Consider the following 101,900-nt stretch of genomic DNA (forward strand, 5'->3'; position numbering starts at 1 on the left):
TTATTATTGGTGTGATTAATATTCTCTGTTGAACCTTCTGTGAAACAAGATAGTTATAACATAATTAAAGTATCATTCAATGTAAAAGATAAGCACAATGTCGGAGTGTGTGCAGATTTATACATATGATAGGTAATAATATCCTATGCAGTTATGATACAACTCTAGCCGTTGTTCTTGAGTAATATAGTATTTAATATATTTTTTATGAAGTGCATATATGAAAATTTAATTTTTTATTATATAATAAATATTCAGATATACCTAGAAAATTATGAAAAATAATTCATATGTAATTGAAAATTTCAAAAGTACGTATTTGTTAGTTCATATTTCATTTCAAAATTTAATGTAAAGTTATGTGCGTTTCTAATTTGAAATTTTAGAACTGACCTGGTAATGTAATATAGTACCCCCTCGTATCTAAGACTTCAAAATGGCGACCTCCTTTATTAACAAGTTTGCGCATCTTGACGCTCATTCTCCCTACTCCATATCTCTGGTATATACCAGAGACAATAGATAACTAGTATATACCAAGCTCTGCATATATTTTACATTGAATGACCTTGTTCCCAAAAAGAGGGGATAAATAGTGTACATGTTACACTTTGTCAATTTTGCGCAAGCCCGAAAATTTAGCGGATTATTTCAAATGAAATTTAATAACTGATGTACTATTAACAGAGCAAAATTACCAATTATTATTTTGTATATCTAATTATACAACTTGTTAATTGTAATTTATGAGAACGTTATAGATAGTGAATGTAAAATAAAATGGGTACAATAAAACAGAATCCAAAAGGGAGTACAAGTGTGTTATTTAGGTATATAAAATAGTAAACATTTTTTGAAATTTAAAATCGATACATCTTCAAAAAAATTCATATAAAAATACACATTATGTACAAATATACATAAAAATAATAACGAGTTATCTACCTTAACTAACACATATAAATAATAATAAAAATAAATCATATAAATCATATTAACCTGTGTTTCGTGATTCACTGTACCAGATTCAATTTGATTTTCTAATATATGCTAAATATCATGTCTTATTTTATTAAATATACAATGCAAACCTAGTCAAGATCTTAGAACACATTGAAGCAGTGCCGGTTTTAGATATAAATTGTCCGCCTAGGTATTATTTTTCAAATAAAATAGCTGATCCAGTTTGTGATCCAAACACAAGTAGGTACATACATTAAGTGTCGTTTCTTTATTTGAACATGATCACATAAAAACCATGTTTGACCTTTCGCCGTATGTAGACGATGTGGTATCATATATAGTGGGCTTTGTAACTTCACAGGTTATAAAAATAATTTCTTGTGACATTTACAAAAAATATATAAAGGGAAACTACTCGTCTCCTTTTAATATATAACAGTAAGAGTTCACCATGAAACACGAAGTCTCATGCATTAGCAAAATGTGGAATTTCTAGCTACTGATTGGACACGTAAAAATTTGCTTTAGCCAATTTCATCAATACATTACCCTTAATTAATAAAAATCCTCAATCAATAAAACCTTAAGTATCCATAGGGTGTAAAGATATACATTTTTACTTATAAACAAATTTTGTCTTCTTTTTTATTTTTTGCTAGATTCATCGCTTCATGCCAGTTTGTTCCTCTTTTCTTTAAGTCTTCTGCCACTACTTGGTCCTTGGTCCCATGTTTTTTATGGGTCTGCCTCGTTTCCTTTCCTTTTTTTTTGTTTGCCAAATCATTTTTAGCTGTCTCTATTCAAATTCATAACCTATCTTCGGAAATGATAATGACGTTAACCGACAAACCTACCAATGGGAAAATGAATTATAGCGCGTGCATATAATACACAAAGTGCAACACCCCCACTTTTTGGCTTCAATTCCCTTTCAAAATGCTTTGTATACAGGGTAGGAAAGTCCCCATGGTTCATCGGCTGTTATGTGAGAGCGATAAAGTAAGTCATAGAAATCCGTGCGATAGAGAAATATGGCTATAATGAAGGCGTCTAATAGTCACCGCCCATTTTGCCCTTCCACAAATAAGAAGTGGATCTTATTTCATTATATTATATTTTTCATTATAGCCATCTTTCTCTATCGCACGGATTTCTATGACTTTCTTTATCGCTCTCACGTAACGGCCGATGAACCATGAGGACTTTCCGACCCTGTACATATGTATAGAAGTATGTGTACTGACGTCACATACGCCAAATAAATAGGCAACAGGCAACCCCATAGTGCACTAGTGCAGACTTTTTGATACAAAACTTTCCGTTTATACTGATTTAAGGAGGATTTATTAAAATTTAACAGAAATATTTATTATGAATCCAAAAATAAAAAGAATATTGGTGGCTCGAATTTTAAACTTTTAAGCACGAAGCTTTGATACTTCACAGACAGTAGAAAAATAAATGTAGGGCACTCGTTTCTTTCTGCGGAAAAACTGTATTGAAGGTTGAAGACCATCTTTAATGTTCATACCCAAAACACATTTTTATATATATCTTGTCCTCTATTGGCCCTATCAAACTTTTTTTGATTAAGCAAAATGAAAACGGCCTCTACTCAATATGACGAGTCACAGTCGACTGAATATTAGATTGCATCCCCCGGTTAAAATTGTTAAAATTATACTTTATTTATTTTCGTAAATTTTCACTAAAATTACAGACTACAGACAAGATTGCTCATGAATCATTCGTTCTGCTCAATAGAAATAATTTCCATTTTTTTTTCGTTCCAAAATATTGATTAGAACCCGAAATACTGTTTTTGAGGGATGAACATCAGGGGTAGTTTGCCTGTTTAAATTCGTTTTAGACCAATATAAAAAATTATTTGTTAAATATCTGTTTTTTTTATAAGAAGTAATTTCCATTTCGTTTCATTCCAAAATATTGATTAGAATCCGAGATGTCACAGAAATACTTTTTTTGAGGGTGAACATGAGGGGTAGTTTGCATCCGTTTGAGGCTAATAGAACAAATTATTCGTATGATTAGAGAAAAAGTAAAAACTTTTTATTTTGTAATGTTAATACTAATCGTATAGACATTTTTCGCTCACTAAAAAGAGAACTTAATTTTGTCAATTTGTTTACATGTTATATTTTTAATTTTTTTTTACAAATATGAATTTTTTATATATAAAAAATGTGAAAAATGTTTTTTTTTAAATAAAAAATAAGGTTAGCAACCCCCCCAAACACGAAACATCTGTTTTTTTACAAGAAGTAATTTTGCATGTTATTTTATTCCAAAATATTGATAAGAACCCCAGATGTTTAGAAAAAACTGTTTTTAGGGGCGAACTTTGAGAATGTATTTCACCAACATATTTAATAATAATAATGCAGAATTATTATAAATACCCGATTCAATAGACAAAAACACACAACTAAAACAGTTCTTTTAGGTTATGAAAAATGAAACAAATACAACGTAGAGCACAAACCTGTAAATAACAGGTACCTACGTAGGAACAATGCCTGACAATGTGGTATTCGGATTAAAGAGGTTGCACTGTATTTGATTACAGAAATTTGCTACAACACACTCAATACTTACTTCCCATTTGGCTCCTGATAATGAGAAAGTAAGCAAAAACCATTTCAGCGCTCCTTTTTACTGATATGAAATGTTACCAAGACGTTCGCGGTGTCCATTTTGAACATCTACATCGACATTAATATTTTTTTTTTGCTTTTTTACATTATCAATAAATAAATTACTTACTAATTTGTTAATGTGTTGTAGCGAATTTCAGTAATCAAATAATTTTTTTTTAATGTTAATTTTTGCAATAAATCTAAGAACAATTAATATTTCCAAAACAGTTGAAGATAGGTATAGGACATTGTATATGAAATGTCTAGAATTTTCTGAATCCAAAAAATTAAATATACAGGGTGTTGCATTTAAAATATGAAAGTTGATATTGACCACTGTTACATGACACCTTCTATAAGAGAGTCCGAGAGTTTTTCGAACACTCCCCCACTTATTTATTATTGAATTTATTCCATTTGGCTGATACACACTGTGTAGTAATTTTTATTTCCCCAATTAAAAATGTTTTTTAGAAATTTTTTTACAAACTTGCGCACAATAAATGAGTTTTTAAGAAAACAATAATTATTTTTCATTCCAGTTTTGTCTTATTTTAGCGATAACAATAATGGAAATACAAATAGGTGCAAATAGAAAAACACATTATTGTATTTAATTTTAATCATACTTGTTTACAATAATTCTCATACAAATACGACCTACAAAAATGAACTCTATTACAATCAATATAATTGTATCATAGAAAAGTTAATTAACTATAGTTATCAGATTGTTTTAACTACTAATGTAAATGTACTTTTCCAAAAACTGAAATAAATAGAAACAAAAATGAAAAGTGCGTAACTAGCCATAGTGCAGTTTTCCTACAATTAACAATTCAATAATAATTAGAAATAACAGAAAAACTCAGTCGAAAGTATTTTGATTTACATAGTAGGTAATCAACCGAAAATAACCATTTTTTTAATGAATACATCACAAATGTACTACAGCTTTGTTCAGGCAAGTAATTAAAATGTAAAACTGCCTGAACACCCGGTCAATTTTAAGATTAATTGTCAAATATAAAGTTCAGCATATATTTTAGCGACAACATAAATTTAAGCCTGCCAGAACAAACCTATTACTTCATTAACTAATATATATATATCTCTTACTAAAGTAGAGTTAATAGATAAATTAAATTTTCTCAAGAAAACCTGGAAGTTTCGAAAAATAATACTTGAAAAGGTTTAAAAAAACAAATTCATACTAAAATGGAAATAGATATATTTAAACAGATATCAACAAAAAAAAAGTGCTTTCAAAAACACAGAAACCCACCGAGGCAAGCAATGCCTAAAAATATAAATGTATTATTTATAATTGGTTTCTCCGTTTCTAAAAACTTGAGACGAATCGTAAGCAGTTTATAAATAATCAAAATTTTGCTAAGGGAAGTTAAAATTAGGCTAGTGGGTATTGGTGTTTTATTACATTATTTTTTTTTAACAAATCTATTAGAAAATAAATGAATACAAAACAAATTAAAATAACTATACATACAGACGGATATTACTATAATATAAATTGTAGCAATGGGCGCCACTGTACAAAATAAAAGATGATGTGAGAAATGACCATATTACCTGAAACAAGAGATTATATGCCGACTATATTTTAACTTAAGGTATTAAGCCAATTCAAATAAATTCAAAATGATCTCTAATAGTATACTTAGTCTTTCCGATATCAATTAAAGAACCAAGAGGATGACAGTATGTACCCTCTCTCCCCCCTGGAGGTCTATTCTTGAATTTCAGGGAGTAGAACTTGTGAGGGAAGTGGGCGAGGTTCTCTTAAAAATACACAACAGAGTATTCTTGAAAAAATATTTAGGGAGGGAGCTACTCCCAAGAGAACTTAAAGTTCTTCTACTAGAGACTGAGGGAAATAGCAAATCTAACCTAAAATTGTCTGTTTATGTTTATTTTTGAAGAACCTAAAATGTCAAGTGAGTTGAACATTTTAATTACATAAATCTAAAATAAACATGGAAAACTTAAATTTAATGCTGTGGAATGACATTATTAACGAGGATGTTGAGGAAGCAGTGGCAGAATTGGCTATTAGAAGAGATGTTTTGCCCCAGACAAATGCATTTCAAGTATATGATAGAAAATTTTTGCAGTTATTCAGAGTGGATAAGGACCTCTGTCATGACATAATTAATATGGTCAACCCTTTCTTAGCCCAACCAACAAGAATGTAATAAGGTTGCCTCAAAATATTCTTTTCGATTTCGATCTCCACAAATTTAAATTAAATTGTCAAAATAAAAGTGAAGTTTATCTGCGTTCTGTGTTCTGTCAGTTTTCTGCAATTTCATTAGTCGAACAAACCGGCAACGCTGTTCCCCGATTTTGCTCCCTCTCTGATACACCTCGGTGCGTTCAAGGTTTCAAGAATTCGGTGTTTTTCTGTCGGGGATCTCAAATGAGGGGACGCTCCTCGGGAGCTTCCAGGGACAGCTCCCTTCTCTTGCTTTCAAGAATAGACGTCCTGGTGATACGTGGTGAGGTCACGTGTATTTTTTTTGTTAAAAAATTCAATATATTCAGAATATTTTTTTATAAAAATCAATAAAAAAAACAGCAAAATAACAGCGGCGGCTGTCAGCCAGCGCGGGCGGGGCGACGGACGATTTTAAGCCGAATCCACATTAAGGTGATTTTCCACTAAACGGACAAAACAAAAACAAAACACAAACTTGTGTCGAATAAAACAAAACTATATCTTTTCTCAAACTTTTTGAAGACTGGCGTGTTTTGCGACAGTTGGAGTTTTGTTTTTCAGGTCCCACTCGAAAGCGGTCACATCAAAAGGTTTGGACGTGTTTTGCAAACTCGTCTGTTTAGTGGAAACGGTCGTATTGTGTTTTCTATTTAAGTGATCCAACCCAATATCTATGTAGCATTTTCTTCTTCCCAAAAACAATATTTTAATCATTAATGAATTATAGCTATTAAAAAATATATTTGTGTACAGTAGTTAAGGTGTTTACTTGGCCAGTATACAAACTAACTAACTAACCAAGTAAACACTTTAATCATACTTTACCGTATTTTTTTCCAAGGACTTCAGTATAAACCAGCCATAACTAAGAATAAAAAAATCTTCTCTAAACATGTTGGTTGGTTATTGGAAAAATGTGTTCTAACTTACTCGCGACAACCAGTGGAAAAGGAACGAAAACAAAAACAAAACTCGAACAAAATGTAGCCCGCTTGATGGAAACAACAGTTTTGGGTTTTTCAGTTTTGTTTTTGTTTTTCAGGTTCTAGAAAACACAAACAGGACATAAACTCAACTGTCCGTTTAGTGGAAAACCGCCATTAAACCGACAAAACAAAAACAGAAAACAAAACAACTTTTTAAAAACTTTTAGGCAACAAAACAGTTTCGAAACAAAGTCTACACCGCAGACCATTTATTCAAACAGTAACAAACATTTTATGTTTCAGTTTGGACATTGCAGTCCTTACTAGAAGCATGTTTCGTTACCGTTTTCGTAATGCTGAAGAAGACAAAGATTTCATTCTAATGGCTGGTTATTATTATATTTTGTTAAATTTGAAGCGGAAAAGAAGACGTTTTTGGGTGAGACCCACTTTGTGAAGACTAACGAGTCACAGAATCGAAAATTTATTTACAGATATCCGTGAAGACGACATTGGTTTATCAGGCGAGATATGTTCTAGATTTACCAATTTTTTTCTTTTTTTTCCCATAACAATGGGGTTTCTCGATACATCTCTATTAATTTACAAGTGTTATCCACTGTCCACTTCGTTTTTTCTTACATCCTTTCACAGTAATTACATTCAACAAATGAGCACACGTGAATGATATTTTAAGTAAAATAATATTATTACAACATGGCATTTTGGAAACTTTTTGAAACAGAACAAAACGAAATTTACCATCAGTATAATAAAATTGTTTGAGGACATAAATTATTAAAATATGTTGAACATATAATAGAGATTTTCTGCACATTATATACAAATTATTATAATTTTTTACCTTCATCAGAAAACTTTTTTTAGGGACCCCTATGAAACTCTTAAATTTTATTGCCAGGCATTTTTTACATGTTCAACTGACTTCGGAAAGACTATAATCATAATTCAATAAAAAAAATTGAATTATGGTAGTTATGATTGAATACATTTAATTCAGTGATCCTCAAATAAAAATAATCAGATTCTTTCAAATTTGATCAAGTTGCAAGTCACAGAATGCAAGAAATCGGTGATATATATTTTTTTCAAACTGAAGTTGTAAGGAGATACTTTTCCTGAATATGACTTCGAATACTATGTCCATACACAAGTACTATTTTATTGAAACTGGATAAAGCATTTTAGAGTTATGTATTTGTAAAGAATTAAAATTGATTTAACGTTCTCTAGAGTATAAATGAGGCAACTCTGGAGAAGAGATAAGTTTAATTAAATCAACTTATTTTGACTTTGAGCACCTGTAGTGTACCAGGTGTACAAGAAATATTAGGACTCCCTGTATAAGAATACCATTCATTAATGTTAAAAAAAAATTTCAGAAATGTTTGCAGGTATAGTCATTCCGAAGTCAGTTGAATATGCAAAAAAAAACGTCTGGTAATAAAATTTAATGAGTTTCATAGGCATCCCTAAAAAATTTTCTGCTAAAGGTAAAAATTTATAATTTGTATATAATGTGTAAAAAATTTCTATTGTATGTTCATTTGGCCAACAACATATTTTAATTATTTATGTCCTCAAACAATTTTATTATATTGGTGGTAAATTTTGTTTTGTTCAATTTCAAAAGGTTTCCAAAATGCCATGTGATAATATTAGTAAACAAAATATCCCTCTTATTTCTCCCTTTCGCAATTGTAATATGAATGATTGATAGAAGGGTGCCTATAATAAATTAAAATTGCCTGATTCACACCAGATTCCGTACTGCAGCACTGCACTGCTGGGCAATTTATGAACCACTTGTCGCCTGCTGTGATTTATTGCCAGAAGCCCAATACAGTTGTGCTACATTTCGTTTGCCCACGCTCGCATTCTTCAACTGGTCGTATACATTTCTACCACCTGCACGTTTAGTTCGACCAGACCTATATATGGATATGGCTAAATAAATATGGGAACAAGTTTTTCAAATATTTCAATGCCGAGTTGCTGCTTAGCGACCGAGCCTGGTACATACTTTGAAATTATAGGTTCTTCAACTGACTTCGGAAAAACTATATCTGGTTAAGCATAAAATAAAAGTTGTTCATTACATACCAACAGATGCAGTTTTCAGCAACATCCTGATCTGGTAGTTTCCACTGGGCGACTTGCATCAAATTTGACTTTTCCACCCTGATCAGCAGCCGAAGATGGCGGCCCCACTCTATTTTTGATTTCAGCCGCCATTGTCATAAATGCCTGCTCTACATTTGTAGCATTTTTAGCCGATGTTTCAAGGAAAGGAATACCCAACTGATCCGCATATTCCTGAAAAACAATTCAATCATTCCCTGCTCACTACTCACTATTTATAAAAATTCAAAGATTTTACAAGAAATATGCACATAAAACTCCACATTTACAATTAGTTATTTATTTTTTTTACAATTTTTTGTAAAAATATTTATAAAAATTTATCTTCCAAAAGCTGTTATCAGTCATTTTGAATTTATATTTAAGGCTTTTAATTTCATAAACATATTTTTATTCGAAATTAATGAAAATGTAGAACTAATAATGAAATCGAAAACTGTTCTTTAATTACATACCTTGGCAGTGGTAAAATCAACAACTTTCTTTGTTGTTAGATCACTTTTATTTCCTACAAGTAGTTTGTTGACGTTATCACATGCGTAGCGATCGATTTCTTCTAGCCATTGTTTAACATTATTAAAGGACTCTTGGTCTGTGCAATCATAAACCACAATTATCCCATGTGCCCCCCTGTAATAACTAGATGTAATAGTCCTGAACCTTTCCTGTCCTGCAGTATCCCACTAAAATAAATAGTAAAATAGCTTCATCGACCAATTATAACAAAACAAACATTAAGAAAAAGCTTGAAACATTTTTATTTTCTGGTTCTGCTAGAAGTGTTTTTCTTTTTGCCGATTCTTACTTAAAGAATTAAATTTTGATCTATCTCGTGCATCACATGCCAAAATAGATACAAAAGCAAGCAATTAGGGTGGTAATATAAGTCAATATGTTTGTTATAAAAATTGCTACAAATTTATTTTAGTCTGTAAGTCATTCACAGTAATTCATTAAAAATATTCTTTTATACATTTATTTTAAAATTTATGTTTATGTAGAAAAATATTTATTTTCCATAGGTTATGATCTTAATTCTAATTTTTATTATAAAGTACTCACAATTTGCAATTTAATAGTTTTTCCATCTAGATCAATTGTCCGGATTTTCTGCAACGATAAAGACAATTAATAATATGTTATGAAATAGATATAGAATAGAAATGTATGTAATACTCACAAAATCTACACCAATAGTACTGATGTAGCTCTCTGTATAAGTATCATCCTATAAAAAAATAATAATAATAAAGATACATTAACTGCCATGCCGTGGAAGAAAACTATATAGGGTACAATATTCCAAAATTGAAATGAATAAATGAAACTTTATATTCACAAATGCTTCGTTTGTCAGCTAAAAGGTGATAAAGATTCATTATCTTAAATGTCTCCGAGTAAACAGATTATTTAGTACCAATGGTCTTATTCGCTGAATTACATTTGATAGCAACAGATCACAAAAACATTAAGACCATTGCTACACTTTAATAATCACTTCCAGGTATACAATCAGTGGTGACTGATATTTTGATAATAAAATGATCATATTTCGATAATAAAATGTAACCTATTTTTGAGATAATTTCTAAGCCTACAAAGAAAACTTTCATAGTCAAAAAATTTCGAATAACTAACTGTATAATTTAATTACATCGACATACGCAAAAAAAGCTCTAGTACGAAGATGTAGACTCCGGTAGTGCTACACATTTTGATGCCAATAATCCATACAATGCACTTTTAGCCAAAGTTTGGCTCCTAAAATTTCGGATTCGCCATTTTAATTAATAGAATACAGGCACACAAAAAAGTCCAAACCCAAAGATATTTTAGAAACAAAGATTAACCATAATCTCGTTAGTCTGAGCAAAGTGAAGACTGCCCTAAATATAGATTTTACACGATATTGTCCTGCTGTGCATAAATTCTGACTGGTATCGTTTTCGCCTCATCAAAATACATCGGAAATGATATGTCAGATCTTTGGATTTAGACCTTTTTGTGTGCATGATATTCTATTATTTAAAACGGCCAACCCCAAATATTAGAAGCAAACTTTGATAAAAATTATTGGCATCAGAATGAGTAGACTATGGGAGACTACATCATTGCTCTCGAGTTTTTTTTGTGTGCCAGTGTTATCAATTTTACAATATTAAAAAAAATAATGATAGTAATATAATAATTTGATAGAAAAATAATAAAAGGAGTCCGTCTCTTTTGGTTTTTCACAAAAAAATAATTTTAAATATTTTTTAAAGTATAAATATAATAATAAATGATGAACAGTTAAATACAGAAAAAATTCACAAAATCATAAAGTACATGGATAAAACAGAATTTTGTCTTTCTGAAAAAAAAGTGATGTCGCTATAGTATATAAAAAAATATAATAAATATCTATAAATGGAGGGGATAGAAACTTATCATCCCATAAATAATTTCAAACAGTGATTTGTACATTGCCCCCTCTGTCCTTAAAAATATGTTGAATGTGCCAAATTTGAGTGAAATATCTAAAAAAACGTAAAACACCTAACAGAACAAAAAAAATCTTCATCAACCTGTGCCTCAAAAACAATGTTTTGCGAACTTAGGTTCATTTTTACTTACTCTTCATTAGATGCAAAATTTTGTTGCTGGAATATTGCAACACTCTATATTTGGCTATTTATATCTTAAAGAAACTGGCCAGAATATTCTTACTTATGCGGATAATTTGACTATTGACTATAAATGATTATGTATATGATTAAAACTAAATACTGCTATACTTAATCTTTGTCTAATTGTTTAATTTTTCACAGTACTCTTCGCTGTTTTATTACATTTATTTATGTCATAACTTTCATAGATATTTAATAGTAAAAATATTCAAGCTTTCAAATAACATCACTTACTGCAAATCTTAGTAATAAACATGATTTTCCTACTCCTGAGTCGCCAATAAGTAGTAGTTTAAATAAGTAATCACTAGAAAACACAATATAATTTTATTAGAATTAAATACAGTGTTAAACAGAAATGTATTAGAATACAAAAGATAAATAATTAAATATCACTGTTATTAAAGTGTGAAAATATCATTTCATTATGAGAAATCAAAAGATTTACAAAGACCTTTTCTGATAGAAAATCACATTGTATTTTATGCATGTTCTCATTGAATTTGATACACAAATGAGGAATCTTAATAATAATTAGTAAGGGGGGGTTTTCTGAAACAATCTAGAAGATCAGTTGAATCACAAAAAAGTGTTTTTGTATTTTAAGGAAATGAAGATTCTGATTTCTGACAATTATTAAATGGATAACTGAAGCACTTGAGGTCTAGGAATAAAATTTAAAATTTGACACGTTGAAATCATATTAACAATGTTCTTCAAACTTTTTTAAAACAAATTAGTTCACTTTACTTCCTCCGATTGGACTAACACAATCACAGTTTCTGAAAAGTCCTGTATATAATAATACTATTAATTTGAAGTCAGTTTTTTTATCTCTGTTAAATCAAAAGTAAATATAAAAATAATTGGACGTTTTTGTTTCTTCGGCAGTTTATATTAAAGTAATAATGGATAAAAACTTACAAACTTACAAAACTTACAAAACAATTTAATAATAATTTTTTTGAATAAGGTTTTACCAATAAAACCAAATTCTCTAAATTATATGTATAGTAAATGCCCCTAGTAGCACAAGTAAACATACAATATTTTCATCTGTTACTAAAAATAAGGTAGATGTTTACGAGACATACTTTCAATCATAACATTAGTAAAAGAAAAAATTTATAGGTAAACATCCCCAACCAACTTCACATCAATTTTGCATTGTGCAATAATAAAAGAATAGATACATTCCGAGTTTCATATTTTGCTAAAATTTTCATCTGCAGCTTATTTTCTCTATTTTTTGTATATGTTCCCTTTCAAAATCTATAAATAAATATAGTTTATAACCTACAGAGATTGTAGAATAGTACATTGTGTAACGAGTAACATTTTCCGAACGAGTTGCACATACTATTTTCTATCACAAGTGCGAGTCGTTATGGGACCTATAGCATAGGGGGTTACGTGCACGGAAAGTGCTAGATAGTACAACAGCGTGATGTTATTTTCATAGCGCAATGCTGGAGTGTTGCGCTATGAAAATAACATCACGCTGTTGTGCTATCTAGCACTTTCCGTGCATCTAACCCCCTAGACTATAAGTCCCATAGCGAGCGCCCGTGATAGAAATAATTTAATCCTGATGAATACTGATTTCTTTACACACGTTCTGAATAAGACAAGATTTATTAACTGCTTATTTTTCCAAATTACGTGAAGATGGAAATGCTCTGTATCATAATTTTAATGAAACCATTTATTTGTATTGTTTAACCTGACATTATGAAAACTGCAATTTTATAAACAAAACATATTGGTGCAGTAACTTGATAAGCAAGACAAGCAAATTTGAATAAATTCATTAACCTTGATAGTACACAACTAAATATTTAAACAATTTTTTGTATAAATTATGATTAATAATTATGTATTACCAACTTTTTAATGTTCCATCTTGCTATTTGCTTCTATTTCTTTTGTTCTAAAAATACCTGTGCCATCCTCACAAGACAAATTTTATAAAACAACTACATGCCTAAATTAATGATCTGTAAGTTTGTTTATACACTTTAACAATAGTGATACTTTCACATTATAAGGAAATAAATTCATAGCATGAAAAAACTGTAAATGTAAGCAAAAGTAGGTATTCAAATAAAGGAAAGCTTGTGATTTGAGTAATAATTTGGTTTAATAAAGCACAATTATAAATTTTATACATTATATTGTCTTTTTACATATAAATATCGATTAATTTAGAATATTTGAGGGAGGTACATGATTAGTAGTATTTTTCCATATTTCTGACCGTTTCCTAGAAACAGCAGATATAACTTATTTGCATGTCTGGAATGGTCTTTGCCCATCAAGTGACAATTAAAAACTTAACTACTCCGTAAAACTGATTATTGAAGGTTGAAATCGTAATGATTATAAAAATTTACTCTAAAAAAAGTTGACTCATGTTAATGTGACGTGCCACTTGCACTTGCAATCTCGTAGTAAATAGTGGGTGGAAACTTTATGCCTTCACACATTATTTTACCTCTGAAATTGTTTTCAGATCTCCAAAAAGAAATAAAATTATAAAATATATTTTATTCCCAAGAACTGCGCAATTTACGTCAAAAATCTGACCATTATTGTCAAAATGGTTTAATGAAAAAGATAAATAAATCGATACTTACTATTCAGGATTCATTTTCTAGATATATATCTTGTGTTTGAAATTTTCAAATGAATTTACTTGTCTGTTTTTCACTTTTAGTACACTACACTAGTAGTTTAATTTGAGAATTATTGTATACAAATACGCAAATTTGGGACAACGTCTACTTCAACTGCTACAACTTTGTTCATTGACGTAATGGCATGCCAAAGTGGCAGCGCAATCGTCGTTGTTGATGTCACTTCATAAAGCGGGAAATTTCAAATTTACCTAAGATTTTATTTTCTAATTCACTTGTTTTCTTTTTTGAAATTAATATTGAAAACAACACTGTTTACCGGTTATTGTCTTACGGTTTCAAAATTTAAATAAAATGTGTACCTGATTACACAACAATCTTCGTAAGTGAGGTAAAATTAGAGTAAAAATAAAAATTCGATTCTATTTATTAAGTCCAGAATATGGAATATTTTGTCATTACCAGTGGCAGAACCTCTAGACAGCAAAAGGGGGCAGTAAAGGATTAAGGATTACTAGGTGGCCTGAAACCTCTTTCAAACTACATTCGACATAAGAGAGATAATTTAACATTTGATAAGTGTATTATGTAAAAATAAACTAATTATTTTTCAGGGACAACAAGTGCAGATGTTATGAATTGGAACATGAAAAATTTTTTCGCTGGCGCCAACTAAACGCAAAAGTGCTTTATGGTTTTCGAAATTTGTATTTTTTATGTATTTTATATTAAGAATGGCAAATCATAGACCTGAAAATACTAGATACTAAAAATGGTAATTGGACCAAACAAATATATTGACGATTTATTAAGATATGTAGAAAACATGAATTTTATTTTCCCGAAGATTTAAGTTTTTGTAGTAGAGGTATCAACGAAATAGCTTTTTTCCCTATATAATTATAAAAACCAGTGGTAATTTCAAAAGATAATTTTCTATATAAATAAATAGGGACTCTTGTTTAATTTGGAAACTTGTCTGTTTTCCAGATATTTATTGTTCTTAAATGTTTCAAGGTTTTCTATTAGAACCAGGTTTTCCAGCTGCCATTTAACTAAATTTGCCAATTGACAAATTTATCAACAGGTGGAAAAATCGGCCTTATCTATTATTTTCTAATTCTTAAAATAGAACGCGTACGCGTAGAACACGTAGAGTGATGATCGAGATGAAACTTGAGCTGATAAAGGTAACAACGTTATAACTCATGATACAACCCATGGAGACTATGATACAACCATATAAGTTTATTGTATCATGGTTATAACTGTTGAATTCGTATTATGCATAGATTTAGATATACGTCAACGTCATCCACTGCCGCGGATATTGAGTCACTATCTGTCAGATCGCGTCCTCTCCCCATAAATTTGATGCCGCTCGATATTTGAGGGTGTTTTGTTTGATCATGTTTTAGTCAAAGAGAATAAACAAATTTCTCTTTGGTTTTAGTATTTGATCCATAGTGATTTGATCACTAGTAGTGTTTCTGAGAAAAAATAACTTTTATGTAATTTATTCAAGAAACAGATTTTTCTCGGGTTATTTTTTTTAAATTACCGTTATCAAACACTTCCATTGAATTTAAAATAAAAATAACACGAAGTTTTATAAAAGAAATTTTTTTAGAAATATGATTTGGAATAAAATGTATTAATGCAAATATCAAAATAATCATTAAATGAGTGTTCAATTTTTCCAATAATTCAACAAAACGTTCATTATGAAAATGTTGTGTTAGTGTTATTACTATTACTCATTTTTTCAGGAATATCAGTTTATCTATATCTTCAAGTTCTTGTATTGATTATTATAATCATTCATTGTAACTTTATATTTATACCTATATTTAGGCACTTAAAAACCATTGGAGATAAGACTTCAAATTTACAATTTAAATTTTTGTTACCTTTGTGATTTGTACAATGTTAAGAGCTCGTCAGTAGTGGATTGTAGGTGAAAATCAGAATAATTAAAATTTTGCACAAATTCTCATGTACTTGAATGGAAGGAGATCAGGCAAATGGATTCAGTACTTATAATTTTTAAGAAATTAGAGCACTTTCAACAATCCCCATGGGTAAGCGGACTGGGGGGAAGCAAACTTTTCCGGGACACATACGGTACAACTGCTGACAAGTGGCTAATATTGACCTGATTTTTTGATTTTTACATGTAAACTGTGCATTCTATGACAAAACAACTTGTGAAGCATATAAGCCCACATCAGTAAGAGAAAACTGTCTAACATTAAATAACTATCTTTTCTGGCAGTGGAAACCAGTCTGATCCTACCTAAATTGAAAACCGCTGATTAGTTTTCTTACAAATTTTACACTGAGTTACCTTTTATAAGACTTGTTTATGTTAATAGCTCAGTAGCAGAGCAGATCGAGGTGTCAATACTTAAATCGATGAATGCTACTGTTATGGTTTGGGTCCCCATAAGACCGTAGATGAGCTATTTTCATATAGTTGAATTAGGTACTCTCTCTGCGGGTATGATAGGGTGGAAGAATATTGGCTTGGGTCAATATGAGAGATTGATACCGGATGGTATTTGACCACCCCCCTAATGAGGTTTTCCCTTCGAGTGTTTTTCAGGTTTTCCTCATTTCTGCACTGAATGGTGGTATAAGTTGTTCCTGGGTTAGGGTTACCAGATGAAAGCTTGGTCACCCAAGACAAGCCTTTAAGAAAATCCGGACAAAATCAGGCCGTCATAATTTTTTCTAGCTAAGTAACAATTTTCACATTATCTACTGATTGATGATGGTTACCATTATATCATTTCCAATTTACTAATAAAACAAGAGCAAAAAAATACATATTTTATTCAAACTTACAAAGTAAAACAAGTTACAACACACAAAAAGAACTGAATCACTTTACAGGTACTTTTTGCTGCTTTGTGTTTTATTTAAGACTTAAATTTGCTGGCAAAAGCACAAAATCGTAAAACTCTGAACAGCTCATATTTTTTAAATTATAAGTAGTCATAAGTATTCCTTTCACAGAAGATTTTGTATATAAATGCCATCGACTCGGTATTAGAAAACATCTGCTTTGCCCTATATGCTGATGATCTCTCGTTAATAATATCGCAAAAAAATGACAAAAGTCTAAATAATAAATGTACTGAAGTTTTGCAGTCACTCAACAATTGGTTCAACATGAATGACCTATATTTAATTAGTGAAAAAACTAGGAAAATTCGTTTCCATAATAGGCAAAAGATTTGTGAACCCTTATCTGTAAAGATTAATGATGTATACCTCAAATGTATCACGGAACCAGTAAAATTTCTACGTATTACACTCGACGAACATATGGATTGGAAGCCGCATTGTAAAAATTTAGTTAGTTTATTAAACTTCACAAATTTTCTTATTAAAAACATTAAAGACGTCCTAACTAAACATCAGTTAATGAACGTATATTATGCTCAAATAGAATCTCGAATACGATATGGAATTTGTTTATGGAGTGACTCCACCTTATCGCAGGCTGTTTTTGTTTCACAAAAATGTGTGATTAGAATAATTGCCGGTGTTCCAAGTACACGATCTTGCAGAACCCTTTTTGTTGATTTTGGTCTCATGACTGTTGCCTCATTATATATTTTAGAAATGTGTATTTATGTTTATAAAAATAAAACAAAGTTTAAAACAAATAGTGATATTCATCACTTAAATACGAGGCAAAAGGATTGATTCCATCTGCCCTACACAAAATATGCTGCTATATCGAAATCACCTGATCATATTGGCTTAAGGATTTTTAATAACTTGCCTGGTAACATTAAGCGTTGTAATAACTTGAATATCTTTAAATATACACTAAACAATTTTTTAATAAAGAAATGTTTTTATCCTCTCCGAATTTTATCAATTGTGCAATTTACTTTGTTATGTTAGCATTTTATATGTGTGTGTGTATATGAATATAAGTGTGTATATTGTATATTATATATTGTATACTGTGTGTGTATATCTATATTTATATTTTTGTGTGGGCCACTGTTGTCCATCACATTGACCATTGCGATACATTCATGTAATGTCATATAAGCAAAATAAACTAAATAAATAAATAAATAAAAATAAAAGCAGCCTTTTTCTTTCCCTGAAATCCCACTGTCTAGGCCTATCGCTGCCGTCCATGTCAGATTAAGCAAGCAATTGCAAGAAGTGCAAAATTGTTGCTTGGCACTCAAATGGTTAAAAAACTACATTTTTTGAAACTAGTATACTATTTTGTATTTTGCATTATTTGATGATTATAAAGAACTAAAAACCCGAACATGTCCGGCTTAATCCAGACATCTGGCAACCCTATCCTGGGTGCACATGTGCCTAATGAATAATAGTAGGTCACTCCCACTCCCGCATAAGTCCCCGACAACCAGGCTAATCCCTGGGATTAGAATGAGGGTTAGAGAGATTATTATTATTATATTTAAAACGGACTGTACCATGTTGAGTGTTAATATCTGAAATAGTTTTTTTTTTGAATAACTGATCAGAAACTATTTTTATGAATAACATGGAGCCCTTTTAGGGATCATTCTAGGAAAAATTGTAATAGGTTTTTTTTTTCTTTTTTCAGTCCGAAAAGTTGATTGCAATGTAACTCTCACAGCCTGTATTTAATTGATTGCAATTTTAATGGACATTAAAAGAATAAATAAAATACAGTATTTTTAACATTTACTGTTAATAATACAATATTAATAATTTATAAAATTCATATAAATACAACAATATAAAATATAGCATTATAGAAGGTATAAAATAAAAATATGTTTTGAGAAATTATATTTAAAATAAAAAAAAGAACTGAACCAAATTACTGAAAAATTACAAAATAAAAATTAAAAATAAGGACAGATATTAATCGGTATCAGTAAAGTTAATACAATTACATCTCATACATATTAGAAAGGATTGGTAAAAGCCACAACTATGAAAAAAGTACTATCAAAATTTTAATTGGTTTTTAAAATTTTAAAATCAAATTAATTAAAAATTCACAGCCAATATATATTTTACTTAACATTTTAAAAACCAAAAATTCCTTATTAAATGAGAAGATACAGCTTGAAACTTTTTAGTTTTCTTTAAAAAATTAAATTTAATTTAATCAAGTGTTCCTTCATATTACAAAACGTTTTAACTAAATTATTTTTCTGCAAAACAAAATATTACACCTTCTACAGTGCATCATATTTAATCATTAAAATTTACATATTATCCAGCAATTCTTGCGTGCTGAAATTTACATTGGGAGTATCTTCTACAGATTTGCCATCAAATTTCTCATGCTGCTTTTTATTTGTAGATCCTTCTGTAGAAGTAGATGGTTTTATGTAACTCCCATTATCAACACTCGCCTCACTTTTAATACGTTTTGGTAAATGCCTCGGAGGGGAATCATCAGAAAATAAATCAAATTTTGAAGTACTAGGAATGGCATACACATCGTTCCTGTTCTGGTTTATTTCATGATTAAAATTTTTATCCGATGAATTCTGGGGCCCTTTTGATTTTTCATCATCTGTATTATAAGCTTCTTCAGAATCAGATTCAGAGGCGATCTCCTTTTTTTCAACTTTAATTTGTTGTCGTTGTTCAGGTCTTTTTGAGCGTTTTTTAACTTCTACTGATGGATTTACAGAGGGCCTGCCTCTCCTCAATGCTTCTAATGACTCAGTTAAATGTTGTATCCTTTTCTTCTTTTCATTTAAAACAAGTACAAAATTGCTTAATAATTCTTCATCATCAGTCTTTTTTCTTTCAATAAATTCATTCAATTTGGTTTGAAATTGGTTTTTACCTAGAAAGTTACAAATCAACTAAGCAAGGCATATACAGGCCGTTACAGGAAAAAAGTTCTTATATATCCGATATGTCATTTTAAAGCTAAAATGAAAATAACATTTAAATGGAATCCCATGACAATGCGACAATAATTTACTTTTATTTAATTTACAGATTAATAAGATCACTTGTATCTGTTGAATTGGGGGTAATAAAACAATGTATTTCTTTCAGCAAGTGTTAACCTGAATATCTTATTATGTGGACATTCTTCGCATTAACGCTTGGATGCCCTTGTGCTACAATATTAAAAACTGCAACATAAGTTTTTGACTAATTAATTTTTGCCTGATTCAGAAGAGAATAATGCTTTTTTAATTTGGGCACTAATATTTTATTTTCAGGAAAAATATCACTCTTGGGTTATTCTCCCGTAATCTTAAAATGTGGCAAGTCATTGGATTCGTAATTTTTTTCTTTAACAGTACTACCTATATAAAAAATAATACAGTATGTATAAGAAATTAAATTAACCTTTTATACCACAAAACCAGTGAAAAATATAAACGTCTGACTTCACTATTGCAATCAGTACGGTTTTATTAGAAAATAAATTTCATAAAATTATCTTCAAGGCAAATGTAATTTATTTATTATATTTCAAGATCTGCAATATTTCATTTTCGATTTTAAGCAAAATATTACATGACTGTTAGAATTTGAGCCACTCTATATATTTAATAAAATTAACGATACTATTTTTATATTATTATAAGAATTACTTGTTATGGGGAGCAGTTCAGACCACCTCCCCTTGTGTATGTTAGGTACTGTTCTAAATACATAAATAATATACACATTTCATTTGGAATCAACATCAAAATTTAAACCTACCAGAATGTGTTTGGGACATTATTTCCATTCCTATTTCTCCGTAGAAAAAAAAAGAAACATTTCCCCTTTGTAAAAATTCATTATTTTTCTGTTTATGTCAGTCCATTTAATATTTTAAATATTATTTGGCAAGAAGGATATTAAGATACAGCTCGTAATACGGTTACATTGAAGTAAAAATTGATTCTCTTTTAAATGTACAGAGAGATGCCCCTCAAATAGCGGTCTCCCTTGCATCACGAACTAGCTACCAGGACACATTCCAATAAATCTAAATTTCAATGAGAATCAGTTTCATCTACATCTTTATTTTTTTCCCTTACTAGTTAAACTTTCCAAGAAACATTTTCCTACGTTGGTGTTACGATGAAATTATTAGCCATAGTAGCTTAATTTTTTTTTTACTCTCATAAAGTAAATTTTTAAAATAAAAACAGAACTTACATTTTTCAAGTTCATTTTTTTCCTTGTGAAGAGTAATTAGTCTTTCCAGAGAGTTATTTCTTTCAGTATAAAATTTTTCTAGAAGTATTTCTATAGAATCACTATAATTTACCTAAAAAGATAAAAAAAATTGTATGTATAAGCAAAAAAACAGTGAACATCGTGTTACAAATGAAATTATACTTTTTTGCCACAAATTCTTATTTTGCCTCAAACTTTATTTGAAACGTTTAAACATGAAGTCAGTCTCAAGTAGTTGTTTTTCTTGCTCATAAGGCATATTTATTCATGGATACTTTACAAGCTATTTTAAGCAAATTGCACATATTTAGCATATAAGGGCAGTCGATTTAACTTACCTTTTCTAGTTTATAAGAAAAATATATAACTTTCATGTTATTCTCCAAAATACAATTGATGATAAAATCATTATCATTAAACTTCAAAGTAACACTTGTAGGAGTATTTCTTAAATATTCCTGTATATTTTTTAAATATTCATCCGATTCAATCTCAAGTCGTTTAGCTTGAATACGAATATTCTCACGTTCTACCTACAAAATAAATGTTGGGTAAAGGAAAGATAAATAAACGCTCTTATTTTTACTCTGGCAGTCCAAGCGTTCGTTTTCTTAAAAATTGTTAAATTAAAATCGTATTCTTTGAACTCAACACTTAGTCTAAATGAATCATTCGTTTCATCATCACGAATTAATTTAAAAACGGATTTATCCATTATTTACATTACACACTTTTTTCAATTATCTGACAACACAAAAACTGCTGAAAATGTAAATGTATACAAAAATATTTATTTCGGAACATCACAGTTTTTAGGTTATAATCGAAACAGCCTTAACCTCCAAATATGCTCCATATTTGACAGGAGTTAGAACCAGACAGGATAACAGTAGCAGCAAAATGTAAATAAAAAAACTTCACATTTCGTTCTCAAAACATTTGTTTTGTAGACAAAAATCAATTAACTTAATATACACGTAACATAACACTGGGCATAATCCATTGGTCAACTGCGATGTCTTCTTTCGTTTATATCGATATTTTTAAATATTTTTCCGAGTAATTGCATCCAATATAATCAAATTTTAGGTTATTAAATCAAGTATAAAGTTAAAATTTTTATCTTGTATTTTCAATCAGTTCATTTCTATTTGTTAACAATAAAACATTTTGTATATTTTTATTAACTTTATTTTAAAAGATACATTTTATCTTAACATTAAGCGACTGGATCATCTCCTTTTGTAGTTCTGGTATAAATAAGTTGCGCTCTGTGTTGTACAACTTGCTTAATGAGTCCTGCAATCAATAAAAAAAAGTTTAATTCTACAACTATTACCACATTGTTTTATATAGACTAAATCTTAATCAGACTCATTAAATCAGATTTTGCTATCATTATGTTTCAAGCTGAAAAGTGATCATCAGTTCAATATTGGATTTCAGAAAAAATATTACATACAAGATACCAATTAATATTGGTCAATTTGAAAACGGAAAATGTCAAATTATCTGCAATTTATAAATTATTTAAATACTACTTTGTTTTCGAATTTTACTGGAAATCTCAAGACATGTTTTAAACAATAATTAGAAAAGTGCAAAATTCTGATACTATATTATACATTTTCAGATTTTATATACCTTTTTGTTGAAGTTCAATTAATGCTCGCCTTGCTAAAGATCCACGGACCTTTAAACGTTCTGATACAACAGATGGAGTAATTAATTTATATGATGGAACTTCCTTGTAAAGTTTTTCATATGTCGCCTTATCAAACAATACCTGATTATTCAATTTGTCACGGACTTTTCCTTTAGACCACTTCTACAATTTAAAAAGCAATTATTTTTCGTTCATGTTGAAGATTAAATGTTTTACCTTCTTTTTAGCCTTTCCACCCCCAGACCCCTCTTTCTTCTTTTGAGTCTTCTGAGGTTGCTTAGCGGACGACTTTGAATCCTTCTTAGGTGGCTACACAGACATAAATATATATTTAAAACAAATATTAATTTAACTATTATTATATTTAAGAACTTTTAACATCAGACTCATTAAATCAGATTTGACGATCATGAAATTGTCTCGCATTACATTTCACATCATTTATTTATGAAAAGATTGATTGTTTATTTGGAACAAATAGTTAACTTGGCAAAATGTTGGTGCTTGTAATTTAAATTGGTTATTAAAATATAATTTATACAAAAATATATATCAAAACATGTGTACCTACCATGTTGAACTATAAAGAGAGGAAAAAAAGAAACGGAAATGCTGTCAACGGAAACAGTTCACTCCGTTACCGTTATACCAACTTGAAAATATATCTCACTTTAACCCATCGAGAATATAATGAAGATTTCGATTTACATGCATTTTGTGTATACAACTTTCTTGTTTGTGTTCAATTTAGATTTTTAATGCGCACATTACCAGTTGAATGTTCAATGGGTTCGCGCCATTATTCTATGGCTAGAAATTGGCCTCAATGATTTGGGATCGAGGGGAATTATCCCTCTTTATCCTGCCTCATCTCGTGTAGGCCTGGACAGCCTTCGTAGGTGGGCCCCATCCGTCGTCTACCCCCGCTTTGTGGGACCTCCTTTTGTCCTGGCTGGGCCCCGCCGGCTAGGGCCCTTTCTTCTGGCGCTCTTCTTGCTTCGCCGGCTCGTCTGTGTAAACCCCGGGGGTAGTGTCATGTTTATGTGTGGTATGGTTGGGTAGGGTAGTGCGGCTATGCAGCCTGGGATGCGCTTTGCTAAGGTGGCCCTTAGGCTAGCGCGGGAGGGGAGGGGTAAGGAGGGTATGGGGGGTGTGTATGTGTGTGTGTGTGTGTCGTTGTCTTCGTTTCTTGATCCTAGCTGTCTCTGAAACAGAAAAGGTTAGCGGGCAGCGGGGGGGGGTCATTGGGGTGTTCACCCAGGGTCAAAAAGTTGGTGTCTAGGTCTTTTGTGTTTGTCGGTCACGTCGGGTACGTAGTCAACGGCTTGCCTAATGGGTTCGATTTAGAATTAGAGAGTTTAGAGTTCTCATTAAACTCGATGAGAAAGCCAATTTTCTTGCACTGAGAAAATATACAGTTCAATGGTGAGGTGCAAGTTTAGAAAAAGGCGTTCGCAGATTTTTTGAAAAAATTTAATGAAATCTTTAAATTGGGCATTATTAAACAGTAATTCAGCTTCTTCTAATGCCCTAACAGCGGCAATATTTATTAATTCATCCATATTTTGCGAAGTAACAGCAACTGCAATAATATTTGAAGTAGGTATAAAGTTATGTTAATCAGTTTACGTATAAAATACGGCACTTACGCATGGCTCTAACCAGTCGGAAAAAAAATAAACATCCATTTTCCGAACACGAAATCGATTCAAGAATACGATATTTTAAATGTCAATCGAAATTCCCTTTTTTCCATATTCGAAATAATTCGAGTGATTGCAGCCCTGAAACGGACTACTGACTGAACTACAGAAAGAGAAATTCACTGAACTGAGTAAACTAACAAATTGCACGTTTTCTATTTCGTTTGTTAAAAATGTTCCTCAGTTTAAGGAATAAGCGAACGCTTATCAAGGTGGTACTTCAACCGCAGCTAACCTACGCCTCCACGGCGTGGGGTCACGCGGCAAAAAGCCACTTAAAGTCATTACAGGCTGTGGAAAACATAGCCCTCCGCACGGCCACCGACGCGCCCTGGTACGTAAGAAACACTGACATATTACGAGACTTACAATACACAAACGCTACACAGACAATAAGACAAAACGCGGAGAAACGGTTTGACGTAGCCGCTAGACATGACAATCCCCTCCTCAGGCAAGCCGTTGACTACGTACCCGACGTGACCGACAAACACAAAAGACCTAGACACAAACTTTTTGATCCTGGGTGACCACCTCAACGACATCCCCCCCTGCCTGCTAACCTTTACTGTTTCAGAGACAGCCAGGATCAAGAAACGAAGACAACGACACACACACACACATACACACTCCCCATACCCTCCTTACCCCCTCCCGCGCTAGCCAAAGGGCCACCTTAGCAAAGCGCATCCCAGGCTGCATAGCCGCACTACCCTACCCAACCATACCACACATAAACATGACACCACCCCCGGGGTTTACACAGACGAGCCGGCGAAGCAAGAAGAGCGCCAGAAGAAAGGGCCCTAGCCGGCGGGGCCCAGCCAGGACAAAAGGAGGTCCCACAAAGCGCCTACACCGGCCGCATTTGCGGTCGGGGTAGACGACATGGGATGGGGCCCACCTACGAAGGCTGTCCAGGCCTGCACGAGATGAGGCAGGATAAAGAGGGATAATCCCCCTCGATCCCAAATCATTGAGGCCAATTTTTAGCCATGGAATAATGGCGTGTTAAAAATGTTAAAATTTAAAACGAAATAGAAAACGTGCAATTTGTTAGTTCACTCCACATAATATACATAATGTTATATTCGAAGTTTGTGATTTTAACCATCAGTGACGACGGATGGGGCCCACCTACGAAGGCTGTCCAGGCCTACACGAGATGAGGCAGGATAAAGAGGGATAATCCCCGTCGATCCCAAATCATTGAGGCCAATTTCTAGTCTAGCCAAGGAAACCATCAGTGCACCTTACAACGAGTTCTAGTATTAGAACACGAACCTGTTAGAAATGGTAGAGTTATTGAAATCTTATAGTTATATCACATACTTCTATAGAAGAAGATAGAAGTATGTGAGTTATATATGTATGCCATGGTCTCTTTTTGTCAAGCATACCAAATCAAAATTGTTGTCAAAAATTAAAAACCTGTCAATGTCAATATGCCACCACGTCAACATGGCAGGTTCTTTGAGTAACAGCCGGTTATGGCTGTAATAGTTTTAAATAGTTACAAAATCGTGCACAGTTTCAAGTTATAGTATTTTATGTCTATCTATGTGATGTATTATTTAAAAATTGAAATTTTGGTATTATAGGTTTAGAAATAACATACGTTTTTTCTTAAATAAACCTTATTTAATTGTCCCTGTGCTACGATGATAATAGTGTAATCATTTTTAGTAATTGTAGATGTGGTAAATATAGGTACAAAAATTATCATTAAAATGTTACCTTTATCACATAAGGATTCCTACAATCGTGGGTTTGGCTCAAGAATTAAAGAAAAAATTAATAGCTGGATAAGACTAATATTTGCTGATAGAAATTCAAGAAATTTATTTCTATTTTTACTACTTAATTTGTCTTTTGCATTTGTAGAACTAATTTATGGAGTATGGAGTAATAGTTTAGGTAATATAACAAATTTCTTTATTTCGTAACTGTGCTGCTAGTGCAATAATTCTTTTAGGTTTAATTTCTGATTCATTCCACATGTTTTTTGACTGCACTGGTCTTTTGGCTGGTTTGGTCGCATCTGTTATTACAAAATGGAAAGCAAACGATAAATACTCTTATGGTTATGTTAGAGCAGAAATATTAGCAGGATTTGTAAATGGATTATTTTTGTTATTTATTTCGTTTTTCTTGATGTCGGAAGCAGTTGAACGTGCAATAGAACCACCAGAGGTATGATATAACAATCTTAAATAAAACTGAAACATACACTATGGCTGTATGGATAAAAATTTTGAGTATTATCTTTCATCTGATACCTATGTATCTGCAGACTAGGGTTATTCCCAAAAAGTGTGAAAATCAGTGGCGAACTGCATGAACTGTTTTATAACTATTAAATCGTATTTATTTTTTTATATATTTATGATTAATGAAACCTAAAGTGTAGTCCTGATTTGTAGTCTTGTTTTGGACGTTGAAGTGTAAACATCTTTAATACAAAGTGTCACCTAAAATCTCAATTTACTATACAAATATAATTCAATTCACCTGTTATACAACTACAAATATACAATATATGGACTGAAAATTAGTACCTAGCTCACATCTCTCTTTTGCAATGTTAACACGCAATAGTCGAAAAGCAGGGAAGAACTGATCAATCCTAGGTCACAGTTTATCCTAGACTGTAAAATAAAGAGATATTATAAACAAGCAAACTTAAATTTCTCTCAATTTTTGTGGCCTGATACGGATAATGTGATACGAAATACGGAAATATAGGATCGGAAAGTCCCCATGGTTCATCGGCCGTTACGTGAGAGCGAAATAAGATCCATTTCTTATTTGTGGAAGGGCGAAATGGGCGGTGACTATTAGACGCCTTCATTATAGCCATCTTTCTCTATCGCACGGATTTCTATGACTTACTTTATCGCTCTCACGTAACGGCTGATGAACCATGGGGACTTTCCGACCCTGTATAATGTGAGATACAAAAGCAAACATAAAAGTGTCCAGCAGTCTTATATGTGATAAGTTGCACACACACTGGTCTTAATTGCTAGCAGTTTTGATTCCACAATTGCATATCCAGTAAAAGCCATAGTGAGGTCACTTGCCAATGCATTTTACAGTCTCCAATAACGAAGTGATTTAGGTACAAGTTCTTGGTAACTTGACTCTTACTGTATGAAAATTTCATGCATTAGTAAAATGTAGAAATAATCATGAATTTAAAAATACATTTTACACATTATACATCTATGAAAATTAGAGAAAATTGTTTGTTGACTAAAATATAACAAAATCGTTAAATTTAAATTAAAATAACCTTTTTTTCTATAACAGTGAATATGTTTTTTTTTTGTTTCATTGCTAGATTATTTTGAACACATAATTTTATTAAAATTTGTTGTGGTGACTGTTATTTTGGAGTATTAAAAATATGAGGCCTAATCTTTACTTATTTTCTTATTTATTGTTCTTGTATCAGCTTTTAGACAGTATGTTTTTAGTTGCTTGTGTTTTTACAAAAGATATAAATGAAATAATTTTATTTTTTTAGGTAAAACATGAACGATTGTTCATTGTATCTGTGTTGGGACTACTAGTAAACCTTGTGGGTATCTATGCTTTCCAACATGGACATGGACATTCCCATGGTGGAGGTTCTCATGGTCACTCTCACGGAGGGCACAATCATTCTCATACTTCAAATAGCCATAATCATTCCCATGATCACAACATAGATATTGACAGTGGCAGTCATAACTCACAAATAATGAAGGGTGTATTTCTACACATCTTAGCCGACACTTTGGGCAGCGTTGGAGTTATAATTTCTACCATACTGATGCAAACGTTTGGGTGGATGATAGCAGATCCTATATGTTCTATGTTCATTGCTATTCTCATAGCAGTAAGTGTGTTAGCGTTGATTAAGGATTCTATTATGATTTTAATGCAAAGGCAACCTATTGCTTTGGATAACATTTTACCGCAGTGCTATCAAAAAGTGATTAGTTTAGCAGGAGTTTATTCTGTACAGGAACCACACTTCTGGACGTTGTGTAGTGACTTTTATGTAGGTGCTATTAAATTAGAAGTTTCAAAAACAGTGGACCCTAAATATGTTGTGTCCCACACACAAATGATTTTTGCTTCTGTTGGTGTTAGGCAGCTTTATGTGCAGTTAGACTATACACCAATGTGATTAACTTATAATGCTTTTTTATTGCCTACATAGCTAAATTATACAATTATGTCGTTACAATAGGATTGTAAATATGAAGAATTTTTATAATTTATGTTCGAAAAAGATGACGCCGTTTTGTGAATCTGAATATTGTTTTGATAACCTTTTTTATTTTTTAATTTTATATCAGTCTTCTTAAGGTAAAATTGAATTGATACTTCCAATACCTATTGAGAATGAATGAACGTGTTATAAATATTTTTTATAAGAATGTTAATTTAAACAATTATACAAATATTTAATATAGTTATTGTGATGGATGACCGAAGTAATTGAACAATTAAAATTAATGAGAGAAATCATTCTTTTAATCGGACCCTACACTTAACCTAGTTCCATAATTTTTATAATGAGCATTATTTGGTACATGCAGGTGAGAATTTATTTGTCAGTATTGTAAATCCTAATAACGTGAATTTTGTAAGTAGGTAATATTAGCAAATGTTATATATATTATAACAGTTTGAATTATAATAAATTGTAAATTTAAAAATTCGTTTTTTTTATTGTGTACATTGGTGATGTAATTACTGATTAGGAATTATGAGATTTTTAATTATAAAAAACATTTTTCATTATAGAAATTACACGTTCTTTATATCAGGCGACAAATCAGATACTTCCACTTTGGGCTATCACTTATCTAATATGTACTTTATATCGTCATTTTTAATTGATATTCAATTTTAAAGGGAATCACACGGCGACAGTACATACGAAACAAAATACAGCACACAATATAAGCGTTTGATGAGTGACTGTCGGTTTTTCACCACATTAAAGAAAATGGTTGCAATTATGCCACTCATATATTGTTATCACCAGCTTAGCTTATCTTGTAAATGTTTTCCGAGTATATTTTTTATTTATTAGCGGTACAATTTTCTTTAAAAAGGTCCAGATCAGAAGGATCCTGAAAAATCTATCTTGAGACTCGCAACCATTTTGTCTTGCTTTTCATTCATATTTCTATTTTCTACTATTCCGAATTTTTGCTACTAACGCGAAATTAATATACTGGTATATATTTTTTAATTTAATGTATTGGAAATGCACATTAGAGATCACATTTTGTTAGTTAAACAGTGACGTGAGAAAGCAAGCGCTTAGTACTCTAGTAATTTTATGACGTTATGTTACATCAGACTATTGCAGTTGCAGAGAATGGGAGCTGAGAGCTTGCTAAATTTTTTGAAGGAGATTAAATTCGGTTCAATTTTTTTTTAATTGTGTTATTTACTGCAATTTTAACATTAATTAACAATAATGTTAATTAAATTAATTTAATTAACATTAATTTAACATTAATTAACAATAAATGGTAACATTTATATACAGGGTGTAAGAAGTTTGAGTGCCATTATTTCAGCATGAGATAGATTGATCATAAATGAACAAAAAATTTGTATATTTCAGGGGTGTAAGATTAACAGTTTTCAAAATACAGCGTGTTCTATAATATGGGGGAGTTTCATCACAACGTGAAAACAGCGCTTAACCTGCTGATGCACACCACATATAAGCGGCAGACGTCCTACGAAAAAAATTTAAACGGCTATTATTGTGAAACAATTAGTAAATTTCAAGACAATTGTTTTCCAGCTTATAAATAAAATAAAATGTATCGATTTTGTAGTACGAAGATAGTGTTGTGCTTAAATGTTAGCTCGAATTTTTGTAATTCTGAATCTTTTAAAACAGGAATTTAACTTTTAATCAAATTACGTATTTGAAAAATATGTAATTAAAGTACCCAAAAATTCACGTCGTCCAAATAATCATACATATTAAAAATAATTTAGGTACTTACTAAAAAGCAAAATTCAGTAATTTTTAAATGCACAAGTACAAAACAAACTACAACGTATGCTCAAAATGTTCACGATCTTTTTTTATGCATGCACGACACCTTCGAATCCAATTTTTGCACACTCGTTGGAAAACACCTCAAGAAAAGAAAATAGTGGTATACAAAAAACATTCCGATACGGTCGAATCCAGATACCAAATGAATTGCGTATTGATGGTTGCTGGACACCTTAGTACCTCGTGTTAATAAACCGCAGTGCTGTTGTCACAAATTTATTATTAATTATTTTTTAGAATTAAGCACAAAGAAGTTAAAAAAAGTGGTAAACATTGTATTTTATGGTATTCTATGCACGCAGTTATGTCAATATTCCTTAATTAATTGAACTTAAGTCAAGTTGGAGATTTTCATAATTTTTTTTCTCGGAAATGGTTGAGTTTAGAACCCATGTCATACAAGGTTTTTTTGTTTATTTTAATGTATTCTATAGTTAAAATTAAGGCAGTCAAACTTCTAACACCCTGTATACTCCCCTGTACTAGTATATACTGACCAGGATTCGACACTGGTTACTGAACTGCAAGATTTCATGGTCGATGTTCGATCCCATTACTTAATGGGTCCGCAGAGGTCCTGTAGCGAAGTCCGCCTTGGTTTGTACAATTGGTCTCTTTGGACTGTAGTCGCCTGAAACGGGCAATGGAATGATGTGGTGTCGTGATTTTGTGTTGCTGTTGGTTCCTCAGTTCGAATTTCACATATTTCGGAATTTTTATTTTCTGAAATTCGAAACTGGGGAGATTTTTTTTATTTCTGCAACGTATCATTGTCGGCTGCAGTAGAGAACTTCAACAGAAATTTTAGAAATATACTTGAAAATATTATTTGCCGCACCGCACCCCTTGGACATAGGTTTCTATTTTGGAATTGACTCTGTGTAGAGCGATTGGAGACGATTTGTGATTTCAATTGGAAAGTTGCACAAAAATTTGTAATTCCCAACTGTAAAACTGTTTGCCAGCTATTGTAATCGTGAAATGCAAGGCGTTTTGAGACATACAGGGCAATAAGATCCATCTAATTGTTGACATTGCCCATATTTAGGAAAAAATGTCCACGACCAGAGAGCAGAGTGGTTGATGCCGTCAAATCTAAGGATACCATTTCCTATGTGTACACGCTTCAAATTAAGTAAAAAGATTTTATTACCTTTCATAAGGCTAAAAAGTTTTTTGTGTATCAATCCCATTTCTTTCACATCATACCCTCTCATAAAGTTACATGTTTCATTGCTTCTGTACTTAGCACTCGAATACTGTGAATGAAATGTATTTTGTGTAATAACATTTATATGAATATTGTGGTATTGTTACATAAAAATCAATAAAATCTCTATTCTTAAACATAAAAATACACCAATTTAATGGAATATAATTTTAAAATTAAATTAATGACTAAAAGTGACTAACTAAATTGATTCAAATGATTTTGAAATAATATCTCTACCCCTCATTTTAATTGCAAGGATTACCCCAAAAGTCGGAGACTTGTGCGGGAGGGGGGCCGGCATATTATTATTAAGTAGGTTGCATGTGGGCCTAGGAACGACTTACATTGGCAAGCCCTAACCACCATTCAGTTAAAGAATGAGGGAAAGCTGGAAAACCTCATCATTATAAAACCTCATTAATTAAGCAAACGACTGGTCATTTAACCAATACTTTTTTAAAGCTAATTAGCCTTAAAAAAATAATGGTTAATTCTGTACATAAAGAACTTTGAATTTAATACAAATTAATAAGTATTTTTAAATAGCTAATAATAGACAACGCAACTTTAAACACTTGTAGCGTAGTGTTCATAAAAATAATTAATAGTTGTCCCCATGTCTCGGATCCAATTACCAGTGTGAAAAAAAAAAACAATATTTCATATCCAATACAAATTTTTATTTGATAAAAGTGCAAATGTTACATAAATAAGAAGAACAAGTATATAAAATTCGTAAAGGATTCTCCTCGATGGGATCCTATATCGTATTAAAAAAAAATACTTTTATAGCTTTGATACACCTGAGACCATTAGATTTTTATAGTCTATAAATTCCACAAAGCAAATGACGCAGTAAAAACTGTTTATTCAGATTTACTAGAAATATACAAACTAGCATAATTTATAATTAACCATTAATAAAGTACTTTATGGTACTTACAACATATTTTCATTCCGTACAAGAATATACTGTCACTAAATTATACAAGCCTTAATTTTATTACTTTAAATCTCATGTCTACATGAACGAAAGCATGTGCTTATTTATAGCATTTTATATGATACTAGTTTATTTTTTATTGCAACGTCCGTTAACAGAAAAAGAGAAATTTTAGTCGATTTGAGTCAAACGATTTACATATTTTTGTTACTTATGTAGTCCACAAATACGTTAGACTACCTTGGGATACTTCACAAAATTATTGCACAAATATAAATAAGGAATGCTGATAGTAGTAAAAATTAATTCATAAAAATATTTTTAAATTAAGTAGTACTTTAAGCTTAGTTCTTAAAGAGTAAATATCATTCAATGCATTAGCCTTTCTGGTGTCGTCTCTTACACTTGATCTCCTTTTCCCTGTAACAATAAATGAAATTAGTTGGTAATTGTTTCATGTTAAACAAGCAGTTATTAAAAATATGTACATATACACTCAGTGAGTACATGGAAACTAACGCGATCGATGGGTCCTATAAAGAAGTGCATAAAATTAAAGGGAACATTTCTTATGTGAAAATAAACAAAAAAGATTAAATCATCCCTTACCCAGAAAGGATCTGTTTCTTAAATATAAGTTTTAAGGGGTAAAGCCACTCTAAAATTATGGAAACATCCATTTTTTGATAAATGATTTAAATAATGGTTTATTATGTGAAGAATAAACGTTGTATCTTAGGTGTTAGGCCTACTTTTAGAAAACAGATAAAACAATTACAGTATATTAAAATTAACACTAAGAAGAAAAAAAAGAAACAAAAACGTTATACACATTGCACCTAAGTGAATTAACACTTGTATTGTGCAAGCACAAAATCCATTAAGTATATGCTGTATATACAATATGAGTAAAATTCAAATTATTATTATCATCTTTCGTATTAGCTAGGATATTATTCAATCAATGACAAAAAAGACAAATAGTTGTTACTTATGTATGTTTTGCAGAGGTGCGAGTATTTTTTAAAGCTTTTGGTTCTTCTTATTTCTAAGGGTAACAAGTTGTATGTCTTGGGAGCTAAATGTGTCGCAAATCTCAAACCTATGGTTTTATTATTAAAAGGTGTTAGTAAAGCTTCGTTTGACATACTCCGAGTTACCCTAACATTCATTATCAACTGTTTTTCATTTTTAAATACATTTGTACACAATGAATGGAAATACAAAGATCTAATATTACATATTCCATCCTTGAAAAGTAAACTGGTCGGGTATAATTTATTTTTTTTTAAAATGATTTTTAATATATAATTTTGTACAACAGATAGCTGTTTTAAAGTCGTATTATATAAACCACCCCATACCAGAATACCATAGCGATAAATGGATTCCACTAGAGATTTATAAACTATAAGTAATATTTTTTTGCTTAAGATATCTCTTAATTTGTAGAATCTAAAAATCAGTTTTCGAGTGTTCGCTGTTAATTTATTTATATGCTGCTCCCATTTAATGTTTTTGTCAATTACGATACCTAAATATTTTATGGAATATACTTCATTTATTACCATGCTGAAACGTTCAATATTAATCCTATCATAGTTGGGCCTATTTTTGCTGGTAATTGAAAATGCTATGTATTTGGTTTTACCAGCATTTAGAGATAACTGATGTCCATCTAACCATATTTTAATAGCAGTTATGCCACGTTCCATTTGTTCTTTAACTGTATCCCAGGTATCACCAGAGAAAATGACTACAGTATCGTCTGCATATGACAGTATTTTACCACTAGTATTTAAGAATAACAAAGAATTTAAATATATTATAAAGAGTATGGGCCCTAAAACAGTGCCCTGTGGCACACCTATTTTAACTTCCTGGGGATCACTAAGACAATTATTAACTCTAACATATTGCATTCGATCAGTTAAATAACTAGTAAAAAGCTTTAGCACATTTCCTCGAATTCCATAACTATGCAGCACATTAAGAAGCTTGTCATGAGGCACTGTATCAAATGCCTTAGCCAAGTCTAAAAACACTGCAGCACACTTTCTACTTGAATCCAGATTGTCTGTGATTTCCTTTACTACTTCATACATTGCATCCTCTGTACTTTTACCTTCCAAAAAACCAAACTGATGTGGACTCAATATATTGTTATTTTTAAGAAAACTTACAAGCCTAGTTTTAAGACATTTCTCAAAAATTTTTCCAAAATTATTTATCAAGCTAATAGGCCTGTAATTGGATATTCTCGTATTATCACCATTTTTAAATACAGGAGTAATGATAGAGCTTTTAAATTGAGAAGGCACAATACCAGTGGCAAAAATTAAATTTATTATATGTGTAATAGGCTGAACTATCTGCTTGTGAGATGACTTTATAAGTTCGGCAGTAATTGCATCCATACCTGGAGCCGAATTTTTTTTCAAAGAATTTATTTGTAATATTATTTCATTTTCTGTAACAGGCGTTAAAAACAATGAATTATTAATTGGCGGTATTTGAGAAGAAAAGTCATCAGGTATCTTTATATTGTTGGCCATTTTAATACCAATGTTAGCAAAATATTCATTACAGTAGTTCGACATATCTTTATTATTATCATATGGTTGACCATCTTCATTGGCAATATTAAAAGAACATGCATTATTTTTAGATTTTTCATTGGTAGCTTCAGATATTACTTGATAAATTTTTTTCATATTGTTTTGATTAAGTAAAATAATATCTTTATAATACTCATGCTTACATTTTTTTAACAGCTTATTTAAATTATTTCTATATGTTTTGTACTCTATCTCCAAATCCTGAGAATAACTATTTGTCAGTCTTTTTTTCATTTTATCTCTAATTATTATTGACTTGGTTAGACCAATTGTAATCCAAGGTTTGATTTTCTTAGGTACTTTATTATTAGTGGGTTTGGTATAAGTACTCTGAGATACAATTTTTAAATATGTTTCAGTAAATATATTAGTAGCAAGTTGAGAATTATTTAATTGCAAAACATGATTCCAACTTTCATTTTTAATCAAATTAATGAATTTATTAATATTAATTTTAGAAAATTTTTTAGTATTAATTTGCTTGATTGTGTCATAACTTATAGAATCTTTACTAAAATGTATCATGACAGCATAATGATCAGTAACGGAGCATTTAAGTATATAGGAGTCAATTTTAAAACTATTGACACCCTGATTACGTTTTACAAAAATATGATCAAGGCATGAAGTAGATTCTTTTGTAGTTCTAGTTGGAGATTGAATGTAGGGCACAAATCCATGTTTAGCTAACATTGACACATAATTGTTCACATACTCATTTTCTTCTAATATATTGATATTAACGTCGCCCACTATGAGTTGAAAACAGGCATCAGCTTTATTTAAGTCTAAATAGTCATCAATATCATTGATAAAAGCACCTATATTAGTTGGATTGGGTCTATATAATGCAATTATCCTAAAAAGGACATTACCAATATTGATTTCCATAATGCTTAGTGTTACCCCACTTATTTCCAACTTTTTATTATGGATTGAAGTTTCAAGACCCTTTTTTGCAATAATTATAACTCCATCATTTTTATTAAAATCCGCATGATTGTAAAAGGTATTATAACCAGGAATATTAAACTGATCTATAGAATCCACTTGAAAGCATTCACTTAAGATAATAACATCATAATTATAATCTAATTCATAGGTTACAAAAGTAGCAAGTAATTCATCAAAATTCTTTCTTATACTACGAATATTAAGATGAAAGACCCTAAGAACAGCATTTGTTTCAAACAGTACCTTACTGTCATTAATACCAACATATCTTCCCATGCGATTTCCTCCGACGCATTCGAGTTCTTGCAAAATTAAATCTTCATTGAGTAGTACCATTATACCAATGAATAGTCCGTTTTACTTTGTAACAGCAACTTTTGGAATTCTAAACTGGCACATGACAGGTCTGAGGCAGCATGTTCAACATTATAATTTGTATTAAATTTTTCATTAGAAATAACACAGTTTTTACAACACAATTTCACTTTAGGGCAAATATTTGCCTAATGCTCTTCACTACACCTTGGGCATGTTAATTTGTTACGACAATCTTGCTTTTTATGATAAAAGGAAATAAAGGAAACAAGTTTTAGGTGATGGAAAAATCGGGAACACGAGTCGCAGCGCGGTACAGGAGTGTTTATTCTCTCATGAGAACGTGTGCCATAGTTAGCTATTAGGCCAAATTGAGTGTCAGATTAAGCCGAAAAGAAGAGGATGAAGAAAATATCAATATAGAAGGCCAATTATATAGTGCAGGCATCGCCGACTGAATACATATAAGAAATTTCTTATGCTGAATGGCAACAAAAACTTTAAAAGCGTTTTTTGAGAAACTATTTTTTTTTTTAACTGGGCGGAAACATAATTCAAAAAGTCTTCAACGAATCGACTTGAAATTTTGTACAGCTTCACAATAATATAACTCAGAGAACGTCAGAGGGTTTTTTTCAATTGATTAACAATTTTCATTGTTATTAATAATTTAATACAAAATTTTTTATCTTTTTTCGAACTTTGTTTTGAATGTTCACTAAATCAACAATTAATTTTTAATGTTCCTACAATGTTCCCTAATTTTTAATATATATCCGAAAATTAATAAGTTAAACTGGCCGCTTCACATTAGAAAACGATGTCGGTCCTATTACTTCTTAAAAACATTTATTATTTTTAGTTTACATCCGATACGATAACGATACTGATGTGCTGTTATATTTACTAACTGGTTTCCATTCTATTATGTAGGTATACCTAAATATGCACCTATGTAGCAAAATAATGAAGTATGTGTACGTATAATATTTAATTTTTACGACGTTTAGTTCAAGTGAGGTTTCCGCGGGTAGCAAAATATTATTTACTTACTACTTAAAATAATATTTTGAATCTAAATTTGTTATTTTAAATAATCATAATTAGTTTTTAGTTTGTTAAATATTCTTAAGAATATTTGTAACATGACGAACATGGTTATGCTAAAGCCCAATCAAACAATTTACCGAATTCCATGATGATTGGTGAGTTTTTTTGAAAAGCATTTTATTTTCTTCGGCAGAAATAAGGGGAATAAAAGCAAACAGGTATGAAAAAGTAATTTATAGATATCTACATAAATTTATTTTAAAATGCATTTTTTTTTGGCGTTTTTACTGATGTATTTTCACACATCGGTACAATGCACCAGTATCTAATAGTATTAGACTGTTTTGGTTTGAGTGAATCGTATATCCACGGAGATTTTTGGCTTTCAAATTTTTCTATGCTCTCCTAATCGACATATTCGAATTTTTCAAAAAGCGTTTGAAAGCTTGAGAGCCCTTGTATAAGTGATTAAATTTCCAAGTATCTAAGGGCCTTGGTTTTTGCTGTGCAAAATTTTGAAAATTTGCAATTTTTTTTTCAAAATTTGGATTGCAAAATTATTATGCAAAATCTATCTAACCGATTTTGATGAAATTTGGTGTGATGATTCTATATAACATGAAGTTTTCTTGAGCCAAATATGAAAGTCCCAACCCAATTTATAGACCTCAAAAAGATTCCCTAAAAAGTAATGTTTTTTAACCCCATATTTGGCGATTTTTTCGATTTTTACAATAATAATCATGATTCATTCGATTTGTAACTATTGTCATATTTTGTAAAAAATTTAATTACAAACATTTTTTCCTCTTCCATTTTCGCCTAAAATGAACTCTTGAAAAGATACATAATTAAATAGGAAGAAAACTATGACATTTTTCGAATTTTTTTAACATAGTGCCGCCAAAAGCCCACATTTTTTTATGCACATAGAAAAATTTTAATTTCTAGTGATATTTGAAAGCCAAAAATCTCCGTGGATATATGATTTACCCAAATATGGACTTTTTGAAATAGATGCTGTCTGGACTTTATGGTTTAGAGGGATTTGCCAGTTACTATAAGTTTAATTTCACAAATTTACAGTATATACAGGGTGTTCCTAAGTAAGTGTAGCAACGGAAAACTGTAAATTCCTCTTCAAAAAAGAAACTTGTTGTCCTCTTCCATTTTTCTCTCCGGGCTTTCGTTTTCGAGATACACGGTGTCAAAACTTTAATTTTTTTTAGTTTTTCGCCAATATCTTAGGAATCGTTTGAACTACAGGACTGAGCTTTTGTACACACATTATCACTATTAATAGCTACTTTTTCGCACCCTTCTCGAATTCATTGGACGTGCCAGTGGTGGAGATTTTAAGGTATCGTAAGGGTTCTTCCTCCCCTAAATTTTACACCACTGGAAAAATTGACTTTTGACAGCAAATTCTAAAGCGCCAATTAATTTTACACAATAAGAGTTCTCTTGGTTCATTGCTCTAAAGTCAACCGTTTTCAAGAAAAATGACTTTTTATGAACAAAAGCAAACATTTTGTTAATGTTCCATGTATCCATACTATCGAAAAGTTGACCGATAGAGGTGAAGCCGCAGCGGCAGAAAGAAACATGATTAGAAGATGTAATGCGTGCATTCAAGCCAACGGACGTAATTTTGAACAGTTTCTGTAAATTTTACTCACCAAATTGATAAAAAAAGTTAAAATCCTATCTGTTGTTAAATTTCGTTAAAATTGTTAATTATTACTACCTATTTTTTGAAATACAAAAGATTATCAAAACGTATAAGGTATCATATTGCTTATTGACACCACTCCACACATTTAATAACCAAAGCAGTCAGCTGCACTGTCGAAACGCGTTATTGTATATGTCACGCTTGCCATTTACTTACCGACGACGTCAACGTATCGACATCCTAGTCCATGGCATTTGCGTGCAAAGCGAACTGATTAAAACTTTAATATCTAATAACTTTTTAAAAATAATTTAATATAATAAAACCTTTACACATTGTTTGTAGTATTCACTGTAGATACAAAAACTATTAAAATATTTTTTTCTGCGCGATGCCTATTGTTAGAAAATCTTTCCAACCTCTAGAGTGGGATTACCCTTAAGATTAGTGATGGGAGATTTCGAGTGAAAAATCGAGTGGTACTCGATTATTGAGATCACTCGAGATATCTCGAGATGTTTACTCCCACCACTTGAGTGATTATTACCCTACGGTTGCACCCCAAAATGTTAGTGCATACTGCAAATAGTCACTGATTGCGTAACCTTTTTTTTTTAGAATAAAACGAAAAAGTGGTTAGGTTTTGAAGTGTGTGAGCTTTTTTTTTTTTAGCTACGCTTAGAAGTAATATATGACTAATACAAACATATTTGTGCGTCGCTGGGATGAAAACGACCAATATCTCGTATCTCGAGTGATCACTCGATTATTAGAAGTACTCGATTACCGATAACTCGATTATGCCCATCACTACTTAAGATCATTTAGAAAAAAATCAATTTTTTTAGATTTCAGGAATGATAATTTGACAAATCGTTATAATAATATTCAGTACTTGCAAAATCATACTAGTAATCCTGTGTTTCAATTACTAGTGCTGTGTATACAGGGGGGAGTCAGTCTAAACATAAGGCATACCTTCTGCACCTACAATTTTTTTTAATGTTGCTGTACACTAAAAAATCTCTTGTAAAATATTTGTATTATCTTAGACTTTGGAGTTAACTATATAATAATGATTGCAAATTATAACAAATAAACATACTAGACCAAGGTTCATCTAATATGCTTTTTTACTTGACACCCTATATAGAGAAAAGCAGTAGTTGTAAAAAAATATAATAATTGTTTTTAATATCGGAGGGGCCTACATAAGCAAAATATAAGTAATAAAAGTTCTAGAACTTCCAGAAATTGACATTAACTGTGTTATATTAAATGGAATTCCATAGTTTTTATCGCATTTTTGAAATCTACTTACTGTTTTTATGCAGAAAAATTTTTATAATATCTATTTCAAAAATATACCGCTTTCTGTTTCTGTTTAAGTTGTGCATCTTCAACATAACCACATCTTTTTGGACTTATGTATAAACATTTTGTCCATGATCAAGGAATCATTATTACAAAACTATTTATTTTACCTTATCGATTTGTTTACTGTTTATAATCTACTATTTTTTAAAATAAATTATAATAATATTTATAAATCAGAAATCTGAAGAAAACACAGATACCATCATAAGGTTACACTTAACAGTTGAGTATTTGAACTATGAAGACTACACAAGAAGCACGAACTCCATGTAAACAAATATCTTAACAAATTAGAGAGCACTAGTATCCCATATGCACCGACATAGTGGAGGGGAGATAAAGAAAGCGGCAGTTTGAATTAAAATCAATCATGCCGTTTTTGTGATATGTTAAAAACTTTAAAATAAATAATGTAGGCTACTTGGAATTATATAAATAAATCAATAAATAATGAAAATATGTCGGTGTACAAGGAACACTAGCGACTCTAGCGGTAAAAACTATAAGTAAATTTTACCATTACGTTGATAAATTTTGTCGTCAATTTTCCCATGTGAGTTCATGCTCCTTGTCTAATCTCCCTGATTTGAACCCTGTTATTAATATGAATTTACGTGAAAAATTGCAAAACAGTAAGTACATATCAAAAACGTCATTCAACATGATACTGACCAGATACAAAATTGACAACTAATCGTTCAGAAATCGTGATTATTAAAGCAAAAATGTATTTACATTCACTCAATAATGAAATAAAACCCCAAGTCCATTACCATCTAGATTAACAAGGCCTCTATGCTTTGTGTATGATGTCACGTCAGCGGTAAAACAAACAATGCAGTATGAATTTATATTTTAAAATTCAATGAAATAAGAGCAATGTAAGATATATTTTAAGTCATAGCTAAAGTATATGATCATTTTGAATCCTGAATGTCTTAAAAACCTATAAGAATGTGGACTGATTGTAAAAAAAAATTGGGCTAAAATTATACCAGTAGTTCCAGTTCATCAAAGTTTGGCAATACAGTGTAAACTCTTTATAATGTCGTTCATTATAATGAAAACTTTCCTATAACATAGAAATTAGGTCAATTTGGTTCGTTTACGTCAAAACCCATACATTAATACACTCTTCATAGCGCAACAGCCATTTTCTATTACGGAGAAATATGTTCATATTTAGACGCCAGCAAATATTTACAGAAGTATTTAATAGTGTAATTGTTTTTATAATCAGCTTGCAAAAGGTTCCGACTAAATTTTTAAGGTGCCGACATTTCTAAAAAAGACCCCCTAAAGTCGTATACAACTGCCTTACTTTTGTTATTGTTAATTGCCTCAAACAGATGTGTCATTACTCTTGTATTACATTGCTTCTAGGAAATCTTGATCTCAGTTACTAAACGCACTAGGCACCTATTGCGTATTATCAGTCTTAAACCAATTTTGAAACTGTAGATGGCCAGTAAAAGAAAAAAAAATTATGTGTTAACGAAAAAGTTTGATACGCGAGATAGAAAAAGGAGAATAGAAAAGTGATGTTGGAAGACGTTTAGGCCTAGTCCATCTACTGTTGCTACCATTTGGAAAAACAAAGAAGCAATTCTACAGGCAAAACTGCAGGGAGAGTCTACTAAAAAATTAAGGAAGCCAAAATTCGAAGACTTAGATCAAGCAATGTTGTCGTGGTTTAACAATCAACGCCAGAATAATGTACCCATCTCGGGGACAATTGTTAAAGCCAAGGCTAAGAGTTTGCCGAACAACTAGGCATTACTGACTTTAAGGAGGTTCGATACCGAAAAAAAATGGTAAAGTTTTCAAAGCAATTGAAATCTGTTAATAAATATGCAAATTGCCTCGTGTAAAAATATCAGATCGATTGCCAATGTAGTTTTTTTGAAAAATGGTATTAAAAATTATGCCCTTATACACAGGCTCTTATGGGAGTTGGGAAAAAAACTTTAATCAAACGTGAATATTGCTCTTAAAAATGGTTAGGATCGGGAAAATAACATTGCAATTAAAGAATTAAATATTACTAAACATTTTAAAACAATAAAAATATGCACTTACAATGTAATTATTGAGATAATGGAATGAATATATAACGTTTTGACAAATTTGATCGAACATCTGATCCAATGAAAGGAAATACGACAATACTGTCCGCTGTATTTAACGCTTCGACTGACGCGCTATATTTGAATAGCTCGATTATAGACTATAAAATTATTCCAGTCGAAAACATATGTAGTAATAATGAATATTAAATAAATTTTTCGTGATCTAATGCAATATACTAGCAATTTGAAACAGATATTGAAAGCATCTCTTTACAAAACTGACAGTATAGATGTTCTGTCATAATCTTCGATTTGACAAGGTGACGTCTCACTGAACTCGGATTCTCGGTTTGCACATTTTACTTTTTCCTCATCAATCCACATTCTGTTTTACACTCATTTTATATTACTTTTCAGTCATTACTTTTCCTTTGTGGACACTTTTATTCAAATAAAAAGTTAATTGCCGTGCTTTAAACATGAAAAATATATGCAAGCTAATATGTGTTGTATAAATTTCATTCATATATATTATATTTAGTTCGCTCAAATTAGTTTATGTACGGTTGGTACTACAACAAAACTACCGTGTATAAACATAGGCTTCCCTCCCACACCGCCTGCCCTGCAAGAGATGTATCGAACATCCTTAAGGCATCAGAAGGTTGGCTCGGAAAATTTAAGCACTGTTATAACATTACCTATGGTAAAATGAACAGAGAGGAGCGAGATGTCGATATGAATGTAACTAACGACTGGATTAATAACATGTGGCCTAATTGGTGAAATTTGGTTATTTTTCCTGCTTCCCTCCATATAACAAAAGCTCTTTATAACGAAAAATAACCCCCGGTCCCTTAAGATTCGTTAAAAAGAGTTTACACTGTATGTATTTATCAAAAAATTTTTAATTAACATTTCCGTGAGGTGAGACCAATTTTCACTTTTTGGTGTTGCAGTTAAACAGTAGATTCCGCAAATCCAACAGTGGGTGAAAATTTAAGCACATTAAACGAAAAGAGTGTGGCAAGACATTGGATTAGCCACTCTGGGGACAAACTCTGATTTTTCTTGTTTGGGGGATGCAAGTAAACGGTGTGTTCTGCATGTCGTTGGCGAACGAAATTAGGAGATTACTTCGAAGACATTAAATCGATAGATTTGGCAAAAAATATGGTGTACCTAAATGAAAATTGTCTTTTTTCCTCATTTGGGAACTTGCAGGTAATGGATGTGTTGCACATCTTGGAGGTGTACCAAACTCGCGGAATAATTTGTAGATTCTAAATGAAAGGGATATGGCAAGGAGTCGGACTGGCTTAACGAGTAATGAATTTTTGTTACTTTTCAAGTTTGGGGGTTAAGCATGTGTTTCACACCCCAGGGGTGGATGAAACTCAGGAATTACATGCTTTTGACAACATTAAATCAAAGAGATATGGTAAGGAATGGGATCCAATTTAGCGAAAATTGAATTCTGAATTGTAATGCAGATTAAATTCTTTTTGGTCTCAACCTTAATTGATTAATTGATACAGCTGTGTACTGTTTTTAACAAATATTTACGGTAATTTGGAAACTGGGTAGATGTTGTACAAGCTTTAAGATGAGACAATTTAATTTTAAAACTGAAACATTACATCTAGAATCTTTCTGTGTAATGCGGCAAACAACAAACAACATGGTCTTGAGAGAATGTAAATTATTTTTGAGAGGACAAAATGAACGTGCTAACACCCACAACTTGCTTAAATATTCGTTTGGGAAATTAAAAACAGAGACTTTAGATCCATGGTTTATGTTTCCTGGACACAATATACAGCAGGTATAACTGTATAGTATATACTGCTCCTTAACCCACATATACATGTCTATTAAAATACACCAGCACTACACAATACCCCCGTCTAACCTCAAATTTACAATCAGATTTAATCCACCGAAATTAAATTAAATTATATCATGTTTTACAACATATTTAATCTTGTAACAGTTTCAAAAATAATTAAATTAAAGAAACAACGTGAGCATCGACTTATATTAGTTAAAAACGAGTACTGACGTCAGCAAACATAAGAGCATCATGTGAAGCCTTGTAGTATAGGTGGTAACGTTCAAGCATAGTAGGTGTTTAATATAGATGGCTGTTAGTTCATAGAAATTATTTTCATGCACCTGTTGGAGTTGACCAACTATTTTAAAATTAAAAATAATTTATACCCAAAAACAATTTATTTTAATAAATCATGAAATTTGCATATTCAAGTGATGGATGCTGTTCTAGATTATCGCCTATCATGTTGGTTCACCCCATCAATAACGCCCTAATTTGTAGCATAATCAAAACTCGCTGTAATAAATACCTTTAACTTCTAGAACTTCTTATTTTGCTACCGCGACTAGTTTCCATGGCAACTTTTACCATCACAATACAAAAACTGACACCCCATATTTGAGCAAATGTTGGCGTTTCGAATGGAAGAGACCTTAAAAATAAATTTGGGGTGCAGTATGTCTATTTTCTTATCAATGTAAAAGTGTAACAAATATACTATATGTGAAAAATGTGACCAATGAAATAATTCTGATGGTCTACCGGCAGCTGTGACAAGTTTTTTTTTTGGTAACCAAAAACACAATATTTTCAACAAATTATTTAAATTTCTGCTAGATATGACGCGAGACCATCAAAATATTTGTAATATAAGAATTGAGTGCTACTAAGTGCATTCGTATACGTCTATGATATCCTAAATAAAAAAACAAATAAAAATCGAACCAACAACCCCAATTTCTACTGTGATATTAAAAGTAACAGGCACTAGCATGCATACAATTGAATACAGTAGATACCTTCTTCCTTCTCTTTTTATTCTTTAGTTTTTTGCTGTATTCCTCTATTACAGATGACGCAAGACTAGATGACGATGAAAGACAATGCTGAACAGAATGTTAGTAAAAATGTTAAATATGGAAACAAGGACAAGTTAATATTGGGCCATAAATTTAGTCCCAAAACCAATTCAAAAAATCATATCAACACTTAGAATTTATTAACAGTGAAACTTTCAGACGACAAATATATACAGGGTGATTCATTAACAATGGGAAAATCGAAAGCTCAAGATACCACACGTGAAATGGTGCCCATTATATTAGTTGATAGTTTCGGAAATACAGGGTGTTGAAAGTTAAAATTTTAAATCTTTTTTTTTTTGCAATTATTCTGAAAATATGTAGGTTAGGAACTTGAAAATTTGTGAAACTGTATTTTTTTAAGCGACGAATAAGCTGCGTGTTGTAATTTCAGCGTTGCTCATAGAGGGAGCCACTTACGACCAATTTTACCGAAAATTTAGTTAATACCTTTTTACCCTGTATGTCTAACATGAAACTTGATTCAAAACCTGAAAGAGCAATCATTTTTCCATTAATTATGTACTCTTGTTTCATNGTGAATACAACCTCAAAAAATCATTAGTTAATTTCGGATATTTGGTTAATTCAGAATACCAGAAGACCATATTACCCAAATTAGTCAGAAAATACTTACACTTACTTATTTTAATCTTTGTTAAGTTTACAATCTACATACAGAGAGCAATACAAGACATAAATTGCCTCTCCCTTTTCAAATTTAAAATAAATTTTGATAGTTGAACCAAAGTATAATTACATTTTAAAACTAGCATAATTATTTAATGTATTTACTATTTATTTGTTAAAAAATAAAGATAAATAGAGTTTTGTCTACTGTATAGTGTTTGCACACTGCAACCCGCAACATGTAATTTTTATTAACCGACGATTAATAATTTATATTTTTCAAAGATTTATACCAACTTAAACAAAAATGTATAAGTATTTGGTCTTTTTGGAAAGCTGATGGTATGTAGAACGCAATACCAAATCCAAAAAAAAAGTTCGGAAAATTTCGGAAAATTTCTGGAATTTTCAATGGAAACTTTCCAGGAATTTTCATAGTTTGGGAATTTTCCCATCTCTAGTAAAGAGTATCAGTGTCTACGATGGATTTCTCGAACAATTACTTTAAATCATTATTATGTTTTTCATTTATTTTATCATTAATTGTTGTAATAACATGAAGAAACGCTTAGTTTGTTTCACTTTTAATTTCTGATGTTATCGAAACATAGTGTTCGTTAAATCGATTTTTCTCGAAAACGGATCGAGATACTGAAATGAAACAAGAGTACATAATTAATGGAAAAATGATTGCTCTTTCAGGTTTTGAATCAAGTTTCATATTAGGCATAAAAAATTTAAAAAGTTATTAACTAAATTTTCGGTAAAATTTCTCGTAAGTGGTGCCCTCTATGAGCAATGCTGACATTGCAACACGCATCTTATTCGTCACTTAAAAAAATATAGTTTTACAAATTTTCAAGTTCCTAACCTACATATTTTCAGAATAATCGCAAAAAAACGATTTAAAATTTTAACTTTCAACACCCTGTATTTTCAAAACTATCAACTTTCGGATAAGGCATGTTTACGCCAATGGTTACCATTTTACGTGTAGTATCTTCAGCTTTTGATTTTCTCATTGTTACTGGATCACCCTGTATATAACCATCACTTTTTAGTGTTAATATGATATAAATTTGGTACAATGGTACAATATTTTACCTCAATAAGAGCAGGTCCATTCGTTGGATTTGAATTATTATAATTATTATTCTGTGCCTAAAAAAATCAAGTTCTACTGTCATTACGGATTTCTCAATTTAAACTGGATAAATAATTTAACAGATATAGTAATGAAAATGAAGAGATTATGCTATATTGCTGCCACACTGTGCTAAATTTTAGATATTGTATGTGTAAAGTTATGTTATTTGTGTTAAAATTATCAAAAACATCAGCACAACACATTCATGTAATACATATACTAGGGGAGACCCAAAAATAGTCAGACGAAATTCGATTCGTGCGTCGTTCTTGTACTTTGGGCTTCTCTTGCTAGATGAGTGTTACGTAACCCCTCGTGAGAACTATTTCGACCTCTTTTTAAAATGGCTGTATTGAAAATAGCGTGCAACATTGAAATTTCGTTTTCTGCTGGGTAAAAGTGTATTGGATGTGGCTGATATATTATCTACAACTTATAAAGAACATGCTTTGAAAAGTATTCTAGTGGTATTCGCGATTCAAAAGCAGTGACATTAATCAAAGACATTCAAAGCCCGGGACGGCCTGCCAACTGATGAAAACGTGAAAAGAAATTTGCATGCTTTTGTACAAGGAAGCGTACTATTGATGTATTTGCTCAATTATCTGGTGTTTTGTCGAACTCAATGCAACACATTTTAACCGAAGATTTGCAAATGAGACAAATTGTGGTGAAATTCATCCCCGCTTGTTGACTTCTGATCAAAAGGTTGCTCGTGTCGCTGCTTGTTATGCCTTGTTGAAGCACTTGAAAGTGGATGAGAACTTTTTTGACAAAATCATCACCGGGGATGAATTGTGGTGTTATGGGTACGACTCTGAGACAAAGCGACGGTCCTCGCAATGGGAGGCCAAATCCCCTCGCCCGAAAAAGGTCTGGCAAGTCAAATCAGCCGTGAAAACAATGTTGATGTTTTTTTCGATGTTCATGGCATTGTTCGCTCAAAGTATGTTCCTGAGCATCAAAAAGTGAACAAAGTATTCTACCCGAGTGTTTTAACGCGATTGTATCAGTGTTTGGTTGAAACAGACCGAGTTGTGGCAGAGTGGGGACTGGTTCTTCCACCACGACAATGTTTCAGCCCACATAGCCATTTCTATGCGTGATTTTTTGAGAAAAATCTGCATGACACACTTCCTCACCCAATTTACTCAACTGACCTGACACCCTGTAATTTTTTTTGTTCTCTTGGATGAAAAGGAATTGAGAAACATTTGGCAAACATTCCAAAGGTGAAAAGAAAATTAAAGATGGTGCTGTAAGGCAACGGAAAGGACAAGTACAAAAGGTGTTTTGCGCAGTGGAAAAAACGTTTAAACCAGTTTATTAGTATTAATGAAGAGTACTTTGAAGGCGACTAACATTTGTAATCCAAAAAAATTTATTCTGTATTTTTTAAAAATGGTGTCTGATTATTTTTGGGTCCCCCCTCGCATAAAACCATTTTTGCAACTTTTATGCTTTCAGTGGTTGATCTTTTAAAAAATAATTTTATTCCACATACTAAAAGAATTTTTTTCACGATATTAAAAAAACATATATAGATCAAAAGTATTTATAAAAATACTGGTTTCCTGTACAATTTCTTCACATCTTTAGGCTATTTTTTTCATTAACAACTTAATATGAACACATTCTATTAGCGACCAATGAAATGAAAATCGTTTAAAAAATGGTTTTACAGTTTCCTGCAGTAAAATACACAGATCTAATGTTGCAAAATTCTTGAGAATTTATTTTTGAATAACATTCTTGGGAATGGAGGGAATGAATCGAAAATAAATGAGAATATAACATACTATCTTCAGAGATTATGATATAGAGAAATAAAAGCTGTCTTTTTCTCGTTTTGTCCCATTTGTTTTCAAAGTTGCTTAACTCTCATAAATTCTATATACAGAGTGTTAATTAAGTACGTCGACAAACTTTAAGGGACTATTCTTCGAGTCATTTTACCAAAAAAATTACATAAACATGTGTAGGTCCGCAATTCGATAGTTTCTGAGATACAGGGTCTCGAAATTAAGGAGGTTTATCTGATTTGGAATTGACGAACAAATATTCATAAAAAATGAATATAAGCTTATTAATATGAAGAAAATCCTCAAAAAAAAATTGTGACTAGTTTGGATACCTAAGACAGGAGATATTAATAAAAAATGAATATAAGCTTATTAATATGAAGAAAATCCTCAAAAAAAAATTGTGACTAGTTTGGATACCTAAGACAGGAGATATTAATAAAATAATTTTTCACGATTTAGTACAGTCTTATGAGAATGCAGATTTTTTTGCTCTTTCCTCTTAGAATACGTAACAATTGATGAACAGTTTCCATAGCAACTTGTATAAATAGGAAACCGATATCTAAGGAACCGTATGACAGCTGGTAGAAATTGATTAGGTACATGTAAGATACATTATTTATAATAATTCTCCTTCAAACTGCTGTCGTTAACTAACTTATCCTCCACATGCGTGATAGCGGCAACGCCGCGGTCTCGACATAGCGTATTATTTGAAATTCGCAGGTGTCCAAACAAACAAAATGATCGAACAGGAGCGAGCGAACGCCGAGCAGAGCCCGCCAGCCAAGTGCAACGTTGCCAAATATAAAGGCTTACTACTTTAGTCACTAGCGAATCTATAGAAACTTTCGTTAGACTTTAGACGTACCTCCATACCCGATAAACCTCCTTAATTAAACACATTCTAGTGTCCGATATATTATGAAATGAAAATCAATTAGAAAATGGTTTTACAGTTTCCTACAGTAAAATACAGATCTAGTGTTGCAAAATTCTTGAGAATTTATTTTTGAAGAACATTCCTGAGAATGAAGGGAATGAATCGAGAATAAATGAGGATATAACATACTGTCTTGAGAGATTATGATATAGAGAAATAAAAGCTGTCATTTTGCATTTTTCTTGTTTTGTCCCATTTGTTTTCAAAGTTGCTTAATTCTTATAAATTCTATATACAGAGTGTTAATTAAGTACGTCGACAAACTTTAAGGAACTATTTGAGTAATTGTACACCAAAAAAAATTATATAAACGTGTAGGTCCGCAATAAAAAAAAAGAAAAAATAACCTGTTAAAGTTTATTAATGTACTTAATTAATCTCCTGCATTGTTGCAATATTCTTGGAAATGGTCTCAAAGTTCGTATTAGTTACAAGAATATTCTAAAAATTGTTTAATTATCAAGAAATAAATCTTATTTTTTTATTAAGCAAGCTATCGTAATTACTAATTAATTAATAAAACATATTTAGGTACAATATTTTAAATTAACAGCTTCAATTATTTATGAAAAATACTATTCAAAGAACTATTTTTGTGTTGATTATCGCATCACTACTCATTGGGTAAAACAACCAACAAATAAGCACAATATGGTGGCCTACATGTCGACAATATTAAGAATTAATGATCCAGTTTATGAAATCCGCAACTGTAATAAGGACTAATAGTTTTAGGAAACGTGTCAACAAAAATTTGCTCAATATGTTACAATTATCTTCTTTTTACAAGTGACTGGATGGATGTTTACAAATTTTTGAAATTATATTTGAATTAGTGTTCTAAACATTTATTATAATCAACAACAAATCATTTAAAGCCAGGAGTAGTACCATCATAAATGTGCACATAAAGATTGAGCAAACTTTCTCAACAAATGGAAAATTAAAAACTTACTTTGAGACAAACATTCACATCCCCATTTTTAGTCTGTTCTACTCTGAGTTGTTCTCTCAAATGATTTACTTCCTACAATACAAATATAAAAATCACGATACCTGTTTTTTTAAATAGGCAAAAGCATATAACATACTTCAGACAGCTTTTCGATCGTAGCTGTGGCATCAGTCTGTAGGGGTTGGCCACTTTTCAGTACACGACACTCTTGATTTACCTGTTCCTTCAATTTGATTTCGTCTGATAACTGCTTTTCTAAACTTAAAATTTTTGTTTTCAGCTAAAAGAAAACAAAATTTTTAGTGTTATGAATACAGTTTTAAAGTAACGTTTATTTACTTTAATTATAATAAATAATTTGCAATCTCCAGTATTATTCAGTTATTTTTATACAGCATTACAAATATAGAATAAAAGAAATATGGATGAGGAAAACCTCGTCCAAATTTATTATTTTTGATGTATCTTTGAGATAAAATTTAAAAAAAAATCTTACCTAAAAATGATGTTATTGAAACGAAACTTTGTTCATACTATTTGATTTCATGATTTTTTTGCTTAGTTTATATCTTTTTGATACAAATAATCAATTTGTGATACATTTAGACAAAAAATTGAAATACTTTTACAAAAATACAAATAGTGTCCCTACGAACGCATACATTTCTCGATTTCAAAAATGACAAAAAAATATAGAAGATATAAAAATCTAAAAAACGTCGAGGAACTTTATTATTGACACGACATTATACATCTTGGATATTTTTCTAATACGTTTTGAGAATTCGGCAGGATGTTTCAATTTTAAGAATACAAATTTGGATGATTAGCAAAACTTTGTAAATACAGGGTGTCCCGAAGTTAAAGAGCAATATTGCTACAGGGTGTCCTATGTCGAAAAATATTACTTTTTCTTTATATAAACGTGGGTCCAAAAATTCTTCCTAAGGAAGATATAGCCACTCTGATGGTTTTTTCTAAATAACTCCGAAACCAGTTGAGATAAATTTATAAAATTTGGTAACTAGCTTAACTCTTACGTTCTCAGTCGGCTATCAAAACGAAATTTACAAAGGACCCCGCACTTTTCTTATGGGAAGTGGGTTTCGGCCAATTTTTTTGAAACTTCGCAGGCTGATAGTTCTTAACATGTAGATCAAAAGTCTCAATGGGCACAAAGCCCCAAGTCCACCCCTTCCCCCCCCCCAAAAAAAAAAACTGCCTCCAAGTAGCGGGGAGTTTACTTGTCGTTTTATGAAAAAAAGTTTCAAATAAAAGTTGTTTATTTCAATGAAATCTAAAAAAACTATTCTTGTTTTTTCGAAAAATCAATGTTTTAGCTTTAAAACGCCACCAAAGTTTAACACAGTATACGTATGATAGCTGTAGATATACACGTGTGTTTAGTTTAACAGCGTTTTACAGCTTGAATATTACTTTTTCGAAAAAATCACATATAAACTTTTTTTTAGATTTAGTCAAAATAACTTTTACTTGAAATATTTTTCCATAAAATCACAAATTAATTTTGTACAGCTATATAAACAATTAAATTGTTAATAACAATTTTCCTGACCCGATTTCGTAAAATTGAGTTGCAATTTGCAAGTTCGAATTCAGTGCGAAAAAATACGTGCAAAAAATACAGTAATCTGGAAAATCTGTAGGCTGATTCGTAGGGGGCGGGGGGTGTGTGAGGGGCGGGGTCGAGTGGGGCAGTTTGATAATCAAAAATGTGGTTGTTTGGGGTCGTTGTTGGGTTGATTAAAAAAAATAAATTGTTTTACATGCAGAAATCAGTTAAATCGCCCCCGCTACTTGGAGGCAGTTTTTGGGGCGGGGGAAGGGGTGGATTTGGGGCTTTGTGCCCATTGAGACTTTTGATCTACATGTTAAGAACTATCAACATGCGAAGTTTCAAAAAAATTGGCCGAAACCCACTTCCCATAAGAAAAGTGCGGAGCTCTTTTCATCACATAGGTTCTAACGCTGGGGAAAGGGGGATAAAATTTACTATAACTTTTTATGCTTTGACTTTCATGACTTTTGACTGAACAGTATGAAATTTCAGTTTTTTTAGTAAAAAAATGTACTCTTGGTTCAGATTGATAGAATGTTTCATTTTTGTATAAAATCTGTTTAAAAATAATAATGTTGAATCACAGAAAGTCGAAATATTTTTTTTATCGTCGCAGGTTTTGAATAACAAAAAATGCATTTGGCGTTATTTGCATTGACAGTTCAGTTATTTACTTTTTGCAAATTGCTATCAGTCAAAAATGCAACATTTTACGAATGTAGAGCAAGCAGATATTCATAATACCCATTTCTGGTAAGATGAAAAATCACGAGCAATACAGCGCACAAATTTTCAAAATAGATTTGCAATAAATGTGTGGACAGGAATTTTAGGGAACCAGCTACCTGGACTAATTCAGTTTCCCGGTTTTCTGAATGCAGAAGGATACTTAAACTTCCTGCAAAATGATGTAAGAGAACTATTGGATCATATACTGTTAAATGTACGCTTAACGTTATACTATAAGCAAGATGGGGCACCACCTCACTTTACCCTCAATGTCTTAAACTGGTTAAATGATCATTTTCCTGGTAGGTGATAGGTAGAGGTATCCCCATTCCATAGCCACCTCGATCCCTAGAGCTAAATCCTCTAGATTACTTTCTGTGGGGTAAGATGAAGGCTGTAGTTTACGCTACAGAAACAAATCCTATGGAAGAATTACAATTTGGCTGTGAATCAAATCAGACAAAATAATTTTGAGGTCTTCACAGACAATTCGAAGTCGAGCTGAAAAATGTATTCAGCAAAATGGAAATCTTTTGGAGCATTTGCTATAAAAATTACTATTGATAAAGATAAGTTTTATTAATAGTGTGGTTTTCAATTATTTTTATTAGTTTATTGAATTACTATTTAATAATTTCAATTGTTTTTTTACTTTGGCAAATAATAATTTACTAAAAATAATAAATTTCTGTGAAAATAACAATTCGCAAAAAGTAAATAACTGAACTGTCAATGCAAATGAAAATATTGACAATTTCGATTCCCGTTGATTAACACATATAATATTATTTTTAAACGGATTTTACACAAAAATTCAACATTCTACCAATATAGACCATGAGTACCTTTTTTCTCTGAAATTTCATACTTTTCAGTCCAAAGTAAAAAAAGTCAAAGCATAAAAAAGTTATGGTAAATTTTACCTCCCTCCCCCCAGTGTTAGAACATATGTGATGAAAATTTGTAAATTTCGATTTAGTAGCGGACTGAACACATAAGAGTTAAGCTAGTTACCAAATTTCATATATTCATATCAACTTGTTTCGGAGTTACTTAGAAAAAACCATCATCAGAGTGGCCCTTTTAACTGGCTATATCTTTTTCGACATAGAACACCCTGTAGAAATATTGCCCCCTAATTTCAAAGACAAAGAACTTAATTTAAGAATTCAAAATATTATTTTAATTATCATCATTACTCAATGCCTACTGGGGTATAATTCTATGGGGCTGTAGTTCACAGAGTAGTTGATTTAAAAATAAATAATTTCGTAAATATTTCAGCATTATTATTCTTTAATAACTTGTAGACCACAATATTATTATTATTATTATTGTTTATAAGGTTTATGAACACAACCAGTATTCTTAAAATAAAAAACCTTAATATAAAGTGCTCAATAAAAATATTTCTTAGATTTGTGTGAATGAAGCCTTAAATGGTTTGTAAGTGTTTTTTAGAATTTAGAAGGTCTATTAAAATTTAGTTCATATTCAGTTGCAACGATTGTTCTGAAATGGAGTCTAAAATTTCATGAATGTCTATATTATCTCTATTAGTTCCAAAACTAATGAGGCTTTATTCACATCCATACGATTTCTAATTATCGAGATATAAGCCACCGAAGTTAGTCGAAAGATGATTTTGAGTGTAATCATTTGCAGATCTTAGTCAAGTTTTAAAATAAAAAAATTCGTATGTATTGTATTAGATGGGGGTCCACTTTTGGTCTTTAATCAATACTTTACGGATTTTAATCTTTTCACCACTTTGAAAGTTATGAGCAGAAAGATAGTTTTACGTTTTTAGATTGTTTCATAGATGTATCATGTCAAAAACATGCTAACTGGAAAAAAAAACGAGTACTTACGGGCAATACACAACTTTCTTTTAAATTCTCTATTTCAGTATCTTTGGCTTGCAGCTGACGCCTCCAGTTAATTTCTTCTTTTTGTATATGAGACTGCAGTCTGTTTAATGTGCCAGCCTGAAAAGGTATTAGATAAGTACAAATCACTCGGAGACCAATGGCTACTTACTGTGTCATCTATTATATCTTTGTAGTGCTGCAATTGAGCCTGCAATTTGGCTGTATTTTGTGAGTTTTCAGGAGAACGAGGTCTGGTTTGTTGTTTTTTAAGGTCGCTTACATAATTTCTAATTAGTTTACCGAATTCCGCTTGCCAATCTTCCGCAGTCGCTACTTGAAGGTCCTCAATCTCGGGGAACAGTCTTTGGATGAATTCTTTTTGAGAGTCTTGCTCTTTTACGCGAATCTCATTCTTTATTTTCTGAAAATAATTTAATTTGCGGAAAAATTAAGTACAACATAAAATGATTAAAACAAAAAAATATATTTTGTTTAGGTGAAATTCTATACAGAGCGTAATATCAAAAAGCACGAATGGTACCTTGTTAATCTTGAACCAAATATATTTTAGGCTAAGGATGCTTCATTTGCAAGTGCACGGGGTGTATAAGTTTTCATTTATATAAATTCATTTAAGTAATTGTCAATTGTATTTCAGAGCAAAAATATTTCATCCGTTTAATTTTTAAAATGAATAATTCTCAATTTATTATTTCAAAATACTCTCCAAAACTGTTTATTTCACAAAAACACTTATAGGAATTTTTTGTTGCAAATATAGTTACAAATTTTAGAAGTTAAATTCAAGTTACCAATTTAGTTACAAATACAATGTAATCGTTAAAAATTCAAAAAAGAAATAAAATCGTTTCATAGAAATATTAAATTTTCTACATTGTTTTTCAAATAAAATTTAAAAGACCTTTTCTCCCTGAAATACCGTTATGAATCGAATGAACTTATTGAATTTCCAAAATACTCGGTAACATCGAATTTTGTGGTTCTTAATGATGATGCCTCCCAGTATCTTCACCACTGATTAATATAATGATATACAAATTCAGTGAATATTTACTTCAGGTAAACCATCGCCACAAGTTTCATTCATTCACATCATCTACATCAAACATGTGTTGAAATATAGAACTTGTGATGTTTTTCAACAACATGAACTCTAACTTGCAAATGAAGCAACTTTAGTCTAATGTACTGTCAACACAATTATCTGATTTTGGACTCAAAATTGTCAATCATTTGTGCTTCTTCATCCTATATAAAATGTTGTAAACTCAATAAACAGCATAATTCCCCTATTTTTATCATATTGCTGGTAACTTTTCAAAATAATATTGACGTACTATATTGACCAATGTAAAATTTTAAAATTTCCAAGAACACATATGCAATTTTGAAGTGTCTCCTCTACGATACAGTGCCAGCAGCAGCCAATAACAGCAACTGTTCACTTAATCTATAACACACTGTATTTAATCATAAGGAAAATTACAATCCGTTAGTTCGAATTGTATACTTTTCTACAATAAATAAGTGAACATAGTTCTAAATTCTAATATGTCAACTTCAACAATCTATGTCACCATATTGTTTTTATATTGTTATAAAAGATGTATGTATATATGCGTTAAGCAAATCTTTTGAAAATTACAAAAAAAAAGAGAAATTCTCCTATTTACACAACAGCACTGTTGAAAAGTTTGTTTGGACATTTTCAGATATGCTTGAACTTTGCAAGAATAAAGTTTGTCATTTGTGTTTGTTTACTTATTGTTTTCTGCTTCTTTATTTACTTCTTTTAAAAACCTCTAAAAATTTATTTTTAGCGGCACACAAAAAAAATTTCATGAACCAGAGGGTAGACCCCACTATTCTTAGGTTTTTGGGGTCGCTGAAACCAAATATGACCATAAAAAATTATTTCAACTGCCCGTTTTCCCGCTAGCACCTGAAGGGTGTTAAATTTTAAATTTTCTAACAAAATTAAGATGTATGCATATTTCTATGTTTTTTTGAGACACTGAAACTGAAAATGACTACAAAAAATGAATTTAACCCCTCTCTTATCCGCTAGCATCCCCTTACCACCCCCTGAAGGGGGTTGAATTTTAAACTTGTACAAAATTAAGATGTAAGATTTATTTTTTTTTTTGAGATGCTAAAACCGAATTATGATTTCTGTCCTAATCATAACCGTGTTTATTTTGCCTTTTGATATTTTGAACTTGACACCTTATTCTACACAAGATATTTTAATTTTTTTCCGTTTGCATTTTTTTTTTTCTTTGATTTTAATGTTTTTGCTCTTCACTGACCAGTCTTATTTACATTTAAAACACGAATCTAATTTTATGCCTCTGGAATAGGATTGATTCCGTATTTACTTTTGCGACTAAGATACCTCCACACGGTGAAGGCGGATAACAGTTTAACTGGCTTAGAAGATCGTTTGAAAGCAAGAGAGTTTGGTATCATAGAAAGAGGTAAACACCGAAACTTGAGAGGCAAGAGGACTCACGCTAATCAAGCACCCCGAACCGTGAGAGACAAGGGAACTCACGTTAATCAAGCACCCCGAATTGTGAGAGGCAAGGGGACTCACGCTACTCAAGCACCCCAAAGGGAACAGAAACCTACCACCTCTGCGCCGTTGTTCCTGGGTTGCGCTAAAAGTTGAACCAAATCATAAATACATCTAAGAGCTGATATTTCTAATCGGTGAAGTATTGACGTTTACAACATAGGAGCTGAAGGTACTTTTAAACTTGTCTAATTAACAGGTAATTGACTTTGGATCGTTGGAATTTTAAGCGTTGAGCCCATGAAAACTTTCGTTCTCTTATTTTTTCCGAAAATGTTAGCGCAATTTACCGAGAGCCAGCTTTCATATGGATCCTGCTGGTTCTTTTAAATGATTGTAAGGAAGTGCAAGGGGGTGTAATCGAATAAGTGGATATCATGTTTTGTAGTCATTTTCAGTTTCGGCGTCCCAAAAAACATAGAAATACGCATATATCTTAATTTTGTATGAAAATTTAAAATTTGACCCCCTTCAGAGGGTGCTGGCGACCCCAAAAACCTATGAATAGTTGGGTCTACCCTCTGGTTCATGATTTTTTTTTTTTGTGTGTGCCTGTGTAATTATTAATTTATATTTTACTTTCGCTATTAACATTTGAAGGTAGTAATAAAAACAATAACTATATTCCTGTAAGCACTAAATTGGAAAGCAATATGATGTTAAAAATGCACAAATATTTTGTTACACAGATCTTTCACAAATGATTACAAGCCACGTGACCAGTAATTTTGTTTGGAACAGTAATTTTATTTCCTTTACGTTGGCAATTAAAATCAGTAAAATTAAAACAATAAAATCAAGAATACATTAAAACGCAATGTTCTGTTTTATCGGCTGTGATTGGTGTAATTTTTCAAGACTTTTTATTCAATTAATCGGCGAACACATTATCTCGAGCGTAGACATAACAGTTTATCACTGTAAACGAATCATTAATAAAGCTAAGATTTTGGGAATTTTCGTCACCAGCATCAATCATGCAATGTTGGGTTTGCTAAGCTCGGTGGTCATGTGGCTTGTAATCATTTATATCTAATAAAATATAGGCTATTTATTGTACAAGGTTTTTTAAGGAGGTTTATCTGACATGGAATTGACAAACAAATATTCATAAAAAAATTAATTATTATTAATATATAATAATAANTCTGATTTGGAATTGATGAACAAATATTCATAAAAAAAAATTAATATAATATTATTAATATGAGGAAAATCCTCAAAAAAAAATTAAGACTAGTTTGGATACCTAAGAGACGAGATACTAATAAAATAAATAGTGAAAAATTATTTTTCATGTTTAGTGCAGTCTTATGAGAATGCAGATTTTTTTGGACTTTCCACTTAGAATGCGCAATAATTGACAAACAGTTTCCACAGCAACTTGTATAAATAGGAAACCGATATCTAAGGAACCAAATGGATAGTAAGACCTAGGATTCTCTACGGCGCTGTGGTATGGTGGCAAAAAACACAACAGACCACAGCGAGGGAAAAACTGAATAGAATTTAGAGATTGGACTGTTTAGGTATAACGGAGGCGATGGCATTGACCCCGACAGCTACACTAGAAGTCATGCTAAATCTACCACTGCTGCATATAGTGGTGGAAAGAGAAGCGGGGCTAGCAGCATATCGACTCAGGAATAACAATGACTGGAGGGGTAGTTGCTATTCCAGGATCATAGACACATCTATGTCGGAACCAACTTTTGGGATGGTATCTGACAAGATGGTTCCAAGGTTTCACTTCCACAAGCCATTTGAGATTCGAATAGAGGATCAAAGCAAGTGGGAGGAAAGGTTTAATACCCTGGAAAGGTGGAGCCTAATATGGTTTACAGATGGCTCCAAAATGACCAGAGGGACGGGTGCAGGAATATATGGACTCAGACCCAGATGGAGTGCAAGCTACAGTCTGGGGGAGTTCCCTACCGTATTCCAAGCAGAAATTTCCGCGATAATGGCGTGTCTGGCAGAGAATGTACGTAGAGGTTATAAACGTAAACTCATATACCGTGCTTTCACGGGAAAACACTACATAGGAGGTGCGTCGGTCAAACTCGTGCTGCTTCAGTGTTAATATATTTGTTATATTAGAGGAGAAAAAAATGAATATCGACATTTTTGGTCACGAAAATCCCACAAATAAAATTTAGCTCTGTCGCAGTTGTCACATTTTAGGTTTACTTATAGCTATAATAAATGTAGATTATTTTATTACGTAAGAATTTCATTCCCCCTTCTCCCCCCCAAGTAAGGAATGATAAGAAAATGTTGAGCCCCCCCTCCCCATTGAACCCTTACGTAATTTATGGATGACCCATGATTTATCCACTAGTGAATGTACAGAAACTCTCGTTAGACTTTTAGAGGTACCCCCGTATCCGATAAACCTCCTTAAGCTTTACTAATAAAACTATCATGTTTGTTTACAGTTGTTTAGAGTTGCAAACAAACAAGTCAAAATTACTAAACACAATGTTGTTTAATTCAATACTTGTAACGCTTTAAATGTTTTTTAAAAATTTACGATTGCAAATTAAAACCTCTGGATTACTAGGCATTAATATTTTAAACAAATTTTTAATTTTTTAAATTTGGGTGATTATATGTGGGCTTATTATGTCTTTTATATTTAGATAACATAATATTTGATAAGGATAAACAGCTAATCAGTATAAAAACATATTTACCGATACTCAAATATTTCCTTAGAGGTTTATGAATTGATTAACTGCAACGTCTATATTTATTTGAAGAATAATGATAATAAATTGATACTTAATATCAGAAATAAAAATTATTTCATTCCGTTTTACACGTACACTAATCTAAATTTTGAATAAAGACTAAGAAAAACTGGGAAAGGGGGTTAAAAATTGGATCCAGAACTCTTCCCCCCTACTGTTCTGTTCAATAAAAATTTACGACTAAAGAAAAAAAAAAATGAAAAACTGATGTTTTAGAGCTACATAGGAAATGGAAAGTGACGAATCCAATTTTAAAAGAAAACTTACATCTAGGTTTAAGTCCGTTTGCTTATTTGCACTATTGGCTTTACTCCTGCTTTCAGCAACATTTAATGCCTCCATCACTTTCCAGTTCTTAGTTCTTAATTCCTATTTTAATTTGAACAAATAAATCACATGGTTAGTTACTAATATCGACAAATATCACGTTAGTAACTTACATTATTTTTTTTCTTTTGCTCTTCCAATTCTACTTGGATTGTAGAATATTTCTTATTCGAACTTTCAAGTTCTGTTTTGTACCTTGTTTCTGATTGTTGCAACTCGAATCTGACTGTTGACAATTCATTTTTTACGGACGACAGTTCGTTGGTCAGGTTCAGAATTTCTACTTCTTGAGCCTTACTCTCCTCCGATGATCCATTTACTTGGGAGACCTGGTCTTCTTGTAATTGTTGTATCTCCAATTTTAACTGCAATATAGAAGTTTAGCGTCTGTACCTCAATGTTATATTCAGTTGGCTTACCTGGGCAATAATTTTAATATTTTCAGCTTTTTCGTTATTCACTACTTGCAGTTCATCTTTCACCTGATCTATAATTTGTTCCAACCTTCTCTTCTCTTCATACTGTTGTTGCAGGGCGGTATTGATGTTTGAAATTTCCATTTTCCAATCGTTTTCTTGCCTCACAGCCATCTCTAGATTCCTTTCCAAATCTTGACGAGACTCCTATTAAAGAAAAAAATTCAATATACTACTGTGAATGTCAATGAAAAAAATTATTTTAACCTCGAGTTGTTGAATTTGCTGCTTCAGCCCTTTTTCCAGGTTACCCATCTGGATCATAAACTGCTGCTGTTGATGGTCTTTTTCAGCCACATTTTGCTGTAGCTCCAATCTAAGATGTTGATTTTGGGCAGATAACTCCTCGACGTCATTTTTGAGTGTGGCAACAATGTTGTCAGTCTATAATTAAATATGTTTATATGAAAAGATGGATTTTTACCAAGCGGACAGTTGAGTTTATGTTTTGTTTTTGTTTTATTCTTTGAAACCAGGAAAACTAAAACATTAACAAAACACAAACAAATCAAACACTGTGTCCTGACCAAATGGGTTATATTCAGCTTTAATTTCTTTTTAGTTTTCACGTTATTTCCACCAGAAACATAGTTTTTTCACAACATTTGGGCAATGAGTTTAAACCGTGTTTTTTTTTTTATTTTTACTTATAGGTGATTCACACTGCTTTCTGTAAGTAAAGAGAAAACGTTCACAAGGCAATTATCTACATACAATAAGATTTTTTTTAAAAACATCCAATTAGCTGCATAATTATGCTAAAGTAACGTAAAACTTAATAAAATAAACAAAAACTGAACATTACTATTAAATTAACACTATTCACAAACATTTGCAAACCTTTTGAAATTACTGTTTTCGAACGGAATATTGAAAACAAAACACAAACAGTCGCAGGCTACTCAGGTTTGCAAAAATTTTAATAGGGATGTTCAAAAACAAAGTTCAGTTTAAACGTCATCAGGGTCCATTCTGTAAGCGCCTGGGTTAAACAATTTCACGAAGAAGATGAAGACAAAGTATTGATATTTAACCTAACTTTTTATTGTTCACGTCTCTGAACCCACTCATTATTACTTCTCTTTCGTCAATGTCAGGCGAGATTTGGCCCAAATCATTGAGGGGGCAAACATATCTCGAAAAATTTTACACAACCCTCTAAAAGAAAAACCCAGAGATTGCGAATTCCCGCCCGCCTATCTGCGGTTTAACTACGAACTGTTGCCATACAACTATTGTAATTGCACTCCCTTGAAGTTTAACTCTGAGTTTAATTTATTTAGCTCAATTGCAATAATATTGGGGGAGCAATTGCCCCCCCTCAATCCCGCCTATGGTTTATGTTGACAGGGAACTTTATCAAGTCACATAATAAAAACTTTATAGCGTCTGAGATTTCAGCTACACATCTGCTTACTGTGGGTTGACTCACTGAAAAATTGTATCCTTGACCAACTGAGAGCTGTCCAAAAAAATTCAAAGCTACGTGTGGAGGAATTCTGATTGCCCTTATAAGTTGATTTAAGTGTACAGTTAAGCTATTGATTAATTGCCGACAAGAATGTTTATTAAGAAGAAATAACTTTAAATATGTTACGTCTGGCAACTAGGGTACAAAGATGTACCATCAAAATCTGAAAACTCCGGGTCAAACCCGGAGATCTGGCAACTGGAAAGGATCACTGTTATCACAAAGTTGCCTCTGATATAGTTTGTTTTCTCTTCCGGAAGGAAATAGAAAATCGGATTATCTAACCGCATTTTGATAATTGTATGAATTTTTTAAAGTAAACTTACATTTGTCTATTATTCTCGTCAATTTCAACAAGTACCAAGTGAATAAATCCATCGAATGCCATATTTTATCTCTTCAGATTTCAATTTACACAAAAAAAAACTAGTTTAGGAACCTTTAAAATTAACTTTTTAACGTCTACACTCAACTCAACTGGTTTAATTTAACCAAAAAAATGTTATATAGAATACCATTTCACTGGCTCTATTTAACTCTCGAAAATAACCATATATTTCATACAGAATACATACCTAAAAATAATAGGCGTCAAAATTTTAACACTCTTTAAAATTTAACTTTCCTCTTACAGAATACACCCTATAAAATAGTTAAAGATAGTCTTATAATCAGATATGCAAAATTTTACAAAAAACATACGAGATTAGACTATTATAAATGCAACTTATATTGGCTCAAAAAACTATTTTCCGGTATTGCCAGAGTATGCATGCTATGAGAACTCAGAGATTGGCTTTGTTGAAGTTAAGAAATTTTTTCTTTGCAAATTTGATGACACTGATTTATTTATTGATGTATTTGTGCACCCAGGAACACCAATTTTTTATTCACTTTTTTGTTCACTTGCTAGCCTCGTTAGCTTTGAGGTTTTCATTTTTAGTTTATATTCATAGGCCAGGAAAAAGAGCTGGGAAATGACCATTTCGCGACTTTTTGTTTCGGCAAGCTGAATTTATCACTATAGATGCTAAATATTATGTACAATAACATATTAGTTTCCACAGTCATAAAAATGGGGGGAAGATTGTTTACAGGGTGGTTAATTTTATAATTCTTACATATATTCACGTTTTTCGCTTATAACTTTTTTCCGTTCATTTCCACGACAAAACAGTAAACTATTTTTTTTTTCGTCTTCAAAAGACCTACAAAACTAGCCCTCCAGCGTCAAAAAATATTGATTAGATCAAAAGTTATAAACAGAAGAAGTTTATTTATGATTTTTGAATTTATAAATTGCGTAATTATTACCAGAACGTTTTGGCATCGCATCCTCTCATTCCTCATCACTGTCTAATAACTCACACGAAATCTGGAATCGGCAAGTTGAATAGTTTACAAGTTATGGCCTTATAAACAAATTAACTAATTATTAGTCTAGACAATCCCAAGCATCTTCCACAATCGCACTGAGTTTTTTCGTGGTAGATTTCATAATAATACATTGAAATCCATCATTTTTTTTTTAATTTCAAATTTGCAACCTGGATTTTTTTTTATTTTTTAGCCTTAGTTGCAAAATGAAATATACGACACATGCGCGTGATATAGTTATATATTATTACATATTCGGAAATTTTATGAAGAGCTTTAAGTTAAAAAAAAAAAATCGGCAAAATTCGTTGAAAAACAAAGGAAGTTGCAGACTGTCAAAAAAATATATTATTTTCAAGTGAATTTCACTTTTTTAATGACAGGACTATGAATATTATCATTTTCGCTGCACAACTCGTCGAAAAATCAAGCGACCCTCTAATTTTTAACAATATTTCTTATGCACTTAACATTTTTCCACAAATACAATATTTTTATCTGGGAAAGTACTCGGGTTGCCGTTTATGAGATTTTTTTTTTGCCGCTACCAACCTAATTTGTTTAACAATAGGCCGTCAACTTTGACAGTCTGTAACTCCGTTGTTTTTAAACGAATCTTGACAATTGTTTTTTTAACTTAAAGCTCTTTTCAGAAGCTTTCCGAATATGTAATAATATATAACTATATCACGCGTGTGCGTCGTATATTTCATTTTGCAACTAAGGCTAAAAAAATAAAAAAAATTTCCAGGTTGCAAATTTGAAATTTTAAAAAAATATATGATAGATTTCAATGTATTATTATGAAATCAGTGCGATTTTGATCTAATCAATATTTTTTGACGCTCGAAGGCTAGTTTTGTAGGTCTTTTGAAAACGAAAAAAAAAGTATTTTACTGTTTTATCATGGAAATGAACGGAAAAAGTTATAAGCGAAAAATGTGAATTTACGTAAAAATTATACAATCCACCCTGTAAACAATCTTCCCCCCATTTCTATGACTGTGGAAACTAATATGTTATTGTACACAATATTTAGCATCTATAGTGATAAATTCACCTTGCCGAAACAAAAAGTCGCGCCCAATTCTATATTTCCTGGCCTATTCAAAGAAAAAAGGCATTGTAATTGAGACGCTTACTGCAATAGTGGCCTAAGTGTGGAAATACAAATTTTGGGAGAGAGATTGATAGTTTAAAGTACAATAACCTTACTGACTTGTTACCCTATGAACCTCCAATTTTTCACAAGTTTTATATTGATCTACGACTAAAACAAAATACACCCATAAATACATATGATGATCCCAATGGACTATACGATCCTGTAGAATTCTCTTAATGAAGATAAGAAGAATAACTTATTATGTTTAATATACATATATTTATACAGTTACATTATATAGTCACAGAACGAATATTTCCTATTGATTTTTCAATAAAAGTTGTTAGTATAGTTTCATAGTTTTTGTTTATAATTGACCTAATATTCTTGAAATTATGTAATAACCTGCATAAGTGGCCTATGTTTTTTTGGTAATGTTCGGTGTTTTATAATGTAAAATTATATGGTATGTTGATTACCAACGAAAGTGGTGAACCTTTTCCCAAATTAAAAATAAATGTATTAAATTGCTTAATTATTCACAAATGCTATTTTTTAAGTTAGGTCACTATTGCAGTAAACGCCTCAATTGTTAGTACATTTTTCTGTGGCTTTAGAATTACTATTTTTTTATTCTAACAAAAAAATAGTGAACAATCATTTTCTTCCTAAAAATTTTTGAAATCGACATGAGTTTCTGTTTTGTTGGTTTCCATTCCATCTTGAGTTTGAATATCCTACATATACAAAACCACAAGCTCAAAGCCTCGGCCTTGCCACACGGAAATGAAAAATGAAAATTAAAAATTTAACTTTTTGCCTAAAATATGCCAAAAAATATTCTTTTTCATTATTGGAATAAGGAATACAACGTCATCGAAATTTGTTTTCCCAGGAACATGTCCAGATATTTTCGCCATAAAAAAAGACTACATTTTTTCTTAACTTTTGATAAGAAAATCTCCATCCATTTAGAAGTTACACTCAAATATTCTTCTAAGTGTTATTATTATTCATTATTCTAAAATAAAATTCCAAAAAGTATATATGAAAATTTGCATTAAATCTCAAATTAGATTTATTGGATCAGTTATAGGGTGAAATTGCCAATATTAGGAATGTTTTTAAGTTTTTTATTTTTGAATGTTTTTTGTGATGTCGAATACCTTTTTTTTCTGTAAAAATTCTTATTTCTGTAAAAAGGTTTTACATTTTTTTTTTGTAGAAAGTTTAAAAATGTAGTCACCAAAAATAATTTTCTTGTAATTTAATATTTTCTGATACAATCTAGTGCCCCTTGCATGTTTTTTTATAAATCGGATGCGTCCATAGCACGCTTAATTATATCAAGAAACAAAGGAATCTCGATCCAAATCCTATTCGAGCAAATGAAAATTATTTGAGAAACGATTTCTTTTAGAAAATCAGGCTTGAGACATTGTAACCACTTTTTATGTCTGTTCGGGAAATAGCAGAAACCTCATCGAAAGCGTCGAAATTTATCCACTTTTGCACTTAATTTACTAATTACATTAAACTTACGTCTTGTACTTGGGAAATCCTAACTTCAAACTGCTGAATTTGCATTTGCAGAGCTGCATTATCCTCTACGAGCTTATGAGTTTTCAAAATTTCCGCATTGAGATCAGCTTGTAATTGCTGTATTTTCTGAGTATTAACTTGTAAACGGTTATTAGTAGCCTGTTGTTCAATCTGTTTATTCTGGACGACTTCCTCAAGTCCTCTGATTTTCTGTTGGAGCTGGGACTTTTCTGCTTGTTGTTCGCTGCGGATCTCCTTCAATTTTGCTTGTACTCCTAATAACGCTTCTTGTTCCTCGGCCAATGACTTTTCTTTCTCGGCAAGTTGTTTCTTCAACTTCTGAACGGGATCAGATTTGCCCTAAAACACGATACTTCTTTTATGTAAGAATTGTAAAAATCAGGCATACTGGTTGAGTGTAAGATTACCTCACTCCAATCGTCAATGACTTCGGGGGCCTCAAGCTGCTTGTTCAGTAACAGATCAATAAGCAATTGAATCTCACTCTTAGAGAATTCAGCTTTACGCACCAATTTTATTAATCCATCCCGTTCCGCAGCTGAACAAAATAAAAAATTACATTTAGACGTAAATCAGCGGTAATGTAAAAAAATATAGACTAATTAGACGAAGCATTGATAAACTGATAAAAATAAACTTTTCAAACCAAAAAATGTTCTATTTATACAGGGTGTTTATGGTATAAGTTCAGTATATAAGAGAATACAGTAAAATAAATGTCTTATGTCACATAGATTCTAAGTCTACGCATGTCAATACATTTAAAAATAAAAAATAAAAAATGGAAATAAAGTTATTATTATTATTATTATTATTATTATGATTATTATTATTATTATAACAAAAAACCAAAAGTGACCCGGTAAATGACCAAATAGGTCACATTCTCCAGTAAGCTACCGATTTTTAAGTGACAGGTCATTAGGTACCTCTAGTTTAAAGTAAACAGCTTTAGTTACTTCTCTATTTTTTTTTTATAAGCGTTCATTTTGAACTTTGCAATGTTCCATTGTTCCATACATTTCTCGAAAATGATTAAGTTTACAATTCACAGTGTAAAAAAACTTTTTTGTTTATTCTGACGTGTACCATCACGTTTTAAAAGAAAACACTTATACTAAGAACACCCTGTATAACAGGTACCAAATTTTATAAACTATTACTATTTAATAAGAAATAAAATAACTAATAACTTACACAGCTGCTGCCTGGTGTTAAACTCACTTTTCTTTTTCTTCTTCTCTTTGCCAAGGTTTCCAACAATACCATTAGTTTGTGGTACAACTGTTGCGGGCTCTACAACTTTATCGTCGGCTTCTTTCTCCACCACTGGAGGTGCCTCAGTGACAGTTGAATTAGTTGCAGCTTGCTGTTTAGTGGATTTTTTATTATTTCTCATTGGCGGAGAAACTTCTAAGTTCTGTTTCTTCTCCTTTACAATCTTCTCTTTTACAGCTTCTTGCTTGAAAATGTCATCTCGCTAAGATTTGTTAAAAAAATAAAATAAATTGAAAAAATAACGACACCGACATACGGTATTGCTTAAATTTTTCAGATCCTGCTCTGGCTGCAGCAGCTCATATGGCCAAAGAAGCACTGGTCGACGCCAGAATGTTAAAAGACTTGTTAGTTTGCAAACCGTTAAACGTTGAACTATGTACTTGTTTCAGTGCTCTCTAATGTTTAGAGTGCAGAGGATGGCTAATTACAGAATAATTAGTTACAAAAAGAATGAAACTTGAAATTTTTTATGGCTTAAATGATGTTAAGAAATTTACATAAAGCAAAATATGTAATGATCTAGAAGTAGTACTAGAATAGCTGAATCAAGTTCTAGAACGAACACATTTTAGCTTAGAAAATATTTCAAGGAACTATTGGGAGTATATAACAAAAATGAAATTTGGTAGATCATTTTAAAATCTTGTAGTAAAAAAAATTAAAAAGAGAAATACTTAAAATCTAACAGTTCTTAGCCCTCGATATTTTTGTATTTAAAATTAAAATCTTTTGGGTAGAAAAATTTATTATTTTTTATGGAAAATTGCAAATAATTTATTAATATATATTTTGTTCACTTTGACCAAAGCATTGAAGCTTCGTTTAAATTTTAAGTCAAATATTCTGTATTCGGTTATCTGGATAATCCTGCTTAGGCACATCCATAATAAAAATGTATCAAGATGATTTTTTATAATTTCAGTATTTTGTTTTTTTTTCTTTTAAGTAGTTTGCCAGTTGTAAAAATAGTTAAGGATTTCTAAATTAACCCTTGCACCAAAAGAATCAAAGACTTTTCTTTTGATTTTTTAGAAAAAATAATTTCATTAAAACAACACTTGGCTAACTTTTCTTACAGGTGGTTATAATAATAATAAATGGAGAATATAAAACATGATATTTCAAAATGAAATATCTAGAGTTTGAGAATAAAGTAAGAAAAAGTTCCAAATAACTACTGCTCTAAAAAAATTATTTGTTTCATTCATCCATTTTAATTAAAAAAAAGAATCATTAGTATTTCATAAATAGATATTAAATTGACTGCATTATTTTAATAAATTATGTTAATTTTACATTAAACCAATCTAATTAAGTTATTGTAAGCAATAAAAAACAGTAATAAACATATACCTATTTGAACTTAAAAAATAATATTTCATTTTAGTCGGGAAGGTTTTGTATTGTTATTAAGCAACTAACTCTGTAACAAGTATAATGCTACAGTTATTATAACGTTACAATTTGTTAGCAAACACAGAACTTACACTATTGGATCTTAAAAGTTCAAAGTCATCTTTAGGAGGATTTTCCTCAAAGTGATTAACAATGGGAGTGTCTACTACATCTAAAATAACTTTTTCAGGTGATTTATCCCTTTTTACCAAAATAGGTCTCACTTTTTTCACACGTTTGGGCTAAAAGATAAGCATATGTACACGCTTAATAGAGTATATCTAAAGTTACAACTTAATTGATGTTAATAACTAATCTTGAGATAAAGGTTTTAGTAAAAGTTTCCTCATTTTAGAATTTTAAGAAGTGATATTGTATTTAATCTATAAGCTGCCTTAGTTAAAACAAAGGATATTTTATTTAACCAAATTTTGCTTAGTATAGTTATACAACTAATTATATTAGGTATATAGTTCCCATTCCCAAATAAATACAAAGTACAGAATCCCTTATTAGTTTAAAGAAAATTCCCGCATGCAAAACAATATGTTAGAAATTAAATATACCTTAATTTGAACAACTTCTTTTATTGGAACTTCCTCTGGTTCTTCTTTAAACTCTACATGAGGTTTATTGGGAGGGGAATTGTCCACATTAGGATTTTCAATATTTTCAGATTCATCAGTTTCATTTCCTGGAGGGTTTGTTTTTTCTTTTAACTGAAAATAGTAATTAACACAATAACAATTTAAAAATTAAACTGCATATGAATCACCTAAGTTGTGAATTATGGTGAATTATTACAAAAATATTGTATTTTTTTTTTTTAATATTAGAAAATATTAATTTTATTTTATTTATATCTCTATGAGTATAAACATAATAACCAGAATATGTCACATTAAATGTAAATGTTTTAGCGGTTAATAAAAATATATGTAAAACATTTTATACTTTCCTGTCTCTTTCAAGTTTCTGTAATTTAATTTAGTTAATATCTCTATTATTTACAAGGTGTATAACTTTATTGGCTAATTGTTGTAATATTTGTTTTTAGCTTGTATTAAATACTTAGAAGGTAACAACTGACGAAAGTTAAATTTTCTAATAAATTATTAGAATCATCAGTTTGAATTATGCAACTACTCAGGATTTTTGTGATTAATGAACCATGACTTTCGATCAGTGAAAACAAAATTGGTACAGTTTCTATCATTATATCCATATCATCTATCATCTTAGCAGTTTTGACAAAAATTTGTTAATAAATGTGTTTATACGTTTATTTAATAACAATTTAATATACTATAATACCAAAGAAAATTCTTTATCAATTACATGTAACGATACTCAGAAAAATACATGATTTTTTTACTTTCAGTTTGAATTACTGTCAACATTCTGCTCAACATTTCCAAGATTACTGGAATATCAAATACCAGGAAGTGAAAGGCTTATCAAATTGAGAGAAATTTACAGTTGGTTTATGTATGAATAATATTTAAAAGAATAAAAGTTATTACACACAAATAACTAAGAAAAATGCTTATCATGTCAACATGATTATTTTTTTTTACCTATGCCGTTTACCAAGGAATTTGATTTTTAGTAATTTATCTTCTTTTAATTAACTTATATTAAATTGATGGGCTATGTATATGAAATCTGATAAGATAAATGTTGACATTTTTCGAGAGTGAATTTAATATCTTTAAGTGTATACATTTTTGGTTGCTACGAAAATATTTTCTAAAAATTTAAAGAATGTAATAGCAGTTTTCTTTCAAGAACTGTCATAATGTAAAAAATAAGGAATAAAAATATAAAAAATATATTTTTGATAGGATTTCTAATTCTTTACATGCAATGGTATACTGAACAAAATGTCGGAGACGTTTCATATCTAACTCTAAACTTAAAAAATATTTTGAGGCGTCGTGAAAACTAATATTGTTTTGAACTTATTTATACTGAGTGCTAGTATTTATTTTGCACCGACAAATTTTTTAAATCATTGGATGATTTTTTTTAACACTGTATCTATGTTGTATCTAAGGTATGACAGTAAATAAAATATAAAAACAATTGTTTTCTTGTAGTAAAATTAAAAAACTGCCCGCAATTCAAATTGTGGACCTTCAACTTGATGGTCACTAGTTTACAAAGTGAGATGAAGGCCTCTCTGTGGCCGAGCCTATATGGGCTTCTAAAGTTTGGGTTGTCGCAGGTGTGTCGTTTCTAAAAGACCGAGCCAATGCCCAATGGCATAATTACAACCCATGAGGCCCCAACTACCTTAAAAATAGTTCTAAAGCCTTAGATAAAGCAAAAACCTATTCTTGCAAACGAGAGTTTGGTAATCTATGGCATTGACATATTGATTGCAACATTGAGGCGATATCTATTGATGATATTGTGATGTCATGTAGCACAGTGAGCATAAGACTTGACTAATACTTCACTTTAACTACTATAAAATTATTTCATTATTACATCTATCGTTACTTTCGAAATTTCAAATTAGTACACTACAAACCTTTTTAGCTGCCTTTTTGTTTTTCTTTTCTTTTGGCTTTGGTTTCACCCCAAGTAAGGCATTTGTTGTTTGTCTCTGCTCAGCTAAGGCTTCCTCGTAACTCTTCTCCTTTATCCCAAATTTATAAACAAGAAATAATGAACAAAATGCAAGAAGAAATAATGCAATGAATATTAAGGGAGTCGATACATCCATTATTCTGTAATAAAATAAATATAATTACTTCATTAATATTATAAGATACTGTATCTAATGTTCTTCCGTTTTCTACTCGTAAATATATCATATTTGTTATAAAAAAGTGCATGTAAACTGCATTAGAGAAAGTGTGATAATAGCGAAAAATCACATTTATTTGATTTTTTATGATGTTCAGTCAACCTTGTTCGCTTTCTAATTTATTCCCGACTTTGGGAAATTCAGAAATTCACGTATAAAAGACCTAGAAAGAATAACTTTATTAACTTAAGCCACGTAGCAAAGGATGGCGATGGGGAACTCACGTCTCATGCCGGGATATTTTATTTTGGAAAACACTTATTTGTTAAAAATAGATTTTGGCTACAATTTAAATAAATTAACTTACCAGTTAGCAATAACAAGAAAATGATACAAAATTGTTTCGTATGTAAACACAATAGATATAAATAGTTTAAAAGTACAGCAAAAGGACGACACAACGCACAAATGATGAAATGGGTTAACCACCACCACCTTCTTCAGACAAAATTTTTCAATATACATCAGACACTCAGATAGGGTCATGTTATGTGACAACATTGGCAACATTGCGTAACATGTTTAAAATTAATAAAAATTTGTTGGTAGAAATGAATCATTTTTGACGATTTCGATTTACATGAACTTTTGCACTGAGTGCGTACTGTAAACAACTTCTGCGTTCGATTTATATTTTGAGTGCACACTTTGCCTATCTAATGTGTTCGATTTACAAGTTAGTTCGCACCGAATTTGGCGAGAATGCAAATTTTCTGGCACTGACGAAACAGTCAGTTCAATAGTGTAGTGCAAGTTAAAAATGGCGGTAGTAGAAGATTTTTAAATATAATGCTTCTAGATAATATATTTTCTTCTTCAGAGAGTTCATCTGAAGAATATATGTTATTAATAATTTTAGAGAGCAAATAAAAGTAAATAATTTTACGCTACACCAATATCCGGAAGATGTAGTAAATAAATAATTACACTTACTTAACTACTGTTTGTATGTACCAATTTGGTTTTCTTTTTAGTTCAAAAAAAAATTAGATTTAATAGGGAAACTGTATACATTTTAATTGATGATTTTGAAAAATCAGTGTTTTACCCAAAAAAGAAATTTGGAAAAGAGACTATATCAGCTGAAAAGCACATTCTTGCGTTTTTATAGTAGTATACAAATTGATACCTATATGAACACAAAAAAGCGTTAACGATTACCAAAAATCAATTCTTAAACGATTACGAAGTCAGATGTCATACAGAGGTTATGAAATGAGCACTAGAATTTGATGCGTGTTCGATTTAATTGCATGCTCAGAGTGTTTCGGGCAAAACTTTGTAGCACTCGTGGCGAACTTTACGTCATAGCAGTGCGCACTACACGTTCATAATGCATATAAATAGAAATCGTCATTTTATATTCCATCAGCTACTTTCCAATTGTCAGGGAACTGCTCCTGAAGTGTTCTTCTACTGTTCTACTCTTAGTTTTGTAAGAAACACAGTCTTAAGAGTATGGTCAAATAAAATACGAATTAAAAAAGGATATTTCCTATAACTTAACACACAAAATCTGCTATTACGAACACTAACCCCTTCATATTTTTCTGTTAGTGATAGGAAAACATAAATCAAATTAAATAATAATATTTTAAAATACATAACCAGTGAAGTTCGTTCCCTTATAGTACGCGATCGCGTCAAGAGATGATTCTGTAACATGTGTTGACGGAAAATAGAGACTTATCGATCTATAAAGCGTAATCTATGTATCCTTTTACTCACAAAACTAATCTGTAAAATCCAGAGATTAGGGTTTTCCACTGACAATTTTATGTGCAACGCTGACACTAACCTCGTTTTTAATAAAATTGTTCTGGTGTACAAAAAGTGTCACTTCAGTGGAACATAAAATTGCACTTGAATTGAACTTGATTTGAATAATAATTATCATCAATTAAAGAAATGAGAAATCTTACCTATTTCTAACTTTGTTTACACGGAAAAATTTGAACTGAATTTATTCTGTGGAATATAAAATTGCACTGAGTGCGCACCAGTTTTACTAGTGGAAAACCTTAATAGAGTAGGTAAAATCACGAATCTTCCCGGGTGCGTTCAGAATGAATGCCATTTATATCCCAGGCGACTCTAGACGATTTATTTGATTTGAACGCGCTTCTTAATTATTGACAGTTGACGTCGTTGACCTCTTCTGTCAGTTGACAGCTGGGGATCGGAAATAAAAAAAATAAGTTTTATTTTGAATAAAAAATGGGTATAACTGAAGATGTAACATTACCTACTGAAGAAGACTTAACAGTCCAAGAAGTTCCTTTATCCGGACCAGCATTGAAAGCAGGTGCATTTCATTTAGGAAAAGCCTGCGAATTTGAAAATAATGTGAGGTTATTTGTTACCTAATCAATGTCATTAATGTAAAAATATATATTTTTAGGAGTTTGTATTATGTAGGACAGAATTAAAAGATCCGAGAGCGTGCATTAATGAAGGAAAGGCAGTAACAAATTGTGCTTTAAATTTTTTTAGGAAAATAAAGAAAACTTGTGCTGGTGAATTTACGCAGTATGTCAATTGTCTGGATAAATCTAGCCCAGATCAACAGTTTACACCGTAAGCACAGCAGCTTTTAAAATTATGTCTTGGTTGCAGTTTAAAGTTAAAAAAATATAATTTTATAAAAAATGTGTGAATGAAAAGTAAATAATATTTATATTCGTTAATTGCTTTCTATTCTCATGTTATTTAGGACCACTGAATTAGTCATTAAGTAATTAAAACAACAAAAAGAGAAGTATCTATTTTGGGAAAGTAACTGGAAAACATGGTACAGTTCTTATGCTGAAAATATTGCAATTCACACCATAGAAATATTTTCCTTCAATTATATTATTGATTCATGTTAAAATAAATCGCTAATGTATGACTGCTTTTATATCTGTTCTAATAAACGAGAATACAGAGAATTCTTGGAAAACAGGTGATTGATTTGATTTAATTTCAGATGCCGTAAAACACAAGCTGTCTTTGATAAATGCATTAAAGATAATTTAGGATTAGATCGACCACCATATGACTATTTTGCTCGTGCTCATGTGCACAAAACAGCAAGACCTAGGCCTCCAGTAGAGGGACCTACTGTCTACGAGGATGCTACACCTGGTCTACCTCCACCAGATGATACACCACGGCCAGAAGCTAAATATGGATCCCGTTACATTTTCCTGTGGTAGACATCACTGTCATATTTTCATTTTATGCAGTATAAATTGGGGTAGTTCAGCTATGTTATTAGCTATTATTGTAAATAAATATTAATATAAGATAGTATATTATTTTCCATTTTGAACAACAATAAATATTTAGATAGAATGCAGTAAATTAGTGTCCGTTTTAATTTAGAATAAAAATGTTTAATTTTTTTATCCTACTAGTTTCGACTATTATGCCACCGTCAGGTGAACAAAAAAATTACAGTCGTAGGAAATAAATTGTTGCAATTAATAAATAATGTTATTTTGTTTAAAAAAGAAAATATTAGTATATATTAAAAAAAATTTGTCATCGTGACAGATTGAGGACACAAATGTCGATCCTCAATTACTGAATTGAAAAGGACTTAATTTACTACATAACATCTACTGTCACTCAGTATTACAATGGATTTTCAAGAGATTAAATATATAAGCTACAATAAATGAAAAATTCTTAACAGAAAGTGCTTAAATTGTATTTGTAACAAATTTCTTTTGTGAAAATACAGTTCTAGAGTTAGTTTAAATTAAATTAATATATTTGATAAAAAAAAACCAAAACAGTAATCGAGAATAGTCCATTTTTAAATAAAGTACATAAAAAATTTCTCAGAAATACTGCTAGGAATTAAAAGTAGCGATTGAATTTTCCGATATCCAGAGGCGTCGCGTCGAATTTCTGGGGTTCTTAGAGGTAATAATTCGCCGTATCTCCATTACTGGATGATATGGACTGGATTTATATGAATCTAGCAGATTAGGTAAGTGACTTGCTCAAGTTATTTTAATGAATAGAAAATATAATGCATGACGGTTGGATTTTCCATCCTCTAAGAAACTTCCTATGACCCAAAAGTAATTTTGAGAAAATGTAACTAGTTCTTTAAAAAATATATTTTGAAGCACAAATTATAGTGTTAAAAATTGTTTGTATTAAAAAAGTTGTTTAGAGTTCTCGTGAACCACTTTCCAAAATTTTTGGCATCAAAAAAATTGCTTTGAATTGCTGCTCCATTTGTATAAAGAATAATTTCAATTATAGTGAAAATTCTTTGAAAAAAAAAATTAGAAAAAATTTTCCACACGTGCTTGGAAAAGCTTCGTTTACGAGAAAAAAATTCGCATTTTCAAAAACATCTTCGAAAGTGTTTAACGTATCTACTGTGTCATTTTTTTCGAATTTAAAATATAAGGTAGGTATATTTTAAAAACGAAGCGTTTCCGGACACATACTTATTTGGAAATTTTTTCTTATAAAAATAAGAATAAGGATTTATTATTTGTCACTTGAAATTTCAGAATTTATAAATACACTAGGCACAGAAATTAAGGGATATAAAAAAAATTCCAAAATTTTGGGTGATATTCAGAGCTCAAAAAAAAATTGCAAATTTTTGCTTCTTAAAAACGCCTATGAACTTATTTTTTTTTTTTGGTAATTTCACCAAAACGACAAATTTAAACATTCGAGGCACTAAAAAAAAAAGAAAAATCGCAACGTTTTGAAATTATTCAAGGTTTCTTTAGGACACTTTGTTGAAAAGTTACAGTCAATATCCTTAATTTATTCATTATTTGCAATGTCATGCCCAGTTATTCAAATATCTGTAATTATGCAATTTTTTACTTTTTTTCTAACCAACATTTTCACTTCGAAAACATTTTTTTAATAAGAACCAATAATTATCTACGACTTGTAGAGAATACTTTGCAGTTTTAAAAACCCTGCTTGGATTTTCTGTGCGACCATTATTTCACGAGTAATTTATTGTCAGTCAAAAATTATTTTTTTGCTTTGATCGATGATAACGGCGGCAAATCATCGTACAGGGCTCCGGAATCGCTCAAATTGAAGAGAATTAAATTATCTAATTATGGTGAAATTATCAAAAAGAAATTTTTGAAGTCCATAGGCCTTTTTAAAGAAAAGCAAAAACTTTCATTTTTTTTTCGTTAATTTTCTTATAATTACTCTGCTTACGCTAAAAAATTTTAAACTCCAGATCCGAAAACTAGACACTTGAAGCTTCAATTTATTTTTTTTTATTCTCTCTACGAGCGTTTCCCTCCAAGTTACAGCTCTTTGAAAATCACCCAAAATTTTGAATTTTTTTATCCCATAATTTCTGTGCCTAATGTGTATATAGTAATACACAATTTTTATAAAATTTAGATATATATTTTTTGGTCTACGAAATATCGGACTGGTTGCGACTGTTCCAATACAATTATAGTATTGTTTTAAAGAAAATAAACAATTTTTTTTTGGTTATTTTACATGGACCTATTTCTATCTGTTACTATGGATAAACACCGACGCCGCCACGAGACGAGCAACTCCCAACATGGAAATATTTCCGAATTCCCACTTTGTCCTAGCCTAGAGTAAGGATCTTTTACTTGCCTAACATTGTTTAGACAAGGGATCAACAGCTTATCCTTTCCGAGGGGATGGTATATCTTTTTATACAAACTTCGCCTAAATTTGTATAGCTTCTGTGAATACACCGACATACAGGCCACTCGGCCAACAGTTTAGGCTTAGAAGGTGGGCGAGCATCGTGAGCTTAATCTGGATGGTCACCCATTATCCAAGTACTAACCACGATCAGCCTTACTTTTGACTTTTCCTATCGCTGATATGGAAAATTATTATTGTTAGGTACTATTATTATGGGGAGTATTAGGACACTACACATTTTTTTATGTAAATATACAATTCGCGTACGATAGGAAGTACATATATAGAAGTTTAACGCCTAGACAAATATTGTACGATGTATGAGATGAGTGAGTGATATGTGATGAATGAAATAAATAATGTTTAAAAAATTCAACTGAAACTTCTGGCTAAAACAAAACAATATATTTTAACTATACCTTTAACACCAAAACGATTATTTAAAAAGATATAGGGTGCTCTCTGGTCTGTTTAATTTTAAATATATTTTTTATTATGTTTCTTGTTAAGCCAAAATGAATATATATATAAGATGGAGTAAGTATATCATTTTACAAAATAAAAAAAATGTTAGAAAGTGTCACATCTTTAACTATTTCTGAGAATATTCATAGATTTAAACGTACATCAGAATAGTGGTTAACCACTGGTCAATGGACACTTAATTAGAATATGTGTTCCATTTTTAAAAATTGTTTGTTTTCTTCTCGATTGATAAGACAAGATTTTTTTTGATCTCATATATCAATTAAATATATTACAAAAAAGAATTAACACTCTCTGCACTCTGTAAATATACAGGGTGAATCTAAATAAATAATTAGAATATTTTGAACAAAAAAAAATGGACGTCACTGACTTTTTTGTAATTTTTATATTTTTTTTTTGGATTAAACATTAAACAACTAATAAATAGCTATTTATGATATACGTGTTAAAAGTAAGATTTTATTTTGTGAGTGAAGATGATTAAAAAACGAGCGTAGCGAGTTTTTTAACTTCTCGAACAAAATAAAATCACTGTTAACACGTATATCATACAGTGTTAAAAGTAACTTGCTTTTAACACGCGTGTCGAAAAATGACATTTTTAACATCAAAAATGACAATTAAAAAGGCCACTTTTAACAGTTTTGTAGAAAAAATATTTTTTTGTCTCTTAAATGTTTTTCGCATTTTGATTAATTTTTGAGAAAAAAAATAAAATCCACCTAATTGCATATATCTGAACCACACAAGACACATTATTAAATTACACATTTAAACATTAATATTACTAAACAACTGCCGGAATATAGAACATTCCGTGATTTTTCTAATTTTGACTACGTTAGCTTTAATCGGGACTTGAATTTAATTAATTTTGATTACATATACCTCTTACATAATGTTGATGAAATGGTTGATTATTTTAATGATAAAGTTTTGTTTTTATTTGATATGCACGCGCCTTTTAAAACCATAAGAATATCTAAACCTCCGGCTCCTTGGCTTACGCCAAATCTTAAATTAATGATGCGGTTAAGAGATAGTGCATATTTAAAATATAAAAAATTTAAATCTGAGGTTAATTGGCAAGAGTACAAAGATCTTAGGAATTTTGTAAACACAGCTATTAAATCTGAAAAGAGAGGGTATTTACAGCATAAGTTTGCAACTGATTCTAGAGCTTTTTGGAAGACCTTGAAATCTCTTAATGTCCATAGCAACAATTCACATTCTTCCCAGTTTATTGCAAGCGCTCAGGAATTTAATGACTTTTTTGTGAACAAGTTACCAGCGGTTATTGTTGACAATGATTATATTGCTGATACCTACAGGGGTAAATTAGCGCCTAATATATCCGAAAAATTTAAATTTAATAATGTTTCGCCACAGAGGGTACTGGAAATTCTTAACACTATCAAATCTAATGCGAAAGGAGTTGATGGAATTAATTGCAAGATGATAAATTTGATTATACCTCAGTTACTCAATCATATTACTTTTATTATAAATGAATGCTTGAACTCCGCTACTTTTCCATCTTGTTGGAAGGATGCTGTAGTCATCCCTATACCTAAGAATTCAGAACCCTCTGATTTAACACATTTTCGTCCCATTAGCATACTCTGTACCTTTTCAAAAATTTTGGAAAAGGTTGTTCATGAACAGCTGGCTCACTTTTTGGACAAATTTGACGTTCTACCATCAACGCAGTCAGGATTTCGAACGCATCATAGTACTTCTACTGCTCTATTACATGTGTCGGATGAGTTATATAGAGCTTATGATAATAATGAAAATGCGTGTCTTGTGTTGCTTGATTATAGCAAGGCTTTCGATACTATTCACCATGCTACTTTATGCTGTAAACTTAAATATTTTGGACTTGATCACAGAGTTGTTAACTTTTTTGAGAATTATTTGTCAGGTAGACGTCAAAAAGTTGTTGTTAGTGGAAATTTTTCCACTTTAATTAATATTACTGTGGGAGTCCCACAGGGTAGTGTGCTTGGTCCCTTGCTGTTTTCAATCTATACTGCAGACCTACCGGGTGCGGTTAGAAATGCCCATTCGCATCAATATGCTGATGATTTTCAATTATATTTTCGTTTTCCACTGGGTGACCTGGATAATTCAGTTCAAAAAATAAATAGTGATTTAAATAATATCTTAATATTGTCTCAAGCACATGGTTTAGTTTTAAACGGAACGAAAACGCAGCTTCTCGTTGTTGGTAAGAATAAAGATTTAATATCGAATGATTTTCGTTTTAAAATTTCTGTTAATGGAACAATTCTGAATCCTAGTAATGACTGTAAAAACTTAGGAGTGTATTTTGATCGAGATCTTAGGTTTTCCACACACGTTAATTTTTTATTGCAAAAATCTTATGCTAAATTGCGATCCCTTTATGTTCACAAAGATTACTTAACAGTAGATGTAAAATTAAAATTATGTGATTCCCTAATTCTTAGTAATATTGCTTACTGTGACACAGTCTATTGGCCCGCTATTTTGAATAAAGATAAAGAAAGCCTGCAGAAGGTGCAGAATGCATGTATCAGATTTTCCTATGGATTACGAAAATATGACCACATTAGTGACACATTTAAACAGTCTAAGTGGCTTAATTTAAATGAGCGTTTCCAGCTGCACATGGCATGTTTGGTGTTTAAGCTTAATAAGTCTAAAAGACCCAAATATTTATTCAAAAAATTAATTAAATGTAGTGATGTCCATAGCCGTTCAACTCGTTACAAAGACCTTTATGTCGTACCTATGCATGCCTCTGCTCTATTTCGCAGATCTTTCTCTTACAACGCTGTACATATTTATAACAACCTACCTCCTACAGTTAAATCAGCTAGTAACTTTATCAGTTTTAGAAGACAGGTCAAGGCCAGTATATTTGAGAGGAGAATTTAATTTTTTCTTTTTTTTTTATATATAATTTAGCTTTTGATATTATTCGCTGTCTAGCATTGAGTTCACGCCTGTGTGTGGGTGGACATATGTGTTTATGATATTGTTTATGTTACACACACACTTTAACGTGTTAGGCGGTTAGATGGAAGAGCAACTCTGTTGAATCTCGCCGTCTTTTGTTTGTTTTTATAATTTCATTGTTATTGTAGAGAATAAAGACATATTATTATTATTATTATTATTATTATTAAAAATATTCGTTAAGGTGCAAATCTAATCAAGTTAGGGTTAAATTAGCCCCTTTAATATTACAAATAACTGCCAAATTCTGCGGACCAATGTTTATATGAACTTTTTGTCTTAAAATCTCTCGAATAATCATGTGTTGAATTTATTGTACATACTTAATTATAATTGCAGTGTGCACTACTACTTTTATTCGGGTGCATAACACCCTGTATATTGCGCCGAGCCTTTAATTTTAGATGCGCAATAGTTCAAAGATCAAAGGAGCCGATGTTAAAACGGTAAACTGTATAATGTGTTCATCATTTTTACAATAAAAAATGTATCATGGTTTTTTCGCAAACCTGAACTTTTCCGAATAAAACGTATTTTTAAAAATATTTTTGAATAAATAACATCATTTAACAGCAATCTGATGGAGATGTCTCACTCAAGTTGAGTGACTCAAGGCGTAGGTATTCCTCTGCAGTTTTGATAATTATAAAAATACGAAATAGTGCCTCAAAAAAAAAAAAGAGGTTGAAATAAATTTGTACACATCGAAACTTATGTTATATGCTCTATTGATATATATTTTCTGTATTAATCTATGATACATATGTCTTATTTATCTACACTATACATACATATTTTTTCAAAAAATACATACCCTGTAATGTACTTTTGTATTTGTCGCTGTATTTAAGGGCCCCATATTCTTTAAATAGTGTTTTCCGCAAAGACAAATAATTTCAAACATTTAATAACTGAATAATCTAAAGCATATCAAATAATAGGAATGTTATGTCATGCCACCTAAGTATTTTCAAAGACGCATGTTTTACAAACGATTTTTTTTTAGTTATTATTTTATTTGAGTAATTTTAAATGGTAACAATGAATAAACAAAACATCAAGGATTTTATTTTTGTGCTTACTTTTGTTCTACACGTTTTACTTTTAAAGATTTCAGTACCTAAAAACGACAGAAATTTCACTATTTCTCGGCCAGGAATATGGCCACCTTAAGGCCTACTTAAAAACATTAAAAATGCTTCTGTTAAATTTCAACAGTGGAGTAACGTCCCATATCATATTCAATCCTGGGTAGGTATTGCAATAAAATTATTAATGAACTTTTTATATTGTAGAAGATATTTTTAATATCTTGTTAATGTAATTCTATCCCACACGAGAAAGTGAACAATTTATGAGGGTTGAAAACAGAATATGGGTGGTAATTTCATTCGTTTTGAGAGAAATAACATTAGACAAGCCACCAAATTGTGCAGCGTTCCCAGGGGAAGTGCAGGAATATTGTTATTGAATTATCTTCAAAATCGCACCGGCAAAATTCACTAAATGGAATCGTAATTAGTTTTAAAGGTAATCAACTGTTACGTCGGTTGGGAAACTATGTATAAAAGGCCTGTTATTTTTCATTGAAAATCAGTTCCAAACATCTTCACACCTTGAGAGGTTCTCTGAGGACAAGAGGTAGGACAAGTTTATATTTATTCTTTTTTAATAAATAAAACGCGAAAAATTGCTTCAATTTTGAAAATACATTGTAGTTTTACAGATCATAAAAAATGTCAGGCTATTTTGGAAAGACTGTGACAATCTTCTGTGTTGCTGTTGCCTTTATTTGTGCAATTATGACTGTAACTGAAGCTACCTACAGAAAACCACCATTTAATGGATCCATTTTTGGAAAAAGAACTGGTTCCAACACTGGCAAGTATAACAATTAGAGGGATTTATTACACATACGCGCATACAATATTTTTTTTGTTTTTTTTCTGTTTCGTTATAAAATTAAAAGAGGAGTTTCAGGGGCCAAAATGAAAATTCTTAAATTTAAAATTGGATACTAAGTACCATTTTTTAATTTCCTGCAAAAATACGTGAAGAAAATTGAACTTTTTATTACACTTATTATACAATTTTTCAACTCTTTAATGCATTTGTTAATGATAGGAAAAAAGATTGACCTTCCAATGTTATTATTTTTTAGGGTTGGTTACACAATTTAATTTTTTCTGATAATTTTGAATAATTTTTTCAGAGTATGACAGTGCCAGTAAAGCTCTCTCTGCAATGTGTGAAATAGCCAATGAAGCATGCCAATCCTGGTTTCCCATTACTCAAGAAAAATAGAACTTTTCTATAGCATTCTGGACTGGACCAAGACAATAAATATTAGTGTAGCTTTTGATTACTTTGTTTAAATAATTATAAATGTAGAAATAAAGAGCATTATACATATGTTATTGTATTATTTTCTTCGTGCAAGTTGGATAAATCTTGTTTAAAGGGATGATTTTTTAAATAATTTCAAAACATTCAAAATCTTACCATACAGTTTTTGTGTGCATAATACAAGAAAATATTAAATGGGAAAAAACTGTTGGTGTAGATATGAGTATGTATGCAGGCTATATTACATTTTTCTGAATAATTATATGGCAAGCCACTGAAAGAAATAATATTTTTCTGATATTTTTGGAAATATAAAATTTTGTTCTTAATTATTTTTTATATAGTTTTTACCGTTTTAATACAAATTGGCAATTTGTAAAACTGATATGTTTATATAGATTTACAATTATACATGGTGCTAGTTACACAATGCATGTGTCAAAAATGAGGCAGTGCTATACAAATCCTTTTACTTTTGATTTCAAAGCAGTAGAAAACACTGAAAACAGAACGGAAATACAATTTTTGCCTTCATTAAGTATATATGATGGTATTTTGAATTTTTTTTTATAATACTTCTTGTGCTGATAAATAACAATAAAATTATTTCAGTCATACAGGGTGTTCCTAAATATGTGTCGCAACGGAAAACTGTAAATTCCTCTTGAAAAGAGACATATTTTTCCTCTTCCATTTTTCTCTCCGGGCTTTCGTTTTCGCGATACATGGTGTCAAAACTTTTTTTCAGATTTTTGCCAATAACTCAGGAACCGTTTGAACTACGGGACTGAGCTTTTGTACATACATTACCACTATTAATAGCTACTTGTTGCAAATGTTGCTAAATTTCGTTAAAATTGTTAATTATTACTACCTATCTTTTGAATCACAAAAGATTTTCAAAACGTTAGCAAAATGTTTGTTTTTGTTCAGTAATTTTTCTTGAAAACGGTTGACTTTAGAGCAATGAACCAAGAGAACTCTTTTTGTGTAAAATTCATTGGCGCTTCAGAATTTGCTGCCACATGTCAATTTTTCCAGTGGTGTAAAAGTTAGGGGGGGAAAACCCTGAAGATACCTTAAAATCTCCACCACTGGCAGCATGTTCAATGAATTCGAGATGGGTGCGAAAAAGTAGCTAACAATAGTGGTAATGGTAATGGGTGTACAAAAACTCAGTCCCGTAGTTCGAACGGTTCCTAAGATATTGGCAAAAAAATTAAAAAAAAATGAAAATTTCGACACCGTGTATCTCGAAAACGAAAACCCGAAAAAAAGAATGGAAGAGGAAAAGAATGTTTCCTTTTTCAAGAGGAATTTACAGTTTTCCGTTGCGACACTTATTTAGGAACACCCTGTATGTAGTATGTTTTGAATAACCGCAATAATTCTACAAAAGAAACCCATATTGCGCAATTCCGTCGTAAAATAGGAATAAAAAACACAGAGCAGCTCTGCCAACACAAAACAAAATTCGTTTACTTTTCGCCGATCTTTCCAACCGCGATGCTCCGCAGACGTCGCGATTGCTGTCAGATCGTTCCAGAGACATCCAAGACGATATAGACAAACGTGCGACCGAACGCTGCGCGCTTCTAAACCACGAAGATAAAAAATCACTGATATGTTTCTAACATTCACTCACCGAGCCTCCCGGATGAGAAGATGGTCGTCAAGAGTCCTCAGTTCCTTCGGATGATGACTTAAGAATTTGTACTGCAACCACCGCATGCATACTCTATATTACCACTAAGAAAATCAATAGCCTTTAAATTTTTAAATTGTGTTTCGAGAGATAACTCTACTAAAAATTACCAACCCCAGTGCAATGCTCAAATACACAGCTTTCACATTGCAATATTCACAAGCTCCTAAAGCTTAACATACAGGCACTCCAAGGAAGCCGTGTACTATAGTGCTTCTAACCAGTGCAGACAGTGATTTTCAGACAGTAGACTAACGTTCCAGCACTGCAGGTGAAAACGGACCCAAATAGGTACAGTCCTTAGGAGGGTTTACGACCCTCTCAATATGCTGAAGGAAGCTGAAAGTAGGTCAACTCCACTGCAAGCTAGCCACATTGAGCAAGATCCGCATGATGGCGCCCAGCGCGGGGCTTTGACAGAAGGTAGACAACTGACCTATATAAATCCCTCACAGTACCTTTAATTGTTTTGTATATGTAATTCATCATTTGAAGAGGTCTTTAACAATTTCGCATATTTTGAGAATATTGCATCAAACAATTAAGGATTATTTACTTATCACAGCTTAGTAGTAATGTTGTACCACATACAATTTTAATAAATCTCACACTTAATTATATTTAAAAATTTATTTTTGGTGATAATAAAACAAACAATATATTATAGGTATTTTCAAACACACTCCTTTATAATAAAAAAAAGCAACATAAACCTCACTTTTCTTAAAAATCACAGTCAATTTTACAATTTGTTTTATAGGTAATATAATATTACTTCAAAAATTCTTATATTAGAGATGGGATCAATTAAAATATGTAATTTTGATTTGATAAATTCTATCTTAAGATTTTAATTGATCCCAATTTTCTATATCGATACATTATGAATAGTGCGTAAAAAATATATTTAAATATAAATCTATATGTCTTGTATATGTTCTATTTTGTATCTTATTGTAGATGACACCAACAATTTATGAATTTTTTAATCGGATTTTTGATTTATGCTTTGAATGAATTAATCTACACTCATTATATATAATTATTTTAGATTAACATGGTAAAAATAAAGAATTCAAATTCAAAGCACCACAATGCACCATAACTACTGTCCAATTTTTTTTATAAAAGTTTTCCATTATATAGGGATGTCCCGTAAAGGAAATTTTACATTGAACAAATGGGATGATATTAGGGTTCCATAAGCTTCCTTACTGCGATAAATATGAAAAACTTCTAAAAACTACATTTTTCATCTTATTTTCCTAGTTTGCGTTTTGACATTCCATTTTTTTAAACATCTAAATCTTGTGTACATTTTATCTAGACATTGTTAGCTCAGTCACTAAAAAATTTAATTTTTGGTGCATTTTCAAAGTTTATAATAAATTTCACAGTAATTCAAACAAAAACGCACTGCAGGAAAAAATAGTACCTAATTTGTGGTATGTACTTATGTTAAACACATAATTATTCAATAATTATTTTCTGGATTACCTTTCATCCTCCAAAACAGTGATGTTGCAAAAACTGAATTTTTAACTAATTGGACTAACTGATTTCATTTGTCACCAAATTTAATTGTCAATGAGATTAGATCTCTAAAAAAATGGATTGTTCTGCCACAAGTTAGGAAAATAGTTGCGGCTATTTGAATATAAAAGGAAAACTGAATATATCATGGATGTAAAAGACAGTGGTTCTCCATATTCATCTTAGGAGGAAGCTTTTTGACCATAGAAACTTTTTTATACAACATAAAATATCCTACGGGAACTGAAAGTTTCAAACGTCCTTCCATTCCAGACAGCGTTAGATTACTGAATTTTATTATGTTTCCTTATTATTCTGTAATTTTTTAAATATCTTATGAAAGGAATGTAGGAGCAATATAACTTCCTTTTTTTCATCAATAAAATTAAATCTGAAAAATGTACCGCAAACTTTTTGGCAGGCACTGTACATTTTTATTGAATTCTAACACGCTTACGCAACTTCCAGCATTTAACTTTCTGTAGAATAAAGAAAATACAATATTCTACTGACAGAATTGTAAATAAAAAAATTAGGAAAAAAAGATAAAGGATAAAATAGATTCTTTTTTAAAATAGTCGGTGTTGTCGCAACAGAGAAATTTGGATAGAAGTCATGGGTCCAAAAAAAAAGTATCACCCTCTAAAAATGAGAACGAGAATAACTAAAAATAAAAATATTTTTAGTCAGTGTAGAATTTTGTTGTTGTGGAATACTACAACATCCTGTATAATAATGGGAAGGAATGAGCACGAAGTGATTTTGAAATTTACTTATTTATCGTAATCATAGTTGAATAAATATAAAGCTTGTGCATTTTTTTAATTGATAGGAAAAGTTATATAGAAGTAATTTAAAATCTTTGGGTGACCTGAAAATCTGTTTTAATTTATACACCATTTATACACTAATAAAAATATTCTAGTAGCACATATAATCAACAATCTTATGACAAATAAAACTTTTCTCAAATTTTTTCTAATAACTAAGGTCCAAGAGTAAATCATACATTTTTATGTTCATAATTTTAATATATGCTATTTTACAGAAGTATAATTTTAAATACAAAAACGACTGGTAAGGAAAAATTTAAAAAGTTAAGATTCAAGTTGAATAATAAGTCAATGATCTTCTTGAATTAGATTTTGATAACAGAAATTTATAAATGCCAAGGGTTAGAGAAAATAAAAAACAATTTGAAAAACTTACATACTTTAAATATTCTTCTGCTATTCCTGTAGTAGTTGGTTAAACTCCTCGTTTAAATTGATTTTTGGAGACAAATGTTAAAATTTTAATCGTAAATGTCTAATAATTAATAATATTATAAATATAATTAATAATAATTAATTTTAACTCTAGAAACGACTAATATGAAGTTCAGTAGGTTTTATGAAATATTTATTGCTTTTATTATCCTAGATTCTATAAAAATAATTTTTTTTATATATCAGTTTGGTAAGTGATTTTTCACTTTTATGAGACCATATTAACGGCAGTGGGAGTTGTATCTATGTGATAATTTAAACAGAAGTGAAATTTTTGTTTGTCACATAAAAAAATTGTAAATGTTTTCTTTTTATTAAAGTCAATGTATGTCATAAGTCTTTTATTTATCAGGTTGCAAATACAAAAAATTATATAACTTTTAAGTTAATACTCTATAAAGTCAAGTACAGGGTGTTTATTAAGTACTTATACAAATGTTGAATCATTAAGAGTTTTTGAAAACAATAAAAAGACAAGTAAAACATGTCTTTTATTGATTGTATTGCCATGTGACCAACTTAGATCATTTACAAGATCAAGACTAAATTATTTCTATAAATAAAATTTTTTTGGGTGCTTTGTATCTCAAGAATTAAGCAGTTGCGGACCCATGTCCATATGAAATTTTTATCTTAAAAATAGATTCACCCTTTAAAATTTATACAAGTACTTAATAAACACCCTGTATATGTATACAGGGTGATTCAGGTTAATCTGGATAACTTCAGGAATCGATGGAACAGGTTAAAATAATTCACGATTTAAACATATTTTCTAAATCACACCGTTTTGGAGATAGAGGGCGTTGAAATAGGAATTTTTTTCCCATCATTCGATTGAAGTGAAATTCGGAACACAAACATTCCTTATGTCTTACATAAGCTCCGTAAGTTTGAACCACTTACCCCTCTTAGAAGTGTATTTTGTGTGCTACCCACTCATATTATTTCAAAACTTTCAAAAAATTAATTAATTTCAATAAAACAGCTACACACCACCTTTGCCTTATTAATTTTGTAACTTTATCGTCTCTTGTTTATTTTTCAATATTTGGCCTTGTTTCTGAGGTATTCAATAAAATTCGTGATAGTGTAGCGCCCGAGGTAGCGCCACAGCCGCATAAATTTCATTTAACGTTATAGCGACCCATGAAAAGCAAAACTCACAGTGATTTGTATAAACTGGAGGAAAAATAGAGGATGTAGGCAGGCCCATAGTTTTATACATGGACCTAGCAAATCCAAGACGAGATGGCTGCTGAGCTTCGGTCGAAGAGCCCTAAACCAAATGGTGAGGGTTCTGACAGGCCACTGCAGACTTAGGATGCATTTAAGCTTAATAGGAATTGAGGAGGACCCTCTATGCCCGAAATGTGGCGAAGGGGAGGACACCCCTGTCCACCTTCTGGGACAGTGTGCAGCCTTTGGGAGAATAAGACATAAAGTCTTTGGTGCTAAAGAGCTGCAAGGGGTTGAGGTGAGAGACCTTCCATGGACCAAAATCCTGGCGTTCATCAGGGCGTCTGGTAGGTTCGAGGAGGGTCAGAGGCAGAGAGTGGTTAGGTGATGGGACGGCGGGGTAGGCAAAAAGGGCCCACTTGTGGCCTAATTGCCAGGCTACTACTACTACTATGTATAAATTGACGTTTGTGAAAATCATCGTTAAAAGTACTATTAAGTTCAAAAGTTATGAGGGAAAAACAGGAAAAAGATTCCTATTTCAACGCCCTCTATCTCCGAAACGGTGCGACTTAGGAAATAAGTTTATATCATGAATGAACATTATTATAACTTGTTCTATCACTTTCTGAAGTTATCCAAATTAAACCTGAATCACCCTGTATATTTCTTCTAATACTCAATAAACTGATACTCAATGCGCACGTCAGTTTAATCAGCCTGTGGTATTTACGTCATGTATGAATTATTCTCGGACCTTACCTATAACATGTTTTATGTGCATTTTCAAGCACAAAAAAGATTAGATGACTAGGTGATTTTGACGTAACTTTTAGATTTTAGTTCAAGTTTCGCATCAGTTGTTCACTTTGAATTTTTTTTTGTCAAAATCCTGTTTTTTGTACTAGAAAGTTGTATTTAAATTACTTTTATCTTGCTTTATTAACATTTTTGTTATACGAGGTTTGACTTTTATATTTCGGGAATGGACGATCCTGGTGCTATCATTTGACAACCAACATCCCTATCATAAAGTTTGTCGGTATACTTACGCAGACCGTTTTTATGTACAGTCGCTATTTATGTTGTTTACACTTGAAAAATTCATCCTGACCAAAAAATTAAATTAAGTAGTGAACATTTCTATGCGATAATTTTTACAACTTTCCGCAAAGATTATCTCAACAACAGTGCATCAATGAACTTAATTCGACTTTTGACAATATAGCACATCAGAAACTACTGTATATCGGTGATATACGGAATTCAATCATGGCCGTGGTTTGTTCAATGATGAATTTCGGTCCTCCAAAATTGGTTGTTGTTCCAGAAATCATCGATGCTGTGTGTGTCAAATGATATTGCAAGATCGTCATGTGAGTTATCGTAAGATTGAGGCATCCTCGAGGATTAGTGGGACCAGCATGCATTGAATATGCATGAACATTTGGCCACTAAAAAAATTTGTTCACGCTGGATCTCACATCATTTGACAAAGGTTCAAAAAAAGGCTCGTGTCGAATGATCGAAAGAAATGCTAAAGAATTAGAATCGCAGTGCTTCAAAACACATCAATGACATCGTAACAGGTGACGAACCATGGATCTATGTATATGAGCCCAAAAGTAAACAGTAATCGACTGTATGGGTCTTTCAAGATGAGCCAAATCCAACCAAAAGCACTTCAAAGCGAATTGTTGCCTGTTTTTTTTTTTTTTGGAAAAACAGGATTTGTGGTAATTGTACCATTAGTGCAACGTCAAATAGTCAATTCTGAATAGTATATAACCATAACCATTTGTTTGCTAGAAGTCTTCGAAAAAATATGGGAAAGCAACCACCTAAGACGCATCTTTCTCCACTAGGACAATGCGAGCTCTCACATATCGGTTGAAACAAGAGACAATTTTGAGAACCAATAAAATCAAATTGATGAGTCATCTGCCGTACAGCCCTGATTTAGCACCCAATGGCTTTTTTATTCCAGCACATTAAAAATAAATTACAGGGTCAAAAATTGGTTCAAGTGCATGCAGAAGTGTATTGATCTTCATGGAGAAAAATTTGAAAAACAATAAAACCTTATACGATGATTCATTTCTTTGTTCTCTATTCCCGAAATATAAAAGGCAACCCTTGTATATCTAAATATTTAAATGAAATATAAATAATTCTTTATTTTATGCAAGGTTCCAAATTCAAAACTTTAAAAACTATAATTAGGTATTCAATGAAAGCACAAAAATTAAAGTTATACCCTAAGATAAATATAAAAATGCATCAAGAATCAGTCATATCTTTCAGTCTCATGCTTCTTCAAGATGTGCTGCCGCAAATCTTTCATGTAATTAAACATCATAGCGGACATTTCTTTAGTAAAAATTAGACCTGGTATTCGCAACTTTAGGTCCGTGTTAACGATCCAGTAAAAATTGCACTTATTCTGATTATCACGCACTGTTTCCATTATCCAACAACCCACACCATTTTCACCTCTGCAAAATAGTTTTATAAATTCTTACAGGTGTATCACTTAACATTTCCACTCCTTCGAAATTAGAAGATGCATTTTAAATTACTATTAGACATGGGCACACAGCACACGTCATTAAAGTGACTAATATGGCATAAAAATTAGGTCTATGTACATAAATCTTCTCTCTATAGTTATAGATAATATTAATACACAAAAAAATATTTAGATTCTGAGAGAAAAAATGAGTAACACCTCTTCTAGTTTCTAGGAAATACAAATGACAATGAAGTGGCTCACCTTATGCCGGGTGTAACTTTAAGTAGGGGATCAGTTTTTTAGGAGTACATGTTTGCAAAGAATACTATTCTAAAATACATACTTATATTTTTTAATGAAATAAATAACTGATATACAGGCTGTTACGAATTCGCTTCTCACTGCAGGGATCTCGGAAATGGTAAGAGATACGAACATTACGAACTAGCTTAAATGATGGCAAAGTTGCGCAATCAGGAGACTAACATTATGCCTCTAAAAAATCACGGTTAACTTGATTAGTTTTCAAAATATTTGAAAAAGGCCGAAATTTTGGAAAAATCCGTTTTTGTTTCATTTCAGCCTTGCTTGATGTGATTTTGAAAAAAGGAGAACACTTTCTCATGGCAACTTTTTGCCCTCTATCGAATAGCATAATCAATTTCTATATGTAACGTTTCGTCCTTCCAGGACCATCATCAACTTAATTTTTTAAATAGGACCCTATAAATGGTATTACATTTTTTGCAAGTCTTTATGACCCCCAATACTTTACTGCCTAGGCCAGAATCAGATTCAGACGTTTTGCCTCGAAAAATTCATTTTCAATGTATTGGCCCAAATTTTTCTAATTTTTTATTTAGATTTCTATGTTTATTGAATTATTAAATGTTGTTAGACCCTGTGAAATCCACCTAGTTATTTAAACTATTACCATCACGTATTACAATGAAGCATTATTAACATTTGGACAAAATGTCTGAATCTGGTTCGGATTTAGGCAGTACAGTATTGGGGGCCATGAATGTTTGAAAAAATGTAATAAAATTTATAGGGTCGTATTTAAAAAATGAAGTTGATGATGGTCTTGGAAAGACGTAACGTTACATATAAAAACTAATTATGCCTTTCGATAGAGGGCAAAAAGTTGCCATGAGAAAATGTTCTACTTTTTTCAATATCACCTCGAAGGCTGAAATGAAACTACAATGGATTTCCAAAATTTGTTTTTTTTTTCAAATATTTCGAAAACTACATGATTAGTTTTCAAAATCCTGATTACGCAACTTTGCCCCCATTTAAGCTAGTTCGTATCTCTTACCGTTTCCGAGATCCCTGTAGAGAGAAGCGAATTTGCCTGTATAATTCATTTTTTAACTGCACTTAAAAGCTTGTCTATGCTACTGGGCAACTCGTGAACTTGATTCTATATGAATGCTGATCGGTGTTGCCTGTTGTTACTTTTATAAATCAATTGTATGAAACTAATACAGTAGCAAAGAGCAAACTGGAAAATAATTTTGTAAAAACATAGTACTTTTGTATCGGGTGTCCCAAAAAAAAGACAGCGTGACAGCTGATTTAGGGTTATTAAATATGGAGCACTATGGAAGAACAAGGCGTTTTCATTGTTCAGCAATATTTTAAAAATAATGAAGGTTTATCAGCTGCAGTATGCAATTTTCGTACGAAATATGGTCGAAATAGTGATTTAACTTCATCAACTGCGAAGAGATTAATTGAAAAATTCAACGATCTTCAGCGATGAGGCTCATTTTCATTTTGATGGCTTCGTTAATCGACAAAATTGTCGCATTTGGGGTTCAGAAAATCCACGAGTAACTGTTGAGACACAAATGCATCCACGTGTCACTGTTTGGTACGGATTTTAGGTTGGGGGCATGATCGGACCATTCTTCTTCGAATATGCGGCTGGCAAGCAATAACAGTTAATGGTGTTCGCTATCGTGACATGATAATCCGGTTTTTTGTGACAAAATTGCAAGATATTCATGTAGACAACTTGTGCTTTCCACAAGACATGCCATACAGCTCCAAAAACAATTCAATTACTGCACGAGTCATTTCCTGGTCGTATTTCGCATTTTGGTGATCAGTGTGATCAGTATTGGCCGCACAATCATGCGATTTAACGCCGTTGGACTTTTTTTTGTGGGGTTTTTTGAAGTCTACCACCCATGCATTGTATCAGAGAAAGTCAGCGGCATTTATGCAAAGCGGTCATGGAAAATTTCAATAAAAATGTGTATGTACCAGCAACGCCGTGGCGGCCCGATATGCTATCCATACATAACCCTATACTGTATACTTTATGAATCAATAAAAAATTTACAATTTTTTAATTAAAAACGTGTTTTCTATAAAAATTATTTCTTGGGTGAATTTTGAGACACATCATTTCGAAGTGACAATATTCTTTTTTATATTAAAGCAGATGAAATGGCTAACATTAAAAAAATTTACATACAAAACAAAGTGAAAAAGTTTTCAGAATGGAATTTGAGAAAACAAACTTATGATGGCAAAGGTAGCCTCCGTATACATATGAACCCCATTTAAAGTTACACTCTCTATACATAGATCCCATAACTTGCGAAACACAAGTCGTCAATAAACCAAATTACCTAACAAATTTTTTGCTGACAGGTAGTGAAGGATGCTCGGTTTTTACATTACAAATTACATAACAATCCTCTACATAAGCCCAGTGACGCAAATTAACAAAATCTCTACTGGTGACTAAACCTCTTGCAGCATCAGCGGAAATATTATAAGTTATATCAGTGTGTTCATCTATAGCCTGTATTTTATGGGACTCCTTTATTGCACTGTTCCACTTCGCAAGATCCTGTATCCTGAAGTACAGTTCATCCAGGAGTAACCTTGGAGATGCGTCTATTTGACCCTGAAATTATAATGCACGCAGATATTTTCTAATCTACATGGTGTTCTACTGGTAATATTTGCTATATACAATATTTTTTTACAGTTTCAACACTTTTATTTAGGAACTGAGTCAAATGTTTATATATTCATGACATTCAAATAGAATGTCATGAAAATTTATGAATTTCAAACCTTGAAATGTATAATAGATTTTTCTTCACCCAGTGTGTATTTATATACAAAGTGTGCTGATTTATCGGTGTGCACACCATTATTTATATAAGTAAAAAACAAGTTCAAATACTATTTTATTATTATTCACATATTGGGAAACTATAACTTCATCAAAATTGTAAATCATAAGCCTGCTATTTTTTTGTAGTTCTTAAAAAATAAATAAATAATATGTCAGTCTTGGCTTGACTTATTGCAATATTTTTTGGATTGATTTAATGCTTTTTTAATTTTTAAATACTATGCAAAAAAGCACAAATTAATCGTTTATGCAAAATGCAGAATTCAAAAAATAAAATAAGAAACTAAATCAGGGGTCGGCAAGTAATTTTAGGTGGGGTCCGGATACTTTTGAAAATTTTGAACGGGGTCCAGAAAAAAATTCATATTTCTTATTCTTTTATTTTAATTAGGACTCAAACTTAATCTGCTTACTAATTAAGAACTCAAAACACTCACACAATTGTAAAATAATAGAAAAAATGATAAGATTGGCACTTAAACGTAAAAACCATTTTTTAAATAATTTATTTGAGTAATTTATACTTTCAAAAAATTTTTGGCGGTCCAGTATTTTACCTTCCGCAGTCCGGACCTGGACCGCGGTCCGCCAGTTGCCGACCCTTGAACTAAATGATATAAACGAAAATATATTTGTATATAAAAGAGTTCTTAAAGTCCATAAAAGTGTTTTCAGTATGTTTTTAAGTGTTACTCGAAAATCAGGTTTTTTTCGAAAAACATAAGAGAGTAGTAATTTGTAGAAAATTGAGTCAAATCTGAAAATATCATGGTTGTTACCATAAGGCAGTGGCGTACTATTTTATTTAGAAAAATATGCCACCGATACCCTGTATCTTCACCACTGGAGCATGTAAATTTTAGGAAAACCCCTCAGATTTTGGACAATGTTTACATAACTACATGTGCCCAATTTCAAATTATTTAGTTTTTAAATTATTTTAAAATTCACCAAAAAATACAAGGTTTAATTTTTGGTCACCATTTGTGAATCACCCTGTATATTATAAAATACAAAAACAGATTGGAAATGTGCAATATACATAACAAAAGACCAATTCAAAGGAATTTAATTTTTGGAATTTGAAAATGACCAAAAATGATAAGTTACATTCTTCAATGCCCACCATTTAGTCATCACTACTTACTGAACAACTAAACACCTATATTATTACTTATCAAATTAGTTTAACTAAAATTATCACACAAAAGTCCAAAATAAATGTAGTAATTCACTTAAATAAAATATGAAATTTAAAATCAAACTTACTTGAAGGCGAAATATTTTTGCCCCTTTAGAATCAGTACTTGTGAAAACAAAATCCAATCCATTTTGTTTCACTAACTTCCAATCCTTTTTCTGAAATAAGTCCCATGCGTCTTGCAAAGTTTTCGCCGCTAACAGTCTATACTTTTCTTCCTACAATAATAAAATGTTTAAACGTAGAAAAATAAAACAATTCAAATTAAAATAACTATAAGGTTTTAAAAATCCGAGATACCTTCATTATTAACTGATTCTTCAAGAATATCCAAGAAAGAGGATATAACATTGACATTTATATCCTCTAGTTTGTAATTCAAATAATTGGGAGATCACAATTACAATTTTAAATTCTCACATCAATATAAATCCCTCAATTTCAATTTTAAAACTTCGTAAAGACGAGTAATGTTATTTATCCTTTCAAAATACAATCTAATACATATGTATTACAGTAGGAAGCTCTTTTTCTTGAGAAGTATATATATTTTATATACAATAAACTAACATACTTGCATAATAATAGTTTTCAACTTAAACACTAAAATAAGTATTGTGAACGTATTAATTTTAGAAATTCATTGAGTGTTCGTTTCAAAACACTTGATTTGTTTGAACAAGTACCAATTTTCATTTACAGGGTCGGAAAGTCTCCATGGTTCATCGGCCGTTACGTGAGAGCGATAAAGTAAGTCATAGAAATCCGTGCGATAGAGAAAGATGGCTACAATGAAGGCGTCTAATAGTCACCGCCCATTTCGCCCTTCCACAAATAAGAAGTGGATCTTATTTGTGGAAGGAAGGAATAAGCTGGAACATTTTACTCGTAGTGTTCTTGTTTGTGGTCCCCTGACCTCTCACACTGAATTTTTTACTAACCAGTTTTATATAAATTAGTGCAATTTATGTTTGGTTCTGGATTTTGGTTCATAATAATAAAAACAAGTACTTAAAAAATATTTAAACGCTTATGTGTTCTTCTGAGAGATGTTTAAACTTTTTAAACTTCGAGTACTTACAACAGTAGAATACTTCAGGACCAATTAGACAAAAAATTGGATAGTTTATTGGCGATTTTTATTAACTTTTAATATTTAGTCAGTACTATTACACCTTCTTCGAATTTATTGGGCTAGGCATTTTCCTATTTTGCAGATAACAATTTGAAGTTATGGCAAAACATTGTAAAGAAGCATGCTTAAAAAAGGAATTTACCTGATCTCTTGTAAATCTGACTGGCGGATATGCACCTAAAATAGGAGACTGTTCAAATCTATCTAGAGAACCTTCAGGAGATCCCTGAGGAGAATAAAAATTGCCTACACTCTCAGTATATACAGATGGAAGACCTTGAACGTAACTTCTGATGAGCGGAGCTCGCTCCGATTCGGTAGTAGCTAAAAGATTATCAATATACAGATAACATATAAATCTAAACAATGAGTTGCTTACTAATGTAAAATCTGTTTGCATGTAGTTCCTGAGGTATCACTCTAAAGTCAAGGAACCATGCCTCACCCCAAGCCAAAATGAAAGAAGCTAGCACCAACAGTACTTCAAAAACAGGTTGGGTTGAAATATGCCACTAAAATACATAAGGACAGAAATAAAAAAAATCGGGCAAGTCCATGCTCAAAAAATTCTAATTTTAATACAAAATGAACTTGTCCGATTTTTGTACCATTTTTTAATAAAATAGAACTCATAACTTGGATTTGCCTGGTTTATACATCAAAGTCATATAAATAATGATAAAAATTGCATAGTTCTGAAACGTTAACCACTTACAAATGGATTCTTCCATAACTCTGATAATGCCAATAAAATATAACTATAATATAAAAATTACATCAAAACAGTTCCTTTAAAAGATAATTAATATTATTGCATTTTCGAGATTTCCATTGAATTTAAGACTTACTGTAATAAACATGTTTTATGTGTCATATTTTTTTTATAATTATTTTATATATTTTTTTAAATAGCATTTGGAGCATTATTGAATACATCAAATATATTTGAAACTAAAAATCATAAGACACGGTTTTCACAACTGGTTCAAGCATGAAAAATTTTTCAAACAAAAGTATAGTAATTACAGGTGTTAGAAGTCCTAAGTATTGGAACATGGATAACTTGATTTTGTAAATGTAACCCTATGCTAAATTTGGCAACTGGTTGCATAGGGCACATAATATAATGTTTAGTACAAGCTTACCATCTATATAAGTTTCTTATAGTATATTATGCGAAAGGGAAACCACAGGAATAATTTGTGTACAAGCTTGAGTAATATTTGAGTAATACTTCAGTAATACTTGGGTATTAAAATAATTATTTACATCACAAATATGATACATGAATGCATTATCTCCCGCTTTCTCTCAGGTCTATCTCGATTATTTGAGTAATATTCGAGTAACTAATTACAAAAGTGAGTATTTTAATGCACATATTATAGCTAACGACTTCCCTCTCGATAAAGTACACCATTCTTTTTGGTAGGTATATGTGATTTCAAAATAGTTTAATTCTTTTGAAAACAGAGTAAATAATTCGAAATGCCTAATTTTTATTTAAACATACCATCCACCATAAGAAATTTGAAAATGCAAGAATTTCTTTTAAAAAGATGAAGTTAAGTAACGTCCAGAAAGAATGGGACACCCTATATAATTAAAAATAATTTTAAAATGTGAATATATTGATTTGGAACAACTTTTTGAGACACTATCTTGTATTAATAATAATACTAGAGCTACAGAAGAATCTGTTTTAAGTGGGACTCCTGTGATATATCAGAGGTAATTAATTTTTTAATTTACCAAAAAAAAAACTACTATAAATACAGCATACTATAAGTTAATTTCACATGCTGCAGTTATAAAAAAATGTGTATAATATAGTCATAGTGCTTTAAATACTAGTTGTAAATATCAACTCCTTGACATTAACTGAATAAACACTTACATCATAAAAGAAAACTTTTGTTATCAAGAATCCACATGTGGAAGCCGTTGATATCTGAAAGTAGAAGATTTATTCAAAAGGTGCCTATGAAAAGTAATAAATGAGACAATTTTAATTAGACTTACCGATATCACAATCCAATGATTTATGTATAATAATGCATAAAAAAGTAAAAGTACTACAAATCGACAAAGAGCAGCTAAAACTATGTCAAACAAGGAAGTATGTATGTTATAGTGTATGACTTGCTCACTTAAAGCTGTAATAATAAATTCACCATTAAGCTAAAAGAAAGGATTTATTTAGAGGAAAAAATAACAGATGCAATTCAAGTTATTGTACAATATTGTAAACTAACAATTGTACAATGATATTTATAAGTGCCCGATTTATTATAAGATACTTACAATGAAAGTAATTTTTTTTTTGTTGAAATAATAATAAGTTTTCAAATTTATTATTCTTTTTACATTTAGAAAAATTGAGTAAAAATGACTTTCTTAACAAAAATTTGGTGTATTACAGGTGAATAAATTTAATTAAGCAGGTACCTAAGTACATATTTTTTTTAAACATACCATTACACATATTATCCACATCAGTGACGTAAACAGTAAGTCAAATGTTACAAATAAACAGAAGAATCTTCTAACATTTGACATCCTCCCATTGGTTCTTTGTCCAGCTAATAAATCTTCAGATACGATATAATCTCTTAAAGAAGGTATTGTATTGATACTATGTGAATGGGCTGAAAAAATTAAAATATTTGAATTATTTCCTATACGATTATTTAAAAAATTTCGAGACATTTTCAACAAATGATAACCAATCACGAATTTAAAATTATTAACCCTGAAGTGGTCTACATAATAAAGAAACCAATTAGTGGTGTTTGAATTCTACTATTGTTTACTTACACATATCTAAACCAAACTGAGGATTCTCTATTTGTTGACTATTGGATCTTACAATATAATCCGTAGGGGATCGACTCTCTTGGTGAGGGTTCGTCATATTTTTTCTGTTTAAAGTTTTGCGAACATTGAGTAAACAAAGGATAACCTGCATACACAAGTTAAAGACACTTCAAAATTCATCATTTAATTATACACTGAAAATTGAATTTAAGATAATAAATATTATATATAATTTTATGTCTTCATGTTTAATGATTAATACTTAATCTTTAAAGATAATCAACTTTTATCTTTTCAGTGAAAACCCAAATTTTCATCACTATAAACAGAAACACCATAAACACTTAAAGCCACAGAACAGAACATAGCATAGCTAAACATCTGATACCACCTTCGAGCATATACCTACTAGAGGCAGCGGCCGACCTGCAATGCTAAATGAGCGAACAGACGTGCGAGAGAGAAAGCATCTAAAATTACCAGCTATCTCTCTCACTTCGTAATGTGAGGTGCCGTAGGTGAATCACGGGGTCTGATTCTCAACCAATAAAATTTACGGAGTGAGAGAGATAGCTAATTGTTTTATTTGCTTTCTCTCTCGCACGTCTGTTCGCTCATTTAGCATTGAAGCCTGCCTCTAGTGGGTATATGCTTGAAGAATATCACAACACAAGCGCGCGCCATTATTCCATGGCTAGAAATTGGCCTCAATGATTTGGGATCGAGGGGGATTATCCCTCTTTATTCTGCCTCATCTCGTGTAGGCCTGGACAGCCTTCGTAGGTGGGCCCCATCCGTCGTCTATCCCGACCGCAAATGTGGCCGGTGTAGGCGTTTTGTGGGACCTCCTTTTGACCTGGCTGGGCCCCGCCGGCTAGGGCCCTTTCTTCTGGCGTTCTTCTTGCTTCGCCGGCTCGTCTGTGAAAACCCCGGGGATGGTATCATGTTTATGTGTGGTATGGTTGGGTAGGGTAGTGCGGCTATGCAGCCTGGGATGCGCTTTGCTAAGGTGGCCCTTAGGCTAGCGCGGGAGGGGAGG

At 31.2% G+C, this 101,900-nt stretch overlaps 8 protein-coding genes across 14 annotated transcripts; 3 read left to right on the top strand and 5 right to left on the bottom strand.

Moving 5' to 3' along the window:
• Positions 1-4,224: 4,224 nt before the first annotated feature.
• On the bottom strand, positions 4,225-14,431 carry LOC108915362 (ras-related protein Rab-1A). Its single transcript, XM_018721384.1, has 7 exons — positions 14,251-14,431; positions 11,849-11,921; positions 10,126-10,173; positions 10,008-10,055; positions 9,401-9,628; positions 8,907-9,119; positions 4,225-5,210 (listed from the first exon to the last, which is right to left on the bottom strand). Exons 1-6 carry the CDS (start codon positions 14,262-14,264, stop codon positions 8,922-8,924), a joined length of 609 nt encoding a protein of 202 aa, XP_018576900.1. The 5' UTR covers positions 14,265-14,431; the 3' UTR covers positions 4,225-5,210; positions 8,907-8,921.
• A 4,682-nt stretch (positions 14,432-19,113) lies between these two features.
• On the bottom strand, positions 19,114-22,239 carry LOC108915356 (DNA repair protein XRCC4-like). The gene is made up of 4 exons (XM_018721371.1): positions 22,016-22,239; positions 21,768-21,962; positions 21,409-21,520; positions 19,114-20,086 (listed from the first exon to the last, which is right to left on the bottom strand). The coding sequence occupies exons 1-4, from the start codon at positions 22,142-22,144 to the stop codon at positions 19,494-19,496; spliced, it is 1,029 nt and encodes a 342-aa protein (XP_018576887.1). The 5' UTR covers positions 22,145-22,239; the 3' UTR covers positions 19,114-19,493.
• A 363-nt stretch (positions 22,240-22,602) lies between these two features.
• LOC108915354 (40S ribosomal protein S25) lies at positions 22,603-23,771 on the bottom strand. The gene is made up of 4 exons (XM_018721368.1): positions 23,667-23,771; positions 23,312-23,404; positions 23,074-23,257; positions 22,603-22,728 (listed from the first exon to the last, which is right to left on the bottom strand). The coding sequence occupies exons 1-4, from the start codon at positions 23,667-23,669 to the stop codon at positions 22,649-22,651; spliced, it is 360 nt and encodes a 119-aa protein (XP_018576884.1). The 5' UTR covers positions 23,670-23,771; the 3' UTR covers positions 22,603-22,648.
• A 2,450-nt stretch (positions 23,772-26,221) lies between these two features.
• On the top strand, positions 26,222-29,316 carry LOC108915351 (zinc transporter 7). The gene is made up of 3 exons (XM_018721365.1): positions 26,222-26,715; positions 26,774-26,991; positions 28,328-29,316. Exons 1-3 carry the CDS (start codon positions 26,529-26,531, stop codon positions 28,973-28,975), a joined length of 1,053 nt encoding a protein of 350 aa, XP_018576881.1. The 5' UTR covers positions 26,222-26,528; the 3' UTR covers positions 28,976-29,316.
• A 3,438-nt stretch (positions 29,317-32,754) lies between these two features.
• Positions 32,755-73,286, bottom strand: LOC108915358 (interaptin). 6 transcript variants are annotated; one of them, XM_018721374.1, is made up of 18 exons: positions 73,139-73,286; positions 72,553-72,751; positions 70,583-70,735; positions 70,109-70,258; positions 68,538-68,820; positions 67,748-67,878; positions 67,320-67,679; positions 62,032-62,208; positions 61,768-61,971; positions 61,462-61,713; positions 61,289-61,390; positions 55,842-56,093; positions 55,673-55,789; positions 51,630-51,773; positions 51,494-51,565; positions 47,748-47,804; positions 45,461-45,583; positions 32,755-33,459 (listed from the first exon to the last, which is right to left on the bottom strand). In XM_018721374.1, exons 2-17 carry the CDS (start codon positions 72,745-72,747, stop codon positions 45,497-45,499), a joined length of 2,736 nt encoding a protein of 911 aa, XP_018576890.1. In that variant the 5' UTR covers positions 72,748-72,751; positions 73,139-73,286; the 3' UTR covers positions 32,755-33,459; positions 45,461-45,496. The 6 variants fall into 6 exon arrangements, with proteins under 6 accessions (XP_018576890.1, XP_018576893.1, XP_018576891.1 ...); XM_018721377.1 differs by lacking the exon at positions 61,289-61,390; XM_018721375.1 differs by lacking the exon at positions 47,748-47,804.
• Positions 73,287-74,979: 1,693 nt separating this feature from the next.
• On the top strand, positions 74,980-76,122 carry LOC108915355 (NADH dehydrogenase [ubiquinone] 1 alpha subcomplex subunit 8). Its single transcript, XM_018721369.1, has 3 exons — positions 74,980-75,177; positions 75,233-75,408; positions 75,800-76,122. The coding sequence occupies exons 1-3, from the start codon at positions 75,049-75,051 to the stop codon at positions 76,026-76,028; spliced, it is 534 nt and encodes a 177-aa protein (XP_018576885.1). The 5' UTR covers positions 74,980-75,048; the 3' UTR covers positions 76,029-76,122.
• A 7,487-nt stretch (positions 76,123-83,609) lies between these two features.
• Positions 83,610-84,387, top strand: LOC108915357 (neuropeptide SIFamide). 2 transcript variants are annotated; one of them, XM_018721373.1, is made up of 3 exons: positions 83,610-83,643; positions 83,729-83,883; positions 84,215-84,387. In XM_018721373.1, the coding sequence occupies exons 2-3, from the start codon at positions 83,739-83,741 to the stop codon at positions 84,304-84,306; spliced, it is 237 nt and encodes a 78-aa protein (XP_018576889.1). In that variant the 5' UTR covers positions 83,610-83,643; positions 83,729-83,738; the 3' UTR covers positions 84,307-84,387. The 2 variants fall into 2 exon arrangements, with proteins under 2 accessions (XP_018576889.1, XP_018576888.1); XM_018721372.1 differs by having other exon boundaries at positions 83,615-83,643; positions 83,721-83,883.
• Positions 84,388-92,232: 7,845 nt separating this feature from the next.
• LOC108915364 (steroidogenic acute regulatory protein-like) lies at positions 92,233-101,187 on the bottom strand. Its single transcript, XM_018721386.1, has 9 exons — positions 100,862-101,187; positions 100,520-100,692; positions 100,067-100,225; positions 99,942-99,995; positions 98,424-98,556; positions 98,187-98,368; positions 96,978-97,127; positions 95,191-95,471; positions 92,233-92,528 (listed from the first exon to the last, which is right to left on the bottom strand). The coding sequence occupies exons 1-9, from the start codon at positions 101,010-101,012 to the stop codon at positions 92,321-92,323; spliced, it is 1,491 nt and encodes a 496-aa protein (XP_018576902.1). The 5' UTR covers positions 101,013-101,187; the 3' UTR covers positions 92,233-92,320.
• Between the last annotated feature and the right edge of the window lie 713 nt (positions 101,188-101,900).

Source organism: Anoplophora glabripennis, unplaced genomic scaffold (genome assembly GCF_000390285.2).
Source record: "Anoplophora glabripennis isolate ALB-LARVAE unplaced genomic scaffold, Agla_2.0 scaffold991, whole genome shotgun sequence".
Lineage (NCBI taxonomy): Eukaryota > Metazoa > Arthropoda > Insecta > Coleoptera > Cerambycidae > Anoplophora > Anoplophora glabripennis.

Coding starts and splice junctions, on each gene's coding strand:
- LOC108915362 (XM_018721384.1), bottom strand. Junction 10,056..10,125: donor GTACTATTGGTGTAGATTTT/GTGAGTATTACA, acceptor TTATCGTTGCAG/AAAATCCGGACAATTGATCT. Junction 9,120..9,400: donor TTGATTTTACCACTGCCAAG/GTATGTAATTAA, acceptor ATTGTTTTTCAG/GAATATGCGGATCAGTTGGG.
- LOC108915356 (XM_018721371.1), bottom strand. CDS start 22,144: ATGGATAAATCCGTTTTTAAATTAATTCGTGATGATGAAACGAATGAT. Junction 21,963..22,015: donor CGAACGCTTGGACTGCCAGA/GTAAAAATAAGA, acceptor TTTATTTTGTAG/GTAGAACGTGAGAATATTCG. Junction 20,087..21,408: donor AAAAAATGAACTTGAAAAAT/GTAAGTTCTGTT, acceptor GTAACTTTCTAG/GTAAAAACCAATTTCAAACC.
- LOC108915354 (XM_018721368.1), bottom strand. Junction 23,258..23,311: donor GTGGAAAGGCTAAAAAGAAG/GTAAAACATTTA, acceptor TTTAAATTGTAG/AAGTGGTCTAAAGGAAAAGT. Junction 22,729..23,073: donor AATTGAACTTCAACAAAAAG/GTATATAAAATC, acceptor TATTGATTGCAG/GACTCATTAAGCAAGTTGTA.
- LOC108915351 (XM_018721365.1), top strand. CDS start 26,529: ATGTTACCTTTATCACATAAGGATTCCTACAATCGTGGGTTTGGCTCA. Junction 26,716..26,773: donor AGTATGGAGTAATAGTTTAG/GTAATATAACAA, acceptor TAATTCTTTTAG/GTTTAATTTCTGATTCATTC. Junction 26,992..28,327: donor GTGCAATAGAACCACCAGAG/GTATGATATAAC, acceptor TTATTTTTTTAG/GTAAAACATGAACGATTGTT.
- LOC108915358 (XM_018721374.1), bottom strand. CDS start 72,747: ATGGATGTATCGACTCCCTTAATATTCATTGCATTATTTCTTCTTGCA. Junction 67,680..67,747: donor TCATTGACGATTGGAGTGAG/GTAATCTTACAC, acceptor ATCGTGTTTTAG/GGCAAATCTGATCCCGTTCA. Junction 47,805..51,493: donor ATGTGAATGTTTGTCTCAAA/GTAAGTTTTTAA, acceptor TGATTTTTTTAG/GCACAGAATAATAATTATAA.
- LOC108915355 (XM_018721369.1), top strand. CDS start 75,049: ATGGGTATAACTGAAGATGTAACATTACCTACTGAAGAAGACTTAACA. Junction 75,178..75,232: donor CCTGCGAATTTGAAAATAAT/GTGAGGTTATTT, acceptor ATATATTTTTAG/GAGTTTGTATTATGTAGGAC. Junction 75,409..75,799: donor CCAGATCAACAGTTTACACC/GTAAGCACAGCA, acceptor ATTTAATTTCAG/ATGCCGTAAAACACAAGCTG.
- LOC108915357 (XM_018721373.1), top strand. CDS start 83,739: ATGTCAGGCTATTTTGGAAAGACTGTGACAATCTTCTGTGTTGCTGTT. Junction 83,884..84,214: donor AAGAACTGGTTCCAACACTG/GCAAGTATAACA, acceptor TAATTTTTTCAG/AGTATGACAGTGCCAGTAAA.
- LOC108915364 (XM_018721386.1), bottom strand. CDS start 101,012: ATGCAGGTTATCCTTTGTTTACTCAATGTTCGCAAAACTTTAAACAGA. Junction 98,369..98,423: donor TGCAAACAGATTTTACATTA/GTAAGCAACTCA, acceptor ATAATCTTTTAG/CTACTACCGAATCGGAGCGA. Junction 97,128..98,186: donor TCAGATTTACAAGAGATCAG/GTAAATTCCTTT, acceptor TTATTATTGTAG/GAAGAAAAGTATAGACTGTT.